This window comes from Vulpes lagopus, chromosome 4 (assembly GCF_018345385.1).
Source record: "Vulpes lagopus strain Blue_001 chromosome 4, ASM1834538v1, whole genome shotgun sequence".
NCBI lineage: Eukaryota > Metazoa > Chordata > Mammalia > Carnivora > Canidae > Vulpes > Vulpes lagopus.
In genome coordinates, this window is record NC_054827.1 from 112,775,360 (window position 1) to 112,916,747 (window position 141,388).

Here is a 141,388-nt window from a genome sequence, read left to right on the forward strand (position 1 = left end):
CTCCATTCTAGGACCCTGGGATCATGACCTGAGCTTAAGCCAGAAGCCCAACCGACTGAGTCACCCAGGTGTACCCTTTTCCAAATATTTTAAAGGCAGTGGACAAGTTAAGTAAACCATGCTCCTCTGCTGGATACAGCCTATGGCATGCTTGTTTGCCATCTCAACTTTTAAGTTTCTGTAGTTTTATGCTACAAGACACAGGCAATCAAATGTCTCTGCATTGTTGTTGTTGTTTTGTTCTTAATTGTTGATTACTTTTTCTTAAACATAATAAACATCTGTGCAGGATCCACCTATCCATTAACTACCATGCTCACTGTAGCCTGTGAATATTCTCATTTTGTAAAGAATTCTAAGGAATAATTTTCTGATAATATAGGCTTACCTTGTCAGCTCCCAACTTTGGTCTCACTTATTTAGGATTATGCTGTGTCCCTCTCGCAGCTTCATGACCCACAGCATTTCAGAACAGCTGGCTGCCTAGCTGACAAGGTGAGAAATCCATGGTATACTATTAAGTGGGTGCAAGGAGTAGGGCCTTAGAAATTGGTATTCTCATCCCATGCTATTGGGATCATACATTTGCATCACTTTTCAGGAGGACAGCATTGAGCTTCGTTCAGGACTCCACTTACAAATGACAGCAACTCATACAAAATTAGCTTAAACAAAGGATATTCATTGACTTAATTAAGTGGGAAGACCTAGGGAGGGATGGCTCCAGGCACAGCAGGATTCAGGGGCTTGGGGAAGGTCATCAGGGCTCTGACTTCCTATTTCTTGACTTTCCCTGACTGTGTTGGCTTTGCTCTCATGAGACTCCAGTTACATGGCAGGGAAGATGGCCTCCTAGAGCCTCAAGACTATATTTTTGTGACTTCTGGTCCAAAAGGGAGAGAAAGAGCCCGCCTTGCACAAAAGCTTCATCTAAAGTCTCAGGGAATACTATGATTAATTCTGGGTCTTATGCACATCTCTGAACTGAACACTGCAGTTAGAGTAAGACAATACTCTGGCTACCTCAAGTGATATTCAGCCCTGTAGAGGAGAGGTTCATAGAGTCACTGACAGCCCACAGGGGCCACAGAGAGTAGGGGAGGTGTGGCTCTCCAAAGGAAAAACAAAAGGCTGTTCTTAGAAGAAGGAAAGAATTCTGAGCAAGGAAGCACATCAGATGTCATTACATTTAGAAAAAAAAGAAGCCAACAAAGACTTTAAAGCAGTCTACCTTCCATCTAAGAGAATAATTCCACATGAAAGAGTTTGTGAGAAAAGGAAATCATGGACAAGGGCAGATTTGTGTCCAAAGATGTCTATAATCACAGTACTGTTTATAATAGCAAAATACTTTAAGAATCTAAATGTCCACTAAGAGGAGATTAAACAACTTAGTACACATTCATGTTATTGAGATGCTAAGCATCTGGTGAAAATGATAATTATTTCCTTGTATTTCATGAAGGAAAGACCTCCATGATGCACTGTTAAGTGGAAAAGGCAGGCTACAAAGCAGCACACATATTATAATCTAATTTTTTAAATTGGGTATAAACCCATTGGGAAATAAACATTGTCAGGAAACACACTGCAGGCTTAAAAGAGGTTACCTTTGGGTGATTATTTCAATTTATTTAATTTGCTTATCTGAATAAGTACATATTATTTTTTAATAACAGATAATTTTTTGGAAAAGAAATCAGGATAAACACACAAAGACACTCGAAGAATAGACATGATAAGTAAGGACACAAGATTGGGGGTGACGCAGGACCAATGCCCACAAGGTCAGAGAGGCTCAGCTGCAAGGATTCCAGGCCTGTAGGTGCCTGTGGGGACATTGCACACCTATTCATCACCTCTCCTTCCCTGTCATCTTTACGACTCACAGTTATGACACTCATCACAGGGTAGGGTTGGCAGGGTGGGTTGACCAGGGCAGGCTGCCACTGGCCTCCAGCAAGTCATCCTCATCTTTTTCCTCATCTGGCCCTGCCTGTGAAAACTACCTTTTCTCAGCTAGCCCTAACTCCACTCCAAGCCCTGCCAGTTCTGGCAAGAGCAGCTCAGACTGGTCCCTGTGCTTTCGGGTTAACTGAGCAATCACCCAACCTGGTAGTTAAAGCCAGCAGGCCAGTAGGCAGGGAGGTGCCATTGTGACCTGGGAGGGTTGGTCGCATTGGCCTGATGCCCTTATGCTCAGCTCCCTGGTACTGGCTCAGCAGACCCCACCCCAACTCTTCCTTTCACTCCCCTAGGGGCTGGGATAAAAGGCTTCCTCCTTCCAACGACCTCAGCTCCAAACTAAAGTCAGTCTCTGTACAGTGCCTATTGCCAGGTGCTGGGCCTTCTGGCCTTGGGTTACTTCTGTGTCTCCACTTGGGGAATGCTGAAGGATTTGTCCTCCAGAGGCCTTGATATCATCCAAATAGTCAACTATAACTGATTACCTCTTTTAGACAAGCACAGTGGGCAGTTCTCTTGAATCTTCAGTAGCAAATTAAAACTGCCAAGAAGCAGAATCTCTGGTTACAGAAAACAAGAGCCCCCAGCACAATTTGCTAGACTTGTTTCCCAAGAGAAAAGAAGAGGAAAAAAAATCACTATGATTAAGTGTTGGGAGGAAGGGGCACTTCACGCCAATAAAGGGAATATATTCAAGAATTGTCTGGAACATTCCTGTTCTATCATATAAAGTTCACAAAGATTTTATATGCTACTCCATGAAATAGCTATGTCTTTTTTCAACATTTTTAATTAAAAATTTCAAATATAATGAAAATATCCCTATACCCATTGCCCAATTTCTACTATTAATATTTTATTATATTTACTTTATCATATATCTCTTTACCTCTCTATCCATCCATAAATACATGTTATTTTTCTGTGCATCTCAAAGTAAATTGTAGACATCAGGTACTTCCCCCTAGTTACTTCAGTATGTTTATCTTTAACTAGAGCTCAGTATTACTTGTTTATAGTTTTTTTTTAAGATTTATTTATTTATTAATGATAGACATAGAGAGAGAGAGAGAGAGAGGCAGAGACACAGGCAGAGGGAGAAGCAGGCTCCATGCAGGGAACCCGATGTGGGACTCGATCCTGGGTCTCCTAGATTGCGCTGTAGGCCAAAGGCAGGCGCTAAACCGCTGAGCCACCCAGGGATCCCTACTTCTTTATAGTTAAAAAAAATTTTTTAAGTAGGTTCTATACCCAATGTAGGACTTGAACTCATGACCCTAAGATCAAGAGTTGCATGCTCAACCAACTGAGCCAGCCACGCACCCATTTATAGTCTTTTGAAGTGAAATCTATAAGCAATGAAACACAGAATCTTAAGTGTGCATTCATCCAATTTTCACAAATACATAAAGTTGTACACTCCAACCTCTGTCAAGATATAGACCCCTACCATCACCCCAGAACATTTCCTCATGCCTCTTCCCAGTCAATATTTGCCCCAATCTCTCAGAGGACACCACTGTTTGTATTATTCCCACTATAGGTTAGTTTTACCTGTTCTAGAACTTCACATATAGAATCATACAGAATATACTCTTTTGTGTAAGGCTTATTTCACTCAACATAATGGTTTTGAGTCATTTATGGTTTTGCACGTACCAGTAGTCTGTTCTTTTTTGTTTGGAGTAATATTCCATTTTATGAACATAGCACTGTTCCCCAATCTCCTATTGATGAATGTCTGGGCTGTTTCCAGCTTTTTGGCTATTATGAGAAAGCTGCTATAAACATTCCTATACAAGTCTTTTTTTTTTTTTTTTAAGATTTTATTTATTTATTCGTGAGAGACACACAGAGAGAGGCAGATACATAGGCAGAGGGAGAAGCAGGCTCCCTGCAGGGAGCTGGATGCAGAACTTGATCCCAGGACCCTGAGATCATACCCTGACCCAAAGGCAGATGCTCAGTCACTAAGCCACCCGGGGCGCCCCTGTTCAAGTCTTGTTGTGGACATAATTTCATTTCTTTCAGGTCAATACTTAGAAGTAGAATTGCTGGGTCATAGGGTTGGTGTATAATTAATTTTAAGAGAACTGACCTGGGGATCCCCGGGTGACTCAGCAGTTTAGCACCTGCCTTTGGCCCAAGGAGTGATCCTGGGGTCCTAGGATTGAGTCCCGTGTGGAGCTTCCTGCATGAAGCCTGCTTCTCCCTCTGCCTATGTCTCTGTGCCTCTCTCTCTCTCTCTCTCTCTGTCTGTCATGAATAAATAAAATCTGGGATCCCTGGGTGGCGCAGCGGTTTGGCGCCCGCCTCTGGCCCAGGGCGCGATCCCGGAGACCCGGGATCGAGTCCCACGTCGGGCTCCCGGTGCATGGAGCCTGCTTCTCCCTCTCTCTCTCCCGGTGCATGGAGCCTGTGTCTCTGCCTCTCTCTCTCTCTCTCCCTCTCTCTCTCTGTGACTATCATAAATTAAATAAATAAATAAATAAATAAATAAAATCTTTAAAAAAATAAGAGAACTGACGTTTTCCAAAGTGGTTGTATTATTATTATTATTATTATTATTATTATTATTGAAATAAGGCTTTGTTTTTTTTTTAATTTTTATTTATTTATGATAGTCACACACACAGAGAGAGAGAGAGAGAGAGAGAGAGAGAAAGAAAGAGAGGCAGAGACACAGGCAGAGGGAGAAGCAGGCTCCATGCCCCGGGAGCCCCGACGTGGAATTAGATCCCGGGTCTCCGGGATCGCGCCCTGGGCCAAAGGCAGGCGCCAAACCGCTGCGCCACCCAGGAATCCCCAGCGGTTGTATTATTTTATACTCCCAGTAACAATATTTGAGTTCTGGTTGCTCATTATGATCAATAGTCTTTGTTGGGGTGGGGGAGGTCAGTCGTTTAAATTTTAGCCATTTTGTTGCCTATGTAGTAGTATCTTATTGTTTTAATTTGCATTGTCCTGATTATTAATGGCATTGTCTTTTTTGCATGCCTATTATCAATTCATATATTATCTTTTGGGAAGTACTTGTTCAAATCTTTTGCCAATTTTTCACTGGGGTTGTTTGTCTTATTATTGAGTTATAGAAATTCTTTTTTTTTTTTTTAAGATTTCACCCATTTATTCACAAGAGACAGAGAGAGAGAGGCAGAGACAGAGTCAGAGGGAGAAGCAGGCTCCATGCAGGGAACCCGATGTGGGACTGGATCCCGGGTCTCCAGGATCAGGCCCCAGGCCGAAGGCTGCGCCAAACCGCTGAGCCACCGGCGCTGCCCTCTTCTTCTTTCTTCTTTCTTTCTTCTTTCTTCTTTCTTCTTTCTTCTTTCTTCTTTCTTCTTTCTTCTCTTCTCCTTCTCCTTCTCCTTCTTCTCCTTCTCCTTCTCCTTCTCCTTCTCCTTCTCCTTCTCCTTCTCCTTCTCTTCTCCTTCTTCTTCTTCTTTTCTTCTCCTTCTTCTTCTTCTCCTTCTTTTCTTCTTCTTCTTCTTCTTTTCTTCTTCTTCTTCTTTTCTTCTTCTTCTTCTTCTTTTCTTCTTCTTCTTTTCTTCTTCTTCTTCTTCTTCTTCTTCTTCTTTTCTTCTTCTTCTTCTTCTTCTTCTTCTTCTTCTTCTTCTTCTTCTTCTTCTTCTTCTTCTTCTTCTTCTTCTTCTTCTTCTTCTTTTCTTCTTCTTCTTCTTCTTCTTCTTCTTCTTCTTCTTCTTCTTCTTCTTCTTCTTCTTCTTCTTCTTCTTCTTCTTCTTCTTTTCTTCTTCTTCTTCTCCTTCTTCTTCTCCTCCTTCTTCTTCTCCTCCTTCTTCTCCTCCTTCTTCTTCTTCTCCTTCTTCTTCCTCTCCTTCTTCTTCTTCTCTTCTCCTTCTTCTTCTTCTCCTTCTCCTTCTTCTCCTTCTTCTCCTTCTCCTTCTTCTCCTTCTTCTCCTTCTCCTTCTCCTTCTTCTCCTTCTCCTTCTTCTCCTTCTCCTTCTTCTCCTTCTCCTCCTTCTCTTTCTTCTCCTTCTCCTTCTCCTTCTCCTTCTTCTCCTTCTCCTTCTTCTCCTTCTTCTTTCTTCTCCTTCTCCTTCTTCTTCTTCTTTCTTCTTCTTTCTCCTTCTTTCTCCTTCTTCTTCTTCTTTCTTCTTCTTCTTCTCTTCTTCTTCTTCTTCTTCTTCTTCTCCTTCTTCTTCTCCTCCTTCTTCTCCTTCTTCTCCTCCTTCTTCTCCTCCTTCTCCTCCTCCTTCTCCTCCTTCTTCTTCTCCTTCTTCCTCCTTCTTCTTTCTTCTTCTTCTTTTTTTAAGTTTGTTTGTTTCTTTCTTTCAGAGAGAGAGAGAGAGAGCACAAGCAGGGGGAGCGGCAGGCAGAGGGAGAAAGTGAAGCAGGTTCCCTGTGGAGCAGAGAGTCAGATGTGGGGTTTGATCCTAGAACTCTAGGATCATGACCTAAGCTGAAGGTAGATGCTTAACCAACTGAGCCACTCAGGAATGTGGGTTGTAGAAATTCTTTTTTTTTTTTTGTAGAAATTCTTTATACATCTTGAATACCAGTTACTTTCAGATATATTTTGCAAAATTTGGCCCCAGTCTACAGCTAGCCTATTTTTTTTTCTTTAAGATTTTCTTATTTTAAAGTAATCTCTATGCATATATATCATGGGGCTTCAACTCACAACCCTGAGATCACGAGTTGTATGTTCTACTGACTGAGCCAGTCAGGCACCCTTTGCCTTTTTTTTGAAAATAATGTATTTGATGAGCTTAAACTATTGATAAAGTCTTATTTATCTGTTTTTTTTTTTTTTTTAACTTACAGCTATTGCCTTCCTAAGAAACATTTGCTACTCTCAAGCCACAAAGATATTCTCTGTTTTCTTTTAAGAACTTTATGGTTTTGGCTTTTATGTTTGCATTCATGATCTGTCTTGAGTTACTTTTTGTGTATAGAGTAAAATAGGAGTTAAGGCTCTTTTTTTTTTTTTCTATTTGGATATCCAGTTATTCCACCCCATTTATTGAAAAGGTTTTCCTCTCCCCCTTGGATTGCTCTGGCACCATTGTTAAACACCAGATGACTAAATAAGTGTGAATCTATTTTCAGTTCTCTGTTCTGCTCCTTGATTTACTAGTTGTTTCTTATAACATTACCACACTATGTTGATTAATGTAGTTTTATATTTAGTCTTGATGTAAGGTAATGTAAGTCTTTAACTTGTTCTAATCCATGAGCATGGTATGTCTCTTCATGTGTTTAGATCCTTTAAAAACTTCCCTCAGGAATGTTTTGTAGTTTTCAATTCTTTATTTTTTTTATTTTTTATTTATTTATGATAGGCACACAGTGAGAGAGAGAGGCAGAGACACAGGCAGAGGGAGAAGCAGGCTCCATGCACCGGGAGCCCGATGTGGGACTCGATCCCGGGTCTTCAGGATTGCGCCCTGGGCCAAAGGCAGGCACCAAACCGCTGCGCCACCCAGAGATCCCCTGTTTTGTAGTTTTCAGTGTGTAAGTCTTGCAATCTTTTGTTAAACTTATTCTTAAGTATTTCCTGTCTTTTGTTCTTATTGTAAATTGGATTTTTTTAAGGGAGGAGAGGTAGAGGGAGAGAGAGAGAGACTCTTTTTTTTTTTTTAAGATTTTATTTATTTATTTGAGACAGAGAGAGCCCGAGTGGTGGGGAGGGGCAGAAAAAGAGAGAAGCAGACTCCCTACTGAGGAGGGAGCCCAATCAACTGACCAGAGCTCCATCCCAGGACCCTGGGATTATGACCTGAACCAAAGGCAGATACTTAACCAACTGAGCCACACAGGTGCCTGGAGAAAGAGAATCTTAAGCAGCCTCCACACCCAGTGTGGAGATTGGTGGGGCTCAGTCTCACAACTCTGAGATCGTGACCTGAGCTGAAATCAAGACTTGGACACTTAACCAACTGACCCACCCAGGAACCCCCAAATTGGATTGTTTTTTATTTTATTTTTAAATAATTTAAAAAAGATTTTATTTATTTATTCATGAGACACACAGAGAGGCAGAGACACAGGCAGAGGGAGAAGTAGACCCTCTGCAGGGAGCCTGATGTGAGACTTGATCCCAGGATCCCGGGATCACGCCCTGAGCCAAAGGCAAATGCTCAATCACTGAGCCATCCAAGTGCCCCTTGGATTGTTTTCTTTAATTTTACTTTTCAGTTATCAATTATCTACTACTAAAAAATATGGAGTGCTTCACAAATTTGATGTCACCTTGGGCAGGAACCAAGTTAATCTGTATCATTCCAGTATCAGTATACAGGTTGTCAAAGTGACATTGTATATGTTTTTAATAAAAACACAATATGATCTACTCCTGTGAGTTTTTAAGATACACTCCAGGCAAGGAAGTCCCTTCTTTCCTGAGGCTTCTTGTGCTCCTAGCATACTGCTGGGACCCCTAGACGGAGCATTATGGGATCTCTGCCCAAAGTGCCTTTTCTGGGTCATTATCTGGCTCTCTGAGGTTGGATACCTATATTATCCACTACAAACTCCACACAGTCACATCAGCTGTGATTTTGTAAAAATGATTGATCAGTCCTAAAATGTGGTGGTAAAAAATGCTTCCTGAGTCAGGACCTGATATCTATTGGTTCATTCCTCATATGCATCTCCAAATATTAGTGGATAAAGAAAATCCTGTCTCATGTACCTAAGGATAGCTAGAAAGAGTGAGAAGAGAGGCACATCTGTCAGGCTCCTTAAGATTTATTTCTAACCCCTTGGGTGGGTCACTGTGAGGCTTGAGGAAAAGTCTGCAGGTGTTCTTGGAGCACATGGAAACCTTCCTTCAGACTCAAATGAGACTGGCCTGACATGCTTTCTAAGCTAACAACAGTTTCACATCCTTCTTTTTTAAATTGTAGTGAAATATACATATCATAAAAGTTAGTGTTTTAACAATTTTAAAGTGAACAGTTTGGCAGCATTAAGTAAGTACACTCATACTGTTGTGAAAATAAGCATCACCCCCATCCATCTCCAGCACTGTCTCTCATCCCATATCACAGTTCACCTTATAAAATATTTTTCATCTGACCTATGCTTTTGAAGAATGAGTTAAAAGCAGAATCCCTGGCCTTCCACTCCTGAACCATTTGGCATTTCTGGGGTTCACAATGTGATAGAAATCTTTCCTCATGGTACCTATTCGCGGGTCCAGGCCTCATTGGCTCAGCCCAGCCCAGGCCTGTGAAGCAACAGTTCCCCTCTCCTGAAGGGGGATGGGTAGATTCGTAGGGAATGGGGCCTCCAGATCAGCTTCTGTCTTCTCTGGTCCAGCCATGGATCCATTAGGGAGATTGCAGTCCTGCCCACCCCACTAAATTGTCTGGGATCTCCATCCCTTCCCACCCTTCCACCAGGACCTCACAGCTCTCCTGAGCCTCTATAAGCCCCTCTAAGTGTAGGGAGGGAAATTTGAGGCCCTTCCTCAAAGGTGAGTCGACCCTCTGTTGGGCAGAGGTTGAGGCTGATGATCATTCTCAGAACTGTCCCAATCTTTGTGGCAGACTCAGGTTCTGTGCAGTATAACTGACTCCAGAGAAGGAGTTTGATTCTAGAAGGAGTTCCAGCCTCCTCAGTGGCTGCAGAACCACTGCATTAGCCCCATCTCCTGATGGATATCTGTGAGGAGCCCGGGCTGCCTTCCCAGGAGAACTTCCTTTCATCCTTCCTTTCATCCTTCCAGAACCTCTCACATCAGTGAATGGACCCAGTGTTCCAAGCCATTTCCACAGGACCCAGGGTGAAGGGTTTCTGAGCTCTGTGTAGTCCTGATAAGGCAGGCCTGGGCCATGCCTCACCGGCTTCAGCCACAGCTTGGCCTTCTCAGGCAGAAAAGAGCGTCAGTCCCATAGGACTCTGGGATTGTACTGGACCTCAGAATTGGTTTCCCAGGAAGCACTGTGCTGGGGTGGGAGTAGAGGTGAAGTTTGAACAAGAGATTAGGGTCCCAGGCCTTAGGCCAGCAGGACTCAGAGAGATGACAGGGCAGGAGTGAGGCAAGTACCACCCAGCCTGCACTCCTGCACCCCACTCTACCACACCTCTGAACCACAGCCCTGCCCCTCTAGTAAGTAGAGGGACCACTCAATGAGCTGTGTGATGTCCAGCAATTTACTTAGCTTTCCTGGACTGTTAAAATGGAGATTTAAAAAAATACTTACCCAGAAGGGTTTTGGAAGATTAAATATGAGTGTTCCTAGTGCAATGCCAGGCACTCAGAAAGTGTATGATAAACATTTTCCTTTCTGCTTTCTCCTCCCTAACAGCTTTACACATACTGCTCTGCCTCTATCAAGGGAGCTAGGCAAGCTGGCAGTTCCCAGAAGGCTCAGGGAAGCCACTGTTCTTTCTCCATGCCCAGAAATACCACTGCAAATGGATGGTTTCTCCAGAGACCACCAAGGAACACTGGAGCACTCGGGCCTGGGCAGAATGGAGAGTTGAGCAAACAACTCCTGTGGATGATAAACAATTTCCTCAGAAGACCCACCCCTTATCTAGACCCACCAAGAACACATACTCTTCATGGCATTGCCAGTAAAAATCCCCAGACCTGAGACCTTTAAGGTCCCTGCCCAGGTCCCTGCCCAACGGGAGCTGGAGTTGTCCAGATACCTCTGCTGTTTTTCCAAAGGAGGGGGAGGATAGTTTTGTCATCATCACCTTCAAGTTCTAATCTCAGAACTAGGAGGGACTTTACGTGACATGCCAGTAAAAATTGCCAGTAAAAATCCCCAGACCTGAGACCTTTAAGGTCCCTGCCCAGGTCCCTGCCCAACGGGAGCTGGAGTTGTCCAGATACCTCTGCTGCTTTTCCAAAGGAGGGGGAGGATAGTTTTGTCATCATCACCTTCAAGTTCTAATCTCAGAACTAGGAGGGACTTTACGTGACATGCCCGGCCCTACCGCCACCCAGTTCAGCTAGAATCTTTGGGGGTAGGGCCAGCTTTGAATAGTTTTTTAAAGTCCCCAGGTGCTTCTAATGTATAACCAGGGTTAAGAACTTCTGGTTTAGTCCAACCTCCTCATTGTAGAGATAAAAACACATAGGAGGAGGGGTACCTGGTGGTTCAGTCATCTTGATTGTAGCTCAGGTCATGATCTCAGGGTTGTGGGATCAGGCCCTGCATTGGGCTCACATTCTGGGCATGGTACCTGCTTAAGATTCTCTCTCTCTCTGAAAAAACAAAAAAGCAGATAAACCCCATGCACAGGGGGAGAAAACCCCAGAAAAGTTGAAAGAAATAAAATTTTTAAAGTGAAAGAGTATAGTTCAGATTAGTTGTGCTAAGAGGGAAGCTATTATGATTTCATTATTTCTAGTATTGCCCTAGACAGCTGGCCTCATGGACATGTGCCTTGTACAGTCACACAGGCTTTCATGCTTAGAAGGGCCCCATGCTTTGTTTAATGCTCTATTCTTGCTGTTTTGAAATTTTTAAATTTTTTTTAAGATTTTATTTATTTATTCATGAGAGACAAAGAGAGGCAGAGACACAGGCAGAGGGAGAAGCAGGCTCCATGCAGGGAGCCAACGTGGGACCTGATCCTGGGTCTCCAGGATCACACCTGGGCTGCAGGCGGCGCTAAACTGCTGCGCCACCAGGGCTGCCCTGAAATTTTTAATTTTCTTAATAAGGAGGTCCCACATTTTCACTTTGTACTAGGCCTTGCTGGTCCTGGCCTTAGATCACACAGTTCTTAAAAGCAAAGTGGATTATCACCCCCATTAAAGAAAGATTAAGAACACAGGGCTGAGAGGCTTGTTGGTTGTAGGGCTGGCCTGGCCCTCCATTGCCAATGACTCCCTTCCCTGGTCCACTCCATCTTCAAGGGAGGAGGCTGTCCTTGGATCTCCTGGGGGGAAAGAGCATAAACGTTTCAGTGTTCCCTCTTACTAGCTGTGAGAGATCTTCTGAGCCTCAGCTTCCTCACCTGTAAAAAGCAGGAAATAATGTGTGCTTTGCAGAGAGAGATTCTTGTGAGAAGAGCCCAGAATCATGACTGTCTCTCTGCCCGATGGAAATATGTGACTTCCCCTCCCTTTATGAGAACATAGAACACATGGTTCCCTGAAAGAATGGGACCCATGGGCTCCAGGTACGGCCTTGACAGCCACCCCCAAGGTCCTTTCTTCTCCCTGAAAGGCCCAATTACGGTAAGTTCCCAGATTTCTGCCTTTCTCACCCAAAGGAAGGATAAGCAGGTCTGTGCAAAGCTTTCTTTCTGGAATGGGGGCATGGGAGCTGGGGAACCCCTAGGTTGCTGCTACTGCCCTCTGGTGGTACTCTAGACGTATGTGCACAAATTCCTAATGCTTGACGCTGGGAAATGCTTGATAACATACTCCAATTACAAAACTTGTTTATTGCTGCTCTGCTAGGTACTAGGGATACCAAGACAAAGCACAGTTCTTGCCTCTAAGAACTCACAGTTTAGAAAGTGAAGCAAACTCTTAAAGAGATAGCTGGAATGCAGTACAATGTGATGTTATAATAAAAAAGACACCCGATTTTTCATGCTAGACAAGTGGGGTAGACATATTTATTCCTATTCTTCCAACTAAGTAAAGCTAACAATCCCTGGACATTCTGTATAAACAGATACATGAAGGCTCTTTGAGGTTGAGAGAAGAGGAGGATTTGCTAGCGACCTGAAGACTCAAAGATTAACATGGCGGTGAGTTCCTTGGGTTTGCTTTTGCCCTTTAAGATCTGACTGGATACTGGAGAAGCTGGCAGCTTAATACATCAATGGATGTAGATCCCAAAAGCCTCAAGAAAAGTCTGCTCTCTCCAGTCAAAGGACCAGGAAAGGGGCACAAGCAAGACAGAAAACTTTTTTTTTTTTTAAGATTTTATTTATTTATTCATGAGAGACACAGAAAGAGACAGAGACATAGGCAGAGGAGAAGCAGACTCCCTACAGGGAGTCCAATGCGGGACTCAATCCCAGGACCCCAGGATTACTACCTGAGCCGAAGGCAGATGCTCAACCACTGGGCCACCCAGGCGCCCAAGGCAGAAAACTTAGACAATAATAGATCTAGTCCAGTCAAACTTCAAAAATCCCAAACAAACAAAATTATATCCCAGCCCCATCAGCAAAGACTGAATGGGAACCTACACTTGCCCCTTTGCTAGGCATAATAAGGCAGCCCCTTCCCCACCAGGGTGATACCCGAGGTGTAGTGGGGAGCTGGGACTTTTATCCCCACCTGATGGTAATGAGGCCCAACTCCTGCATATCCGGGGAGGTCCCTTAGGGAACATGAACTCCCAAATCCATCTGTTGGGAACAAGAGGCTCTCCCTGCCCTTGCAGGGTGATGTCAGAGGAGGCACAGGGGAGAAACAGGACTGGCACCACCACTCATGATAAGGCAGCTCCCCCACCTGCAGGGTCAGAGGAGGCCACAGAGTGCTAGCGGGGAAGCAGTACTGCGTTTTTCAAGTGATGGGGTGGGGGGGAGAACTGTCACCCCAGAATTCTATAGCCAGCGAAAGTCCTTCAGGAATAAAGAGAAAAGGGACACCTGGGTGGCTCAGCTGTTGAGTGTCTGGACCTTCGGCTCCGGGTGTGATCCTGGGATCCGAGATAGAGTCTTACATCAGGCTTCCTGCAAGGAACCTGCTTCTCCCTCTGCCTGTGTCTCTGCCTCTCTCTCTCTGTGTCTCATGAATAAATAAATAAATCTTTTTTTTAAATAAATCTTTTTTTAAAAAAAGGAATAAAGAGAAAATAAAGATATTCTCATATGAAAGAAAATTAAGGAATTTACTGCAAGCCGACTTGCCCTAAAAGAATGGCTAATGGAAGTTATGAAACAACAACAACAACAAAAATGGTAAAAGAAGGAATCTGAGAACATCAGGAAGAAAGAATGAACAATGGAAAGAGTAAAAGTATGGGTAAATACAATAAAACTTCCTTCCCTTCATAAATTTTAAAGTTAAGTTTGATGGTTAAGGCAAAAATTATAACTAATATGGTTACCAATATTTATAAAGGAAATAAAGACAATTTTAAGTGAGGGACGGAGAAGGACTCAAAAGGAGGTAATATTTCCATACTTCACTACAACTATACTTCACCAGACCATGGTAAGTTATATGTACATATTGTAACACTCAGACAAAACACTAAAAAATCTGGACAAAGAAATACACTAACAAACAAAATTGATCAATCACAATTGAATTAAAAAAAAAAAAAGCTCAGTTAACCCTGAGGTAAGCAGGGGGAAAAACAGAAAACCAGAACAACAAACAAAAACAAAAAAATAAGATGTCAGACTTACGCCCTAATAATCAATAATACATTACACAGTCTAAATACATCCATTAAAAGATAGAGACAGGCAGAACAGATATTTAAAAATGACTCAATTAGATGTCACATAAAGAAACTCACTTCAAACATAATGATATGGACAGGTTGACAGAAAAAGAATGAAACCAGATATACTATGCAAACACTAACCAAAGAAAGCAAGAGGGCACCTGGGTGACTCAGTCAGTTAAGCATCTGCCTTCAGCTTGGGTTGTGATGCCAGGACCCTGGGATTGGGCCCCACATTGGGCACCATGCTCAGTGGGGAGACAGCTTATCCCTCTCCCTCTGACTTGTGCTCTCTTTCTTTCAAATAAATAAATAAAATCTAAAAACAAAAGCAAGCAAGAGAGCCATATTAATAGCAGACAAAGTATTTCAAAGCAAAGAAAATCCCCAGTTACAGAGAGGGATATAACAGTGATAGGAGAGTCAATACACTAAGAAGACATAGAAATTTTATTTTATTTTATTTATTTTTTATTTATTTTTTTTAAATTTTATTTATTTATGATAGGCACACAGTGAGAGAGAGAGAGGCAGAGACATAGGCAGAGGGAGAAGCAGGCTCCATGCACTGGGAGCCCGACGTGGGATTTGATCCCGGGTCTCCAGGATCGCGCCCTGGGCCAAAGGCAGGCACCAAACCACTGCGCCATCCAGGGATCCCAAGAAGACATAGAAATTTTAAATGTGTATGCACCAAACAACTGAGATGCAAAATATATAAAGTAAAATAATGATAGAACTGAAAGGAGAAATGGACATATTCACAATTACAGTTGAAGGCTTCAACATCTCTCTCTCTCTCATCTGATAGAAAACTAGACAGAAAGCACAGATACAGAAGAACTCAAAAATACCACTAACCAGCAGAATCTAATCAGTATTTATAGAACACTCAACAATGGCAGAATATACATTGTTTTCAAATGCTCATGGAGTATATATGAAGATAGGCCATATCCTGAGACATAAATCAAACCTCAATAAATTTAAAAGAATTGAAACCATACAGAATGTGCCTACCAAGTCAATGGAATCAAACTAGAAATCAAAAATAGAAAGATGACAGGAAATCAGCAAACAATTGGAAACTAAACAACACATTCTCATTAATCCATGGGTCAAAGAGGAATTCTCAAGAGAAATTTAAAAATACATGGATATTAGTGGAAAAAAAAGTGTCCAAATTTGTGGGACACAGCTGTGCTGAGAAGAGAATTTATGGCACTACATACCTTAGGAAAGAGGAAAACTCTCAACTCAATAAGTTACATTCTCATTTAAGGAATCTAGAAAAAGAAGAGCAAAATAAACCTAAAGCAAAAGGAAGGAAGAGAAAAATAAAGAACAGAAATCAATGAAATGGAAAAACAGAAAAGAGAATCAATGAAATGAGCTCATTCTTTGAAAAGATCAATAAAACTGATAAACCTCTAATAAGACTGATATTAAAAAAAGAGAACACAAATTACTGATATCAAGAATGAAAGAGAAGTTTCACTGCAGACCCTGCAGTCAGGTGGAGTCCTGCACTGAACACATATCTCTGTTTACCAAGCTTCCCAATGTCATCTTTATGGTCTGGATTTTAACCTCTGACAGCTCTGTATATCCCCTGAGCTGATTCCACCCCCCTCCCTTTCCAAGCTCTCCTTATAGTGTACGGTAAACAAACCCCCCTTGGTCTCAGCCTCTACCATGAATATTCCCTTTACCTTCTTGGAAGCCTGGCTTCTTCTATTTGCAACAGGAAATACTTTTTTATTTTATTTTAAGATTTTATTTATTTATTCATGAGAGACACAAAGAGAGAAGCAGGTAGAGACACACAGGCAGAGGGAGAAGCAGGCTCCACGCAGGGAGCCCGACGCGGGACTCGATCCCGGCACCGTGGGATCACGTTCTGAGCCAAAGGCAGATGCTCAACCTCTGAGCCACCCAGGCGTCCCAGGAAATACTTTTTATTCATTAAGTATATTCCCCGCTACTATAAAAGTAACAAGGAAATACAAAATTATAGACAATTTAGAAAAGAGTAATATAATTTTAAAAAGTAAATCAGCATAATGTCATCACCCAGAAACCATCACAGACAACTTTCTGTACAGTTTTATCTTAACAGTTTAAAAATATACACATAGGGACGCCTAGGTGGTTCAGCGGTTGAACATCTGCCTTCTGCTCAGGGCATGATCCTGGGGTCTTGGGATCCAGTCCCCCATGGGGCTCCCTTCGAGGAGTCTGCTTCTCCCTCTGTTCGTGTCTCTGCCTCTCTCTGTGCCTCTTATGAATAAATTAATAAAATCTTTAAAAAATAATAAAAATATTCACATAGAAAATCCAGGGTTCTCACTGCATGCAGTTTGGTAGCCCCCCTTTTTTTAAATTTTTAATCTACTATTACATATAAAAAGCTACAGGATGTTCCTTCCCTTTAGGGTGTACCATGCATTAACCATTGCCAGCTCCCATTTGAGCGGTTTTCCAATTTTTCTCAAGTTAGCTGACTCTGATAAACCTACGTCTTTCATTTGTATCTAATTATCTTCTTCAGAGAAACTCCTTGAGGTCATTGGGACAAAGGAAATGAACTTGTTAATACTTTTTTCTTAAATCACAGAAAACGGAAGTCTTTATCATCAGATTCTACTCCATAGAAAGCCTGGGGTGGCTTCTTCCCAGTCTGAATCAGACCACCTCCATCCAATTCCCTCTCACTACCAAGTTTGCAAACTCTTAGTAAACTCCTCCCAGCAGCCCGCACCCGCGCCTGCGCACAATCGCCCAAACGCCGGCCTCCAGCCCAAAAGGGAAACTTAAGGACACGCCCCCGAAGCACAACCTCTTTAAATTTTAAAACGAAGGCCTCAGCCAATGAATGTGAAGTTTCTCCCGGAACACGGGGCCCCGCTCACGGCCACGCCCTCCACCAATTAGGCAGAGGGCTTCTCCGTCTCCCTTCCAATCAGCGCCCAGGATGGAAGTTACTCACGTAAGGTACGTAAGGCAAGCGACCAATAGGAGCTGATTTTGGGGGAGGGCTCCGCCAATGGCAGGAGCACTCGGAGAGCGCGGGAGCTTTTCCACCGCAGCTCCTGAGGGAAGCGGTGAATGGCGCTGGTTCTCTGAAGCGAGGCCCGCGGCTGGAGCTCCGGGGCTGCGGCGCGGGGGCCATGGCCTGCTGTCACAACGTTATGCTGCTGCTGGACACCGCGGGCGGTGCCGCCGGCCGGAGCTCAGTCCGGCGGGCAGCCCTGCGCCTCCTCACCTACCTGAGTTGCCGGTTCGGCCTGGCCAGGGTCCGCTGGGCCTTCAAGTTCTTCGACTCTCAGGGGGCGCGGGGCCGGCAGTCCCGCGTGTCTGACTTCCGTGAACTGGGGGCCCGCTCCTGGGAGGACTTCGAGGAGGAGCTGGACGCCAGGCTCGCGGCCGGCGCCCACGGCGCCCACCTGCCGGGCCCGGCGCCCAGGGCCAGCCACACGCACGGCGCCCTGATGGAGACGCTGCTGGACTACCAGTGGGACCGGCCCGAGATCACGTCGCCCACGAAGCCGATCCTTCGCAGCAGCGGGAGGAGACTGCTGGACGTGGAGGGCGAGGCCAGGGAGGCCGAGGCTGCGCTCGGGGGCTTCGTGAACGCGGTCTTCCTGCTGGCTCCCTGTCCGCATTCGCAGAGGGAGCTGCTGCAGTTCGTGTCCGGCTGCGAGGCCCAGGCCCAGCGCCTGCCGCCTCCCCCGAGGCAGGTGATGGAGAAGCTGCTGCCCAAGAGAGTCCAGGAAGTCATGATCGCCCGAAAAATCACCTTGTACTGGCTGGATACCACCGAGTGGCCTAAGGTAAGTTCGCGGTGAGCTCTGACTTGGCGCGCAGTGTCCTGCTTGCTGACCGGGACCTGGCGGCGTCTGCGCAGAGGCGGGGAGACCCAGAACCAGACTAGCACGACCAGCATGTGTCTCCTTCAGAAGGAGAGTCCTGTGATTACGAACTGGGACGATAGGTAAGTAGATCCTTGGTACGTCCTAAGGTCAGCATTTAAGGTCCTTCATAATTTGGGTCCTGTCTGCCTTCCCCGGTTCTATTTTTCCTACGAATCCTCCAGCATATTATTATTATTATTATTATTATTATTTTATATTAAGATTGTATTCATGAGAGAGAGAGAAAAGCAGGCTCCATGCAGGGAGCCCGATGCAGGACTCGATCCCGGGACTCCAGGATCACGCCCTGGGCGGAAGGCAGGTGCTAAACTGCTGAGCCACCCAGGGATTCCCCCTCCAGCATATTATTGAAGCATCCTCTAGTCGTTCAACAAATCTTGACTGCTTGTTCTGTCTTACCAGTCACCCTGAATGCCAGCGCTCACTCTGCTATGCCTGTTTAAACTCCTCTCTAACGCCTTGCCCCGTGGCAACTACTCAGCCTCAACTGAATTTCCATGCACTTCTGTGGCACCTACCCTTTCCGGGTTATAGGTTCCAATTGTGCAAATCGCCTTTCATTTAGTCTAAAAATACCTCAAAGGCAGGTACACACACACACCTTTGTATTCCCTGCAGATGCATGTCGCTGAACATTGTAAGTGTTCAGTAAATGTTGACTAGTGGAATGAATTTCGGTACTTAGAATGGTAGATGGCTCATTTAGATCTTTATTGAGCCAATGGGACCTCTGCTTCCGTTAAGTACACAGAGATAAGTATGTACTTTTACCCTCAGCATTTTTCTTCTGTCATCTTCATTTAGTGAACAAATAGTCATTGAGAGGGACGCCTGGGTGGCTCAGTGGTTGAGTGTCTGCCTTCAGCTCAGATGGTGATCCTGGGGTCCTGGGATCAAGTGCCAAATGGGGCTACTTGCAGGGAGCCTGCTTCTCCCTCTGCCTATGTCTCTGCCTCTCTCTGTATCTCTCAAGTATAAATAAATAAAATCTTAGAAAAAAATCATTGAGAAGCCATTACATCCAGTGCCCACTATACTGTTAGAGCTGTGGAGGGGTGTGGTGGTCAGCTGAGGTGGTTTACCTTCTAATGAGGAAGATACATTAAACAGATAAGAATAAACAGGTGAGCAAGAAAAGGTAGAAGGGTGGGGGACTGTTGTATAAAGGGTCGGGAGTGCTTTATGAGCAGAGGAGGTGACAGAGGAGGAACAGGAAGGTTGGGAAAGAACATTCCAGGCAAAGAGCAGGTATAAAAATTTGAACTGGAAATAAGCTTAGTTTGTTTCAGAAAGCACATGTCTTTTTCTAGACAGTAAAAGTGCGCATTTTCTTCTAATTGCTGGGCAGTGGCTTAACCAGGTCAAATAAGTGGGCATGTGTTTCCACTTATTGGAAACACATGTCATTAAACTAGGAGTGGGTTAAATTGCAAGATTACAAATGGAAAATGAGCAGGTACTTAAAGAATGATAATACAATGTTAAAATTTCCAACATGCTTTCACACACAAAGCTCAAAAAAGACATCGTAAATCCAAAATAAGGCAGCAGTGGCTTGTCAAAGAAAAAGAACAAAGGTCTTCAAGGGAATTGTAAACATTTGAGAAAATGGAATTCTAGAACTTAAAATTTGTTAAGGCAACAAATCAAGTTTTGGACATAGTACACAAGACCTAACTGCTTGATTTGGGAAAACTGACACCAAATCACACCAAAAACTTTATTCTGGAATTATATCAGAAACTGTCTAGAAATAAATCTTAGCAGATGGGGCTTGGAGATTTTTCTCCTTTTTCTCTTTTTGGAATAGCATTGCAATAAATAGATTGAATCTTTTTAAAGATCTCTTTCGGTTCTCACATTCTACCATCTGAGGGAATGGGTCTTCTCTGAGGCTTTCCTTCTCACATCTGCTATGTTGTTTCCCCTAAGAAAATGCCTATCAAACTTTTCTGGGATTTTTTTTTTTCTGGTTAAGATTCATCTTTTCCTATTTGGAAAGCCTCTGCCCAGCCACACTGGAGACAAAAGGGAGCTTTAGTTTCTGTCCTTGGAGACCTCTTGCTATAAGGAGTAGAGAAAAATCCATGTCCTGTCTTGTGGAGCTCACAGTCTGGGAAACAACTGCAGGAAATAGAACATGGACTCACAGACTAGGGGAGGAGGGATCCAAGCACAGGACTCTTGCAGGATAAAAGGGAGCATGGGAGATCACTGGCACGCTTTTGACTTTATGACTCTCATTTATTCACCCATTTATTACAAATCTGCTAGATGTGCTGGATGTACCATTAGTGAACCAGACACGTGTAGTTCCTGCTCTCTTGGAGTTTATAGTCTTTTTTTTTTTTTTTTAAGATTTTTTTTTTTTTAAAGTAGTCTCTGCGCCCAACGTGGGGCTTGCACTTAACCCTGATATCAAGAATCAGATGCTCTACTGACTGAGCCAGCCAGGTGCCCCTGAATTTATAGTCTTGTGGACATTTATAAGTCTCCAAATTTTAAACTATCACTAAGATTTTCCTCTCACTTAATCTGTAATATGCATAGAAGTGAAAAATGTAACCGTATTCTATATACTGATTTTTTTAATCCTGTGCATATATTCTCATCAAAAGTTGATATCTTTTCAACTCTTATTAAAACTTTAGGGATCCCTGGGTGGCGCAGTGGTTTAGCACCTGCCTTTGGCCCAGGGCGTGATCCTGGAGACCCGGGATCGAATCCCACATCAGGCTCCCGGTGCATGGAGCCTGCTTCTCCCTCTGCCTGTGTCTCTGCCTCTCTCTCTCTCTCACTGTGTGCCTATCATAAATAAATAAAAATTTAAAAAAAAAAATTTAAAAATAAAAACAGAAAATTAAAAAAAATAAATAAATAAAACTTTACCTTTCAGCTGATAAGCAAAAAAAAAAAAATTTTTTTTCCTGGATGTCCTCTAGCCAGAATTTCTAACAACTTCAACAAATTTTTTGTTTCTCTTCGGCAGAAAATCCTTCCTAATCAGGATCTCTGGTAGATGAGCCAGCTTACTGTTGTCCCCCATAGCAATGAACACAGGCAAGGACATATGAATGGTTAACAGCACATATTAATTGATTAATTTCTAAACTGGCATGCATAGCTGAAACAAAAGTTTTACAATATATTGTTTATCTACACTATGAGATATTTTCTTTTGGGCTCTTATACTTTCTATTCTGTTTTATTGTTTTTGTTTTTGTTTTTGTTTTTTGCTGTTGATCTTGAGCCAATTGATCCATCAAAGGGTCATGACCCCTATTTTAAAAGCACTATCCAAAATGGTTCTTGGATCAGTTTGTCCTTGTCTTGCTGTGATCTTTAGCACTCTTATGCCCCTTTTTAAACTTGAATAAAGGAAAAGTTTGGAGATGACCTGGAAGACTTTACATTCCATAGCAACTTATGGTTTACAGTTGTTAACTCCTGTAGAGTAGGTAAACCAGCATAATAGCTGTATTTTGGGGTAGATGCACTTCCATCATGTTCCCATATTACTTGAATATTGTCATGTTATATTGTGCTGTTAAATATTTCATATTATTGCTGTTTTACTCACTCCATCCCCAACTTTAAGATTTTAGAAGACAGGACTGGGTCTTGCTAATCCATGGTATATAAAAGTTTGTTAAAAGAAGATTGAACACTTTGCAGTGAGGAAATAAATACTGGCTTTTACAGAGAAAGCAGGATTTGAGCTAGATTACCCAAGTTGGAGAAGAGGGGGAAAGCACGGGAAACAGAACGAATGAACCAAAGTGTGGAAAATAAGTTAGGTGTGTTCTGGAAACAGTAAATGGTTCAGTGTGCCTGGAAGGTAGTGATGGGTGAGGGAAAGATAATGTCTTTGGAAAGGTTGTTTAGGGCTGGGCTATGCCCAAGAGTTACTTTATCATGGAGGCAGTGGGAAGCCCTTGAAAGTATTTGGAGAAGTAACATGATCAAATTTGTGATTTGGAAGAATACTTAGAACAACATGGAGGACAGATTAGAAGCAGGACACAGACTTCAGTGGCTGTACAGTAAGAATCCAGGCAACAGATGACGAAGGCAGTAGTGAGAGCAGGCTGTACAGTAGCAGGATACTAGCCATTATTTGTCTTTGGCTTAAATACAGTAATTATTTCATTTGATCCTTTAATGTAGATATCAACTTTACTCTTTCCCGCTCTCCCCAAGCTTTATTTGTGGATGCCCCGTTTGTTTATTATTATTTTTTATTATTTATTTTTATGGTGAAAAAATTTAGATTTATAGCCAGCTGGACTCAGTTTAGATGATCCCGATTTTGTTGGCAACATAAAGCATCATAGTCAGGAGCCAGTCGAACATATGCTTTCTTCCCTCCATCAGGCCTGATCAAGGTGTTGACCTTGGCCACATCAATGTCATAGAGCTTCCTCACAGCCTGTTTGATCTGGTGCTTATTGGCCTTGACATCCACATGAACACAAGTGTGTTGTTGTCTTCTATTTTCTTTCTGGCTGACTCAGTCAGGGGGAACTTGATGGCGTAGTCATCAAGCTTGTTTCTCCTGGGGGCGCTCTTTCGAGGATATTTGGGCTGCCTTTGGGGACGCAGGGTCTTGTGTCGTAGGAATGTAGGTGCCTTACAAATCTTTTTTTGTGACTGTGCCGCCTTTCAGCACTGCTTTCTTAGCTTTCAAAGCCTTTGCTTTGGCTTCGGTTTTGGGAGGGGCAGGGCTTCCTTCTTCGCCTTTGGTGCCATCTTCAGTGAAAGGGATTTCCAAGGCTCGTTTCCATGGGCTTATAGAGCTGAGTCTCACCCGGATGCCCCGTTTATAACCACCTGAGGTTCGTTGTCATTTTTATTTTAGTTGTGGGAATCCCCGGACCACGTTGGGTACTGGACAATGTGCGAACTGCTCCACCTTGTAGGAGGCACTATCTTACCCTCCGAAACTTTCAGCCAGGATTGTACAAAAGCTGGGAAAATACTGCTTGGTGGTGAAAAAAACCTGTCAAGTGAATCTCCCCTCTCTTCATGGATTTCAATTCTGCCACCTGATGCCACTTTAAACTGTTTGCTCTATAATTCTCCTGCATACGAAGCCTCATTTCCACGGACTGAAGGAACGTTATTTCTCCCTCTTGAAGGTAACCAGATACTCTTTTGGGAGGGAGGCTTTATGGTCTCAAGCATGTTGATTTCTTCAAGGCAAGTCCATGCTTTTCACTTCTTTAGAGTTTCCCAGAGTCTAGGCACTCAGTGAATGCTTATAATTAAGATGTCTGTGCAGGATCAGGTACCACAGGAAAGTGTTAAACACGGGCACAGGATAACTACCAACCCACCTATAAAATGAACTAGCAAGTGATTTTTAAAGAATTTCCCAGCTATTGCAAAGAAGGTAATATTGTTCAGGTGTCTAAGCAAAGGGGTGGCAAGATTTCCTGCCTCATAGACGAGACTGATAAATTGAAGACCACAGAGAAGCAATGATTGATGAAGAGAAGAAACAATAAATTAGTAAACAGTTTGTAAAAATGGTGCTTGTTACCATGTTAGACTTCATAAATTTGTTTTACTGTATGATCTACTGTATAGTGAATCTTCTTTCTGAATCCCATATTCACACAGGAGTCCTACCATATAGAGTTGTATACATAAAACTATGTTATATATTATGTGCAGTTTAAGGAAATCTCAAGAGTAGTTTGTGTAAGCAGTTTTGTCATAATCTTTAGAATTTAACATTCTCATAAGATGTGATATATTGTATTTATGAATTCAAGAAGCAATAATGTCTTTTTTTTTTGTAAGTAATGAGCATTGCTTAAATATTTATTTCTAAGGCATAATTATTGAGAAGTGCTGGCATTTAGTTGTACTCTCACAGTCCATTCATTTATAGCTCTTCCTGTAGAATGAAATGCACTTGCTATACTAGCCTGTTGGCAGTAGAATGAGGGTTGAAGTGTGAAATGACAATACTAGTACCACAACTGACAATCTCATTTTTTTCTTACTATTAAATCTGTTTTGAGTAACTATTACATTAAAATTTTTAATATTCTTTATTTCTAATAGAGAAAGAGATTCAAGAAACATGGACAGTTACTCTAGAGCCCTTGGCCATGCATCAGAGACATTTTCAGAAACCAGTCAGAATTTTTCTAAAAGGCACAGCAAGCCAGTGGTCTCTCCCAGCAAGTAGCAGTTTGGGCACTGATAGCTGGATGCTGCAAAGTCCAGAGGAGAATAAATCAACTCAAAAGATGTTATTTCAGCAGCTGATAAGCAGACTGACTGCCGAAGAGGTACACTTGGTAGGTTTCTGGCGCATGCTAAATTCTTCTGGTCTAGAAGCACACTGATGAGGTGAAATTAGTGTGTTTATGAGATGCCAAGGATTGTTCTACAAAATGTAGTTTCAGTGATGCATGTAGCATCGTGACAATGCTCATTAGTGAAGAAACAGCTTATAAAATTGCCTGTACCTTGATTCCAATGAAGTTAAATTATATTAGCAGGGGGGGAAAAGGTAGTGGACTGAATGGAATGCAAGTATTAGTTTAGGGTGGTGAAATAATGCCTGATTTCTCGTTATTTTGTAAGTGTTCTATTATAAGTTTTTATATAGTATCATTTTTAAAAAGCCCTACACTGTAAAATTAGATTTAATAGTGTTTACTAGTTATACAAATTTAGAAATGTCTTCTGAAAAATACATACATACTCAGATTTGATTGAAAAGTGATGATTATTTTATTTATTTATTTATTTATTTATTTATTTATTTATTTATTTATTTGGTGGTGATTATTTTTAAATGACCAGCAAGTTTCTTACTTTGTCTTTTGCCTTTGTAACCTCAGAAGGCTTCTATCTTCTGGATCCCATTGTGAGACATTTAGAGAAGAACTGTATAGTCTCTGAACTGATGTTCTAAGAGTTGTGTGTTCTGATGGGAAGAGCACTTGAGGCAGGAGTCAGGCCGTTTGGGTTGGTCTCAGCTCTGCTGCCCAACCTTGTGATCTGAGTAAATCCCTTAAGTGGTAGTATTGCCTCATGGTTAAGAGCATGGATTTTGAATTCATATGCACCTGCCTTCTGTGTCTTACTGAGTGACCTGAAAGAGGTTATTGATTCCTCAGCCTTAAATCCTCCTCTGTAAAATGGGTATAATAATCATTTTTACCTCAGAGTGGTTGTGAGGACTCAGTTATAATAAGCACATAATAAGTGCTTAGTAAATATTCCTGGTAACCTTAGATTTTTCTTATTTGTAAATTGAGAGATTAGCATTATATGGTCACTAAATCCAATTCTAGCACTAATACCTTTCCAGCCTGTCTTTTCCACAGTTTTCTCTTTTATAATAGTAATCATTGGGGATACTATCTTTTTTTTTTTTTTTTTTTTTACTAAGCTGCATACTTCTTAGCCATAGGTCAATAATCTTCTCAACTAATTAGAACTTCTGATACAGGTTGCCAGCGTGGACCCTGGTGAAGGCTGGCCCCCCATCACAGGAGTTATTTCCCCCCTCTCTACCAGTGCTACAATTCTCACTGTATTCCACACTGAGGAAGCTGAATTTCAAAGACATTTTTTCCAGACAGTTGTGGCAGAGAGCTCCCAGGATACAGCTTCCCCTTTTTCTGATGTTATGGATATTGTATTACATCAGCTTCACAATTCACTTGAAGATCCAGCTACCTGCGGTAAGCTTTTGAACCAATAACTAAGATACTCCAGGACAGTGGTTTATAGTTTTTTCCACCATCAGAATTTTTTTTCACTGTGCTCTTAGTAAAACCCCAATATCTATTATAAAACAGATAAGAGCAACCTACAGTAATACTTTAGGCAATTTAAATCATCATCATTTATAAAAATTTTGGGGATCCCTGGGTGGCGCAGCGGTTGGGCGCCTGCCTTTAGCCCAGGGCGCGATCCTGGAGACCCAGGATCGAATCCCACATCAGGCTCCCGGTGCATGGAGCCTGCTTCTCCCTCCGCCTGTGTCTCTGCCTCTCTCTCTCTCTCTCTGTGACTATCATAAATAAATAAAAAATTAAAAAAAAAATTTTTGAAGTGCTTCTGAGGAGTCTAAAAGCTCTGTGAAACTGGTTTGAAATCAAAGGTATAAGATGAAACCTGTTTTAATACATTTAATGAAGACTGCATATAAAATTATTATAATTCTGTCTACCTTCCAATTTGTTGAATTGTCACTAATATGATGCAAACCTTATTTATGCTAGGTATATGTAAGTATAACCAATTTAATACTTATTTAATTTATTCAGCAGATTTATTGAGTGACTGCTATGGCAGGCACTGTTCTAAATGATGGGAATATCAGAGAACAATATAGACCAGAGTCTCTGTTCTTATATAGTGTACCATTTAGTCAGGGGAAATAGGACAATAAATAAGGAAATTGCATAGTATGTTTGAAAGAGATAAGTGCCATCATAATAAAGCAGGAAAAAAGGAATAGGAAGTGTCGGGTGGAAGGGTGGCCATTTTAAACAGTCTTGTTGATAAAGTAGTATTTGAGCAAAGGCTTGAAGGAAGTGGTATGGAGAGAACATTGCTGATAGAGGCAACCCTAAGCACCAAGACTCTGAGAAGGGTGCATGTCTGTTCTGTTTGAGGAATGTGAACAAACCTGCAATTGTGGGTTATTGGAGTAGCATTTTTCATAGACAACATAAGCTGATTGGAGTTGGTAGTACGGATGAAGGAAGGTTGTTATTGATGTGGCTTCGTGTGTCCTTTGTAAGAATGCCACCAGTGCAAGGGAGGAGCACTTAAATTCACCACTTTGGTCCTAATGCCTCTTTTTCTGTCCTTCCTCTCCCATCTCTGCCCTTGTCCCTATAGCTCCTCTTGTTCCAGAGTGGGCCCAACAGGAGCTTGGCCGCACACCTCCCTGGAATGCAGCTGTTGTGGAGAAGTGGTTTCCTTCCTCCAACCTTAGTGGTGCCAGTTCAAGTTTGATGGAGTCATTTTGGTAAAACTTTTTTCTCTGGATATTGATTGATAAAATCAGCTCTCACCTACATATGGGCTTGTTTGTTTAGCATATCACATTTTCTTAGTATTATTTTCAATAATAACATTAAAAACTAATTACAAATGGGGAGCACATTGTTTACTCAGTTTAGAGTTTCAGTTTTACAAGATGAGATTCTGGAGATGGTTGGAGGTATCGGTATCGGTAGCACAACATTAGGAATCTGCTTAATACCCCTGAACTGTGTACTTAAAAGGGATTGGATGGAATGTTTATTTTACCACAATAAAAAAAATTGGAAAAAATTAATTACAAAAATAAAATGCTCTCATTATGAAAGTCAGAAAATATTTAGTATTAAATATCAGTAAAAATGAAAAATAATACATTTGTATATGCAACTAAGTTTATATGTCAAGGAAGATTTATAGAGCTTAAACTATCTTTTAAGGAAGAAAAGTTAAAAAATCAATTAACTAAGGTTTCAGTACAGGAAATTACACAAGAGAATAATAAACCCAAAAAACAAGACAGTAATAAAGATAAGAAAAATATGAATCACAGAAACAGTAGAAATCAACAAACCTAAAGTGATTCCTTGAGAAGCCAAGTAAAATAATCTATAACAAAATTGAGCAATTTTCTTTTTTTAAAGACACAAACCATATTAGAAATGTAGAAGAGGGGTGCCTGGGTGACTTGGTTAAGCTACTGACTCTTGATTTTGGCTTAGGTGTTAATCTTGGGGTAATGGGATTGAGTCCGCATACGGCTCTGTGCTTGGTAGTGAGTCTGCTTGAGATTCTCTTTTTCCCCCTGCCCTCTATCCCCTGGGTGCACTCTCTCTAAAATAAAGAAATAAATCTTAAAAAAAAGAAGAAGAAGAAGAAATCTAAAAGATAAAGCAGAAATTAAAAAATAGTATTAAGAGATAAAGTGAAGATTTATTTTTGCTATAGAGATAACCATTTGTTCAAACACCATTTGCTAAAAGATAGTCTTTTGCTCACTGAATTACTGTGGTACCTTTGTCAGAATCCATTCACCACCATCTTACAGGTCTATTTCTGAAAAGAATCTAGTCCAGAAATTGTTAATATCACATTATCTGGAGTACTGTAATCAGGTAGTCTTAGTCCTTGCAACTTTGTTTTGTTTTGTTTTCAGAATTGCTTTGACTATACTAGATCCTTTGCATTTCACTGTAAATTATAGAATTAGTTTGTTAATTTCCACCAGAAAAGCCTACTGAGATTTTTGACCAAGAGCGCACTGAGTCTATAGGTCAATTTGGAAATAATTGACTTAATAAGGAGTCTTCTGATTCATGAACACAGTACAACTCAAAAGGGCTAAGACAGAACAGGTGCTTTTTCCCCTCTATGATAGCAGTATTTACCGTAAAGCTCTAATGAGTAAGGCAGTGTGGTATTGGTGCAGTGATGGACAGAGAAACCCATGCAACCCTAGAGAGCCCCCAAAATGACCCACACTTGTATGGGAGCTTGGTATATGACAGAGGCAGAATTATAAATCAGGGAAAGAATAGACTGTTTAATAAATGGTGGTGTGGCAATTGGCTCTCCAGAAGAAAAAAGATAAAAATTAGATTTCTACTTCACAGCATACACAATGATAAATTCCTAATACATTTTTATTTTTTTTTTATTTTTATTTTTTTTTAAATTTTTTTTTTTTAATTTTTATTTATTTATGATAGTCACAGAGAGATAGAGAGAGAGGCAGAGACACAGGCAGAGGGAGAAGCAGGCTCCATGCACCGGGAGCCCGACGTGGGATTCGATCCCGGGTCTCCAGGATCGCGCCCTGGGCCAAAGGCAGGCGCCAAACCGCTGCGCCACCCAGGGATCCCCTAATACATTTTTAAAAACAAATGTGAAAACTTGAAAGTTGTAGGAAGGGCATAGAACTTACTTGAAAAAAAAAATAATGCTCAGTTTAGGCAAATCAAAATGAAAACTCCAATAAGAAAAACCCCACAAGATTCTGTCTTATACCCATTAGATTGTCCCAGGTCAATAATTCTGATCTAGCACACAGAAAAGTAAGAACACTGTGGATGATAGGATTGTAAACAGCTGCAACCATTTCAGAGAGCAGTGTGTATTCCTAGTGGAGCAGAAACGTCACATACTGACAGCCAGCAATTCCACCTGTATGTGTTTCTGTTAAAGAAGTATTTGTACAAATGAGAGAGATACACTCAGTTGTTCATTGCCAGTCATTCAAAGTGAAAAAGTGGAAAGAACCAGCTGTTTCTCAGTGGGAAGTGGATAAACAAACTATGGTTATATGATAAAATATTATAGATTAGTAAACTGAATAAACTAGAGCTGTTTATATGCTCATGAGAAATATGTGGAGTACAGACAGAAAATTGCAAAAGGATGATGTATGATATTTTTAAAAACTTGGAATGTATAATAGCAATTTATGTTGGCTTTGATACATAAGTATGTCTCTATAAGACACATGGGTCTAGGAAACCTCTGGAAAGAAGGTATGGGAAAAGATTGGGACTTTTCTATGTATAATGTGTAATTTCATTAAAACAATCTGAAATAGAAAGGGTAAATTGTTAGCAAGTATTTAGTCTTGCTGAGGGGTACATATCTAATAATGCTTTCTCTACTTTTCTGTGTATTTGAAAAGTTCAGAAGTTCTAAAAAATTAACAGAAAGAAAAGCCCCTCAGTAAAAGGCAATCCCAGCACACTTAGGGACAATCCGTCTGCTTTAGATCTGCTGCACATGTGAACCCGAGGGTCGCAGCAGATTCAACTAATGTCACCATAACTCTCCTCTAAATCAAATCATATCACAAAATGGAAGATAGTGAAATACAAGTAATATGTTTTGAAAGTTGGGTGAGTTTCCTAGTTTGCTTAGTGACTGATAGTAGCCCTAGGCAGAAAAGCATTTAATAACCAATCATCCCCTCTGCCCCACTTCTCCCTTTCTCATCAATCCCAAATTAGTTTATACTATGACGTGAAAGAATTATTTATTTATTTATTTATTTATTTATTTATTTATTTATTTTTAAAGATTTTATTTATTTATTCATGAGAGAGAGAGAGAGGCAGAGACACAGGCAGAGGGAGAAACAGGCTCCATGCCAGGAGCCTGATGCGGGACTCGATCCCGAGACTCCAGGATTGTGCCCTGGGCCAAAGGCAGACGCTAAACCGCTGAGCCACCCAGGGATCCCTGAAAGAATTCTTTAGAAGCTGCTGTGACACTTATTATACTGTTATGTCATCTTATACTTTAATGTTTGGACACTGAGTAAAAAATAACTGGAATAGACATATGCCTGAGGACATTAAGAATCTTATTAATAGGGACACCTGGGTGGTTCAGTCATGTAAGTGTCTGACTCTTGGTTTAGACAAATACCTGAGGACATATACCTGAGGACATTAAGAATCTTATTAATAGGGACACCTGGGTGGTTCAATCAGGTAAGTGTCTGACTCTTTGTTTCGGCTCAGGTCATGCTCTCACCATTGTGGGATTGAGCCCTGTGTCAGGCTCTGTGCTCATTGTGGAGTCTGCTTCAGATTCTTTCTCTCTCTCTCTCTCTCAAATAAATATATAAAATCTTTAATCTTATTAATAAAGCTGTCAGTACCACATATAATGATTACTGATTTTTTTTTTTGATTACTGATTTTAAGAACAGATATTTTCTGTTCCTGAGTCTGTTTATTTTTAAATATTTATTTATTTTAAAGATTTTATTTATTTATTCATGAGAGACACACAGAGAGAGGCAGAGGGAGAAGCAGGCACCCTGCAGGGAGCCCGATGTGGGACTTGGTCCCAGGACCCAGGGATCATGACCTAAGCAGAAGGCAGACACTCAAACCACTGAGCCATCCAGGCCACCCCCCCACCCCCCACCCGAGTGTTTAAATCCTGAGAAGAGACAGACATTTCCCTCCTGAGAAGATATTGTTTTATTTTGTTTTTGTTTTTGTTTTGAGAAGATACATTTTTGAAGACTTCTTGTGCAGACATCTTTTGATTAGCTTTTAAAAGGATAATGCATTATTAAAGCATTTTGGAAAAACCAGAATTTCAGCTTTATACTAGACCTCTTGCCTTCTTCATAGGTTACTACAGGCTGCCTCATCTAATAAGGAAGAGTCTTCCAAAACTGAAAGTGAATTAACGTGTTGCCTGTCGGAGCTCTACCAAAGAAAGTCTCGGGAGGAATCCAGTGTATCCAATCAGGAAGACAGCAAAAAGAAACGTATGCACACAGACTTTTTCTTGAGGCAGTCTTTTTTGAGTGTGTATGTTTTAGAAGACTGGCATTCCCTGAAATGAGGTTGAAATGGTAACTGAATAAGAGAAGGATGAGTTCTTACATTTCAAATTTGAGAATGATTACGTTAATACAAAAGTGATGTTAAAAATTGCCCATAATCCTACCTTCTTAATAAACCATTTCAATTTTTACTTATAACAGAAATATAAATATAACTTTGTGTGCTACTCATAAATACTAATCTGCTGCCTTGCCTTTTTAGTTACTATTTCACCTCATTGCATTGCAAAATTTATGAAATTCTTACATTATTGAGCAGATTGTTTTCAGTTTTTGTTATTATAAATAATACTGTAGTGTACATCATGCATATGATTTATTCTTTGAGCGGCTTCATTAGAATAAGTTGTCAGGGTCAAAAAGTAGCTTTTGATGAAGACTGCTCAGTGACCCTTCAGAAGCTTCCTCACAACTCTGACCATGAGGGATCACCGAAATGGAACTGTTTGGCATTTACCTTACTGAAAATCATCTGATCCTGTTGCAGTGTTTAGTTCCTAAACTTCAGTTTAAAGAACTTTCTACTCTATATTGTAGCTACAAAGAGTTGGAAGAACCACCTAATTCAGATCATCCTGAAGGGATATACTTTATTTCAGTATTTTTTCACAGAATATTAAATCTGAATTAAAGTGGCTCCTAAGTTTAAAAAAAAAAAAAAAAAAGGATCCCTGGGTGGCGCAGCGGTTTAGCGCCTGCCTTTGGCCCAGGGCGCGATCCTGGAGACCCAGGATCGAATCCCACGTCGGGCTCCCAGTGCATGGAGCCTGCTTCTCCCTCTGCCTCTCTCTCTCTCTCTCTCTCTCTCTCTCTGTGACTATCATAAATAAATTAAAATAAAATAAAGTTTAAAAAAAAATAAATAAAGTGGCTCCTAATTCTGCAGAAGTAAAAGCTATTTTACTCTTCATCCCATGATGCTGTTTCCATAGGTGGGGTCCCTCGTACTCCAGTGAGGCAGAAGATGAATACCATGTGCCGCTCCTTAAAGATGTTGAATGTTGCGAGGCTGAATGTAAAGGCTCAGAAGCTGTGTCCGGATGGCAGTCCAGATGCAGCTGGGGAGAAGGGGAGTCGAAGGACAGCAGATAAACTGGAAAACCGAGGAAGGATACTAAGAAGCTCTAAGCCTAAAGGTATTCCTCAATTCCATTGCTTTTGGGTGTTTAAGGCCATGTTTGCTCTTTCATACCCTCAATTTTTTATAAGTTTTGATCCTGTCTCTCAATTAACGAACGTTTATCAAATGTCTGCTGCATTCCCCAAAGTGTGTTATGGGGAATAGGATAAAAGTAAGGTTGTTTCCTGTTCTCAGTTTATCCCAACCACAAAGATGATGATGATAATTCATATGTGTAGACATATACGCACACAGACATGTATAAAATACATAGTAAACTAATGAACGTAATACATAAGAGAGCCAAGAATCTACAACAGGAAAGACTTGCTTGTTGGGGAAGTAAAGACAGTAAGAGTTGAGAATGGGAAGGTCAGCCTTGGGCTGGAGCAGGTTGAGGAAGTTTCTGAAGAGTCAGTGGAGCCTAGGCTAGACGTTGAGGAGAGAGCAGAGTTGAGATGACAGGAAGATAAGAGAGAGTGTGCCAGATGGGGAATAGGCATATGCCAAAGTCACAAGAGGAGCCATGGCGTGGCCGTAGAATAAATGGTTAAAGAAGCTTTATACATTTAGGAATAAAGAGAATGGGAAAAACTTTGTGAGTGCTGTAGGGTATTGCAATCTTTGAGAGTTGGGAGGAAGAATTTCATCCAGTAACGTTAATTTTCCTATTCTTTATTTCTTTTCTAAAAAATGGATAGAATTGCAGTGGGTTTCTCATTCTCAGGGCGCCTTCTTAGTTAACACTGCCAGAGCCAGTCCTGTGAGAGGACTTGTAAAGATAGCTTATGGACCTTGAGCAGTAACTGCACAATGTCACCTTTGATATCTTTTGAGAATTCTGGAATAAAATTTTTCTGCTCCTTGAAAGTTTTGGTCTTTCTTTCTTTCTTTCTTTCTTTCTTTCTTTCTTTCTTTCTTTTTTTTTTTTTTTTTGCCTGTGGAATGCTAGATTCATAGATGATCATCAGTTTGAATGAGACAGAGCATCTTTAATGAGCTAGTAGAAGTATTTGAGGATGTGGATGGTCCATTCAAGGGGGAGCAAAATTAACAGCACTCAAGACCATGTGCTATAATTAACACAGTTTCTGGACTAGATTCTGAGCATAAATAGAACTGTCTGACAGTGGCACACTGGCTTTTGACAAAGGTGCCCCAGTAATTTAGTGGGCAAAGGATAATCTTTTCAGCAAATGTGCTGAAATAAATGAGTGCCTTTATGGAGAAAATGAACTTCAACCTTGCCTCTTACTAGTCATTTCAAATGTTTTCTCTATTTTTTTCATTTTAATATTGCTTATTTATGCTTTCTCTTGTTCAAAATGGCTCAGTGTTACTATTGGTTTCTGTATTTGGCTTTTCAGAGAATCATTTTTTTGTTTCTGTTGACATCTCTTGTTTCTTATTTTTTTTCCTATTCATTTTTGTTCCTATCTTTATCATTGCCTTCATTTTGAGGGCTTATCGTAACTCATGTCATTTCTTGGGTTGGACCCTCAGCTAATTGGTTTTTATTTTTTCTTTGTTGAAAGATTACTTAAGTCTATGAATTTTCCTTTCATTATAAATTTAACTGCATTATACAAGTTTGCCATATTCTGTTTTCATTGATACTCTCAATATTTCCTGACACACATAATGTAAGGAAATTTCTTAATCCAATCTGATAGTTTCTACCTTTTACCCAGCAAGTGTATTTGTAAAATAAATGTTTATAATTACTGATAAGCTTGGATGGTATTTGGTGTCTTATTTTGTACTTTCTAAAGTTTTTTTTCCTTTTTAGCAGGCTATGGGATTAAGTTTTGTTTATTCCTCTTTTTTCTTTCTGTTAGGTTTGGAGGTTATATAGTTATTGTGGGTTTTTTTTAAAGATTTTATATTTAAGTAGTCTCTACACCCAGAGTGGGGCTCAGACTCACATCTGTCTGATCAAGAGTTGCATGCTCCACCAACTGAGCCAGCCAGGCACCCCTATAGTTTATTTTCCGTTAATGGTTATCCTTAAATTTATTTGATTTGCAAAGCGTTGAAATGACCATCTCTTTAATTGCTCAGCCTCTACACTATTGACGTTTTGGGTGGGATCATTCTCTGTTGTGGGGGCTGTCCTTTGTGCTAGGAGATATTGAGCAGCGTCCCTGGGTCTCTGGCCTCTGCTCACTAGATACCAGGAGCATCCACCTCCCCAGTCTGGTAACCCAAACAAAGCCAGGTGTCCCCCAGGAGGCAAAATTTTAGTTGACAACCACTGGCTTAAATAGTACAATGACTTCAGTTGGATGTCATGATCAGTTTGGTTGTTTTTTTCACAGATTTTAAAACAGAAGAGGACCTCCTATCTTACATACATGAAAATTACCAAAAGACTGTGGCTGCAGGAGAAATCACATTGCATTCATGTGCTCGGAATATGATCTCAACCATTAAAGCATTCCTAAAGTCCAAGGGCACCAAGGAATTAGAAGTAAGAGAGTATGGATGCTGTTGTCATAGATGGAATGGTTGGTTGCTCACTGGTGGGTTTGGTTCATTTGTCCTGGGAAGTGACTACTATGTGATGTGTGGTTCACAAGTAAGATTAAGCAAGAGGGTGAACATAAGTCCAGGCCTTGGAAGGTGGACATGGTGAAACTGGTAAGACAGAAACTCAGTCACCAGGCCAGGTGAGTGGTAATAACATGTACTTGTTTTCTAACGAAATCTCTGTCCTCCACTGCATGATAGCTGTATCAAGCCAGTGGTTCTTCCCCAGAGTCACTTAGAACATTCTTTTAAAATGCTGGTGCCTGGCTTCCTCAAGACCAACTGAAACGGATCTCTGGGGCTTGGGTCCTGGGCATAGGAACTTATAAAAAGCTTGCTAGATGGTTCTTTTGCACAGAGAGTGTTGCACACCACTGGTTTAGACTGTACTATCATTGTCTTTATTCATGGTTAGTGGTGAAAGCCAGCTGCCTCTTCTAAAATGGATAGGAGGGGCAGCCTGGGTGGCTCAGCAGTTAAGCGCCGCTTTCAGCCCAGGGCATGATTCTGGAGACCCAGGATTGAGTCCCATGTCCGGCTCCCTGCATGGAGTCTGCTTCTCCCTCTGCCTGTGTCTCTGCCTCTCTCTCTCTGTGTCTCTCATGAATAAATAAATAAAATCTTTTTTAAAAAATAAATAAAATAAATGGATAGGAGCTGTTTAATCCTTAATTACTTTTTTTAAAGTCGGCTCCATGCCCAGTGCAGGGCTTGAACTCACAACCCTGAGATCAAGAGTTGGATGCTCCACCAACTGAGCCATCCAGATTCCCCTATAGTCCTTAGATTTCTCAGTTACTCTGTTAGGGATTTTTTTTTTTTTTTTTTAAGAAAGGTCAGATATGTAGGCTTGTTGTATGTATGCCTCATCCCCTTCTTTTTTTCTTTCTTTTTTATTTTATTCTAAGAATTTTATTTATTCTTATTTTTTTATTTTTTTATCTATTTATGATAGTCACACAGAGAGAGAGAGAGAGAGGCAAAGACACAGGCAGAGGGATAAGCAGGCTCCATGCACCGGGAGCCCGACGTGGGATTCGATCCCGGGTCTCCAGGATCGCACACTGGGCCAAAGGCAGGCGCCAAACCGCTGCGCCACCCAGGGATCCCCAGTATGTTATTTATTCTTGAAAGACACAGAGAAACAGACATAGGCAGAAGGAGAAGCAGGCTTCCTGTGGGGGCCAATCCCCAGTGAGGGACTTGATCCCAGGATCATGACCTGAGCCAAAGCAGATGCTCAGCCACTGATCCACTCAGATGCCCTCCAATGCCCCTTTCTCTTAAATACTTCTTACCGTATTCCTTTTGAAGATATGAAAGAATGTTTCTTTTTCTTTCTTTTTTTTTTAAGAATTTATTTATTTAGTGAGAACATAGGAGTAGAGGGGGAGGGAGAGAATCTCAAGCAGACTGCATCAAGTACGGAGCCCAATGTGGGGCTCGATCCCACAACCCCAAGATCAAGACCTGAGCTGAGACCAGGAGTTGGATGGCTCAACTGACTGAGCCACCCAGGTGCCCCAGATACTCATTTCACTATTTTCCATTCACGTGAAATAAGGAAGCAATTCGTAAGGGAATGTACTTCCCTTCTTAGGGCATTAATCAGTTGTGAAATAAATTAGAAATAATAAGTAACACAATATTCTCTTGTGTAATAATTTTGTATTTTCAGATGACCTGCCTGAATCAAGTAAAAAATAGCCTCTTCAAAACTAGCAAAAGTCTTCGACAGAATCTAGGGGGAAAACTGGATGAAGATAAAGTCAGAGAGTAAGTAACTACCTTAATTTATTTACTTGTTTTTTTACTGTCACTCCAAAACAGCTCCAAGATTTACTTGGATGAATTTTAAATTGATTGATAAATTGATAAATAAATACATCAAACTAGATTGCCAGTTGCTCATTAAGGCTTTTTGTGGCTGATTCTTTGTGGTGTTCTGATGTGTAGTTTGAGTTACCTATTTACCTGATAACCATATCATCATTTGGAGAAAGCAGTGGCTCTTCTTCTTGGTTGTTGGTTCTTACGTAAAGAGATCTTTGCTTAAGGAAGGAGCTTTTAGTAAAATGGCACTCAAGATATATCAGACCAAGTATTTTTTTCTGTCAAGGTGCCAGCTTCAGGTATTTCTTCGTTTGGAGCTGTGTCTGCAGTGCCCTTCTATACATGAAAGCATCATTGAGATGGAGCAGGTGGTGAAGGAGGCAAGTATATAACTTAGTGCCACTGGAAATAAGCCTGAAAGCTTCCCTGCAGGAAGCATGGTAATTTTCAAATATCTTCTTCAGGTGACAGACTTGCTGCGCATGGTGTGTTTAACTGAGGATTCAGCATACCTAGCAAAGTTCCTGGAAGAAATTTTGGGATTGTGAGTTTGATGACTACTAGCTTTAGAACAGTTTTACCTGGAACTACATGTGGTATTATGTGAGAATTATGGAATTGTAAAGGCTTTTTCTCATGTCATAAAGATGAGGGATGGAACAGGAAGGGTGGAACAGTGACTGTTGCATATTTAACCAATCTCTTCCATAGGTATATTGACTCCATCCCGAAGACACTTGGAAATCTTTATGACAGCCTAGGGTTTATGATTCCTCAGAAGCTGGCTGGTGTCCTTCCTCTAGATTTTTTCAGTGATGACTCCACGACACAAGAGAACATATCACCCCTCCTTTCTGTGCCTCTTCTGTCAAGTGCTGATAAGTCAGTGTTGGGTGGCACTGAATTTGATCAGTTGGAAGAGCTTCGTACCAGGTCAGCTAAGAAGAGAAGGTAGGAGCTCAAGGAATTGAGGGAATTACCTGCACTTTTGTAGTTCTGACAGAGGGCGGTTGGCTTGGTATAGAATTCCTTGAATTACTAGTTGCCCTTCTGTTTGAATCCCAGAAGCCATCTGTTGGCATTCCTAACATGCAGTGTCTGGCACCCTTCTTATTATCCAGAGAATATACAGTATCAATTACATAGTCCACGGTGCCCTTCTTGCCTGTCCACATGGGGTCTCCCGGAGCTAGGAGCCTTTTATGAGATAAGCTTAGAGCTTCAGCATACTTTTTGTTTTCTTTGATGCCCTTCATTGTTCATAACTAGTTGAATTTATAGTAGTTAAGGTTTGGAAATTGTGAGGTTGGCATGTTTTGCTACAAATTCAGACTAATGCCAAGATAACTGATTTTCATTTAATTACTATTTTATTTTCAACTCTGATTCTTTTCAAATTTACTCATAACCTCTGTTGAATGTATATTGGTTGTTTCTATTTTTAAAAGGAAAACTGCATTAATAAGACATAAAAGCATTGCAGAGGTTTCACAGAATCTTCGACAAATTGAGATCCCCAAAGTGTCCAAGAGAGCTACAAAAAACGTAAGTTATTTCTAAGGGACAGGAAATAGTGCTACCAGATCTGTTCTTCCAGCATGGGTTGACACAATAAATAAGCTTGAAAGGGCAGTGTTTCTGCTTTGAGGAAGTGGACAGTGGATGGTACAGAAATAAAACAACATGTTTTTATGAACAAGTATTCAGTCGGCATGCAACAACTAGAGAACTATAAATTTGTTAAAGATAAACCATCTTACTCAAAAGTATGATGGTTAGAGATGATACAAAGAAAAACAAAGGAGCGAATAAGTTCATTAAAAATCTTGAGATTAAAAAAAAAATCTTGAGATAAGAAAACTCAAAATTATAACTTAGGCAAAGAGACCATTGAAAAAGAATGTGCACCATAATAGGACTTTGGTTGTAGACCAGAAGGTATCAGTGTGTTTCACTTCGGTAAGGTGGGGCAGGGGGTGGCTGTGGTGAAGCTGGGTGGTCGCTGTTATTTTGGTGGCAGTAGATGTGAGAACTTGAGGCTTTGTTGGTTGCAAAAAAGAAAAACCCAGCTGGAGTCTGTTAAGTTGAATTGATGTCTTGGAAAGGAAGGAGACAAAATATGTTGAAACTTTTTGAACTGCATGAACTAAGAAGAGTTAATTCTGTAAGAACTAGCTTTAGCAGCATTAGTCATCTCAGCAGTGGTTTGCGCTGTTTCTAGAGATTGATAGCTGTCTTTTGGAATTGGAAGTGGGGTGGTTGTTTTAAGAGTCAGTGGTGTTCACTTCTTTACCATGCCTTAAATGTAAGTGAAAAAGAGGCAAATCTTGTGTATCTTGGAAACCTATTTTAGAGAGTGGGGAAATCCAGAAGTGGATGGCCACAAAGGTGTCAGCCCTCCTCTCTCTAGATGTTAACAATGATTTGCAGTCCTTTCTAGCACTCCTTAAGTCAGCCCGTAGGTGGTAGTTCATGCTTCAAGAAGTGCATTGGCATAATTGCAAAGAAACAAAAGCTTTAAAAACAATTCCATTGTTTAGATGCATCTAAATTTGAGTAGCAAATACATTATACAGATAAGTCATTAAGAGAAGTCATCCTCTAATATATATGGGTTTTCCCTTATTTTTTAGTTATAAAAGGTATACGTAATCATCATGAAAAAAATAGAAAATCCTATAAAGTTAAAAGTGAAGAAGGGGGATACTTGGGTGGCTCAGTGGTTGAGTGTCTGCCTTCAGCTCAGGTCCTGATCCTGGGGTCAAGTCCTGCATGAGGCTCTCAGTGGGGAGCCTTCTTCTCCTCTGCCTATGTCTCTGCCTCTCTCTCTCGCTCTCATGAATAAATAAATTTAAAAATCTTAAAAAAAAAAAAAAAAAAAAAGAAAGTGTCCCTCCTCCATTCATTCTTCAGAGAATAATTTTTTAAAAAGATTTATTTATTTATTTATTTATTTATTTATTTATTTATTTATATGAGAGAGAGAGAGAGAGGCAGGTACATAGGCAGAGGGAGAAGCAGGCTCCCCGAAAGGAGCCCGATGTGGGACTTGATCCTGGGACCCCGGGATCACATCCTGAGCTGAAGGCAGACACTTAACCGCTGAGCCACCCCGATGTCCCCAGAAAATAATTCTTGATGACTGTTTGCTGTGTCTGTCCCAGGTTGTTTTCTATATATACAGCAGTAGCACACATCAAAGGTGTCATCTGTCATACACACATATACGCATTAAAAACAGTTGTACAGGGCAGCCCTGATGGCCCAGCGGTTTGGCGCCGCCTTCAGCCCAGGGCATGATCCTGGAGACCCAGGATCGAGTCCCACGTGGGGCTCCCTGCATGGAGCCTGCTTCTCCCTCTGCCTGTGTCTCCGCCTCTCTCTCTCTCTCTCTCTCTCTCTGTGTCTGTCATGAATAAGTAAATAAAATCTTAAAAAAAAAACAACAGTTGTACAAACCTGCTGTACTTATTCTACTTTTCTTTTTTTCCTTTATCCCCATCATGAGCTTGTTTCTGTGTACATAGATAGGTCTTCTTTCTCTATTTCTAGAAGTCTTCCTGATCTCTTAATGTCTGCGTTGGATGATATATCAAAATTTGTTTCACTCTATGGATATTGAGGTGTTTTTTATTTTATGTTACAATGCAGGCTTCGGTGTCCTTGGAACATATATCTGTTTTTATGCATTTTACAAGTGTTTCTGTTAGGGATTCCTACAAGTGAAACTGCAAGGGTCAGAGGATTTCACGTGGAATTCTTATTCTTTTAAATGAATGCCAATTTACTCCTCTTTTAGGAGACCTCTCATTCTACTGTTCAGCAGCCTCCACTTCCTGTGAAAGATCCAGTACAAGGTAAGCTGTGCTCTCCTAGCGCACAGATTTATTAACTAGCTTGACAAACTTAGTTTAATTTCATTTATTTTAGCAACTGTATACAGTTATAAATTAGAATTTTGTATGATTATACGAATCGTTAATTATATCCAAATACCACGTGCTAGGAGAATAAGAGTCACATACATAGTCTCAAAATATTGCATTCTACAAAATCACTGGCCAGAAATCTTTTTTTAAAAACACCCATTATTATGAAAGCCACAAAAAGGAAAAGAAGCAGTGATAAACTGGTTTAATTTTTTTATTTATGATAGTCACAGAGAGAGAGAGAGAGAGAGAGAGAGAGGCAGAGACACAGGCAGAGGAAGAAGCAGGCTCCATGCACCGGGAGCCTGACGTGGGATTCGATCCTGGGTCTCCAGGATCGCGCCCTGGGCCAAAGGCAGGCGCCAAACCGCTGCGCCACCCAGGGATCCCGATAAACTGGTTTAGATGAAAGCACTTTAAGTGTGGCAGCTGAACGCACTAGGTGATCCCTGTTTGGATCTTAACTTCCAGGAGGACAGGGTCTCTCATGAGACCATGAGAGAAATGGGAAGCTGGATAGTATGCTGAGTGACTTGCCCTTGTTCTTGGGAGATCTGTGCTGAAGTACAGGGAACTGAAGGGTTGAGATGTCCCCACCTTACCATGCCGTGCTTGGATATGGCAAGAATTGTGTAAATGTAGAGAGAGAGAGGTGGAGGGAGAAAACATATGTTGACAGTTAGTGGATTTTAGTGATGATTCTCTGTGTGATGTATTCTTTGAAACTTTCAATATTAAACTTTTAAAAAACTTGGGAAAACAAAGTAGCAAATCAAATTTGGCTGTCAAGTCATAAATTCATTTCGGGCATTTTTTTTTTTAACTTGGGCATTATTGATGTCCTTAATAATAATGTTGGTCCCGGTGGGTAATATAAGGGCTCCTCCCAGCTTGTGGATCATGGCTAATTTGATTTGTATTTAAGTGACCTACTCTCAGAAGAGTTTATCCTTGGTGAGGTTTGAGGAGCCTTCATTAGGCCGTCTTGCTTCAGATTAACATGCCACCCTGCTGGCTTTGTCAAGTAATTTTTGACTATGAAGCTATTTCTCCTAACTTTGAGTCTAAATGGCCACAAATTCTCATGCTCTGGAGTCAGGAAGAGCATTTAAAATAACCTGGTAAATTGGTAAATATCCTAAGAAGAAAGATTTGTGGAATTGAAGGAACAGTTTTCTCCTTGGAGCTAAGCTGAATACAAAGCAGTTAAAAGGCCAAAAGTGAGGAAAATCCTTATAACACTGGCTTTTATTAAAATGACCCTGGAACACCTGTGTGGCTCAGTGATTGAGCATCTGCCTTTGGCTCAGGTGGTGATCTTGGGATCAAGTCCCACCTCCTCTCAGGGAGCCTACTTCTCCCTCTGCCTGTGTCTCTGCCTCTCTCTCTGTCTCTCATGAATAAATAAAATCTTTAGGAAGAAAAAAAAAAAAGACCCTGATCTACATTAGCCAGTCTCTTAAGGATTGTGTCCACTTTACAATGAGGATAGCCTCCAATTTAAGCGATGGCCTTCCTTATGTTCCTTATAAAAAGTTGGATTTAAACTGAATTTCTTTTTTTTTTTTAATTTTTAAAAGATTTTATTTATTTATTCATGAGAGACACAGAGAGAGGCAGAGACACAGGCAGAGGGAGAAGCAGGCTCCATGCAGGAAGCCTGATGTGGGACTCGATCCTGGGACTCTGGGATCACACCCTGAGCCAAAGGCAGACACTTAGCCACTGAGCCACCCAGGCGTCCCCAAACTGAATTTCTTTTTTTTTTTTTTTTTCTCCAAACTGAATTTCTAAAACTAAATAGTTTGAATGCACCATGTGAGTATAATATTTAAGGAAATCCTATTAGTAAATGTGAATATAGAAGCCGGTCTATAGAATACTTTCCTTAAGCAGCCTCTGAGTATCTTTCTTTTCCCAGATATGGCACATATTAGTGATAATATTAGATGCTATTTTTTTTTTTTCCCAGAAGTGACCAAAGTTCGAAGAAATCTCTTCAACCAGGAAATGATTTCTCCTTCAAAGAGATCGGCAAAACGGGGGTTACCTAGAAGCCACTCCGTGTCAGCAGTGGAAGGTCTAGAGTGTAAACTTGACAACTTCAAGAGGACCAAAGGTACCATGTTTTAGGGTAGCCAAGAGAAGGGGAGGGCTTTTGGATCCAAAGCAGCCTCCAGACTCTGTTGCAGAAGCTCATTGATCTCCTGTTTTCCTCTCTAAGTTCCATTAGTTTTCCCCTGGGGGTCTCTCTCCCTCTAATCTTGAATGAAGACTTAATCCTAGTATCTGCTCAGTCCTCCCCTTCCTGTCGTTCCCACAGACAAGCATCTATTTTACAAAACCAATGAAAAGGAAATGAAAGATAGTGACCGGTTATTTTCTAGTCTTTTGGGGATTTTTTTGGCTTGGTTTTGTTTTTGTTTTTGTTTTTTCTTTTTTGTTCTTTTAGTAACTGAGTAAAATATGTGATTTACCTGTCTTCATTATATTCACAAAGTTGTGCAACCATTATCACAAATTCCAGATTTTCATCATTCTAGAAAGAAACCACATATCCATTAGGAGTCATTCCATTTCCCCTGACTTTCCCAGCTGGAGGCAACCACCATTCTACTTGCTATTTCTGTGAATTCGCCTCTGTGGGTATTTCTTATAAGTGGAATCCTACAGTATACACCAGCATCTTTATTTTTTTCATCAATGTTTTATAGTACTCAGAATACAATTCTTTTACCTCCTTGGTTGAATTTATTCCTAGGTATTTTATTCTTTTGGGCACGATTTTAAATGGGATTGTTTTCTTTTTTTTTTCTTCTACTTTATTACTAGTGTGTAGAAGTAGAACTGATTTCTGTATATTAATTTCGTACTCTGCAACTTTACTGCATTTATCACTTCTATTAGCTTTTTAGTGGTATCTTTAGGGTTTTCTATCTATAGTATTGTGTAATCTGCAAATAGTGACAGTTTGACTTCTTATCAGTTTGGATGCCTTTTTATTTCTTGTTTGATTGCTGCAGCTTGGACATCTAGCACTGTGTTGAAAAGTAGTTGAGAGGGGCACCTGGGTAGCTCAGTGGCTAAGCATCTGCCTTCGGCTCAGAGGAGTCCCGCATTGGGCTTCCCCCAGGGAGCCTGTTTCTCCCTCTACCTATGTCTCTGCCTCTCTCTGTGTGTCTCATGAGTAAATAAATAAAATCTTTTAAAAATTTTAAATTAAGAAATTAGTTGAGAGTCTTGTTCCTGGTCTTGAAGAAAAGCTCTGTTTTTCACCATTGAGTATAATGTTAGCTGTGGGGGTTTCTCATCTATGGCCTTATTACATTGAGGTATGTTCCCTCTAAACCTAAACTTTGCTGAGAGTTTTTGTCATGAATGGATATTGTAGTTTGTCACATGCTTTTTCTTTTTTGGGATGATCATATGGTTTGTATTCTTTCTCGTTTGTGTGAAGTATCACATTAATTTGCAAATATTGAATCACTCTTGCATCTTTAGAATAAATCCTACTTGATTGTGGTGAATGATTTTTTAATGTATTGTTGTATTCAGTTTGCTAATATTTTGTTGAGGATTTTTACCTCTATGGTAATCAGAGATACTGGTCTGTAGTTATTCTACAGTATCTTTGGTTTGGGTATCAAGGTAATGCTGGCCTTCTTGAATGAACTTACAAGCTTTCTTCCTCTTTTATTCTTTGGAATAGTTTGAAAATTTGGTTTCTTTTAATTTTTATCACTTTATTGATATTCTCATTTTATTCATATATTGTTTTCCTGATATCCTTTAGTAATTCATGATTTTCTTGAGCTCATTAAGCATATTTAGAAAACTTGATTTGATGTCCTTGACCAGTGATTCTGATGTCTAGGATCTCTTGAGGATGGTTTACATCAAATTTGTTTTTTTTCCTGTGAATGGGCTCTACTTCTCTGTTCTTTGTATTCTTTGTTGAAAATTTGACATTCTGAGTATTATAATGTGGTAACTCTGGAAACCAGATTCTCCCACTTGCTAATCGTTGTGTATTGAGAGCATTAGCTCTGGTTTTTTATTTTTTTCTCTGTTTTCTAAGCTTTTTGTAAAGTTTGTATTCCATGTGTGTGTGGTCACTGAAGTTTGTTCTGTTATCTCTGTGGTTAATCAGTGACCTGACAAAGATTTCCTTAAATGTCTTGACTCCTAAAAGGGAAAAGCAAGAGGGGGTATACTTGTCTCTTAAATCTTCCCTGGGGTGGGGACCCGGATGGCTCAGTGATTTAGTGCCTGCCTTCAGCCCAGGGTGTGATCCTGGAGACCCCGGATCGAGTCCCACATCAGGCTCCCAGCATGGAGCCTGCTTCTCCCTCTGCCTCTCTCTCTCTCTCTCTCTGTGTCTTTCATGAATAAATAAATAAAATCTTAAAAAAAAAAAATCTTCCCGGGGTGGGGCACGTGGATGGCTCAGTTGGTTAAGTGTCTGACTCTTGATTTCAGTCGTGAGATAGAGCCCCATGTTGGGCTGTATGCTCCATGTGAAGTACACTTGAGAGTTTTTCTCTCCCTCTACCCGTCCCCCACTTACTCGCAAGCATGCTCACTCTCTCTCTCTCTCTCTCTCTCTCTCAAAATCTTTAAAAAAAAAATATCTTCCCAGGTGTGCATTGAGGGAAAACTACTGCATCCTGAGAAGTTCAAAACCAGGGCAAGCACCTGCATCAGCCCTTCAGGGATCCATCAGATTGACCAAAACACACAACCCCAAGTTTGGAAGACAGGGTGTCCACTGTCTGTCTGCTCTACCTCGAGCCAGCTGCTCCCAGAATGTGGACCTCTCCCATAGAGGTGGAGTGAAGCTGAGGAAAGGAGATCATATAGCTGTTTATGCATGGCATTCCCTTACCAAAAATCAGCATCTTCCTTTCATATAAAGCATTTTCTTCATTGTTATAAGTATCCAGTTGGGTTCCATAGCTCCAAAATATTTGATTCTGATCATTTCTCCCCCTAGTTTACTAACTGTTTCAGTGGGGAGACCAATCCTAAGAGCTTCTTACACCAGTGTTGTGTGACATTACCCCCCAGCCCCGCCCCGCCGGGGATTATGATTAATATCTTGCAACAGCCTCATTCAGATGAATACCAATTTAATTTCAGTAGTATTGAAGAACTTTGCTCTTATAAATTCAGTTGTTTCCTACCTCCTCCTTTGTACTATATTTTCATACACATCACATCTTTGTACATTGTATGCTTATCAGCACCAATATATTTTTTATTTTTATTTAGGTCTTTTTTTTTTTTTTTTTTTTTTAAGTAGGCTCCATAACCCAGTTTGGAGCCCAACACGGGTTCAAATTCAGGACTCTTGAGATCAAGACCCAAGCTGAGATCAAGAGTCCAACACCTAACCAATCAAGCCACTCAGGCACCCCCATCAATACCAATTTATAATTATCACTTTATCTTTTAACTCCTAGGAGAAAAGAGTTACAAACAAAAAATGCTTTTGTGCTATACATTATATTTATTTATGTAGTTCCTTCACTGATACTCTTTAATTCTTCCCATGGATTGGTCTCACTCTTGAGTGCCCTTTCTTTTTGGCCTGAAGGACTCCCTCTAGTGGGGCAGATCTGGTACTTAAAAATTCTGTTTTGTTTTTGGGGGGAGGGGAGTTTGTTTTTAATCTGGGAATGTGCTAATTTCCTTCATTTTGAAAAATAATTTACTGGATATAGATTTCTCAGTTGAGTCCTTTTCAGCGCTTTGAATATACCATCACATTATCTTTTGTCCTTTCTTTCTGTTGAGAAATCAGCTTTACCCTTCTAGAGGATCCCTTATACTTGATGAATTCCCTGCTCTTTGGCTCCTTTCAAGATCCTATCTGACTTCTGACAATTTATGATTTGTGCAGGTGTGGATCTCTTTGACTTTATCCTTCTTGGGTTATTGAGGTTCTTGGATATGTAATGTCTTTCATCAGACTTGGGATTTTTTCAGCCAGTATTTCTTCAGATGTTCTTTGTGCTTCTCTCTCCTCCTCAGACTCCCAGTACGTGGATGTTATGCTTGATGGTGTCTCACAGATGTCCGAGACGGTTTCTCTTCATCCTTTTGCTTTCTGTCCCTGGGGCTGGTTAATCTGAATTAACCCATCTTCACATTTGTTGATTCTTCTCCCACCTCCTATTTAATAAGGTTTTCATTTTTCAGCTTTAGAATTTCTGTTTGGTTCTTTTTTAGGATTTCTGTCTTTATTGACCTTCTCTATGGGGCAAGTCTTCAGTCTCATACTTCCCTCTGGTTCTTTGGATGTGGTCTTTGTATTTCAAACAGCTTTTTAAAGTCTTGGTCTAACAGATCCGATGTTTGGAATTCCTCAGGGACTGCTTCTTTTTGCCTGCGCCTGGGCTAACCTCTGTTTCTTTGCATGTCTTATTTTGTACTGAGCACTGGACCTCACAGTTCTGACAGCCAGACCTGTCCCTTCCCAACCAGGGTTTGTTGTTATCGTTAGTGCTTTTGTTGGCTTAGTAACTTTGCTGAACTACCTTAAAGTCTATTCTGTCTCATGTAGCTACTGACGTCTGCTCACTTAGCTTAAGTGATCCCACTAACGATGCGACAGATTTCCTTTAATGTCTGGAACCAGTTAGTTTCTCAGCTCCTGCTGAGGGCCCTAGGTGAGCTGGCTCATTCCTTCAGAGAGAACGAAAACTGCCTGGCTAAATGTGGGAGGCCTCGAGGGTAGTCATGGGTGACAGCTTCAGCCTTAGTGGTTTATTCTGGGCTTATTATTCCCAGGAATATGGTGGAGGTTTGCAGAGGCCCCTACAGATGTCTCCTTTCCCAGTGTTCCCCTTTAAACTTTTGGTTAGCCTGTTGTTTGCCCCAGCTGTTAGCAGTCTCTCTGGCAGCAGTGATGTTTACAGTTGCTGCCGACTGGCTTCAGTAAGTGTTCCCTGGAAAGAGGTTGTTTGCACTGGGTGAGTTCTGAGTCGGGTCAAATAGAGACCACTCCTGCGTGTGGGGTTTTGCAGGAAACTGCCAGACGGGTCAGATAATGAGATCTGGGAATGGTGTTTTGGAGGAACCTTAGCCCTGTTCACAGGCCCCTGGGCTGTTGGTTTGCACAGTGATTGCAGACTGTTGGTTCTCAAGGCTGCAGGACTGGGGAGAGGGGGGACCTGGGCAAGATAAAGTTCTGTGAAGCTCACCTTACTGGGATTCACTGTTTTTGTTGGATAAATACTCCATGGATTGTAATAAACTGGTTAGTTCCCAGAGTTCTAAAAAAGCTGATTTTGCCTATTTTTGCCCAGTGTTCTCATTCCTTTTATGGAGAAGAGTTATTTCAGAGGTCCTTATGCCACATTCCTGCCGAAATCACTTCTCTTCCTAGTCACTTGTAACTCCTTTTAAACTAGTCCTCCTATGAGCAGCTTGGTTACATACTCTACTGGGGAAATTTATGCCAGCTAGCTGGATCTTACTATTAAATACCTTATTATCTGCATGGCATATCAGCATTTTCACATACTTTATTTCATTTAATCATAAGTGAAAGAACTGATGAGTGAATGTATTAGCTTTAATAAGTGTTTTTCATTTTTTTCAGAATTGCTTATTAGAGAATAATTTTAGGATTTTATTTATTTATTTGAGAGAGAGAGAGCGAGACAGCACAAGCAGGGAGGAGAGGGAGAAGCAGGCTCTTTGCTCAGCATGTAGGGCTTGATCCCAGAACCCTGGGATCATGACCCAAGCTGAAAGCAGCTGCTTAACCCACTGAGCCACTCAGGCCCCCGAGAATAATTTTACGATATTTTACATTGGCTTACTATTTAATCTCTTATGCTGATGAGCTGTTGTATCATGTTAAATTGAGTCCTATGGTGAGACTTTAGTCTAAAAACCATTAAGTGAAAACAAGCAAAAACCACTCTAGCATGAGTAGTAAGCCAAACATAGGTTCAAACTGCCCCCTTTGCCTTGTTGGTGCTTCTTGATAAGGTTAAATGAAATTTATGCCATTTACATTTTAGGTTATCACAGACTGTTGACTAGGAGTGTGGCTGAAACTCCAGTACATAAGCAAGTGTCCAGAAGGCTTCTTCACAGACAAATCAAGGGCAGGTGAGAACATCCTTGTCTAGCTCCTTTGTGCACCTACACGGCCTTGCTAAAGATCCTGTGGGCCACTGTCCATCATCTCAACCCTCTCATGACGTAGGTCTTAACTGTCTTATAACCAAAAAGCATTTAACATTCTATAAATTCCATGAGGGCTGGAGAACCATACAGAATGTACTTTTTGTTTCACTTACTTCATTTGCCATAATTGAAATTTATCCGTGGTGTTGCATATGTCCACAGTTCATCCTGTGTGTGTGTGTGCGCGTGCGCGCGCTGAGAAGCATTCCATCAAATGGATATTCCACATTTTTAAAAAGCATTCATAATTGGACGGAGGGAGTCCTCATTGCTGCTGGGCAAGCCTGGAAGTCTAGGATCTCAGCTTGGCCTCTGGGTGTGGTGGGGCCAGAGTTTTCCGTGGCAGTTAGCATCTGAAAGTTTGTCATGTGAGGCTGCTCCTTTCCTGGTTCTTTCGCTAGAGAGAACTGGCTTTCCTTAGGGCAGTTTTTGTTCCTGTTCATATATCTGGGTTGTCTGTTCCCCCAGCACCCAGTCTGGGATTTATGAAGCAAAAAGGGATCTCTGGGAGCTTATTGCCCTGTCTCACCTGGGGTTCTGGGGACCTCAGCCAGTTTGCTTCTTCCTGCCACCTTTTAGTCTGTAAGTCATTTTATATATAAGAATGTTGTTGTTATCGTTAGTGCTTTTGTTGGGGCTTTTTATGTCCAGGGCTTTTTAGCTGCACTTAACAGAAACAATAGGGAGGGGCTTGTCAAGGCTTCTTCTAGACATTATTTGTGTACAGACGTTATACACTTGTATAAGATATCTACAGGACAAATTGCAAGAAGTGAAATTGGTGGTTTGGAAGGCATACATATTTCTAATTAATTTTTACATTGTAAAACTGCTTCCCAAAAAAATGTTCTATTTTACTTTGGACAGTAAAGCATATGAGAGTGCGTGCCAACACTGGTGTTATCAAACTCTGTGGTCTTTATTGCTTTGTGAGGCGAGAGGCTCTCTCTTTAATGTGCATTAAGTATGTTAATAATGAGTGATGCTGAATAATCTTTATGCCTTTTGTTCCTTAAGGTCCTCTGATCCTGGTCCTGATATTGACATTGTTGAAGAGTCCCCAGAAAAAGGAGCAGACGGTATTTTACCTACAGTTCCTTTTTGTTGCCTTTTTTTTTTTTTTTTTAAAGTAGGGTCCTCACCCAATGTGGAGCCCAACTCGGGGCTCGAACTCACGACCCTGAGATCAAGACCTCAGCTGAGATCAAGAATCAGATGCCTAACCAACTGAGCCACTGAGGTGTCCCTGTTTTCTGTTGTATTTTAACTAGTTTCTATGAAGGCCCTTCTGTACTTGTGCTATCAATTAGCATATCCTAGGATATTTTACAGACATTGTGATAGCTCTGGGCCCACAGTATAAATCAGTAAGTATTTATTAGTAAATGGTCTCTTACACAGAATTTACCCAAGGGATTTCTGGAGAAAATTTTTTTACACAATAGAAATGGACGTCAGGGTACAGTCTAACCACTGTGTAATACAAAAAAAGGGCTATTGTTTATTTTAAAAGAACATGTAGGGGCATGCACCTGGTTGGGTCCATCAGAAGATAGAGCTCTAGATCTTAGGGTTGTGAGTTTAAGTTTCATGTTTGGTGTAGAGATTACTTAGAAATAAAATGTTAAAAAACAGGTGATACAGAAGTTTCCCCCAAAACAAGAAACCACTTTTTTAATGATTCAAGTAATTTGTTTATTGAAGAAAAATTAGAAGCCAAGTTTTTAACAATTGCTTGATAATCCCACAATTCAGAAATACTGTTAACATTTTAGTTTTAGTAATACTTAGAGGTGTTGTTTCTATACAAATGTATATAACATAAACATGAAAACTGCAATTTCTAAATTAAAAAAATTTTTACAAAAGTCACACTATACACACCTTTTTTTTTTTTTTTTTTTTTTTTTAACCCAACATGATGGTTAAAAGGGTTGCAGTTTGAAACTTCTGAAGGGACTGTCTAGAGGGTCAATGGTTGTTTTTGGACTTTGGGACTATATATCATACCCCTTGTAGCTTTGTTACAATACTTTAGAAATCTCAAAGTTAGTAATTTGTCAAATTTTTATCATGTGTGTGGCACTACATAAATTTGACCCATTTCATAAATGGAAAATGTAAAGTTTGCATTTCTACCTCGTTATAAATTACAAATCTGCTTTTGCAGAAGTAAGCTTGAGACGAAGTCCTCGAATCAAGCAATTGTCATTCAGCAGGACAAATTCTGGTTCCTTCTACTCTGGGTCTCAGCCAAAGTCTCGAAGTGTGCAAAGAGTTCACTCATTCCAGCAAGAAAAGTCAGGTAACATGCTTGCCCATCTGCCTTCAGAAGTCTGTGCCTACTTTGTGGGAAGTGTTTTTGGGAAGAGTACAAAATTTGACATTTTCTTTCTTGACATTGGAGCAGTAGAATAGGTATGCCCATTAGAGGTTCAGGGTGATGAATAATCCATGGCCTTCCTTAGCAGTGTCCTCCCTTTGGATTCTTACAGCTGGTCCATACTATCCTTAGAGGTGATTATTCATTTAACAGGAATTACCCATTATTTCCACCTTGTGTTCATATTCTACACTCGGTGTCCTAGGTGGAAGGTGATATGTTTGTCCTTCATGCTTTCATCCATCATTGGTTTGGATCCTCAGATACATTTACAAATAGTTTTACTTGCATAATGTAAGGGCTCAGGTTAATATGGAGTCCTATTAAAATTCAAGATGGCAGGAATAATTGTAGCTGTTGGCATAATTAGGTGGGTTCCCTCTCCACTCCCACTTGCTCTAAAAAATTGTCATCTTGTATGGACTGGCTGTTCTAATTGTACTGGGAGGGCAGGAGTTAAGAAAGAATCACTGTTTTTGACTTGCAGACCAAAGAGAAAATTCTCCAAACCAAAGTATTCGTTCTCCTAAGAGGCTGCTTTTTGGGGCAATGTCTGAGATGGTCAGCCCCTCTGAGAAGTGTTCAGCTCGAATTCAAAGGCCTTCAAGAAACCCATTGGGCTCTGAGATACCCACCGCATATCAGGTATAACATTCCTATAATGTTTAAAATTGTGTGGTCTTGAGGGAGAAACAGAGACATGGCCAAGAAAACCCACTGAGTCCATTAGGGAAGAGAAGATAGGTGATCTATAGATACTGATAGCTATTTGGAGGTCATTGGGTGGATCCAGATGAATGATGATTGGGTATGTGGGGATGTAAGATAGCAGTCTGGTAGAGGCCAAGAGAATAGAAATGATCTCCCCTGGTCTGTTGGTTTCATCCACCATTTTTATCATGCTATGTATATATATTTTTGAAATGGGCAGGGATCAATCCTCTGTTTCTCTTACATTGCCCACCCGATCCAGTCACCCACATTAGAAACGTGGGAGTCTCTCTGGACTGCTTCCTCTTACCAGACTAAGCCAATCAATCAATCCTGCCAGTTTACAGACTATTTGATTGCATTCCCTCTTCTCCATCCCCTGCTATTCCTGCCTTACTTCAGTTCTACTTGTAACATTTCATTCACTTTTTTCCTTTCAAGTCCGTCCTGCCTCCAGAGGCTACAGTGATCTTTTCAGACTGCATCACTTTGCTTAGAGCTCTACTACTCTTTGTTAAAGCAGGGTTTCTAGGTTTTCCTGAATTGAGACCATTGTGTTAAAAAAAAAAAAAAAAAAAGTAATTATAAACCTAATAAGCAGCTTAGAGGTTGAGGGAGGACATAAATCTATGGGAATGGGTTTGAAGACCACTGATCTCCAGGACCAGGTTCAGTCCTCCCCAGACAGGCACAGGCCTCTGTGGGCTGGCTGTGGCCCTCGTCCTGCCCCTGCTTCATCCTCCACATCCCTGGCAACATCAGGCTGCATGCTGGTCTGCACACAGCTGGTGCTGTTCCTTTTAGACGTAGAAAACTTTAGAGCCCAAGGCACAAGAGTTCCCTCCTCCCCATCTTTTGCCTTTACCTGCTGACACCCATTCTTAAAGACCTGACTATTCCTGTCCCCATTTCCTGCTAACTGGGTTAGACAGCCAGCCTGTTCTTGTGCCCCCATGTTGTCCCATGCATGGCCCTGTCAGTGCACAGGCACCCCTGTGTCATCATCTGGCTGTATACCCCGTTGAACATGAAATGCCCACCAAATAAGGATTCCCTTGAGATGATCGAGCAAGTTTGTAGAAATGATGGGTGTCTGATCTCCTTTACCTGTTGGGAGTGTTTAACTGCATGTTGCAGGAAGGGAGGGAAATTTTTTTGCTGGGGTGTCCTTCCTGAGACGTTATCTGTGTTGCTGTAACTTATGGATCTGTATATTCCATACCCCTCCTGCCCTACCCCCCCCCCACACACACACAGCCTGGCACATAGTGGGTGCATAGCCGGCACATGTTTGATGCAGGTGAATAGCAGGTGATGTGATATCTGGAGGCCACATTAGGCAGAGACCAGAAGGCGCTGTCTCATTGAAGAGAAAAGTAGCTGGGAGTGGAGTGATATATCGTTAGAGGCAAAGCCTATTTTAGCTGGAGCATGCAATGAAAATTTTGTCGTAGAATCAAGATTAGATTCAGTGTTTGGTGCTAGAAAAAGTAGACAAGTGAAATCTGGGTCATGGTTAGAAGTGGAAATGTGTCACTATTTGAGATCCAGCTTACAGTCATTTGTTCAGCTGCCCAGAAATCTCCCATCTGCCTTTCTCATTGTCTTAGAGATTATTCTAATGCTCGATAGAGAATATGGGTCATGCTGTGTATGCACTAAAACAAGTATCTCTTTACAGACTCCTAAGAAGAGTTACCGAAAATCTCCAGGCTCCTCTAAAGCTACACCACAAAGGTTCCCCCGTACACCGCAAACTCCACTGTACACCCCTGAAAGGCGGCAAAAAAACCCTACAGAAGTGACCCCTGGCAAACAGGTCATTTTTAAGGCATCCTTAAAAGACTGCTCACCTGGCTGGGATTCACCATCTCCACCAAAAGTCACTCCTCGGAAAGGACGCTCCCTGGCAAAAGGAGGAACCTCTCCTCTTGAAAAGAAGATACCAAGAACTCCCAAAAGGCCAGGTGGTCAGCCACCTGGATTTCTGAATTCAACTTGGCCACCTTCACAGATTTCCAGTCCAGAAAACACCTCCAGCAGGGCAGCCATGACCAGGAGTGAGAGTCTGACTTCCAGCAGGTATGCCCTAAGAACTCCTCCGAGAGCAGCAGCCTCAGGGCTGCAAAGAGAAACCCCTGTGGATCAAAAGCACCCCCATCCCTGTGTCCCCTGGGCTCCTCAGGTAGAGGAGCTAGCCCAGAAATGGGAGGATAAAGCTGTTTCAGTCCCCAAGACACTGGAGAGTACAAGTCTGATTTCTCTCCCACCTCCTCCTCCAGAAAAACCTTTGACCTCTCCCTTAGGTGAGATTTCCACAAAAAGTCCATTTTGGAAATTTTCGATAGAATCTCCTCCCCCTGAAGAACTGGATTGGGAAGAGCCCCAGAAAGCACCCACTGTATCCTCATCTCTCTCCTGCCCTGTGCCCTCAACGCCCCCCAGAACCTCACTGATAGCCCAGTCTGACCTCATGCCCCCTTTGCTCCCTTCTAAAATTGGAAAAAGGCAGAGAGACACCTCTAATCTTGAAAGCAGCTCCCTGCAGCCCCAGCCTAGCCCCTTTGCTGCTCCTAGGGTTACCACAGCTAGCAACCCAGCTGCCATCACAGATGCCAGAAAAGACCAGACGGAAGCAACCCTCTCTCCTCAGCCTTCTCCTGAAAGACACAGTTACTGTGGGACTGGCTTCAACAGTGACTGGCGTCTGTCCTCTCCTCTGCTTATTGTGAGTGACACAGAGTATCTCACTCTCCTGGACAAAGCAGAGCACCATGGCAGTAATGGCTTACAAAGTCATGTCACACCAGCGGAAGAAGGTGAGGCGTCAAGGATGGTGGTTACCTGTGAGCAGCCTTCTCTGTCTCACCACGGGCTTCCTCCATCCCCTCAGCCCGGCTCACCTCCGACCCTGTCATATGACCTGCGCTGCACCGCAGACAGGAGGCAGCGCCAGGCAGCCTCCCAGCTAGAGAACCTGCAAGCTTCACCTCGGGTTCCCAAAGCCTCTGCCAGCCCACAGACCTATGAGGTGGAGCTGGAGATGCAAGCTTCTGGCCTTCCTAAGCTTCGAATTAAAAAGGTAGACCCCGGCTGTCTATCTGAAGCTGATCCACCACAGAAGGTGGGCTCCCTGGGAGAGGAGAGCTCCCTCCCTGGACTCAGCAGCATGTCCCAGGCCAGTAAGGCCTCAGGTAAACCTGAAGCCACCTACATGTCAACCCCCTGCCTGCGCCCCGCACACAGCACCCCCGGCAAGAGCGGAGGACAGACCTACATTTGCCAGTCCTGTACCCCGACCCGCTGCCCCTCCAGCACCCCCTCTCCGTTTCAAACAGATGTCGGTGTTCCTTGGACCCCGTCTCCCAAGCATGGCGGGAAGACCACTCCTGACACCATTAAAGACTGGCCCCGGAGGAAGAGGGCAGTGGGCGGCAGCTCCGCTGGCAGGAGCGAAGTCGGCACTGACTTTCCTGCAGGCGTGTCCCTGCTCGAGCCGGAACACAGGGAGCGAGCAGGCCTTGAACTCAGCAGCTGTAGGACTCCTCTCTTGGGGGATTTTGAGCTTGAGGGGGTGTGCCAACTGCCAGATCAGTCACCTCCCAGGGACAGTGTGCCTCAGGCTGAGGAAGCCTTCTGGGGACAGTTTGGGTTGGGCTCCAGGAAGAGGCTCCTTCCTGCCAAGGAGGAAGCGGAGTGTCAAGCCAAGAGAGCATGTGACGAGCAGAGAGGAGACACAGACCGTAGCAGGAGTGAGGAGCACTCTCCGAGTATGAGTGGGCGGCACCTCCCCTCCACAGGGGACAACGAGGTGTTTATTTCCAGTGAGTCTGGGGCCCTTGGCTGGCAGCTGGCCGGGTGGGCAGGGAGGTGCTTCCTGAAAAGGCTCTGGCTCCCTGGTCTGGGGTGCTGCGGGGCCGCGCTTACCCTGTGCCATCACATGTTGTCGCTGTAGGTTCCACACCCCCAGCAGGTTGTGCGGTGCGGAGCTGCCTTTCCACCAGCAGCCTGCAGGCGCTCACCCAGTCTCCACTGCTCTTTCAAGGGAAGACCCCTTCCTCGCGATGTCATGAAGCCAGAGGTAATTTGTCCATTAATGGTCCTGGAGACTTACAGGATCAAACCTGTGTCCTTTGGGTGACTCCCCAGAGTTAGCTCAGGGTTGCCAGGTAGCTGGATGGATGGTGGAGGAGTCAGATGGCCCGAGTAGGGAACAGATGACTGTCCCTGTGGTATCATGTACTCTTCCCAGAGAAACTCCACCTGAGAACTCCAGTGTGTCATTAAGCAGACCTCAGTTCCTGCTCTATTTTCTTCAGCTTCCTTAAGCAGTGACAGCTGTGGACATAACCACACACCACGTGGCTCTAGTCCCTGGAGCCTGAGGAGCATGTGTCAGGCAGCATGGGACACAGGTGGCACACTGGCAGCCAGCTGCTTCCCTCCAGGGGTGTACACTTCTGTACACAAGCTAGGATTAAGGACTGGCTGGCATGCACAGCCTTCAGACTCAAGGATTCCCTTTACTGCACCCGACCTGGGGAAGGACTTGAGTGTCTAGAACTGAAGGGGAGTGCAGGAGATAGGGGCCCTTCAGTGATTCCCTTCCCTCGAGACCAGGATATAAATCACGCAAAACAATGTACAATCCAGCTGAGGGAATTCAACCCACAGCACTTTACTTTTTCAGTTACTTACCGCCGCCAGCTCAGTGCTGATGTGGGGGCGGAGAGCCTTGTGACAAGTATGGGCAGTGCTTCAGCAGCACTCAAACCTGCAGGGTTTAAGTTCACCTGTGTGTGTATCACTCTCCAGTTCAAGCCCTTTCTGCCTTTTTCCAGATGAGGAATCAGAGGTCTTCCCCACCGCGGCCGAAGAATCTCCGTTCAGCCAAGCAATCTCCAGGAGACGCCCCATCAGCAGAACTTACTCACGGAAGAAGCTGATTAGCTAGTTAGGACAGAACTGGCCAGGGGACTTATAACAACACTACCAAGCTGAGCTAGAGCCCCTACACTCCCTACACAGAGGAAGTGCGCCAGGAGCAGTTTTCTGTGGACAGGGTAGGAGTTCAGGCTCATACCACAGAGGAATTCTTACAGACACTCGGTTTGCTGAGCCAGGGCCCAGCTTATCTGTCCTACATTAACCCTGGGCTTGCTGCACAGAAACATGAAGAACCAGGGCTCCGTGGAACTGAGGAAGCTCAAAGATGGAAGTCAGCCCAGTCCCTGTGAGCATAAAGGAACAGGGGGGCCTGCACCTCTCTTACTGTCCGCTATCAATTCTGACAAGAGTGCCTTAGGGGTTTTAATCCTCTTGGAATGTGTCCTTCCCACCTGGTACCCCAATCCACCACCCTAGCCCCCTTGTTAGGGAGGTGGTATAGCTGGTGCCCTAACTCAGCCTAGGGGTTGGGGGCAAACGGAATTATAGGGGCTCCCATTCCAGCCCTAGCCTCTGAGAGACCAAGGCAAGTCTGACAACCCCCCCATCTCACTTGTGAAGTGGGAGAAAGGGCTCCCCACAGGTCCCTTGAAAAGCTGAAGGCTGTGTCCCATGGCAGAATAAATTTATTGCATTCCTCACGTAATAAAAAAAAAAAAATCCTCTCTGGCTACTTAGCATTCTGGGCCTTTCTGTTTAAGCTCACAGTCTCTGGTTGACTCACTCAGGCCGAGCGCTAGTGGTTCTTGGAGCAGCTGCGTCTCCGGGTCAGCCTGAAACCCAGCCCGGCCCCATCCTCACTGTGCATGGGGAGATGCCTGTGTCATGGAGCAGCCAGGAGGGTCCTGGGGAACTGCTTGCTGGCAGTCTTGGCCAGGGGCAGGACTAGGGCTTCTTAATTAGGCCTGTCTCAGGAACTCTGAAAAGCTTTCAAGCCCGTCGTGTCCTCTAATCTGATTCTCTTGGCTTGTACATCAGACCAAGTCAGAACTCCCATTTCTTCCTTCAGAGATTCTCATTTATTATAAAATGGTTTTACAAAATTCTAAAAATACACAAAGCTTCCCACCATAAAAACAAGACCATTTAACACACAACCCTGTTGTCACTAATTCTGTGTCCAGCACTGGCTGAACCACAGCCACACAGTCTTGAGACCAGAACTGCCTTTTGCACACTCTCAAGCCAAAAGATGGCAATCTGATACCAAAGCTCAAAGGAAGTGGGGGGGGGGGGGGGGGGCAGGACTTAGCATATATTTTAAAAATTGAGTTGAATTCATTTGGGCTGTAGCCCAAATTTGCTGACTCCAATTGTGTCAAGATCAGGACCTGGATCTGCAGTGGGAGGTAAAGACTGCCCTTCCCAGAAGCAAAGGCAGGCAGCTGGACCTTGCTGCAGGCCTGGAGTGTCCCTCTGGGGTGGGTTCTGCCCATAAGCCTACAGGGGGTTCTTCCTGACGTCAATCATCCCTGGGCTGCCTCGGCGCAAGTCCCGCCGGGGTGTGGCCAAGGGCCCGAAATTCCAGGGCAGCCCCAGCTCACCCCCAGGTAGCACCCGTCCCACCAGGGGCTCAGTGGCCTCCCGAGGCCGCAGCTCCTCCAGAGAGCCAGGCTCCTCACCGCACAGGCTTGAGCGTTTCCACGTCAGTGGCAGCGGGGCCCGGACCACATCCCGCACCTCATCCCGGGCACGGGGGACGCTGTCGGGCAGAGGCTGCTGCCAGAGCAGCTCAGGGCCAGTGGGGAGCTCCTCCTCAGTTCCAGGAGGTGGTCTGTTCTCCAGGCACAGGGTCCTCTTCTCCCCACCTGTCACTGGGAGAAAGAATGCGCTCATCAGAGGCGGAGGCAGTGCCTTCCAGGGCAGCCCCACTTCTCCAGGCCCCAGCCCAGGAAGCCATGTGTGAACTGCCCTGGGAAGAGCTAGAGTTCGCACAGTTTTAAAGCTTCCCCCAGGGAGGAAAGCCTGACACTACAAGGCAGGGCAAAACGTGGCCCAGCTCACAGACTCAGGTGGGAATTACCCCTGCTTGGGCCTGCAGCATTCCAACAGCTAAGTTTCTGTTTCAGTTCCTGGTTCATCCACATGTGGCGGCCCAGTTCCTTCTCCAGAGCTTGAATCCTGGTCTCATATTGCCTCTTGCTGTCTGCTAACCCCTCACCAAGGTGATCTGGAGGGCAGAGACCAAGGAGGTGGTGAGAGGCTGTGGGCGGGTGGGTGGCCAGGGGCTGGGCCCAGGGAGTGTGTGGGGCCTGGGGTGCCTCACCTCGACTCTGCTGGAGAAGGAGCTGGATGTTCTGCTCGTGCTCCTTCTGCTGCAGCGTCAGCTGGCGGTCCATCTCCAGGCGCTGCCGCTCCAGAGCCACCTCCAGCCAGTAGACCAGCCTCTGCTGCTCCTCCAGCTGCATCTCCAGCTCCGAGAAGGCAATCTGCTGCTGGTGCTGCTCCTCTCGGAGTGTTACTACCTGTCCCAAACCCAGACACACTCAGCCCCAAGCTCTGGCTCCCTTTGCCGACCGGGGACAGCAGGTATTCGGCCAACTTGCCACCATTGCCCCCCGGGGCAGACGTCACGAAGAAATTGCCAGGGTGTTCCACTGAGCCAAGACTTGGCCTCAGACACCTCAACAGTGTCCCAGCTGGTAACTTCCTGATGACAAGAGTCAGCTCTCAAGATGAAGCTTACTTTCTGTCCCTGCCTCAATCTCCTTCCTCTTCAGGTGCTCCTAGGCTCCCAGGCAGAGCCTCAAGCTGTGGGATCTCACCAAGGCCAGGATATCTCAACCTTGGCACTAGTGACATCGTTGGCAGAGAACTGTGGTTGTGAGGGTCTGACAGCATCCCTGGTCTCTAACCCCCACTACTGTGATGACCAGAAGCATCTCTGGACCCCTGGGGGCAAAACTCCCTGATAAGAATCACTGATCCGGGTTCACTGGAGGGGCCAAGCAGGGGAAGGTGGTGGGGGAGAGTACTGGGTCTTAGTTTCACTAAGGCAGGTTTTAGAAAGCAGAGTCCAAGGTGGCCTGGAGCCTGGAGTTAGCCTGGGAGGAAATGGAGCTACCTCTGCAGCTGTCATCAGACCCACCCTCACCTCAAGGCCAGAAGGCGGTGGCAGGGGGTTTGGGGGTCGCAGACCCACCTTGTCAAAATACTTGCAAAGCAGGGCTCTGGTCTCTGAGGACGAGAGGTAGCTGAGCTTGGCCATGAGATTCATCTCACACTGGGAAAGCAAGGAGGCTGAGGCCCGCAGCACCCGCTGGCGGCATGTGATGGCCTCGTTCTTATACTCGATGGCAGCGTCCAGGGCCTCGATGGCCTCATCCAGCTGGAATAGTGTCCGTTCCTCCTGCAGGACAAGGCATGCGTTGAGGGGGAGGCCAGGCTTCTACCACACACACCCAGCGGTTGGACGACAGCCCAGGGCAGACAGCAACAGCTTGTAGCCACAAGGGAGATGTTGTGTCCCCTCGTCCTGAGCACGCAGTCAGCACAGCAGAGACAGGAAGCTTCCATTACAGCCCCAACCCCAGGGGGAGGCCAGGGCTCTGGGAGGCTACTTTCTGCAGTGCACCGCCTCACATGATCTCTAGCAGGAAGCACAGAAGACCCTTTGCCCAAGGGAAGCATGGGGAGACTGCTTCCGAGCACAGAGGTTCCGCCGGGCCGAGTTTATAGCAACAAAGCTCTCCCTGCGGCTCAGGGACTGGCCACCGGGTGCGGGGATATGCTGCCGACACTCATTCCCACACGAGCCCAGGCATGTAACACGTGGATTGACACCCAGGGCCCAGCCTGTGTGTCCCAGAGCTGACGACAGGGCCAGGCCAGCAACCCTGGGAGCCACCCCCCTCTCTGAGTCTCACCTGCAGAAAAAGCACATTCAGGAAGCAGCAGGGCCCGGCACCAGGCTGGGGGGAGGCCAGCCACGAGGCTCACCTCGGGTGATAGCAGGCTGCCCCGCCGCAGCTTGCTGTCAATGTCCAGGCGCTGCTTCAGCAGCGAGTCCTTCTCCTGGCGCAGGGCATCGATCTCGCCGCGGAGCTGCTGCTGGCTCTGGGCGCTGCCCTGCCGCAGCTGCCCGCTCTTCTCTGACAGCTCCTTCTCCAGGTGCTCCAGCCGGCTGGACACACGCACGATGTCCTCGCTGAGGGCCTGGGGGCAGCCCCACCGGGGGTCAAGGAGGGAGCAGGAGTTATGGCAGCCACACTACCTCACCCCACCCTGGGATGATGCCCTTCCCTCAAGCCCTAACATCCAGGAGCACTGCTCAGCGGGGAGGCCTGCGGAAGCTGAGGGAGTGGGGCCCGAGGGACTGGAGCCTCTGAGGAGGGGCCCCCATGGATGGCCCAGAAGGACACAAAACAAGCACATGAAAAGGCACTCCTGGCAAAATGGGGGAGACCCAGCTGGAAGCAGAGCAGAGCAGGCCCTTCCGGGAGCCCCATGTGGGAGGAAGAGAGGGCTCTGAGGGCAAAGGGAAGTTCCAGACAATCCAGCAGCACACTGAAGCCCCTTGGACTCAAGTGTTCTAGAATGGCAGCAGCAGTGGGGCTGGACCCCTGCGGGGACCTAGCCAGGCACCTGCTCCTGGCCCCGCCCTGGGCTTTGTGTTTGACATACCCCCTTCTCATCTGCGTGGCAACACTGTGACTCCATTTGACTGAAGAGGCAACTGGCTGAGAAGCTCCTTATTTAAGAAGAAGCAATGATGCAGGGTGGATGGAGCTGACCAGGCCACATGCCCAGGTCTGTCTGCCTCCAGCACCACTGAGTGCCGGTGCTCCATGGTCAGCCCTCCTGTCTACACCTGCTATTCCTTGTTCTGCCTGCATAGCATAGAACCTGCATCATAAACACCCTAAGGTGGTGTAAGCCCTGTAGGACTGAGCTTCACATAGCTGCAGCTTACATGGCCATTACGTGGGACATCACCCAGAAGAACCTCACCTATCTAGACCTCACCTGGCAGGGTTATTGTCTGGAGGGACCTCAAATGGAAGGACCCACCTAATGGAATCTCACTTGGAGGAACCTCAACTAGCAGAAACCCAGCTGACAGGTTTCTCCTGGCAGGACCTCACCTGGCTGGACCGTAGGCGCTTGCTCTCCAGCCCCGTCTTTTCTTGCATCAGTGCCTCCTTCTTGGCCAAGATAGCCTCCCGCTTGTGGAGCTCCTCCCCCAGCTCCTCCAGGGCCCGCCGCTGCTGTAGGACTTTCTCCATCTCTTGATCTAACCACTTCTTCTGTTCCTCGATCTTCTGGGGGAGGGTGGGGGAGGCAGGGAGGGAACTCAGCTCTCACCCTGGGCCAAGGGTCCGAGGGGGAGAACAGCGAACCTGCCAGCTGAGCCCCAGGGGCCTCTGGCAACCCGGAGGGCTGCGGGTGCTCCCAGGGATGCAGGCCCACCCCAGGCCCCACCTGCTGCTGCTCCAGGCTGACCACGGAGCCATTGCTGCCGCTGCGCCGCTTCCTCTGGAACGCGGCGATCTCTTCCGTTTTGATCTTCAGGATCTTCTGCTGCTGCTCGTGCCTCCGCTCCAGCTCCTGGGGAGGCACCAGGCAAGCAGCTCAGAACTGCCTGTGGTCCACAGAGCCCCCCTGGAGATGGCCTGGCCGCCCTGCATCTCTGGGGACCAGCAGCAGCAGCAGCACACGCTGGCCTGGCTCCTGCGAGACGCCAGTCAGTAGGCACAGCTTGCCCCTGGGACCCCCGGCCCTCCCCTTTTCCAGGTAGAACAACACACCCCGGGAGGCCAAGTGACCTGTTTATGAGGTCACACAGCCACAAGTTGGGGGGCTGTGATGCAGCGCTGGCCCACCCCCCACCCTGCTGTGCCCCAAGCCGGCCTCTTGCCCAGACACCTGCACCCCAGCTCCAGCCTGACCTTGACGCGGTGCTGCCGCTTCGTCATCTCTGTCTCCAGGCGCCGCTTCTGCTCCGTCTCCTCGCGAAGCCGCCTCTGCAGCTGCCCCTGCTGCTGCCGCATGAGCTGCACGTGCCTCTCGAGCTCCTGCAGGCGCTTCTCGCTCTGGGTGGACAGCGACACCAGTCGCTCCGTCGCCTGCTTCTTCTCCTTCAGCACCTGGACCAACACAGCCTCTGCTGGGTCAAAAGCTGTCACCACACTGACACAGCCAGGGTGGGCAGGACCAAAGGAGAACAGATAGAGGAGCAGACAGAAGGGGACACAGGCCACTGGCTAATGTCAGAAGGCTAGTGGTGGTGGCTAGTCTGACATTTCCTATGTACCAGGCACACACCAGGTGCTCTGTGTGTAGCAAGTGATCCTGTCTTATGAAAAAATAGGATTAGCATTATCCCTACTTTGCAGATTAAGAAACGGAGGCACAGACAGGTCAGGAAACTTGACCAAGGACCCAGAGCTAGTAAATAGCAGAGCTGGGATTCACACCCAAACAGTCAGGTTCCAGAGCCCACATTCTCAATCATTCTACTGAAGTGTCTCTCAGACACCTGAACTGAGAAAAGGAAGGAAGGAATGAAGGATTGACAGCTGTATGGATGGATGGAAGGGTGGGTGGTGAGATGGATGGGATCATATAAGGGTAAATGTGTTGGGGAATGTCACTGAGAGATGTGACCACTGGCTAACCCATGAACTGGATTGGGGTGATTAGGGCACCTCACCCCTTCTCGGGCCTTGGATCATGGGTTCCACTTGCTTTTCCTGCTCCCAGAGGTGGCTCCAAGGACCCATCCTTGAGATGGGATGTGGAGCTGGACAGCCACATGCAGAAGAATGAAACTGGACCACTTTCTTATACCATACACAAAAATAAACTCAAAATGGATTAAGAACCTAAACATGAAACAAGAAACCATAAAAATCCTAGAAAAGAGTATAGACAGTAACTTCTCTAACATCAGCTATACCAATATTTTTGTAGATCTGTCTTCTGAGGAAGGGGAAACAAAAATAAACTATTGAGACTTCGTCAAAATCAAAGGCTTCTGCACAGCAAAGGAAACAATACACAAAACTAAAAACCAACCTACTGAACAGAAGATATTTGCAAATGACATATCTGATAAGGCTTTAGTATCTAAAATATATGAAGAACTTACACAACTCAACAGCAAAAAGACAATCCAATTAAAAATGGGCAGAAGACCTGCAAATGGCCAACACACACATGAAAAGATCCTCAACATTACTTATCACTAGGGAAAAGCAAATCAAAATCACAATGACAGGTTACTTCATAGCTACCAGAATGGCTAGAATTAAAAAGACAAGAAGTAACAAGCATTGGTGAGGATAGGAGCAGCGAAAAGGAACTGTTGCTGGGAACGCAAATCCATGCAGCCACTATGGAAGAGAGTATGGAGGGTCCTCAAAAAATTAAAAATAGAAATGCCATATGATCCAATAATCACACTACTGGGTATTTACTTAAAGAAAATGAAAATGCAGGGATCCCCAGGTGGCTCAACGGTTTAGCACCACCTTGAGCCCAGGGTGTGATCCTGGAGTCCCAGGATCAAGTCCCACATCCGGCTCCCTTCATGGAGCCTGCTTCTCCCTCTGTCTGTGTCTCTGCCTCTCTCCCTCTCTGTTTCTCATAAATACATAAAATCTTAAAAAAAAAAAAAAAAGAAAATGAAAACGCTAATTCAAAAGGATAAAAGCACCCCTATGTTTATTGCAGGATTACTATTATTTTTTAAAGATTTACTTGAGAGAGATTGAAAGGAGAGAAAGGAGGCAGAGGGAGAGGAAGAAGCAGACTCTCTGATGAGCAGGGAGCTCGACATGAGACTCAATTCCAAGACCCAGGACCATGACCTGAGCCGAAGCACACTCAACTGACTGAGCCACCCAGGTGCCCCCTATTGCAGCATTAGAGCCAAGTCATGAAAGCAGCCCAAGTGTCCACTGATAAATGGATGGATAAAGATGTGGTCTTTACAACACAATGACTATCATTCGGCCGTAAAAAAAAGAATGAGATCTTGCCATTTGCAACCATATGGATGGACCCAGAGTATTGTGTTAAGTGAAATAAGAGAAAGATACAATATGATTTTGCCTATATGTGGAATCTAAAATACAAATGAACAAACAGCACAGAGACCCAGAAATACAGAGAACAAACTCATAGTTGGTGGGGTGGGCAAAATGGGTGAAGGGGCGTGGGAGGTCCAGGTTTCCAGCTATGGAATGAATATATCATGAGGATGAAAGGCATAGCATAGGAACATAGTCAGTGGTATTGTAACAGCACCGTGTGGTGACAGGTGGTAGCTGCACCTATGGTGAGCAGAGCAAAACATACAGACTTGTCAAATCACTGTGTTGTACACCCGAAACTAATGTAACCCTGTGTCAACTACACTTGAGTAAAAAAACCAAAACCAACCAAACAAAAAGATTAAATTATTAGCAGATAAAACCAGTCTGGCTGAGTGGACTAAAGTACTGCCCCAGGCTTCAATACATTTGAATGATCAACGAGTAGGGCCAGTTGCCCCATATGCCAGACTGGGGACCCCAGCCAAGGCACCCAATCCCATGAGGATATGCAAGACATGGGAAACACCCATTGTCCCAAGTCTTACCATGGAACAATATGCTATGCTGCTGAGAACACCAAGCCCCCCTATCATGCCCAGGAAAGGGATTACCTACCAGAACATGCCATGGGATGTCCCATCAGGATGGGTGGGAGACTTCACACCTCCAGGTGAGAGGGAACCATCCAATCTCCACTGGCTTTTTTTTTTTTTAAGACTTATTCATGAGAGAGAGAGAGAGAGAGAGAGAGAGGGCAGAGACCTAGGCAAAGGGAGAAGCAGGCTCCCTGCAGGACTCGATCCCAGGACCCTGGGATCACAACCTGAGCCAAACGCAGATGCTCAACCACTGAGCCACCTAGGCGTCCCTCCACTGGGATTCTGTTGTCCTGCTACAAGCTGGACCAGCTGAAATTTACTATATGTGGAATGGAATACATACCACTGAGCCAGGGAAGGCAGCAGGGGTGGGCATATCCCACCCCAGTCCATCTTTACACGCCTGACAGCGCTGCCTCCTCCAGCCAACATGTGTGGTATGCACAACCAGGTCAATTTCCTAAAGCTGCCAACCTGCCTCTCCCTGAGGCCAGGTGGACACCATTTTCCAATAGTATGATCATGTGGCCGCCACCTTGGTTCCCTCCATGGCCTGGAGGTTACAGCACACATGGAAGCCCTTCCTAAATTCATCCAGCAAGCCTTCGATAATAGCCAACAAAGTCTATCCTTATTGAGAACACTGAAATGTCTCTGATGAGAATAGCTATCCTCCAAAATAGGACGGACGGCCTTGGACATGAGTGCTCCACAAGGAGGCACCGGTGAAATTATCCAAACAAAATGTGGTGTGTCCCCCGGCTGAGTCTGCTAATGCATGATCTTTATTAAATCACATAAGGACAGAAGTGAACAACACCCTGGGTGATCCAATCCCCAGCCTGGGGGAGTTAATAAACCAGTGGTTCGGATCACGGGGCTCTTAGAAAAAGTAATCACTGATTTTGGAATCCGTGTCTCAATCTGTATTCTCTCAGACATGCCTACGTTTTTGCTGTGGCATCCAGAGCACCACCAAAGGAGCCACCTTCAAGTGAATCAGAACCCCTTGATGATGGCTCAGAGAGGTGCCTGTGGAAAGGGGCACCCAGGACGAGTTCCATTGCTTAGTAAACCTGCCACTTTCCTCATTGGAGTGGCTGTCTCTCTTCCATTTCTCCCTGACTTCCAAGTGTGGGGACCCAGTTCAGGTTACACCTGCGAACTCCAGAGGGGAGTTAGGAACCAATTAAATGAAATGGGGTATGGATGAGATAGACATATGGACTGGTGGGTAGAAAGAGGGAAGATGGAATGGAGAGGCAGGTGGCCAGGGAACTGGGAGGCAATGGTTGCATGAATAAGAGGTACCCTGTTTTCATACCCGCCTACCCACCCCCGGTCTCCAGGCAGGACTGGCCTCCCTGCCTCTGCTGTGTTTAAAGCTGAGCCGACTCCCAGCGCTGCCGACTTCTTTGTCACCCCAGCCTCACCCTCGGAGGCCGCCAAACCAGCCAGGGGCTGGGGCACCAGGGCCTGAGCATCCATAGGTCCCAGTGAACTTGGGCCCCAGGACCCACGTGTCTGGATCCCGGGACTCCCAACACTGACCTGCACCTGGCTCTGGGCAGCAGCCACACGCTGGCGGAACTCCTGGAGCTGGGACCGCTCACCAGGGTCCTGAGGCTCCTTGCCCTCGAGCTCCCGCAGCTGTCTCTGGCTTTCACTCAGCTCGGCCCGCACACGTTCTGCCTCCTGCTCCAGCTCCCGGATGTGCTGGCTATGCTGGCGGTTCAAGGCCTGGGCTGCCTTCCCTAGAGGGGATGGGGGCTTCATCAGCACAGGAGGCCCCTCCCACTGGGAGGACCATCCTTTCACCCCCCATTCCCGAGAGGTGGCCACCTACAAGACAGTACCAGTACCACAAGTTACTGAATGTATTTTCCTTTAAATCACTTGCTTTTCAAATTAGCCTCATCCGTCACAGTGTCCCAGGGAAATTATGGGTTCCGCTGCCTTTATTTTTATCTAATACATACTAGCAAAGACCTAGCTTGGGCCTCCATAGAATTAAGCCTCTGGAACTAACTTCCATTTGCAGGAAATCTGAAGACAAAGGACAAGTTGAATAACACCCCAGGGAGCAAATAGGCAGACCCAGAACATGGCAGGGTGGGGGGCTGTGAGACATTCCTCAGGACTGGGAGAAAGTACTGGAAGGGAGACTTTAGAGGCCTAACAAGCAAACAGTGTGTGGAACACATGTGGAGCTAGGTTCTAGCAAACCAGCTGCCGAGGAACCGAGGGGACGGGTCTATGCTCTGGGCATCGGGGTGACAGTAAGTGTTGTTAGATGCACTCATGGTATTTTGGTAAAAGAGGCACAACCAAAAGGTATGGGGCGAAATGACAAGATGTCCGGGATTTGCATCAGAACGCTTCAGCAAAGGGAAAAAGAGAGATGAATGCAGGGCAAGACATTGTAATGTGAAATCTGCGTGATGGGTGTGAGAGCCTTACCAGCCTTTCCTCACGGGTTTGAAAGTTTTCACAGTGCATTTTTTTTTACAATGCATTCTGTAATAAACTTAACTACTAAAATAAAAAGGCTCAGCTGGCCACTACCTCAAATCTCTCCCAGCCCCTTTACATGCATCACCAGGGCAGCCCGGGTGGCTCAGCGTTTAGCGTGGCCTTCGGCCCACGGCGTGATCCTGGAGTCCCAGGATCAAGTCCCATGTCGGGCTCCCTGCATGGAACCTGTTTCTCCCTCTGCCTGTGTCTGCGCCTCGCTCTCATGAATAAATAAATAAAATGTTGTGTTTACATGCATCATAGCGGCAGACACAACATGATTTGGGGACATTATTTGCTCCCGAAAACCAAGAGAGTGTGAGCACCACGGTCCCTCACACAGCAGGCAACTGATAAATGCAACCGCTACTGATAATGCTAGGTAATACTTCCTGAGAACCAGTCTAATTACTTACTTCGGCTGAATTAATTCACTTCAACAACCCTTGAAACAGGTACGATTACTATCCCCACTTTAGAGATGAGAAAACTTGAGTCCCAGAGGAGCTGTCCTACCTGCTCAAGGCCACACAGCTGGAAGAGGCTGAGCTGGTTACCAAACCTAAACGACTGTCCGGTGGGAGGCCCACCTGACAGACCAGCACCTCACCTGTGCGGACCAGCTCGCCAATGAGCTCCTCCTTCATGCGAATGTTGATGGACAGTTCCCGGATCTTCTGTTGGGCCTGGGCCAGCCGCCACTCAGAGGCCATGGCAGCTGGGGTCTGACGGGGTCGAGCCGGGGCCTTGCTCCCACCAACTGTTGTAACAAGCACACTGCACTGTCAAGGCTGCTGCCCCAGCTGACAGTGAGGGAGGCGGGCGAGGGAAGGGGCAGCCGGGGTGATGTGTGGACTGCCCAGGATGGCCAGTCCAGGACGGTGGAGGAGAGGGTCAGAGCCCTCTCTGCGCCCGACCCAGCTCACCTCTGGGCCCTGGGTTGGCTGCACCCAGTTCCTCAAGGTGAAGCTCTGGGCCCTTCCTGTCAAGTGGACTCCCCGAGCAGGCCCCCTCCCTTTGGCTCCATTTGTTGATGCCATTTCTGGAAGACAGAAGCAGGAGTCATATGCTTCCCAGCCAGAGGAAGGCAGTGAAGCCATTGGGTCAGTGGAATCCCAGAGTGTCAGTCCAGCAGGACAGAGGCCAGGGGGGCTGAGTCTCAGGGGCACTGGGCTGTTGGGGGCACCGAGGGCCACCCTGAAGGCTGAGGACCAGGAAGCCCAGGCCCACCCAGCAGCACATTCACCCCAGTGAGAACTCTTGGTCCCAAGTCCACCGCCCCCATCTGTTCTTCCCAGCTAGATGAAGCAACGTAGGTGAGGGCACCCTGAGACCACAGCAGGACCCTCCTCCAGCCCTGCCTGGGCCTGTAGTGGTTCTGGTCAGGTGGGCAGCTGGTCCCACTCGCCTGCGCAGGTGCAAGTTCCGCTGAGGCAGCTGTTCCTCCTGCTCCTCCTCCTGCTCCTCCTCCTCCTCCGATGCAGCTGAAGAGCCACTTCCTGGCCTGTCGACCTCCACCAGCAACTTGGCTCCAGCCTCTTTGCCATTTGTCACCTGCTAGGGGAGTGCCAGGGCTTCAGGACAGGAAGCCTCTAGGGGGCCCTCCATCAATCATTTCCCAACACCAGTCTTTGCTTCCGACCAAACCCTGCCAATCCCAGGGTGGAGCAGGAGCTTCCTCCCTGCCCCTCTCCACCCCTCCCCTCTGCCCCACAGCACCTGGGACTCCCCAGGTGACAATCTGCCCTGTCTTTGTATACAGGTCATCTGCACCCAAGTCTTATCTCACCAACACCGTGCCCAGGTGGTGTGTGTATGACAGACTCCTGCCAAACTCACGCCCTCCCTCTCCTCTGTGCCTCAGGCTTTTACAGCTGAGATGACCCAGCGCTTTCAGGAAGATGCAGGAGCAGCATTTGTCCAAAAGGTCCCAAGTGAGTAGGCAGCCAGGCTCAGGAAAATCAGGGCTCATGGAAAAGTAAACTTGCAAGACAGAAGGGGTGACCTCAGAGGTGCTAAGCTCCCCATCTCTGGAGGTACGTAAGCTTCCCATCCAGTGCTGGAAGTCAGAAGCCTGTCTGTAACCTCCTCACTCCACAGTCAATCAATCTCCAGCCAGCCCAGGGATGCCCAATGGCACCAGATCCTTCTCAGCGGCCCTAGAGAGTCACCCAAATTTTGGCCTTTCCTCAGAGCCGGTTCCAGGAAAGCCTGGAGTGAGGAGCACATTCCCCAACACTGCCTTTCCCCTGCCTGAGCCCGTCTAATTCAACAGACACCCAGCCTTGCCACCTCCTCACCTCTCCCCAATTCTCGGGGCCAACGTCATCTCCAGGAAGGCAGGCAGGGGGCACGACACCCAGTGCATGACTGTGGGCACCCCCCAGGGGGGCCGTGTGAGGCCGGGGCACAAAGGACCCGGGAGGCAGGAGCCCTGGGGCCCCCCAGCCAGGCCGCACCAGTTCGAGCCGCAGCCGCAGCTCTGCCATCTCCTGCTGTTGCTCACGCAGCCGGTCGCTCTGCAAGACAAGTTCAGGTGCTAAAGGGAGATGCTGCAGGGATGCCGACAGGCAGAGGAGGCCACCCCCTGTCCCTGAGCCAAAACTCAGAAGGGCCAAACATCTCTGACCACCTCTTGGTCTCCTTCCCCCCGAAACACACATGGACACACACACACCCCTACAGACCTAGCTCTCACCCCACCCCGTTAGGTCCTATCCCTCCCTCCGAGTCAGTCCTCCACTTTCAGGCCAATCACTGCCGCCAGAGGGCGCCCAGGGAAACGCTGACTCAGTTACCTGGGACAAAAGGGCCTGATTCCAGGGACCCATCCCTGCCCCTCCAGCCCCACATCTCACCCGCCCCCCTCACCGGGATTCCACCCCCCCAGTCACTGCACCATTCAGTTCCTCACCTCCACGCGTGTGCTCAGCTGTACCTCCCCCATCTCTGCCCACCCTGTCAGAAGCGTGCCCTGGCTAACTCCCTCTTCTTCTCGGGAAACTTCACCTCAAGGAAGCCTCCCCCGCCAAACACCTGTAGTTTGTACTGTTCCATGGCGTCCTCCAGTGCAGCCAGAAAGTCTCGGTTCTCCTCCTCCAGCCGGGCCACCTGGCTCTGCAGGGCAAGCAGCTGCAGTGCCCCTTCCTCATCCTATGGAGCAAGGAAAGAGGTTTCAGGAGCAGGACAAGACTGCCTGTCTCTGGGACACCCCAGCTTGCTGCTCTGCCCTTAGCTCCGCCTGCAATTGGGGCTCCAGAGCCCACCTCACCTACCTCACCTACAATCCCCTCTGCAAGCTATTTGGGCCACCTCAGGTCATTATAATTGTACTGTTATTAACAATATCACCACTCTTAGTAGGAACCCGAGACTCCACTAACGTGCTGGGTGGGGTACCTGGTGCACCTTCGGCCCTTACAACAGCCCCGGGAGCCCAGGAGGTAGATACTAGCGTAATCCCCATTTCACAGATGGAGACCCTGAGGCTCGGGGATGGACAGATAGAGTGTGATCAAGGCCGCTGGCAAAAGTGCCTCTGAATCAGTAATGTGCTCTGCCGATGGGGGCGGGAGCGGGGGCAGGGGTACCGCTGGCTGAACCCTTTCCTTCCCCGCTCCCTCCCTCCCCCGGGCCACACCTGGCCTTTGGCCACCTTTGGCGGCCCGCCGGGCCCCTGTGTGGCCGGCTCCTCCGCAGAAGCGCTCTCGATGCCGCTGTCGGGCCCAGAGGCGGAGCTCAGGGCGCTGCGCTCGCCCTCCACGGCGCACAGCCAGTCGCGCACTTTGCGGACGGCGGCGCCGGGCAGCCCGGGCTCGGCCTGCAGCTCGCGCAGGAGGCTGTAGGCGGCGTCGGTGCGGGCCCGGTAGCGCGCGCACTCAGCGCCCAGGCGCGCGGCGGCGGCGGCAGCGACAGCGGCAGGGGGGGCCTGGGCGGGGCCGGGGGCGCGCCGGCCGCGGTGGATGATGCGCGTCTCCGAGCGGTGCCGCGGGGGCCCCCGCGCACCGGCCGCCACCTCCTCGGGCGCGCGCTCGGTCTCAGGCCGCCAGTTGACCGTGGCACGATTACGGATGTTCTGGGCGCGGCTGGCGTAGTTGAGGGTGTTGAGCGTCTCGTCGAAGTCGGAGGACGAGGGGCTGACGCAGGCGATCATCACCGTCTTGGCGTTGCCGCCCAGCGAGTCTTTGAGGATCCTGAGGACGCCAGGTGGGGTGGTCAGGAGCCCCGGCGCGCCTGGACTCGCCTGCCACCGCACCCCGCGGGTCAGCGACCCGGGAACACACAGGACCCATCCCCTACTGGCCTCCCCTCACCCAGCGGCCCGAGAGGGGCCCCTGCTCCCGTGGGCTGCCCGGGGACCCTCACCGGGTGATCTTGGAGTCCCGGTAGGGGATGTGGCTGCCGCGGCGCTGGGGGTCACCCAGGGCGCTGATGACGTTGCCCAAGGCCAGGAGGCTGCTGTTGATCTGGATGCTCTCCTTGAGCCGCTCGCCCGTGCTGCCCGTCTTGAGCACCCTCTCTGAGCCCGCCAGGTCCACGAAGTGGAACTTGGAGACCAGCAGCTGGCCGGCCGCCGGTCGGGGCAAGCGGCTGGGGGCGCGCCCCCGCTGCTCCAGGGTCACGGTGAAGACAGTGTGGGAGCGGCTGGACAGGCGGTTGAGGTGCGTGGCCCCGGTGTGACGCGCCGCGTTGCCCATCTCCAGGAGACTCAGCACCTCGTCCAGGCCCTCGACGTCTACCTCCTTCACGCCACACAGCACTGCGGGCATGGAAGGCTGTGAGCTCGGGGTAGGGACACCCCGGGACTGGCCAGCCAGGAGGGCAGGTGGAGCAGGGCTGGATCTCTGCAGCATTCCCGACACAGGGGCCCATGGGGGGGGGGGGGGTCCTGCCCATCCTGGCTCCAGCCTGAGGGGCTCCAGCTTGCCCCAGGCCCACCTCAATGCCTTGCATGCTGGGTACAGAAGTCGATACTGAACTCAGTGGAGACAGGAGACAGGAAGGCAAAACCTTCCAGTGCCACCCCTCAGCAGCTGCAGCCCCACTCCCAGCCAGTGGGGCCCCCAGAGTTCCTCACCAACATTTCCCCGATCATCCTCCCGAAGCTGGATGTCGCGGCTGGCAGTGCCCACCTCCAGCAGGTCTCGGAACTCCTCCTTATACACTTCCAGGTAGGACACATGCACCAGACAGTCAAGCAGGTCATTCTCATCGATAAGCTTGAAGGCTTCGGCCATGGCCCGAGGGATGATGCCCTGCTCATCCTCATGAAGGGAAGCTAGGGAGACACCACAGAGCTCCTGCCACCATGCCTTCAGATGGACACGGCTCAAGGCCCCGAGGCCACTGCCAGCACCTGGAGGATGGAGCTCCAGCATGCACGTAGCAGCAGAGGCCAGGATTGCTGGGTAGCCTGAGCCAGGCCATGCTCTACGATGGTCAGGCAGATTTATAGAATTTCAGAGTTGGAAGCAACTTCTCAAGATTCCACCAACCCCTTTCATATTGTAAGCATCCCCTTCACTACATTCCTGCTAGATCATCAGATACCCCTGGCTTGATTACTCCGTGGAGCAGGGAGCTCATTGCTATAATCTATGCTCAGTTATATAAAGGACCTCCTAGGGGCACCTGGGTGGCTCAGTTGGTTAAGCATCTGCTTTCGGCTGAGGTCATGATCCCAGGGTCCTGGGATAGAGCCCCACATTAGGCTCCCTGCTTAACAGAGAGCTGCTTCTCCCTCTACCTCTACCCCTCCCCATTTATGTGCTTTCTCTCTCTAAAATAAAATCTTAAAAATAAATAAAAGGAAAGACTTCTTAAATGTAACCCAAAAAAGTAATGAGAGGATATTCAGAGCAGCACTCTTCATAACTTCAAAAAAAATGCAACCATCCTAAGACCCAGTAGAGGATGCAGTTAAATAAACTATCTTATATGCACAATGGAATACCAAGCCACCATTTAAAAACTGGCTTGAAGTATATTTAGTGATACAGAGTAATGTTTATGATATATTGTTAAGAAAATAAAAACAGGATATAGGGATGCCTGCATGGCTATAGTGTCTGCCTTTGACTTAGGACATGATCCCGGGGACCTGGGAGCGAGTCCCACATCAGGCCCCCTGTGAGGAGCCTGCTCTTCCCTCTGCCCATGTCTCTACCTCTTTCTCTGTGTCTCTCATGAATAAATAAAATCTTTTTCAAAAAAACCCAGGATAATAAAAAAATGGGTATAATATAATCCCATTTTTTTATATAATCCCATTTCTTAAAGGTAAAATAATTTCCTCAGAGAGAGAAACTATAATGCTAACAGGGTGATTGTTGAAAAGCAATTATCAGTAAGTTTTCTTTTGTGCTTGTGTTTTTCTGTATTTTCCTAATTCGCCACGACAAACATGCATACCTTTATAACCTAAGAGAAAGCAGTCTGTGCTACTTAAAATGGGGCAGACCCTCCAACTGGCTGGCCCAAAGCATCTCTCCCAAGAGTCTGTTCCCTCACCAGGCATCAGCCAAAGCACAGCTTTCCCTGGACCCTCCCCATTCCAGCTACGACTAGAACACAGATTCCTGATGCTTGGCAGCCATCCTGACAACCTCCAGAGACAAGCCAACTTCTCTTCCCTTTCTTTCCACTGAGATCACCAGAACCACACAGTGCGACCTCGTTTCTACAGAGTTGAAAAGCACCCCCTGCCACATCCAAGGACTCATCCTTCCTACCCTGGTCAGCCCACTGATATGGCTGGTCCCACCCTGGGCTGCAGATCTGATAAGGAAACCTGCTCTCCCCAGCACCCCTATCTTCAACAGGGAATGGCAGCAAGAGGGCAGGGGCAGAAGTTCAGGAGACACGGAGTCCCCTCGATGCGGGCACGGGGCCCTCAAGCAGGGTCACTCACCCACACTGGCCTCCCCCATGGTGTATGTCTTCCCAGAGCCGGTCTGACCGTAGGCAAAGACGGTGGCATTGAAGCCCTCGAAGAAAGCCTCGAGGAGGGGCTGCACACAGGCCTGGTACACGGCCTCCTGCCCGGTGTCCTCATCCAGCACCACGTGGAAGCCAAAGTGGCGGTCTCGCCCCAGGGTGATGCGGCTGTGCTCGGGCTCCACTCGCAGGCAGCTCTGGTGCCCGTGCAGCAGCTCCTTGGGCAGCAGCGGACGGACTCTCAGGGCCACCCTCACGGGGGCCTCCTCGGCCCCTGGCAGCCTCTGGGTCTCCAGCCCCATGTTGCAGGAGGGCTCCTCCTGGCCCTGCAGAGGAGGAGGCCCCTATCATCATCCCCTGTACTCTAGGGGCATGACTCAGCCCGCAGGTGACCTGAAGCCAGATCCTGGGGCTCCTGACCTTGGAGAGATGAGATGAGAACGTCCTCCTTGCGACCCTGGTGCCCAAATACTGCAAGGGCCAACACAGTCCTACACTGTAACACTCAATGGCTCCCATCACTGGCAAAATAAGGCCCTAACTCCTCCACTTGACTCCCAAGGGCTTCTGTGTCATACCCTTCCCCTGGGGCCCCATCTCCTAGAACACATACACACACCACCACCACCACCACCACCACCACCACCACCACCACCACACCAAGGAACTCCTTTCCCTAAGACCTACTGGGGTCTCCATAATCTCTGCCTTTGTCACCTCACACCCCCTGCCCCAGCTTCTTCAAAAAAGATCCTTCAAGACTTTCCTTCAAGCTCCCACCACCAGATCTGCCAATTCTATCTCCTAAATATCAAGTTCACCTGCTTCTCCCCATACTATTGCCAAAGCCCGGGGCCCCTGCCACAGGCCTCTTGACAGGATGACATTTACCAGCTTTGTCACTGCTCTTGGTCTCCCTGTGCAGTCCAATGGGGCAGCCAGGGGCATCTTTCAAAACTGCAAATGCAATCCCGTCACTCTCCCACTTAAACTCTCTTAAAAGAGGCTCCCCATTGCCCCTGATATTCAAAACTTTAACATCCCTGCCTACCTTGTCTACTCACTTCCTGCACCCACCTTGGCTCACCTTTCTCTGCAACACACTCCCATCTCTCCCGGCTGAGGCCTGCTGGGTGTTCCTCAGGGAGCCAGGGAAGCGCCTGTGTTCTGTGTCCCACCACTACACACGCACAGCGCCCGGAGGTGCTCCCACCAGCCACGGGCCACTCTGTCGCAGAGGGGGCTGAGAGGCAGGGACTCTGCGGTCCCGCTTCCTGCTGTATCTCCAGCGCCCAGCACAAGGTCGGACGCTTAACAGCCGTCCAACAATGATGATGAAACTGCACCCCAAAAAGCTTTCCCAGTCCCCTTCTCTTATCGCACTGGCCCCCTCCCCATCGGGCCCACGGCACTCCATTTGTCACTATTTAACTTTTCTCCACAGGTGTAACGGTTCGTTCGTTCCCTCACTCGATCACCCAGTCCCTGCTGTGTGCGGGGCCCTGGGGACACGGCGGTAACCACCGCGCAAGCCAGTGGGCGCCTCCGCGCGCCCCGCACCCTGAGCTCTGCGCCGCGCGGTCCCGGCTCCTCGGCGCCCCCGCGCACCCCGGGCGCCGGGACAGCTCCGCGGCTGCGGTCGCGCTGGAGGAGGCGGGCACGAGACCGGAGCTCCCGGGAGTTTGGAAAAGTGATTACAGATGCGGAGCCGACCCTCGCAGCGTCGGCGCTCGCTCCTCCGCGCCAGGCCCGGGATGCTGGCCTCAGGCCCCCGACTTAGGGAACGGGGTGCTCCCGGCCGCCCAGGAGGCTGGCACGCAAGCAGCGGGGGGGCTCCTCGTGCTGGCGCAGAGCTCCCCAGGTGCCGGCTCCCACTGCCACCCCGCCCAGGCTTGCGCAGGGAGGCGGCGAGCGGGCGCCTCCCCCCCCACCCGGTCCCCGACCTCCACCCCTCCCCGGCCCGCACCCACCTGCTCGGGTGGGAGCGCGGTCCCCCCGCGGGGCAGTCGGGCGCCGAGCCTCCGCGCGGCGCGATCCGATGCCGTCATCGGGACCCCCGCCCCCCAAAACATCCCGCCCCTCACCCGCCACCCCGCCCGCGCGGGCGCTCGAGGGCGGAGGCGGGAGCCGGGCGGCGCCGCCTAGTCTGTCCGCAGACGGGGCGGGGCCGGGAGCGGAGGGGCGGTGTGAGGGGCGGCGTGGGGGCGGGGCCTCGTCCGGGGGCGGGGCCACGGTGCCGGGGGAGGGGGGCGCCCCCCAGCGCCGTCCCCGCCTGCAGGCGCTGCGCTCTGGATTCCAGCGCAGACTTGCAGAATTCTGGGGACTCGGCGGAGGCCAAGGCCGCCTGATGCTCCGAGCTGGAGAAGCCCACCTGCTCTTGCAGCGGGGGCACCTAAATCTTAAGGCAAGTTGCAACAGGTGAGGAAACGAAAACTAACTGGGAGACTTTCGCTCCACGAGGAGAGAGGTTGGCTTCTCCAACCCTAGACTCTGAATAACAGCGGACTGAAGATAAGCTTCTTTCTGTTCGTGAATTCATTCGTTCGGGTGCAGACCTTCGCTCCTCCCGTCATTGCTACCCGGGTATCGCAGTCCTCCCTACACCCACTCAGACCTCAGCAAAGCTATCCCTTCCCCAACCTCAGAAAGCCTCCACCCTGCTTTTCTCGGATTTCACTACCCTATTCTAAAAAAGCTGAGAAGGATCCAACCCCCAGGAGATTTTCCAGGTAGGGCTGGGGGCCCACTCCACCCTGTGTGAGGGGGCTCTGGCTGCACCCCCTGCACTCACACCAGGGAGTCCTCGCTGTGCCCCTTCTTCACCAAGACCCAAAGTGACGTAGAGGGTGGATGGATGAAGCCACCAGGGACCGGGCATGCCAGACAGAGAACAAGCTGGAGACTGCCCCTGGGAGAGCCTCACCAGGGCAGGCCCTGACAAGGCCTGGCACCCCCCAGCACTGGCTTGGAAGCCCCCAGTTTAGAGTGAGCAGAGGAACCACCTGTCCATTGGTAGACTGCACGGCCACCCAGCCTCAGGTTCCTGGATGCCACAGTGTCACAGTGCCCGGGAAAGAGGCCGCTGGGAGGTGAGGTTTTTGGAGAGTTCTCAGCCAACCTCTCCAGTTTGGGAAGTTACTCTGGGTGGAACAGCTAGTGGGACCCTTGCTGAGGTGTTCATTCTGAATCTACCCAGGAAAGGTGCTGACCAAGGGACTGCCTCCCACCATCTACCCCAGCACTCCAGCCATCCTTGTCTCCTCCTCTCATCCTTTCTGCCAAGGAGCCCTGACTTTCCTCTCCTCCGTAGCTTCCAGTCCAGGCAAAGCTTTCTCCTCTACACCCTGGCCACCCAAATCATCACTACCTCTCATCTGGGCCACTGCAGAGCCTCTTCACTGATATCCTTCCTGTCCTTGCAACACAGGCCAATTTAAAATAATAATAATAATAAGCATGAAGTATGAAGGAGACAAATAAGAATACTCAGTGTCTTGGAGGGTACCCTTCCAACTCTTATTCTCTATGTATCTTAGTCCATTCAGGCTGATATAATAAAATATCAAATGCCCAGACTGGGCAGCTTATAAACAGCAAACATTTATTTCTCAGTTTTGAGGGCTGGGGAGTCCACGATCACAGCCGTGGAAGATTCAGTGTCAGATGAGGCCCCACTTCTTGGGTGTCCCTAGAGGGCCCAGGCCACAGCGTGCTCATGTGGTAGAGACAGCCTAGCTCCCTGAGGTCTCTTCTATAAGGACACTGACCCCTTCCACAAGGGCTCCACTGTCACGACCTAATCACCTCCCAAAGGCCCCATCTTCAGTATCATCACCTTGAGGGTTAGGATTTCAATGTGCGAACTTGCAGGGGGAGACGAACATTCAGACTACAGCCCTACCATACACAAGCACTTGCATGTGTGTTACACATGCATATTATACACATATTATTACTTGCCCATTTTACCTGCTAAACTGAGAAGTCCTTGAAAGGAGAGTGCACTATTTATTTACCCCATGTCTCTTTCCCTTGGCCCACAGCCAAGCACCATCACTCCATAGAGGTTTTCAGTAAAAGTTATAGAAGAAAGGAAGGAAAACCTTTTTGCATTAGCAGAAATATGGATATGGATCACTGTGGCTCATGTTTTTGTATTGTAGGCACAAAGTGATAGAGTGCCACATAGGATGTATCTGGAAAGGAAGGAAGGAAGCATCCACTTAGACCACCTGGGTGTCAGTTAAGTATCTGCCTTCGGCTCAGGTCATGATCCTAGGGGCCTGGGATGGGCCCTGCATTAGGCTCCATGCTCAGCGGGGAGTCTGCTTCTCCCTCTGCCCCTCTCCCTGCTTGTGCTTTTCTCTATCTCTCTCTCTTTCTCAAATAAATAAAGTCTTTATAAAAGAAGAAGAAAAAGCATCCCTTTGATGACATCTTATGCCTTTAGAAGTCAAGTCCCCCATCCGGATACCAGGCCATCCTGTCCTCAGCTCAGAATCTTGTCTTCAGTCACCTCTGCTTTGCACTCTCCGTCCTGACCCTCCCCACCCAAAAAGCCTAGTAGAAATGTCTATCTCCCCACATCAAAAACATGCTTGCTCAGTTCTGAGACTTGCATTTTCCCACATTGTAACATTTGTGAAATTAAGTTGCATCTTGTGGTCATTGCCAAGGGAAATGTGGCACCAGGAGAGGTGAGAGGGGATGTCCACAAGCCACTTCAAGGAGATGGTGTCTTCTCTGTGACCTCTGATGGACTGGTTGCATTGGGAGCACCATGCATGGTTGAATTTTAATTAAAATCTAGAAACAAATTTGTCATTTTAAATGTCAGTAGAAAAATTGAACTGTGATGTAGTAGCAAAATTTCATTTATTATGTATACAGAAGATTGCCTGTCATCACAGGCAGTATCATTAAAGACTGTAGAAATTGCCAAGTCTCTTTGGATGGATCTATAGTGGGAAGCCTTCAGCTTCAACCAACACAAACCACAACTTGAAGTGGCTTGAACAAAAAGACCATTTGTTCTCTCAGCTGAAAGACAAGAGGGAGGTGGCTCTGGGGCAGGTTGAATAAGTGGCAATGTGATAGAGGACCTGGCTTGTCTATTTCTCTGGCCATCACCTTCAACCATAGAAGATTCAGAGGAGGAAGAGAGCATTCTTCGGATTAAAAGAAATATCATGTGGCATTCTTCGGATTAAAAGAAATTTCTTAGGAGCCCTAAGAGTGGCTTTCCCTCATATCCTTTTAGGACTTAGGGCTGCCCCCCAGGAAATCACCACTGGCAAAAAAGCAGAATGACTATGCTGGCTTAAAATATGCACATAAAATGGGTCAGCCTGTATTGGGAAAAGTGATGGTTTATTTTATGTATTCACTTGACTGGGCCCTGGGCTGCTCAGATATTTGGTCAAACATTACTTTGGGTGTTTCTGTGAGGGTGTTTTTGGGTAAGATTAACATGTAAATTGGTGAATTTGGAGTAAAGCAGATCAGCTTCCCCATTGTGGGTGGGCCTCATCCAATCAGGTGAAGGCCTGAACAGAACCAAAAGGCTGATCCTGCCCCAAATAAGAGTTTTCCTGCCTTCCTTGAACCAAGACTTCAGCTTTTATCCCACCTTCAGACTCAAATTGAATATTGGCTTTTCCTGGGTCTTGAGCCTGCCAGACTTTTTTTTTTTTTTAATTTTTATTTATTTATGATAGTCACAGAGAGATAGAGAGAGAGGCAGAGACACAGGCAGAGGGAGAAGCAGGCTCCATGCACCGGGAGCCCGACGTGGGATTCGATCCCGGGTCTCCAGGATCGCGCCCTGGGCCAAAGGCAGGCGCCAAACCGCTGCGCCACCCAGGGATCCCGAGCCTGCCAGACTTTAGACTGGACTGTACTGGAACTCCATCTCTGGCTCTCCTGGGTCTCCAGCTTGCTGACTCACCCTATAGCTCTGAGGACTTGCCAGTCTCCATAACTGTGTAAGTTAATTCCTGGTAATGAATCTCTCTGCATATATACACCTCCTATGGATGTATATTTATATACTGTCGATTGGATCTGTTTCTCTGGAGAACTCTAAGACAGAAGGTCATCCACAACCACATCCTAGAATTTTCAAAGATAAGAGAGGCTGGTCAACTATTCACATGCATGAAGGATCCTCACTCAGATACCAACCATCTATCTGTCAGAAGCTGCCAGAAGCTGCATCACTTCTGTGATATAAAATGCAATTAGAGAAAAAAATAATTCAATTAGGAAGAAACTAAAAATTCACACATTTGGGAAATGTAGATGCAATCCCAGTGTTCTCTGACATGCTGTAGAATTACATTGTTGGTCCCAAATATTCTAAAGCAGCTGGGGTCCTGAGCTGGAATGATATAGAGAAGCCTGGTACCATAATGGTCAAAACAATTCCTTTAGTCTCTATATGTGAAAAGGCTGGAAATGAAACTTGAGTCCTCATGCTTGTAAATGTAACAAAAGTCGACAATGATTGGCGAAACCTCATTATTTAAGAGAAGGAAGTGCAATTACGATTACAATTACAGTTATTAAGCTTTAAGAAAAAAATAAAACTTTTTTGTTACAGTAAAATTTTGAGAGAATTTTGTGACCTTAGAGTTCACTGGAACCATCAATGTGAATTCATAACTTTGGAGAGAAATACCTTTTTTTTCTCGCTCTTATTAGTAGTGATTGTGCAATGTTTTTTGTTTTGTTTTGTTTTGTTTTGTTTTGTCTATCACCAATATGCATGTGGAACAATCAGATATGCATACCCCAGGGTTCAAACTGTGGGCTTTATAACTGCTCCCTATTAAAAGTAGCTGATTCCAGAGATGTCTGGGTGGCTCAGTTGAGCCACTGACTCTTGATTTGTTTTTTGTGTTTTTTTAAAGATTTTCTTTAGGGATCCTGGGTGGCTCAGAGGTTAGTGCCTGCCTTCAGCCCAGAGCATGATCCTGGAGTCCCGGGATCCAGTCCCACATCAGGCTCCCTGCACGGAGCCTGCTTTTCCCTCTGACTGTGTCTCTGTCTCTCTCTGTGTGTCTCTCATGAATAAATAAATAAAATTTTCATTAAAAAATAGTTCAATCAAGAAAGCAGGATATCATCCCGCAGCTGTGTGGGCAAAACGGGGGGGTGGGGGGACGGGGCTCCGCACATGGGTTTCACATGCACTGCCTGGACCTGCAGGATACACCAGAGACTGGCAGCGCGGTGGTTTTTGTGAAGGGGAATGGGTCAGAGAGGACACACACCCTTTTGCAATATTTGAATTAAAATATATATACGCATTCCCTAGATTTACCAAATATTGACATTTTCAGAAATAGGGCTTGGAATGAATTGTGGCTACTAGCGTCCACACGTATGGTCTATGTAGTCGCCGTTTGCCGTCCCCCGGCAGCGGGGGGCGCCCGCCTTCAAAGGGCGGTGGATGAGTGAATGAATGTACGGCGGCAAGGCGGGCAGGATGCAAGTGGCAGTGTGGCCGTGAGCCAGGAGGTGGCGCTACAGAGCACAGGCCGGGGCTCACCCTGCGGAGTCCCGCGTACTCAGTAAGGGGGGAGGGGAAACATACAACCGCTTTTGCGCCTAATTGACGCTCCCTTCGAAGTAGGAGCCTGGGTACTCAGAGGAACCCCCGAGCTCAGGCCTTTAAACACATGTCAGAGACTCCTGCTTAATTTTGGAAATTGTCAAGTGTCATTTGGCCACAACTTTGGTTAAAGAGGTGAGAGATCAAGTCAGACAAGTAATCCCTTCGTTTAAAAAACAGAACAAAACAAAACAAAAAGCCGCCAAGCGCAGAGTCAAAGCAAGCTGCTGCTCGGATGCTTAACAGGTTGTGACCGCGAAGCCCGAAAGCGGGGCCAGGACGACGCGCGCCTCGGCAGCGCGGCGGGACCGAGGCTCGGGCTCCGGGCTCCGGGCTCCGGGCGCGGGGGCGCGGGGGCGCGGGGGCGCGGCGGCGCGGGGCTCAGCTCTTCTTGCGCAGCTGGCTGTACTGCGCGCGGCCCAGGATGGGCTCCATGACGCTCGGCCGGAAGAAGCTGTCGCTGACCCTGCGCGTGGGCTTCTCGCGGGCCGCCGCCGGGAAGGCGGGGCGCGGCGCGGCGGGCGCGTCCAGCCTGTCCTCGGGTCCCGGGCCGGGGGGCGCCCCGGGGCTGCGCGCGGGCCGCGGGCCGCCGCGGGGCTGCGGGGCGCGCGGCGTGGGCTCCGGCGCCCCAGACGCCCTGCGCTCCGCCTCCCGGCGCCCGGCCTCCTCGATGTCCCGGAATTCGCTCTCGGGCTCCATCAGCGACAGCCTGGGGAGCTGAGGGCGCGGCGGCCGCGTCAGGGTCCCCGGCCTGCACCCCGTCCCCGCGCCTCCCGCCCGCCTTTCTCAGGGACCGTCGCGCGCGCGCCTCCCGGGAGCGGCCCTCCGGAGCGCACCGCCTGGGGTGGGACGGGGGCGGGGGCGGGGGCGACCGGGACGGCTTGCCCTCTCCGGTGGTCTCCGCGGTCCAGAGCCCTAAGGCGAGGCCGGCAGCCCCCCTCCCAGAGTGTCTGGACCCCTCGGGTCTCCCTCCTGGAAGGCCAGCGGCTTTCCCACACAGCCCCACCCCCTTGGGCCTAAGCACAGCCCACACCCTGTCCCTGTCTGGGTCAGGGGGCCCATGCCGGGCCCTGTTGGGAGCCCAAGGTGAACAGGCTGGCAGCCAAGACCCCTGCATGCTTCTGGAAGTGTTGAGTAATTTCTGCCCCCAACCCTTGCTCTGAGGGGTCTGGTGTGTCCCTGGTCCCCCTGGAGCCTGCACAACCCAAAACTTGCTCTGGGAAGGGGCCTGGGGGCCCCCAAAAGAGACAGTATTGGTGTCTCTTGGGTTTTTCCTGTTGGTTATAGGTGATACTATCGAGATGGGCAGCAGGGAGCAGCATGCAAACCCCCTGGGGGGGATGGCTGGGCCACTGGGAACCCCCAGACTGAGGGTCAGAAGGGAGGAGGTGGGGGAAAGGTCTCAGGCCAGGGCCAGGGTCTCTACACTCTCTGCCAGGCTAGCAAAGGGCCCACTTCGTCAAGGGTGCAGTTTGTCAAAAATGTTTCTGAAGCTCTGAGGACCGGAGCCCGCCAAGGAGTTTGGGGAAGGCAGGACTGCTGCAGCCCCTTCAGTCAAATCTGCTTTACCTGTCCTTCCCCGGACCCTGGGGTGGGACTCACCGGGACATAGTGCACGACTGTGTCCACCACGTTGTCAGTGACGCCCTTCAGGGCGTCTGACAGGGACATGGCCCTCCCTTTGGTGGAGGAGACAGCACGGGCTGGGGCGAGGTGTAGCATCCTCGCTGCTGAGCCCAGCACGGCCGCAGGTGCCCATGTCACGGCTGAGATGGTGCTCTGGACGGCCTTCTGCAGCGTGTGGGCCACACTGCCCAGGAGGCCTTGTGGGCTGGGCAGGGCTGCTACCTGGGGGCCAGAGCTAGGTCAGCACCTCCTGCAGCCCCACCCATGGCCCTGATCCCTCCACCTCCCCCCACCTCCCGGAGTGGAGGGAAAGAACTTGGACACCTAATCAAAAAAAAACTGTCTGCCAATTTCTTCCAGCTGTGTGGCCTTGGGCGGTCACTTCCCCTCTCTGGACCTGCTTCTTCATCTGCAAAATGGGAAAGACAGTCTCTGCCCTGCCTACTTTGTGAGGCTGCTGGGAGGGTCTGCTGAGAGAACAGTGAACAGCGCAGCAGGCCTGCACGATGTCTCTGGGCCTGGGGGCAGAGACTTGTTTCATCTATTGCCTCTGCTTCACATCCCCTCAGTGGCCTGTGGGACCTCGAGGTGGCCACCTCCCCACTGGGCTTCTACTTGCTCCCTTACCTCACTGAGCTTGTTCTCCTCGGTGTCTGATTCCTCCTCCTCTGTCTCCTCTCCCTCGGTGTCCGTCTGGTCATTGTGATCCTCCTCCTGGGAGGCAGTGAGGTTGTGCAGCCAGGGCACCCGCACCTCACTCTGCCGCCGGGGCACCACCTGCATGGCTACCGATGCGCCCCACTGGGCCAGACTGCTCTGGGGGTGGTGGGGAGAAGGCCAGACAGGCTGTTGGCTTCACGGCGCCTGCCGGGGGCTGAGCAGCTCCAGAGGGCAAATTCCCTCACCCCCAGGGCCTGGCCCCAGCAGGCTGTGTCTGAAACCTATCGAGGGATGCCTGGGTGGCTCAGCGGTTTAGCGCCTGCCTTTGGCCCAGGGCGTGATCCTGGAGTCCCGAGATCGAGTCCCACATCAGGCTCCCTGCATGGAGCCTGCTTCTCTCTCTCTCTGCTTGTGTCTCTGCCTCTCTGTCTCTCATGGATAAATAAAATCCTTAAAAAATATATTTAAAAAATAATAAAACCTGTCCTCAAGTGATAACTTGCATACCTAGAGCACACACATCATTAGTGGGTAGCTCTGTGAACTTTTAGAAGCACACACTTCTGTAACTACCACAGGACAAGATATAGGTGATTTTCAACACCCCCAAAATCTGCCATGTGGTTGCCCCCCTCCCAGTCAGTAACCCCCTCCAAGAGGGACCACATGTTGACCTCTGCCACCATGCACTGGTTTTGCCTGTTTCTGAAATCCATATAAATGGACTATTGCGATGTGTCTCCTTTCATGAGAAGCTTCTTTTGTTCAACATGATGTTGTGAGACTCATCTGTGATATTGTGCCTCTAAATAGCCCCTTCTTTTTCACTTCTGGGTCATATATCATGTATATCTACCACAATTCACCCACTCTGCTGTTGGTGGACATCTGTGTTGTTTTCAGTTCTTGGTGAAGGATAAAGACTGATAGGAACATATTGACCTGTCTTTTGGGGGACAGAAGCTCTCATTTCTGTTGGGTTGAATTGCTGAGTCTTGGAGGGTAGGTATGTTAAACTTTAGTAGATATTCCTTGGAGATCTTTAAAGAGTGCAAAAAAATCAAGAGGACTCCAGTATCCCATGGGCGAAAACAGACCTGGGCAGGTGGGCTAGTGTCCCCTTGAGGCAGAGCGTGGCTCATTCCTCACCCCATGGAGCTCTACCAACAGGGCGTCTTCACCATAGAACTTCAGGGGACAACATTATGTCCTATGTGAATAGGGTGCCTGAGGTTGCATGGTACAGAAGGCCCCCTGACTACACATAAGGCTGGGACAAGGGTTAGTTGCAGCCCCACTGGTAGGTAACTGATCCCCAACACAGGGGACAGTGATACTCCTGTATCCCTACTGGAGCCACAGAACCTGACTCCTAGTAGGTTTTCAACAAGCATTTGAGTGAATGAGTCAGTCCTGATGATGCTTTTTAAAGTGTCACCCAGGGGCGCCTCGGTGGCTCAGTTGGTTAAGTGTCTGCCTTCAGCTCATGATCCTGGGGTCCTGGGATGGAGCCCCACATAGCGCTCTCTGCTCAGTGGGGAGCCTGCTTCTCCCTCTCCGTCTGCCTGCCACACACCCCACTTGTGCTCTCAGTCAAATAAATAAAATCTTAAAAATAAATAAAATTGTCACCCAAATGATGGCTGAGAAGAGGTTGTTTTGTTTGCTGACCTTTATGCTTTAATTTTCAATTTTTATTTCCTTTATTTTGGCCTTGGTTTCTTACTTAAAGGTCCTTATGAAAAAAAAAATCCAGTCTATATCTGCTAAAATACACAGTGGGGAGTGGGATACGGTGGGGGGTTAGCCCTGCCCAGGTCTAGAAAAGGCAGCTTTACTTTAGGTGCAAGTAGGATGCAAATTAGATGCTTCTAGAAGAGAAATTTTTAAAACCTGAGGTCAGTCAGGGATGCAGCCCCACCAGCACTCTCTCCCCAAGAGAAGGGGTTTGGGGCCTTGCCTATTTACAGGTGACACTCCCCAGTGCCTGGATAGCAGCTGGGGGTCTCTGCTCCCTCATAGGTGGGAGAGAGCCCACAGCAAGAAGCCACTTTGCCAGGATGAATGCTGGGGGGTGGGACTCAGAGGGAGAGGGAGAGAGACTGAAGTGGGTGGCTTGCCCTTGGCTCACATCCTGTCCTTTCTCCTAAAGCCCAGAAGACTGGCCTTTGGTCCGCATAAGGCCTCTTGTCCTTAGACCAAAAGCCCCAGCCCAAGCTGGAGGAGGGATGGGAGAGACGCAGACTGGGGGGGGTCAGCCAGAACTCAGGGCAGACACTCACCAGGGGTGCCACGCCTGGGATCCACATGGCCAGGGCCTGGCCCTGCTTCAGTGCCCGGGCTGTGGTCTGGAAGGTGTGTCGAGAGAGGGTGTTGGCCAGGGCCCCAACCCTGTGCACAAGGCTCGGCTTGGCTTTGGGGGGCTTCTGGGTCTGCTGGTGTCCTGGAGCAGGGGCTGGGTGAGATTTAGGGGGAAAGAAAGGAAAGCTGATCAGAGAGAGAGCGGCTGGAGGAGCTGGGCTGTGTCTAGGGTTGGAAAGAGGTCACCCTAGGTCCACCACTTGGGTCACTCACTTTCCCCACTTACAAATGGAGAAAGGAGGCTAACTTAGGATAGATCCATCTGGAAATCTTGCTGGGCCTTCCCTGTTCCAGAGTAGTGGCCGGGTGCGCCCTGGCTGCCTCTTGCTAATTCCCAGGCAGCGTGGGCAGTCAATTCCCTTCCCAGGGCAGGTCTGCCAGCCCCCCAGCAGTAGATACCTGAGTCTTCCTTGGCTGAAGGGAGGAGGAACTCTACCACCTTCTCAACACCACCCAGGGCCAAGTCGGCCCCTCCAGAGGCCAGCCGACCCGCCCGGGTGTTGGCAGCATACTCAGCAGTGTCTTTGGCTACCCCCCAGGCGAGCTCACAGCTGGCCAGAGCGGCCCCTAGGACCTTGTCCGAAGTGCTGGCGATGGGCACACTGATGCTATTCCTGGCACTGCGAAGGCGAGTAGAGATGGTGTCCTTCAGCTCAGAGGCAATCTGGGGGAAATGGGGAGGGGAGTCAGGCCTGTGAGTCTGGTAGCCCTGAGCCCAGCTTCCAGGAAGGTCTCACCTAAAGGCCGAGGTGGGGAGTATCTGGCTGACTTAGTTGGTAGAGCATGTAACCTTGATCTCGGAGTCATGAGTTCAAGCCCTACATTGGGCACAGAGCTTACTTAAAAAATAAAATACAGGCCCAGTGGAGTGGCACCAATATCCAGGCTCCTTGGTTAAGCTGGGCTTTAAAGGGAAAGGGCTCCAGTCGTCCCTGGGCATGAATCTCTGGCTTCTTCATGCTCCACCTCGGCCTGTCAAGATCCTAGCTAACTGACCCCTCAAAGGCCACCTCCCTGGTGACACCAGCCTTGATATTCTCATGCACATAAGGCAACTTCACTCTCAAATTCCTTGAATATCTTGTCTGTCCATCCTTCAGAACACACATCCCCATCTTCATTTAGACTGATTCAAAGATGTGGCTGATCTTCCTACCAGCTCCATATTGGAATAATTTCTCTTTCCCTCCTATTCATCTGGAAGCTCTTTTGTGACAAAGATGCCCTTCATCTGGAAACATGTGAAGAGCACAGGCCTCTGAGCCAACACACCTGCTCTCATGTGGCCTCCGCTTGAGGCTGTGTGGCCAGGGAGAAATCACTGGTTCTCATCTGTAAAATGAGGATACTCACTCTGTCCCAGAGGGTTGAAAAGAGAAGATTAAATTGGGAAGGCCCCATAAATCGCATCATGGCCCCTGGCACAGGGTAGGGCTCAGTAAATGTTTGTGGGATGAGTCAATAATTCCCCAAAAGCACCTGATATGGCCCTTAGTTACTAGATGCCCAATGAATATATAGCTAGGTAAAGTGATTTTTTCAGTCTCATGGTCCATAAAGGGTTGATTTTGAGGACGCGGGACTGCACAAGATCTGATGAGTACAGCTCACAATCTTAGGTGACTGTAGTTACCAAGTGGCCCAGGGCAGACCCACAGGGTATCCTGGGATGGGGGAGGGGGAATGGTGGCATCAGAAGCAGTGGGACCCACCCCAAGTCCCTGTTTGAGTTTGCCCCTAGGCTGTTCCTGCTTTCCAGAAAGCCTGCCCTCCTTTGGCACCACAGGGAGAGGAACAAGCCCACTGTGTGGCCTTAGGGGCAGGCAGCCACCCACAAACTTGGATGGCACTTGCATTGAAATGAAAGGCTGGTAGTCGTCGGCCTGTGCCCTCCCCTCCCAGAGTACCGGCACACTAGAGACACTAGAGACAGGGAAGGGGGCTCACCTTCTCAGGAGGGTACTGGAGGGCTGGGATCTTTTCCTCCAGGTGGTCTAGGCCGCGGCAGGCCAGCTCATTGGCAGCTGTGACTAGAAGTGAAGGGCCACAGTGGGGTGAGCCGTAAGGACCTGGCAGTGTGCCAAAGAAGGCATCTCGGAGCCCTCAAAATCCCCCAGCCCTGCTGCCTCCAAAGCATCTTGGAACCTGAGCTCCACCCCCCTCTCCTGGCACCTTTAGCCCCCATCCTCCATGACTCCTAGAGCTTGGGCCCATGTCTTCCCTCTGTGTAGGAGCTCTGGAGTCAGGCAGATCTCAGAGCCCTGAGCATGCACCCACAGACTGCAGCTCTGGGCAAGTGTCAACCTGCTCCCCATTTGTTAAATGTGGACTAGTGGTGCCTACCTCGCAGGGTTGGGGTGAGGAGGAAGCAGCAGGGACTCTGTGACTCACCAGCACATACTGGTCCCTCCCCTCTCTGGGTAAGGTCTGGGTAGGCATGAAGGACAAGGGGAGTGAAGGTGTGAGAGGAAGGGCAGCAGGGCCCTTGGGTGGGCTTTGTGGGAGTAGGGCCGGCACTGCTTAGTCCTAGGGGTGACCAGGTCTGAGCTGCAGCCGGCCCCCGGCCCCAGACTATCCACGTCCTTCCTTCTACCCTCAAGGAGTAAGATGATAAAAAATGGGAACAGGGTCACAGGGAAGAGAAAGGAGCTCCCCCAGAGAGGGGAGCAAGTGCCAGAGGATGCAGATGCTTCCAGGAGCTACTGCCCAAGGGCTGCTGAAGACAGAGCTTTGCAGTCATGAACATGGAGATTAGTTCTCTATTTTTTTTCATATATTCTCTCTCCAGATAGCTTACCTTTCTTCCCAAAATTCTCAAGCAAAAGAAGAGCCCAGATGACATGGGCCATCTTCTGATTGGACAAAATGAGACCCAGAAAAATTATTTAACGAGTTTGTAGGCAGGGAGGCTAGCCCAGGGTGGAATCCTCAGATTCCATAGTTCTCTAATCAGGATGATAGAAGGTTCTAGATTTCCTGGTGCTGCTGGAATTTCTCTCAGCCCTGTCAAGAGGGAGGCACTTGTCATGATGAGCACTGCATGATGAATTGCTGAATCACTATATTGCATGCCTGAAATTAGCATAACACCATATGTTAACTGTACTGGAATTAATAAAAATAATAATAAAAGAGCCTTTCTTTGGAGACCATATTTTCAAATGGGGCAGAACAATTTGAATTGGGCTGGGTCAGGTAGTAGGGCTTGGATGGACAGGACCCTGGCTGCTACCTCTCTGCTGCTGGGCCCAGAGGTCTTCCCATCCCCCTCTGAGCCATCCCCCAGCCACTCTGCCACCCCAAGGCTCTGCTGGGCCAGACCTAGTCTCTGCTGCCCCTGCTTCTGTGTCAGACTCTGCTAGTTCCTACTGCTGCTGCCCGATTTGGGGCCAAAGTGCATATCTGCTCTACCACGAGCCCCACTCCCACCACTGCCCACACAGCTCCCTTCCCCTGCCAATTCTTTGGCCTGTCACTGTCATCCCAGGAAAATGATGACTGGGCTGTAGATGGCCAGATCTACAGATGAGGAGAGATGTATGTCTACATCCATACCTATACCTACAGCCATCTGTAACTGTATCACCTGTATCTGTAGATAAGATCATGTAACGGGATATAGGTGGTTAGAAAGGCAGTCAGACAGGCAAAAAGGTGCACAGAAATATTGGCAGACAGACAAGCAAGCTATCAGACAGTGAGAGAATGATGGATGGCGGCCTGCAAGTGCCACAAGGACTCACACTGGGTGGACAGCCTGCGGACCACCGGCTCCATGCTCCAGGCCGCCAGGCTGCTGGCGCCCTGCACGCCCTTCTCGTAGGCATTGCATACAGAGGCCACTAGTGGGTAGGCTTCCTTGGTGCTGGTGTAGGTCTTCTGGAAGCACTCACAGGTGCCGCTCACCACTGGCAGCTGCAGGACCCGCTGCAACACGTTTTCCTGCTCCTAGTGCCAGAAGGAAGGAAGACAATCATGGTGCTCCCCTGCACACTCCTGCCTCTCGGGGAGGTGGCCCTGGGTCATGCAGCCCACTGATGAGGCAAGCCTGTGTCCCAGTGACCTGGGTGGGGGGGCAGGCCACCAAGGTTTCTGGATGGCCAACAGGAAAAACCAGAGCCAGCCTGCCACTTTCCTGGCTCGGTCCAGGCTCTGGGGAGCTGCTGGAACACTGCCTCTCAGCCTGCGGATGCTGTTCGCCTGCCCGTGCGTGCTCCCCCTTCCCTCCCATACTCCTTTCTATCTGGCAGAATGCCACTCCCTCAAGACACAGCTGGAGCCTCTGCTGCTCTGAAGCCTCCACCCCTCCACGCTCACATCAGCAGCCATCACTCCTTCCCTGGCACGTCTCTACATTCCTCACATGGTGCTGTGCTGGGATTGTGTGTGTACTCATCTCTCTCCCAGGAGACTGTCATCACTGGGTCCCCACTGTCTAGCCTAGAGCCTGTACAGTGACGCTGGCTGAATAAGTCAATCAGGACTGCACCCGGGGTGGTGGTGGTGGGGTAAGTTTAGATCTGCCCAACAGCACAGAATCACAGATGTTTGGGCCTCCAGGAGCCTCTGTAGCAAAAGGGCTTCCCGTAGTCTCTCGGGCAGGCTTGTATTTAGATGCCTTCTTAGATGGACCTCATAGAGTGGCCTGTGGCCCTTGTTGGACTGCACCACTGAGCGCAAAGCGCCCTCACCCGCTGCTCTGCCCTCTGCCCTCTGGAGCAACACTGAGCAAATAGATTTCATCATTCATGAGCAAATCTATTTCACCATGCATGGGCTGGCCTTCCACATATTTGAAGGCAGTATGTCTGCCTTCAGTGATCCCTCTCGGGTGCTAACTAGCTTAAGATCCTAACTTAGCTTACTGCCCTGGTCTGGTAGTTCCCTCTGGATATGCTACAGCTTAGTGCTGCCTTTCTTAAACATAGAGCACTCAGACTATGTTTCAAGTGCTTCAAGTGCTTCAAGGGCCAAAAGATTGGCCATGGGATTAATGGCTGTTGAAGCTAGTGTAGGGTGTTAATAGTCTTCTGTCCACTCAAGAGTGCTAAGGATTCTCCACATGAAAAGTAAAAAGGAGGAAGTGCCCCGGGTCCTGACTCAGACGCTGGAGCTCTCTCTGCAGTTTGAACAGGTCCTCTAGGGTCAAGGACCTAGCCTCTTCCATTTGTAGGTTGAGTTCAGAGACCCATGAAGGAGACTTGTAACAACAGGTTACAATATTTTCACTCTCATTTTGCAGCCAAGTTTGAAATTTGAACTAGAAAAAGATTATGACTGTAAATAAGAGTATATTTTAACATTTGGACAGAGCCTTCTGGGGTTGTTGTAGGCAAAGCCAAAGAGGCATAGAGAGAGGTCCTGGGAAGGGAATAAACCACCCACTGTTAGGCTGGATTAACTATGCACTGGTTCATTTTATGCTTCTGTGCTCTATGATTGATTGATTGATTTCAAAGATTTCATTCATTTATTCATGAGAGACACACAGAGAGACACAGGCAGAGGGAGAAGCAGGTTCCCTGCAAGGGGCCTGATGTGGGACTCGATCCTGGGACCCTGAGATCATGCCCTGAGCCAAAGGCAGACGCCCAACCACTGAGCCCCCCAGGCGTCCCTGCTCTATTATTTAATATAAAGCCTAATGGTGATTCTGAGTGCAAACGCTAGCTAAAGCCTAACTTGGGACAAGATGGGTGTTATATAGGTTCACAGTTTTTAAAGTTTCACCAACTACCTGAACTGTGCCTAAATCTGAGGCCTGGCCTGGAGGCATCAGGTACACTTTAAAGTCTCAGACTGCTCCAAGTCACAGTGAAAGCCAGGCTGCACACAAAACCCCGGAAGCAATGCTCCTCCAACATACACCTCAGGCCACGCACCACATAACTCAAAGAGGTGCCATTCACGTATTCTAGAACACGCACGACACCCTGGAATTACAGAAGGCAGTGGCTCGGCATTTGAATCTATATCCCGCCTGGGTGAGTAAAGCATGGGCCTTTGCATCAGCGCTCCAAACGCAGTAGCTCCCTTCCTCTCCTTACCCTCTCAGCCAATATTTCTGTTCTTTTCCTCTGAGGAGCTCAGTTTTCCATAGGCACTCCCCCTGATCCTCTAAGAGCCCCCCTACCAAAGGTACTGAGGGCAAGAGTAATGAAGACATGATGGTCAACAAAAGAGGGACACAATCTAGACAGAATTTGTTCTGAGTCCCCTGAACCTCTTTTCCGGTTCCTTCCTCCCCTGCTCAGTGGTCCCCCCACTTCTCATATAGGCCCAAGCTACTTACAGGGAGGTCTCCATCCGGCAAGGTGGGGCCCTTGTTGACTGCCATCGTAGCTCTTCAAGCTGCAAGGCAGAGCTGCAGGTCCATCAGAAAGCCCTCAGCTGGAGGCCTGTAGGATCAGTCCCCTAGCTCCAACTGGGCCCAGGCTGCTGGAAGCTCCAGCTCCCTCAACAGAAGACATCAGGTCGGAGGGTAAGTGTCACAGACAGGCGGCCACTCCCTAGGGCCCCACTGGGAGGAGCTGCCCCACAGCCTACTTGTCAAGATTGATGTTTCTTATAAGGGTTTGGGGTAAGAAATGACAAATAAGGGTAAGAGAGAAGAGGTTTTATATGGAGGTAAGGGGCTCCCAGAAGAAGATCCAAGAGACTAAAAGAGTACGTTTCAAGTTTAGTCTTTTCTGATGAAAAAGTTCTGCATTAACTCCTCTCTTTTTAAGCAACCCTATCTGCCACCATTCCCTGAATGCTCAGTGAGGAAGCAACTAGTCACTTAAAACCAGCTATTTCAGCTGTGATCTGGAAAAGCTAGTGCCCCAGCATATCTACCCTACACTCTTGGTCATTCATCTTGAATGATCTCTCTCAGTGGATTCCTTGTAGGCCTCTTCATCTTCAGGGACATTCTCAGGAGACCCCCACCATCAGCTTCTTCCCTTTACCTCTCAGAAACAAACCAGGGAAGGCAGATGTTTCTGGACCCCTGCACTCACACTAGCTGATGTTGTCTGTCTCAGAGCCCGGGTTGCTGAGCATCTCCCCCAGCAGAGACAATTCTAGCTGATCCAGGGAAGCCTTGGGCAATGCTACTAACACCTTCCAGCTAGAGGAGGGCAGGGAGGAAGAGGACATGGGGTCAGCCAGTTGTCATGGTTTTTTTTTTTTTTTTTTTTTTAATATTTTTATGTTGACCATTTTGATGGCTCTTTTCTTCAAACACTATTTTGACGGCTCTTTTCTTCAGACACTTCAAATTTTTTTTTTTAATTTTTATTTATTTATGATAGTCACAGAGAGATAGAGAGGCAGAGACACAGGCAGAGGGAGAAGCAGGCTCCATGCACCGGGAGCCCGACGTAGGATTCGATCCCGGGTCTCCAGGATCGCGCCCTGGGCCAAAGGCAGGCGCCAAACCGCTGCGCCACCCAGGGATCCCTGTCATGGTTTTTTTTGAGCCAGGGTCCCCTGAACATATATCCCAACCTCTGTAAGGAGATTTAGCCAACTAGGAGGAGGAGGATCACGGAGTTGACGGAGATGCAGCTCCAGGAGGGTTCTTATTCCAGAGCCATGAAATATCTGTGGGTTTTTTTTCTAATATTTTATTTATTTATTCATGAGAGACACACACAGAGAGGCAGAAACCTAAGCAGAGGGAGAAACAGGCTCCCTGTGGGGAGCCCGATGTGGGACTCGATCCCAGGACCCTGGGATCATGATCTGAGCTGAAGGCAGATGCTCAAACACTGAGCCACCCAGGTTCCCAAAATATCCCTTCTGTAACATGTTTCTGGCCCCGGTTCTCAAAAAAGTGTCTTCCAGAAGGAAGGTGTTGGGATTATAGGTCATTAAACTCATAAATTCTAAAGTTCTATAATCCTTGGCTCCTTTTTCAGAGTCTCCTGTAAGAGTTTTCAACCCATTTTCCTCAACCCTTACTATTTACTATTAAGAGCAAATTTTGAACAGTAAGATTTAAACCCACACAGGAAGTTCACTTGAATGTACTTACTACTCTTTGGTTACTAAGATAAATTACTCTCGGGGTGTCTGGGTGGCTCAGTTGGTTAAGCAACTGTCTTTGGCTCAGGTCATGATCTCAGGGTCCTGGGATCAAGCCCTACACTGGGCTCCCTGCTCTGTAAGGAGATTGCTTCTCCCTCTCCTCCTCCCTTTGCTCCTTTTCCACTTGTGTGTGTGCGCACATGCATGCTCTCTCATGCATGCTCCCTCAAATAAATAAATAAAATCTTAAAAGGAGAGAGATAAATTGCTCTTAGTGAAGAAAAGGACAAGAGCTAGGGGTTGACTCCTTGACAATCTAGCCTTTGAGCAGGGAATTTCAACCTCTAGAATTACTAGATTTCAAGGAAGTTTATTGAACTCTACCTGGTCTAAGGTGCCACCAGAATATGCTGTGGAGAGCCAACTGGATTTTGCAGAGTCTGGAAAAGTGTTAGTGTTGACCAGGACCCTCTTACTGATCAATAGCATCTAGACAACCAAGAACTATTACTTCTCATCCCTTCCTTAGCAACAAATTAGGCAAGAGCCTGAGTTCCAGTTCCTGGCTTCAAAGATGATAGAGGACTGTGGTATAAGCCATAGTTTTCAGATTATCTGAGAAGGGCTTTTTAAAATGGATAATGGGGCACCTGATGACTCAGTCAGCTAAGGGTCTGGTTATGATCCCAGGGTCTTGGGATGGAGCCCCACATGGGGCTCCCTGCTCAATGGGAAGTCTGCTTCTCCCTCTCTCTGCTCCTCCCCTCACCTCCCCAGCTCATGCTCTCTCTTGATATCTCTATCTCACAAATAAATAAAATCTTAAAGGTGAATAAAAATTAGAAATAAAATGGATAATGGGGATGGGGCGTGCCAGGCTGGCTCAGTTGTAGAGCATGCAATTCTTGATCTCAGGGTCGAGGGCTCAAGCTCCATGCTGGGGCTTTATTAATAACAATAAAATGGATAATGAGGGGACAAAACTTATTTTCCTTGTTGTTGGTAGAATAACCTCTATTGCTGACTCTCTAAATTGTATGCTGTGGGCAATAAGAGAAAGAGGCAGAAGGTGGGAAGATTTCTCATAGATCCTTGGTAATCAAGTCTGTATCTGTGATAAAATAAGGCAGGGAATGAGAGGTCAGAAAAAGGGAGGAGAGTTAAGCAGGGAGCCTCCAAAAGGAGTTCTAAATATATGATATATTTAATACTGATCCAACTCAGACTTTTTAAAATACAAGACAGTGGGGCACCTGGGTGGCTCGGGTGGTTAAGCGTCTGCCTCCAGCTCAGGTCCTGATCCTACAGTCCTGGGATCAAGCCCCACAAGGGGCTCGCTGCTCAGTGGGGAGTCTGCTTCTCCCTCTCCCGCTCCATGCTTATGCTCTCTCTCTCTCATGCTCTCTCTCAAATAAATAAAATCTTAAAAAAAAAATCATCCACTTAAAAAATAAAATTAAAAAAATAAAATATAAGACAGTAATGGAGAGGAAAGGCAGCATCTGAAAAAGGAGACTCTGCCCTCACTTCAGGATTCAGGACAAATTATCCTTGAGGCTGTGTCTGGAGAATTGGGCCAAAGGGCGGTTCCAAGCCTTTGGAGTAACGGCTCTGGGCCAGAGAGTGTATAGGGCTCTGTGCCGGAAAGCTCTGTTGACAAAGCTGACCCTTTGGCAGCTTCGGCTGGGAGTCTGGAATGTGGGTGAGAGGTGAGGAGTGGTGAAAGGGCCTAGGGCGGTCCCCTGGGTGCAGTCTGTCTTCCAGCCTCAGCTTGAAGGACAGTTATCTTCTTTCCTCCTCCTCCCCACCCCGCCACACCCTCACCCCTTTACCTTTCCACATGAGCATAGAGACCTTGGTCCTCCTGTATAAAGTAGATCCCAGAGCTAAGCATGGCATTCAAACATCTGTTGTTGGATAAATTCTCAGGGAACAATATTCAGTTGTGAATGTACTGGCCTGTACATCTATTAGGAATGTCTTTGGTTTTTAGAACCCCTCATGAATGTGGAGGCTCGGAGTGGGGAGGTAGTTAGAAATGAGAAAGATGCACAGGGAAGGATGTACCAGGGTACCATTAAGGTTTTCACAAATTCCAGAAGGGGTGGTTATTATCCAAACTCATCACCACCCTAAATTAGAGGACAAAAGTACCAAGATGGACACTACCATAACATGCCACCACAGATTTGAGGCCAACTTCTCCAGACAGAAGCCAAAGCACCATCTGACAGAGTTAATACAGAAGACCCTCTCCTGGATGAGATCATCCCAGAGGTCTCTTTCAACCCAGATGTTCCGATCTAAAGCTTTCTTGATCATCTTCCTCAGCTTGGGTCCTCCAGGCGAGAGCTTATTTTTCCTGGAGCTCTCTCTACCAACTGTGTATACTCTGATCATCTCTGGATCGCCCTTCTTCATTCCCAGAATATATTCACAGATACAAGAGTGTCTTTTGTCTAGAAATTTATTAGACATAATTAACCTTTGATAGTAGAGGATCTGGACAAAGTAATATTTAATTGCTTAAAACTTTTTACTTGCCCTGACCTAGCAGCTTTCATTCATCTTAAAATTCCCCAAGTGTTTTCTCAAATCTCGTTATCTTGACTAATCACTTTAAAAATAAGAGAGCCAAGGACCTGAGTCTACTTCTTAAGAATCTCATTCACATTTGTGGGAAATTTATTTAGTGGCATTTCTCTTCTCATTTCCCTTCAGGTAAGTGAAATGGCTTTACTGATAGGACTGACATTGGCTTCCTACCTGACAACATCCTATTTTTCTATATCACTGCCCTCCAATTGGAGGATCTGCAATCATAAATAAGAACTCAACACCCAAGATGGGAAGGAATAAATGGTATTCTCAGTAGCCCCTTATTGCTCTTTCCACTCCCCCAACCACCCCACACATATGAAGCCTGATTTATCACAGAAAATTGTGATGCTCCTCCATTCAGAGTATTCGTGAAATTTCTTAACTGCATGAATTTTGATGAAAATTAATGTACAAGTACCTAAACTGTTATATGGCTTTAAATAAAAAATCTAGTTGATAAATCTAGATAGTTTTTTTTTTATATAAATCACTAACAAAATTCTAAAAAAAGGCTTTTCACACAGGATTCTGGAGTCTCACACTTCTACTCAATCAGGAAGGCAACAAACTATTTTGGAAAGAACACTGGATTGGGAGTGAGAGGAATGAGGTGCTGGCCTGTTTTTTTAACCTGTTTCGTCCACCTGTCACAGGCTACCCACAAGCACCTGTTGTGACCTCCCATATTACAGGTACTCTAGTCCTTTCCATGTGCTTCTGATTTCTGCTTACTCACTGCACTACCCAGTCATCATTTACACCATGAAGGGACCTGATGCATTTCTGATTCTACTTCCGGACAAAGAAATGACAGGATAAAAGGACGTAAGCCTAGCTCCCCTGTGCCTTGGCATGGGCCTCTATGGAGAAGTGGGGGGAGGCAAGAGCTGGGGTTGGTATCTGGTCAGAGGAATGAGAGGCCTCTACTAGGTCTGAGAGAGGGCTGGGTATCAGACCTACAGTAGTGAGTGAGGCACACAACCAAAAGGTCACTGTATATTAATGTTCAATTGTTTGGGCCTTTTTCAATTTTCACCTACTCAGCAAATAGTAAGCTCCCACTATGAGCATATCAGATGCTCGATTAAATATTAGATGAAAAGAAAACACTCAGAAATGCAGAAGTCACTCCATCTCTCTAAAAAACACAAATTTTCAGGCACTCCTGTTCTCCATTCTTGGCCCCACCTCTGCTCACATTGCTGGTCATGAAATGCTCCCATGAATGAGTCTCTATGCTCAGTATAGCATGGTTTGTGGCTCACAAAAATGTCCATCCTAAGGATGCTGTCTCTTCAGTCTGAAACCACTTCAGTGCATCTTCAGCCTCATCTGAGGATATGCCACAATGATGATGCCTGCTATGGAAGACACAAGACCTCCAAGTCCAATAAGGCCAGGATTGGACTTATAGATCCCCAACTGGTCCAAGGGGTTCAAGATATCGCAGAAGTTCTTCACTGTGTCCAGGAACAAGGGAGGATGCTTCTTCAGAGAGCGGAATAAGAGAAGGAGAAAGGACTGGAGCCACTCTGTTTCCTCATCAGCCACGTTGTACCCAAGAGGATCTTGAGACAGTGACTTCTCCCTCTTTGCTCTGTTGTGTGCAATCTTTTCCATCTGCAGGGAAATTTCATACAGATCCCTGGCCAGGCTCAGCAGGAGAGAATAGTAGTAATGGCGGGCCGCCCACATTCGCCATTTCTCTTTGTTAATGCCAGAGGCAAGCCCTACGCTCCTCACCCAGAGGATGGTATCACAGATGAAATAAATCACACGGTTCATGTTGGCTAACGTTAGGCATACACGGGGCACCAGGTCAGTGGCATGAATGCTCTGCTGAGTCGCCTGCACAGCATGTACTACATTGCCTAGTCTGAACCCTGCAAGAAGAACCCACAACAGTTAACAAATATTTAGTTACTATGGGATATGAAGGCAGGATCCCTATATCAGGATGAGAGACCAATGCTGGTGTTCTGACAACTGACTGTCATTTGAGGCTCAGTCTTCACTCAGGAATAAGGAAGGACTTTACAGCATATTAAGGACACCCAAAATGATCCTGGAAGGCATAAAACACAGCAACTCTTTAAATTTATCACTTCTATTCAAGTGAATACCTTAACACTGGCTTACAACATCCTTCAGGCAAGGTCAATCATGAGTGTGGATTGTGACATTTTACTATTATCAGCTTATCAGCTCTACATCTTTAAATTTTTTTTTTTTTTTATGATAGTCACAGAGAGAGAGAGAGAGAGAGGCAGAGACATAGGCAGAGGGAGAAGCAGGCTCCATGCACCGGGAGCCCGACATGGGATTCGATCCCGGGTCTCCAGGATCGCGCCCTGGGCCAAAGGCAGGCACTAAACCGCTGCGCCACCCAGGGATCCCTCTACATCTTTAGAAGTAGTACTATGATAACATGAAGTCTAGATGCAACTTTATTTACTTCCTTGTCTATTTTTGCACATATTAAGGTTTGATTCACTGTGGCCATTCCTCCCGACCCAGATGCCAATATCCTTTTGGAGAGTCCGATACCTTAGATTTTATTGACTTTCCAGACAAAAGACTTTGTTTGTTTGTTTTTTGTTTTTAAATAAAACACCATTATCATTTTGCCATCTCTGTGTCCCAAAGCCCTTTCAGCTCCGTAGAGATGGTAGGATTTAGAAGATAGGAAAACTATTAATATTGTCATATGTAACTCCTAGTTGAATTCAATCAACCACTATAAGGCATAGCCATATCTGAGCATGTAATTCAATTAATCGGGGATGTATTAATCAACAAATATTTACTGAGTATCTACTCAGAATGAGTTATAGTCCTAAACATTATGGAGAATACAAAAGAAGTATTTTCCATTAAGGACCATATCTTTGACTCACCAAATACTTAATATCCTCAATAGACTTATAATCTCAAGAGAATGTCTGGTATTATATCAAAAATAACACAAAACAGAGTATGTAATGAATAATCCTGGGTTCCAGTTCGGACTCTTGCATCAAAATGGCTGAATGACCATGGTTAATTCCTTCCTCAACTTCAGAGACTAGTGACCTCTAAAGGACCTGTGAGTTCTAACATACTAAAGAATCTGAGAACTTCTAATCCTATCCTTCAAAGCCATCCCCCAAAGCTCACCCTACCCCCAACATGCCTCCACTTGAAAATTTAAGTCTTCTGGGCATCCCAGTGGCTCAGCAGTTTAGCGCTGCCTTCAGCCCAGGGCCTGATCCTGGAGGCCAGGGATCGAGTCCCACGTCGGGCTCCCTGAATGGAGCCTGCTTCTCCCTCTGCCTGTGTCTCTGCCTCTCTCTCTCTCTCTCTGTGTTTCTCATGAATAAATAAATAAAAATCTTTTCAAAAAAAAAAAAAAAAAGAAAATTTAAGTCTTCTGTCAAACTAGTTTCCTCATTGATGGTCCAATACAATGGTCTGCTCATAACAGTTCTGAGCCTTCATGGAGGAAATCATCCTTCAGAAAGGCTCTCCTTCCCTTATTCTCTAGCTACAGCTCAAGTTCCACTTCCTCCTAAACCTTTCTTTCCCTCTATCCTAGCTAATATATTTAGCACTAAATCTTATTATTTACACCATGTAATCTTATTTGTCTCATAAAGCTCAGCACCATACCTAAGGTAGGTACGCAAAAATAATTGTTCAACATCTAATTTCTATATTCCACTCTAACATCTCCACCTTCCTGCTGTGACAACATCTGAAAAAAGGTAAGCTATTCTGCTCTTCTAGAAAATACAAAGGCCTTCCAGGAGCCAGAAGCTCATGTTAGGGACTGCCAAAACGTTGTACAATTCTAAGAATGAAAAACGAGCAAAATGCCATATATCCACTGGTTATGATTAAGCAAAAAGATACGGTACAGCACCAAGTGTGCACAGAGGAGGGTGTTTGCAAATGGTCGGTAGCAAAACATCGAATTTTCTGGGCCTGTCATTTCATGAGGGCAGCCTTACTGGTCAACTTCATCAAAAAACATGATGGATTAGAAATCAATGATCTAGAAAGCATTTTGTGAATTACAGGGTCTGATGATTTGAAACCAGGAGCCACTGTCCCTCAAGAGACCAGGTACTTACATTTACGGCCAGTGCTCACACTGGACTCCAGTTTCTTGAGCTTCATTACCACCTTCTCTTTGCCAGCTTTAGGCTCTAACAAATATCTAAGCAACATGCATGTGTACTGAGTGGCTCTGAAATGGAAAAAAAAAAATGAGGAGAATGATTTACAAACCAAACAAAATTTGATTCATGCAGTAAGGAAAGCAGAAAAGTGTGTTGCTAAAAGCAAAATTTCCAAGACAATTTCTCATGGAAGTGGCTCTTACAAGAGCATAATTTTGCAACAGTCACTCCAAGGGCCAAAGGGTAGAACATGTGATGGAAATATGACACAAAGGTAATGCAACAGAACTCTGCAGGAATAGTGAACAGCCCCCCTAAAGAGGCCTGTTGCTGGCACAGAGAAATGGGTAGTCAAAGCAGTAAAATGTACAAATATCTCCCTCATGGTAAGTTTCCAGTGATCCATATTCCTTATTTTCTCCTATATAGAATGATTTTTCAGATTTCTAAAATGAAATTTTTACCTACTACCAACTACTGATATGACTGGACATACACTCAAACCAGAACCAAATGAAAAGTTTAGTTGGCACATTGCTTAATTTTTTGTAAAAAGATCAAATACATACCAACATAAATACATATAGATGTGTTTTTATATTCATCTTTCAATATTAAGCAGGAGCCTGTATTTTTTTTAAATTTTTATTTATTTATGATAGTCACAGAGAGAGAGAGAGAGAGAGGGGCAGAGACACAGGCAGAGGGAGAAGCAGGCTCCATGCGCCGGGAGCCCGACGTGGGATTCGATTCTGGGGCTCCAGGATCATGCCCCGGGCCAAAGGCAGGCGCCAAACCGCTGCGCCACCCAGGGATCCCGAGCCTGTATTTATATAAAACCCTAACTAGTTTTGTTTTGTTTTTTTCCCTAAAAATACTAAATATTCAGTAAAGTGATTTTTGCTAGGACTATAAATAACAATCCTTACTAACAGCAATGTAACACATGAGAAATTTTATATCACAGAATCAAACATCTAAACACATTAATATTTAACAAAGTGGGTGCCTGTTTCCCACAGTCCTGTAACTGCACTGCAACCACTGTCAGCTACCAATATTATGCTCAATAAAATGTGGCACATTTTCCAAAATGGTAAACTTGGTACTGGAGGTGAACTAAAAAGAATCAATCTCTTTCTCTCTCTCTCTTTTAAAGTAGCTTGAAAATAAATAAATAAATAAAGTAGCTTCATGGCCATAGAGCTCAAGCTGGTCACACCAATAAGTCCCCCTTTTTCAGATTTGGTCTAATAACAGGAATGTGTCCCAAACCAAGGTATTATTTTATGAATGCCAGTTAGTTTATGGGAGCTATAGATCACCATGGGTGTTGGGAAATAAATACTAGAGATCTCAGATCTTACTGAAAAGTATATCATAAACAATTTGTTTATTAACCAACCTCACTGATAAACCTTGCAGGGTACATTCTGAGAGCAGTGCATCAGAAGGCTTCTATTTTAATGAAGCTTGTATATAATGCAACCATTTAAAAAAATCCATCAAATTAATTACAACAGTAGTATGGGTTGGTTATTACTATGTGGGCACTGGAGTCAACCATGTGGATTTCAATCTCGGTTCTGCCACTTAGTTCCTATTAACCTTCTGCCTCAGTTTCCCAATCTGTAAAATGGGAATAATTCAGAGTATCTACCTCTTAGGGTTGTGATGAGGTTAAACGAATGAACAGCTGTAACACACTGAGAACAAAATCTGGATAAAATCGGCTTCCAAAAGTCTCATGACCAGGGCCATTCATGGACTGTCTTAGCCCTTCCACATCCAGAAGAGAAGGGAAGGGAAAGATGTTAAATGAAATCACAACCCTAACTATTCTTTCTTTATTAAGAATCAACCAAATTTCTTTTTTTTTTCAACCAAATTTCTAAAAGAAATATCATTAGTGTTACTAATTGGAAACTAATTAGTGTTAAAGCACAATCTCAGGGCACCTGGGTGGCTCTGCGGTTGAGCATCTACCTTTGGCTCAGGTCATGATCTTGGGGTCCTGGGACAGAGCCCCATGTCAGGCTCCCTGCTAAGCAGGGAGTCTGTTTCTTCCTCTTCCTCCCACTCATGCTCTCTCTTTCTCAAGTGAATAAATAAAATCTTAAAAAAAAAAAAAAAAGCACAATCTCTGTCTAGTATTTCCAGCAGCATAGCATGCACCTTAGAGGTACAATTAGTTCTGTCTCTCCATATTGTACTTTGTTTTATGGTTCACAAAACTATTCCACACACTGGGCAGCCCGGGGGGCTCAGTGGTTTAGTGCCTGCCTTCGGCCCAGGGCATGATCCTGGAGACCCGGGATTGAGTCCCACGTCGGGCTTCCTGCATGGAACCTGCTTCTCCCTCTGCCTGTGTCTCTGCCTCTCTTTCTCTCTCTCTGTGTGTCTCTCATGAATAAATAAAATCTTTAAAAAAAAAAAAAAACTATTCCACACAGAATCTTGAAGGGGCCAAGAGCAGGCTGCCCCAAAATCTGTACACTGATTATTTTAAATAAAAGTTACTGAAGAAACAGCTGGTACAAGGACACTCAGAGCCTCCTTCATCCCCCAGAAAGCAGGAAACATATCTCCCACATGAAAAATACCCTCCCTGTACTAAGAAGTAAAATGATCAAATATTTTGAAATGTTCTATGTAGGAAATGTAGGAACAGGAAATCTTGCTTCCTAACAAACTTTAGTCAGATCTTTAATCATGGCCATTTTTAACATTTTTATCATTTATAGACAGTTAATACTTTACTCAAGATTCTTTTACAAAAGCTTCCTGCAAATATGTTTTATCTTAAGAGATTCCTAAAAATGAATTTTGACAAATAAAGGTTTTGATAACCTTAAGATTATTATACTGAACTGGGTAAGGAATTTTGGAACTAATGGAAGAAAAGAATTTAAGCAGATCAAGAATAAATAACGACTAAATGAACTTTGGAGAATAATTATAATTGACAATTTTGCTTGAAACATTGCTAATTTTTTAATGCTTTGTTTTACAGATTTAAGAAAAGTTTTTCTCTTAACCTATGATTTACAACAATTTCTTTCTCTCCTTATCTGATCCCTCCAGAATTCAAAAACTCTCATTGAATTATTCTTTTTTTTTTTTTTTTTTGGACAATATTTAGGTAAGTTCAGTAAGAATTAGTTCTCCTTGTAACAGGACACAAGTGGAAACATGGGTTACATTACCAAGGCTTTGACTGGAATGTCACACTTGGGAGACAGGCATTGACTCAGATATGACTGGACAGTTTTAAGGCAGTAAGGGTGACTCTAAGGAGCCAGTAAGGGCCTTTGGAAAAAGAGCCTGATAGCTTGCTTACAGGGCTCCCAGCAGCCTTACCAGGTGAGTAAAGGAGGCCACTTCCGGACAGATCCAAGAACCTCAGGGTACTTTGGGGACCTCAAGAAGAGAAGAATTAACTTTTTTTTTTTTTTTTAGATTTTATTTATTTATTCTTGAGACAGAGAGGGGTGGGGGACAGAGGCAGGCAGAGGGAGGAGCAGGCTCCACGCAGGGAGCCCGACGTGGGACTGGATCCCGGGACTCCAGGATCACACCCTGGGCCAAGGGCAGGCGCTCAACCGCTGAGCCACCCAAGCATCCCGAGAAGAATTAACCTTAATCTCTCGGTATTACAGGTGAAGTCTGATGGCAATATTTGACCTGGCTTCTGGCTTCAAGAGGTTGTTTAAAGTTCAGTATGGAGATTCCTAATAAAAAAGTTCCAGCAAAGCAGATTTAAAAGAGCCTATATGTTTAATCACTGTTTTTGCTTTTTGCTGCACTTATGTAAATAATCAGGCCAAGTTTATACCAACTAGATTTATTTTGTAAGAAATTAGTCTTGATTTGGCTCTCTTTGGTAAAATGAGAGTGAGTATATGAAAAAAATTATGTTTCAATAATACACCTTTGTGGAAATTAGATTCAAATACAATTCTTTATAAACTGGGCTAGATCCTAATTTCTTCTAGCTTCTTCCGAAGCCTGGTTACAATTCTTCAAACTAGTATTTTTGGTATTTCCTATCCTTTTGACGTGAAATCATTTGATAACTAGGATTGCCCTTTTTCTTAAAGCCCCACAAACTGAGTATGAACAACTTGATGTGAACTTCAGAAAAGTCACAACAGTTCACACATGAACAATCTTCATGCCTGGTGCTCTACAAGCCACTCAAGATGATCTCCAGAAACACTCAACTACAAACCAAGAAACTCTTGTCAGGTTGCCACTGCCTGCCCTCACTTTATGTAAAGATGCTTTAAACCTTAACAACTAGAAATCTTTGACTGGCTACATTCAGAACTCAGAAGCTGGTTCATAATTTGATCTAATCATTAATTGTTTTTTTTTTTTGTTTGTTTGTTTCCCTAAAGATGCCTTACTTATAATCTGATAATTTGAACCCTGGCCAAATTTAGAACACACTTGCGTCACCACCTCCTGAAATGAGTTTAACTAAAATGACCTATCGTCGGAACTAAGACACTGGTTCAAGGACACGGGACAATCTACCAGCTCAACTTTTAATGTAAGAAACTTCCAGGGAAGTTTCGGAAAGGGAAACTGTAGGGGCCAAGGGTAGGCCAACCCAAAAGGTGCCACTCTGGCATATAGATTATTCTAAATAAAAGTTATTTAAGAAACAGCAGTGCAAGGACACTCAGACCCTTCTCCATTCCATCCCCCAGAAAGTAGGAAACACATCTCCCATGAGAAAAAAATACCCTCCTTGTACTAAGTAAAAAGACTTCCTTATCACCAAAGATAGGGGCTTTAAAACAGAGAAATCTATAGAAACAAACCTCGTTACTTTTTTTTTTCTCTTCTTCTCATCTTAATATTTCAGCCTAAATCCTGTCTAGGATTCGCTCCTAAATGAAGCTCCAAAACACCTGTTTTCTTTATCTTGCCAATTCTTCACAAATATATTGTCTGTTTGTCTAAAATGTAGACAAACTGCCTCCCCGGGTCATTTCTTTAGGTCTTAATTTCAATGCTGGGACTCTGTGCACACACCTTTTTTTTTTTTTTTCCTGTTTCGTGTACATTTATTTCTTAGTCTAGTTGAAAGACCTTAAGGATAGAGGGAGAATCTTTTTTTTTTTTTTTTATGATAGTCACAGAGAGAGAGAGAGAGAGAGAGAGAGAGAGAGAGGCAGAGACACAGGCAGAGGGAGAAGCAGGCTCCATGCACCGGGAGCCCGATGTGGGATTCGATCCCGGGTCTCCAGGATCGCGCCCTGGGCCAAAGACAGGCGCCAAACCACTGCGCCACCCAGGGATCCCTAGAGGGAGAATCTTTACTTCCCTACAATCTCAGTGAGATAGGAGGGCAATAATAGAAGAGAAATACAATTTCTGTCTCTCCATAAGCATTTCATGGGGGTATTTGAAGCCACAACCAAGTGGCTAGCTTCCCCGGCCACAAATGTCAGCCCAAAGTTCATCTTAAAAATAAATGAATAAACAAACAGTCTTGGGTTGGGGGGGGGGGGGGGAGCGGGGCACGCCTAGTTGGCTCAGTCGGTGGAGCGGTGGACTCTGGATCTCGGGGTTGCCAGTTCGAGTCCCACTGTGGTGTAGCGATTACTTTAAAAAATTAAAAATTTTACATAAAAATGGTCAGTGAAACTTCTGTGAACATGAAGAAATTATTAAAAAAGGCATTTAAATGAAAAAAATTAAAAATTTTAAAAGATTTTGTTTATTTATTCATGAGAGACACAGAGAGAAGCAGAGACACAGGCAGAGGGAGAAGCAGGCTCCTCACAGGGAGCCCGATGCGGGACTCGATCCTGGATTCTAGGATCACGCCCCGAGCCTGGGTGGCTGACGCTCAACCGCTGAGCCACCCAGGCGTCCCCCCAAAAATCAAATTCTTAAAAAGAACTCCCGGGAGGAATGCCGAGTGGAGAAGACCCGGTGTTCCCCGGGTTAGGAGAGCGCTGGTGGACTGGTGTGCCGTGGTTGGGGTCAGGGCGGCCGCGAGGCCCGGTCCGGCAGAGTGCCGGCGAGAAGGGCTTCGGAACCCAATTCCGTCCCGCCGCCGTCCACTGGGCGAGTCCCTCCTCGGGGAGCCGGGGGTCACGGGACCAGCTCGGGTCGCAGCGCCAGGAAGGGGTGCAGGCCGCCGGCACCTGACTCACCTGAAGAGTCGGTCCCGGCCCTGGGTCTGGTTGGTGAAGCGGGTGAAGGCATCCATGGCGCCCGGCCAGAGGCCACGTGTCGCTCCGGGTTCGGTCCGGAGTCCTCAAAGGTATCACTGGGTCCCTGCGGGAGAGGCTGAATCTCCCCGCCTCCACCGGGGCGGGCGCGCCTTCGGAAGAGCGACTTCACGGGCTTCCGGCGGGAACCGGAAGTGGCGGTTACTAAGGAGACGCACCGCCGCCGGCCCAGGTGAGCGGAACTTCGGCTTCCCGGCGCGTGTTCAGCGATTCCCCGCGTGTCCCTGGACACCCCTCGATATCTAGAGTCTCTTAGAGAGGGGCTCTGCTGGGGGGCGGGTACCCGGGCTCTGAGGAAGGGGAGGACCCATCTCCCCAGCCTCGGGTGTCCCCGGAGATCCTGGGAACTCCCTGCGGCATCCCGAATGAAGATTCCCCCGAGGTTTTGCTTGGGGACTTTGGGGCTTAATCATTTCCCACCGCTATGCCTCTTGAGCACCACCAGCTGCGGGTCTGGGGAAGAAATGCTTAGCGCAGAGATCAGCCAGTGCGTGGCATGTACTTCTAGCATGGAAAACCCGGTAAAATGAGAGAATTTTCTGTTTGGATCATTGAGTCCTCAAAGAAGATTGCTGCCTGAGGATATCCTAGAAGGGCTAATATGAACAAAGTGGAGGCAGAAACTGATTTCGAGGAAATTGCACCACTGAACGTTGGTTCTTTGGGGCTTGAAAACATGGAAATTCCACCTGTTCCATAGCAGTAATTTTACGAAATATATCCCCTCTAATCAAAAAGTGAGGTCACCTATTTTTCTAATCGTTATTGCCTTGGTCATTCCTGCCCTTAAAATGTGCAGGCCTCGGGGTAGAATTGCAAATACAGACCCACAAACCATATGTTTTTTATTTCATTATTTTTTAAAAAATATTTTGTATATTTTAAATATTTTTATTTCTTTATTTGAGAGAGTACCCCAGAGGCATGCAGTGAGTGGGGGCTAGGGCAGCAGGAGAGGATCCCCAGGGGACTGGTGCTGAGCACTGTGTGGGGCTCCATCTCAGGACCCTGAAATCATAACCTGAGCTGAAACCAAGAGTCAGAGGCTTAAAGACTGAGCCACCCAGATGCCCCAAAAGATTTTAAGTAACCTCTACACCCATCCTGGGGATCGAACCCATAACCTTGAAATCAAGAGTCCTGAGCTCCAAGGGCTGAACCAGCTAGGCACCTCTCCCACATTTCATATGTTTAAATATTTGGAAGGTTTTTTAAAAAAAAATATTTATTTGAGATAGAGCAGGAGCAAGAGAGAGAGATGTGTGGGGGTGGGGAAGGGTAGGAGAGAGAATAAGAGAGAGAGAGAGAGAGAGAGAGAGAGAGAGAGAGAGAGAGAAAAGCAGGCTCCTCTCTGAGCAGGGAGCCCGATGCAGGGCTCAATCCCAGGTCCCTGGGAATCACACTCAGAGCAGAAAGCAGATGCTCAACTGACTGAGCCACCCAGGTACCCCTAAATATTTTAAAGTTTTAAGTCTAGGTAACCAATTGTCACATCAGATATGTTCTGTTCTCCTACCTTGTCAAATATATTTTCATAATGACCTACAAGTTCAGTTTCACATTCAGAATTCTTGTGCTCCTTGAAATACCTGGAAACACGGCTGGAATGTGGGACTGTGGGGAGAGCTGGCCCCCAGTCCTTTCCCACCCGCCACTTCTCTTCTCATTCCTGGTTCCCATCCACATCACTTGAGGGGGCCTTGCATACAATGTGTGGATATTCCAAGCCACATCCAAGTTCTGCCCATACTCCTGCAAACAGCCACGCCCTGGCCACCTTTCAGGTCTAGGAGTGCACATATTAGCATCTGGGCCTGCCCTCAAGAGAAAGCTGGGAAAGAGGCTTGTGTTGGCCTTGGCATCATCTGGGCAGTGAATTTCAGGTTATAGTTACCTGAATGTGGTCTAGACTCCAGAAGGATGCATCTAGGCTCTCGGTACGTATAATCTCTTGGCCCCATAAATTGCTCATCCTTGTCAGAGGTAAGTGCTTGTAAGAGAGGCATTTAGTATTCTCTAAATTGATGTCCCAGGTCAGGGCAATACTGCAAGCAAATGGTTTGTTGATGCTGGCATGTACCAACCACTGTGCTAAGGCCTAGGTTAATGAGTGACATAAGTAAATAGTAAATACAACACGGTGATATGATGATAAAGATGAGCACAGGGTGCTTTTAAAGACAGATTTATATTGTCTCCTACACCTATAATTCTTCCTTTTCCACAATATTATACAAATTGAATCATGTAGTATATAGCTTTTTCTATCTGATTTCTTTCACTTAGCATCATGCATTTGAGTTTGTTCCATGTTGTATATATCCTATCTGTAGTTTTTGGCTTTTTAATGTTAAAAAAACAAAGTCCATTGTATGGATGTACCATAGTTCATTATCTCTTCACCCACTGAAGTACATTTGTGTTGTTTCTAGTTTGGGGCAATTATAAATAAAGCTGCTGTAAATATTTAAGTACAGATTTTCATATGAAACAAACTTTTCTTGTGTAATATGTAGGAATGGGATTGCTGAATCATATGACAAGTGTATATTCAACTTTGTGAGAGATTGCTGGACTGTTTTCCAAAGTGGCTATGCTATTGTTTTTAAGATTTTATTTATTTATTCATGAGAGACACAGAGAGAGAGGCAGAGACACAGGCAGAGGGAGAAGCAGGCTCCTTGCAGGCTCCTTGAGCCCGATGTGGGACTTAATCCTGGGATCCCGGGACCCCGGGATCATGACCTGAGCCAAAGACAGGTGCTCAACCACTGAGCCACCCAGGTGTCCCAGTGACTATGCTATTTTATCTGGTCGCCTGTTGATAAACATTTGGGTCGCTTCCAGTTTGGGGCTCTTGCAAATAATGAACCATTATCTGTACGCCAAGCCATAATGAACATTCATATATAAGACTACATGGGGACATATGTTTTCATTCCTTATACCTAGGTGTGGAATGACTGGCTATTGTGGTAGGTAGTATGTTTAACTTTTTAAGAAATTGCTAAACTGTTTTCCAAACTGATTGTACCATTTTATCTTCCCAACAGTAGTTGGAGGAGTTCCGTATCCTCCACATCCTTGACAACACTTGGTGTGGTCTTCTAGCATTAGGCATTCCAGTACACCTGTTGTGGCATCTCACTGTGATTTTATTTGCATTTCACAAACTAATGATGTTGGACATATTTTCATGTGCCAATATGCCATCCAGTCTATCTTCTTTGGTTAAGTGTGCAAATCTTTCGCCCATTTGAAAAAATTGGGTCATTTCTTATAATGGAGTTTTAAGAATGTGCAAAACATTCTGAACACAAGTACTTTATCATATATATGACCTGCAACTGTTTTCTCCCAGTCTGTGGACTACCTTTTATTTTCTAGACAGTGTTTTCTGAAAAGGATAAATTTATTTTTGGAAGGTTTAAATTACTCATTTCTTCTTGTATAGGGTGTACTTCAATGTCATATTTAAGAAATCTTTGTCTAACTAAGGACTGCAAAAGTTTTCTCCTATATTTTCTTCTAGAAGTCTTACAGTTTAAAATTTTACATTTGGGTCTATGATTTACTATTTGAGTTAATTTTTATATATGCTGGAGGGTATAGATCAGAGTTCATTTTTTTAAGATTTTATTTTATTTTTTTTTTAATTTTTTTTAAAATTTATTTATGATAGTCACAGAGAGAGAGAGAGAGGCAGAGACACAGGCAGAGGGAGAAGCAGGCTCCATGCACCGGGAGCCCGATGTGGGATTCGATCCCGGGTCTCCAGGATCGTGCCCTGGGCCAAAGGCAGGCGCCAAACTGCTGCGCCACCCAGGGATCCCTAAAGATTTTATTTTAAAGATTTTATTCATTTGAGAGACAGTGAGAGAGAGAGGGAGAGAGAACAAGTACCTGAGTGGGGGTAGGGGCAGAGGGAGAGAGAGAGAAGCAGACTCTCTGCTGAGCAGGAAGCCTGACACAGGGCTCAATCCTGGGACCCCGGGATCATGACCTGAGTTGAAGGTAGATACTTAACCAACTGTGCCACTCAGACACCCCTTAAGATTTTGTTTTTACGTAATCTCTACACCCAACATGGGATTTGAACTCATAACCCCAAGAGTCACGTGCTCTACCGAATGAGCCAGCCAGGTGCCCCCAGAGTTCATTTTCTTTTCCATTTGTATATCTAATTGCTTCAGCATTACTTATTGAAAAAAAAACTATCCTCTTTTCCATTGGATAATCTTTACTTTGTCAAAAATAAGCTGTCCATACATATGTGAGTCTAATTCTGGGCTCTTTATTTGGTTTCACTGATCGATTTGTGTATTTTGATGCCAGTACCACACTGTCTTGATTACTGTGGCTTTATAATAAGTCTTGAAATAGGTAATGTTAATCCTCCAATTCTGTCCTTCTTTTTCTAAGTTATTTTGGCTATTCTAGGTACTTGGCATTTCCATATGAATTATAAAACCAGCTTCTTAATTTCCTAATTTTTTTTTAAAGGACAGCTGGGACTATCATAGGGATTGTGTTGAATTCATAGATGAATTTGGGGAGAATTGACATCTTAACAAAATTGAGTCTTCCAACCTATAAGCAAGGTGTTCTGTCCATTTATTGAGGTCTTCTTTAATTTCTCTCAGCAGTATTTTACAGTTTCAGCATACAGGTCTTATACATCTTTTGCCAGACTTATCCCTATTTCATATTTTGATACTATTATAAATAGTATTTTTATGTCAATTTTTGTTTTTTGTTGCCAGTTTATAGAAATACAGTAAGTTTTTTATATTGAAATTCTATCCGCAACCCTGCTAACCTCATTTTATTAGTGTTAGTAGATTTTTTTTTTGGTAGATTTCATCAGATTTACTATATAAATAATCATATTGTGTGGGAATAAAGACAGCTTAACATCTTTTCCAATCTGGATACAACAGCTTCATCACCCCAAAAATTTCCCTCATGCTATCTTTTTAAAATAACATCCTCCTGGGACACCTGGGTGGCTCAGTTGTTGAGCGTCTGCCTTCGGCTCAGATCATGATCCTGGGGTTCTGGGATGGAGTCCTGCATCAAGCTCCCCAGAGGGAGTCTACTTCTCTCTCTCCCTATATCTCTGCCTCTCTCTGTGTGTCTCCCATGAATAAATAAATAAAATTAAGAAAAATAACATCCTCCCTCCACACATAGCTCCTGGCAACTACTGATCTGTTCTGCATTACTTGTTTGTGTTTTCTAGAATGCCATATAAATGAAATCACTGCACATAGATTTTGAGACTGGCTTCTTTCACTGTGCATAATGCCTTTGAAATTCACCCATGTTTTTGTCCGTATCAGTAGTTTTTCACTTTTTATTACTGTGTAGTATTCCTTATGTGGCTATCCCACAGTTGGTTTATCCATTTATGTGGTAAAAGTTATTTGGATTGTTTTTTTTATTTGGGGCAATTAAAAATAGAGCTGCTATAGACATTTGTGTACAGGCTTTTGTGTGAATGTAAGTTTTCATAGTCCTGGAGGAGATAGATACCTAGGAGTGCAATTGCTGGGTTATATGGTAAATATATGTTTACCTTCATAAGAAACTGCCAAATCCTTTCCCAGAGTGGTGGTATCATTTCGTATTCCCAACAGCAATGAGGAGTGTCCAGTTGCTCCACAGCTTCATTAGTACTGTCAGTGTGTCATTTTTTTGTATTGTATTGTCAGTATTTTTTTATTTTAGCCATTCTAATAGGTATGTAGTAGTGATCCATAAGTTAGTGAGAAGTGTGTTATTCTTGAGCTCTTGTGTATTTCTAAATATCTTTGTGTCATTGATTTCTGAAATAATTCTGTGTGGTCAGAAAATACTTTGTATTTCTTGAGTATTCTTAAATTTAAGAATTGGCTTATGGCCCAGAATATGATTTGTCTTGAAAAATGTTTCATGTGTACTTAAAAAAGAAGCTGTCCACTGCCGTTGTTGGGTAGGGTGTTCTAGAACACTGCTCCACTGTTCTTTACCTCCTTAGGAAATCTGCTGTCATCCTCTATTTTGTTCCTTTATTCATGTATTCTTTTTCTCTGGCTGCTTTTGAAATCTTGTCTTTATCACCAGTTTTTTTAAAGATTTTATTTATTTATTCATAAGAGACACAGAGACAGAGAGGCAGAAACATAGGCAGAGGGAGAAGCAGACTTCATGAGGGGAGCCCAATGTGGGACTTGATCCCAGGACCTTGGGGTCACGCCCTTAGCCGAAGCAGACACTCCACCACTGAGCCACCCATGTATCCCATTTATCACTAGTTTTATTCATGAAGTGCCTTGGTATAGATTTCTTCGTGTTTCATTTGCTTAGGACTTATTTTTTTTCTTGTATCTGTGAGTTTATAGTTTTCATCAAATTTAGAAACATTTTGTCTATTTCTACAGATTTTTCTGTCTCTTCCCCCTTTAGGGAGTTCAACCACACTTATGTTAGGCTACTTCAGGTTCTCCCACACCTCACTTTCTTCATTTTTTTCTCTCTTTTGTTTCATTTTTGTTTCTGTATCTTTTTCTGTATCTTAAAATTTACTTATCTTCTGTCCATGTAATTCGTTTTGTTTTGAGAGCTTTGATTAATCTAATCAAATGTAGGGGTGCCTGAGTGGCTCAGCTGGTTAAGCATCTGCCTTCGGCTTGGGTCATGATCCCAGAGTCCTGAGATAGAGCCCCATATCAGACTCCCTGCTCAGAGGGGGTCTGCTTCTCTCTCTCCATCTGCTCCTCCCCCGCTGATGAGTACAAGCATGTACTCTCTCATACTCTCTCTCTTAAATAAATAAATTAAAAAAATTTTAAATCTAGTCAAATGTATTCTTTGTCTCAACATAGTAATTTTCATCTCTAAAAGTTTAGTTTGGGTTTCTTTGTATCTTCCACATCTCTAGCTAACATTTCCTCTTGGTTTTTGAACACGTGAAATATAACTGTTTTGTCTGCTAATTCTAATAGCTGTGTTGATGATGAGTCAGTTTCAATTGAGTGACTTTTCTATTTATTATGGCTATGTTTTCTTGCCTCTGCAGACCAAGTAATTTTTTTTTTATTGGATCCCAGACATTTACTTCATTGAATGCTGGATATTTCTGTATTCTTGTAAATATTCTTGGGCTTTGTTCTGGTATGCAGTTAAGTTACTTAGCAATTTTTTGATCTTCTAAGATTTGGCAAAACCAGAGAAGCATTTATTCTAGGGCTAATTTTTTTCCACTAGTTGGCAAGACTCTTCTGAGTACCCCACCCAGTGTTTGTGAATTATGAGGCTTTCCAGTTTCCCTGGTGGAGCTCAGGTTACTGTTTCTACCAGTTAATTCAGGTGGTTCTTTTTTTTTTTTTTTTTTATTTTTTTTTTTTTTATTTATTTATGATAGTCACAGAGAGAGAGAGAGAGAGAGGCAGAGACACAGGCGGAGGGAGAAGCAGGCTCCATGCACCGGGAGCCTGATGTGGGATTCGATCCCGGGTCTCCAGGATCGCGCCCTGAGCCAAAGGCAGGCGCCAAACCGCTGCGCCACCCAGGGATCCCAGTTCAGGTGGTTCTTTTATCTCATATTGAGACTCAGCTCTCTCCTCTACTCATGCACTGGAAACATCACAGATGTATTCTAGCAGACAAGGAAAGATGAAGGCAGCAGGTTTTTATAAGAGTTCCACGGCCCCCAGCACTTTGACAGTATAAGACCCCACTCTGCCACATGTTAAGCATCTTAAAATGGACCCCAGGTGCCACATTAAATGCCTTTATTTAACTATAATTTTGAAAGCCTTTTTATAATTTGTATAGCTTTGTGTTTTATGAAGTACAGATTACTTGTTCTTTTCTATGGTCTGACATGTTACACATACACACAGATTGGAACTGATAAATTGTAATATTTTGTGAGTGTTTAATTATTTTGATTTTGTGGGGATTCTGTTTTGTTTTAGTCCAATTTTTTTGAGTCTCCAATATTTTTGTAAGCTCTAGAAAAAAATTTCACAGGCCTACAAAAATACACTCTGCCTACAAAACTCCTGATTGGTAGCAGTGAGCCTAGAGAGAAAGGAACGAAAGAGACAGCTAGGATTGCAAGTGCTTGAATGGCATCTGGCATCTGGTTGGAAGTGAGGGGAAGGAAAGAGAGCAATCCTGGTTCACTACTCAGCTGGCCTGGGCACAACCATTTGCAGACATGGAAGAAGCAAGAGAAAACCTAAGTGGTAGGAGAGAGGTTGAATTCTCATTGGGACCAAGACAGACCGTCTCTGAGCAGGAGATGGAGAAAGCAGCAAGAATGTCAGATTCTTCTCCCTGCACTATACCACACATTATCTTGGGCTGGCCTGGAAGATGTGACTCATCAATACCCATTTCTGCTGATATCCTTATAATATGAACCATTGCAGCAACTGCCTTGGTTGTCGGTAGCACATCTGTGGTCGTGCAGCAGATATCCCTGGGATATTTATTGGGTTGAGTTAGGCTAAGGTAGGAACATACCTTAGCAATGCAGTAACAATCCTGTGATAAATCAGGAGAGTGGCAGTCTCTAGAAGAAATAGTTCCCCATGGGATTTTGCACTAGAAAGGGTAATAATGTGCTGTTTTCTGGTAACTTCCCCTTTTTCTCAGAGTACCTCTGCTTGCTTTCTTTATCAGTTATTCAGAGTTTCATAAGAGTTCCCGTTGCCAGCTTCTGTGATGTCAATCCCCAGAAGAAGTCAAGTTGAGAAGAAGAGGCTCTCCAGTTTTACAAGAAAGGGGCTCCTGGAAGTGCCATCCCCAACAGAGAAGGACTGGCCAAAGGATGATGAAAGTGATTATGTCTTCAAAGATTCAGGTCAGGAGATGGATTCCCTGCCTCAGCCTTATCGAATGATCAACAAGATGGTTAACCTTGTATTTGACCAGTCTTGGAAAGTTATCCAGGAGAGGGATGCATTGAGGGAAGCTGAGCTCAGCCGGATCCAGCCTGTCACCTACCCTCCACATGTAGAAAACAAGGTATGGAGCAGCTGACCAGGAGTCCCTGTTTCCCAGTTGAGTGTTAATAAATGAAAATACCTGATTCAGGGAAGGAACTGCTCCAAGGAACCTTCATTCACAAGACAGATGCATTTTTGAAAGATTATGGTGATCATGGTGATTAAAATGGATCTAGTAATTGCCTGGGAAATGGGTGTTCTAATTAGTTGAAGATTACACAGAAAATCTTTTATATTCTATTGCTATTTAATAATATTTCTGGGGGGAGCCCTGGTGACTCAGTGCTTTGGCACTGCCTTCGGCCGGGGGCGTGATCTTGGAGACCCAGGATCAAGTCCCATGTCGGGCTCCCTGCATAGAGCTTGCTTCTACCTCTGCCTCTCTCTCTCTCTCTCTCTCTCTCTCTCTCTCTGTGTGTGTGTGTGTTTCTCATGAATAAACAAATAAAATCTTAAAAAAATATATTTCTGAATGTATTAATCACCCTCTTGCTTGATAGTTGAGAATCTGCCAGTGTCTCAGCTATAGCCCTTTCCATAGTGTTCTCAATGAAAAGAGTACAGGGAATGGGGCCGCCTGTCCATTCATCACAGGACCTGTGGTCATGGTTAGCATTGTAAATGTGTACTTATTCTTAACTTATTTGTGTTCTCTGGCCCCTTTCTCCTAAAAGTAGAATGCTATGACTTTCTTGATGCTTGGGCAAGATAATTAGATAAGCACTGTTTGGGGGTAATATTATATCTAGGAAGGGCCCACATGCCTCTTTGAAAAGCTAGCTCATATTCTTATAGATGGTAGCAGATGAAAATCACTCCTTTTTTTTTCTTTGTTTTTATTTTCCCAGCTCAGCAAGATGCCAAATTGTATGGCAGTTTCCCAAGACTATGTCTTCATTGGAGGAGCCAAAGGATTCTCCATCTATAATCTGTACAGTGCTAAACAAATATGTATTTGGGAGAAACTTAAGGTCGATGTCACTTCCATCTGGACCACTGATTTAGGGAATGAAATACTTATTGCTCCTGTGGATGAAATGGGTACAGGTTCTCCCTCTTATTTGTAGCCTCATTTATAGTTATCTGTAGACTGTTTAATTTAATCTCCTTTCCAGGTATGGGTGGGGCCATGTAATATTGACTTACATCTACAGAACAGGATGGTGTTCCAAGCACTAGTCTGTAGGTTGGCCCATTTAACCCTCACAACAGCCCTAGGAAGTAAGTACAATTCATTATCCCGGTTTTCAGAAAATGCATCTGAGGCATTGAGGTTAAATAACTCGCTTGAGGAAATGTAGAAGGTGAGTGGCACAGGCAGGATGCCAACCAGCCAGTATGAACCCAGACTTCACACCCTTTGGGCACTCAGAAGTCCTGCTGCTCATATAAACCAGGGATTGTTTCTTTCCCTTCAGCCTGAGGGTGAACCAGGCCTTCACAGGGCCTAGATTACACAAGAACCTTAGACAGTGTAATAGAGGACACTGTTTATGTAGGAGAGTGACCTGACTCAATCGGTGTTTTAGGAAGGACACCATGGTAGGAGTAAGTCAAAATGAGAGGCAGAAATGTTTGGTTTTGTAGTAGTTTGCTTGTCTGGTGATGCAGTTCTCTAGTATCCCCAAATAAACCTATCTTCTGTTGGGGGAGGGAGGGAGAGGAAGAGGAAAGAAAGAAGGAAGGAAGGAAGGAAGGAAGGAAGGAAGGAAGGAAGGAAGGAAGGAAGGAGAAAGAATGAAAGAAAAGAAAGAAAGAGAAAGAAAGAAAAGAAAGAAAGAAAGAAAGAAAGAAAGAAAGAAAGAAAGAAAGAAAGAAGAAAGAAAGAAAGAAAGCAGGCCAAGAACTATTGCTTTCTTCAGGGAGAGAAATTCTGAAGGTCTGAACCAAGGCACAGGCTATTAAAACGAGAGGAAAAAATCATAGTATGGTTATGTAAGATGCAATCATTGAGGAAACGAGGTGAGGGATATATGGGAACTCTGTACTACTTCCAAAACTTTTCTATAAGTTTGAGCATGTGCAGCCTTGAGGCAGCTAGAATGGGAATGTTGATACTTAAGAGGAGTTTGGTCTAAAGATGGGATTGCGTTTATCACGCTGCGTTATATCTACTTGGAATCCTATCTGTGTGACCCTCGATGTAATGCATTTGAATGCAGCAACTGCCTTGGTTGTCCATAGCACATCTGTGGTCGTGCAGCAGATATCCCTTGGATATTTATTGGGTTGAGTTAGGCCTGCACCCACAATGGGCTCTTTGCCTTTGCCTTTCTGGATTATGGGTGTCAGGGCAAGTTCTGAGTGTCTCACCGAGGCTCCCAGGATAAAAGAATGGGTAGCGGTAGGCAGAGAGGACCCAGGAGGTAGAACAGCCTGAACATGTCAAGTCAGCGGGAGAGGAAGCTAGGGAAACAGATCGGCAGGAGCCAGTAGGGCAGGGGGAGGCCTAATAACCCATGAGCACAAGATGATAATTCAAAAAGTCAGATATAAAAATCCCAGTTTTTCTTTGACTTACTTGTTTATCTTACATTCTCTGTTTCAGGTATTGCTAGACTGTTTTACTTTTATAAGGATAGTCTTTTCCTAATCAAAGCCATCAATGAAGCGGTAAGTTCATGTTCTTTCCCTTATAGCTGGGCCAAAAGGTGATGACAGCTGTCCTAGGGTAGAAAGGAAGAGACTCTCTGGACAGAGATCCTCCTCCAAAATATCCAACTTATAGATCCCCCACCAGCTGAGGGTACATGCTGGATGCCCTGGATTTATTCAGAGAAGTTCCTAAGGAATCCAGTCCAGACTGAGCATCAGACCAATATATTCAGCCACTGTTTATAAGTCCCTAAATGTTCCAGGCTGCTTCACGTGGTGTTCCTTCTGCTCACGTTCTGTTCTCCTTGCCTCCTACCTGCTATGAGTGCCTCTTAAATATCCCTCGTTCCCTTATATTTCATTTAAGACCAGCTCAGATTATCTCCTTCTCTGAGATACTTTCCCTTATATACTCAAAAAGGACCCAATCTCTCCCTCCTCTGCCTGGCCCCATACAGAGCAGAATCTCTATCACTGTTTTCTCCACTCTCCACACTTATTTGTTTGTATGACTGCTTCTTCTCTTGGATGTAACCATCCTGAGGGCAGGGGACATGTCTTACTTCCCCATGTAGCCCTTGTTCCTAGCATACTGTCTATATGCCATGGGGTCTCAAAAAATGTTTAGTGAGTCAATGAGTTCAAAGAGAGAGAGAGAGAGGAATGTTCAGAGTAGATTTTTAATTGTAGCTTGTCTTGTAAAAAAGACTGTTGATGGTCATCAAAGCAAGTCAGTGGGGAAAAGAAAGTGTTTTCAACAAATGGTGCTAGAATGCTAGATTAGCCAGTAAGGGGGGGGGGGGAATGAACCTCCACCCTACTTCACACTGTATATAAGAATTAATTTGAGATGGATTACAGGTCTACATGTAAAGGCTAAAAAAACATTATCCTTTTTTGAAGAAAACACAGGGAAATATTTTAGCCACTTTGGGGAAGGCAAAGATTCCTTAGACATGGAAAGCACTAAATACAAAAGAAAAAAATTGATATTCGGCTTCATCAATGTTAAACACTTCTTATTCTCACACCATACACAAAAATTCACTTGAAAATGGGTCATATGTCTATTTGTAAAATCATAAAACTTCTAGAAGAAAACACTGGAGGAAGTCTCATGACCATGGGATTGGCAAAGAGTTTCTAGCTGTAACATCAAAAGTACCATCTATACAAGAAAAAATTGATAAGTTGGACTTCATCAAAATTAAAAACTTCTATAAGTGACACTGGTAAAAGAATAAAAAGACAAGCAGTAGACTGGGAGAAAATAATTGTAAATCACCTATCTGATAAATGACTTGTATCCAGAACATAGGATGAACTCTCAAAATGCAAACTCAAAAATTAGGCATTAAATAACCCAGTTTTCAAAATGGGCAAGGATTTGAAAAGATAGTCTTCACCAAAGAAGATATGTGGAAAGTAAATTAGATGCTCAGCATCCTTAGTCACTGGGGAAATGCAAGTCAAAATCACAGTGAGCTACCATTACACATGTCTTAGAATGCCTAAAATTAAAAAGTGACCATACCAAGTGTTGGCAGAGTTACAGAACAGCTGGAACTGTCATACACGCTGATGGTAAAGTACAATGGTACAATCATTTTTGCAGTGTTTTTTTTTTTTTTTTAAAGTAATGTCTACACCCAACGTGGGGCTCAAACTCACAACCCTGAGATCAAGAGTTGCATGCTCATCCAACCGAGCCATCCAGGCACCCCTTTGGCAGTTTTTAAGAAAAGTTAAACATACATCTACCAGGCATTCCACTTCTTGATATTTACACAGGAGAAAAGAGAGCATATCTCCATCCAAACACATGTGAGTGTTTATAAGCTGCTAGATGTGTAATAGCCAAAAACTGGAAACCATCCAAATGTCCATCAGCAGGTGAATAGATAAGTAAATTGTGATATACCCACACAATAGTTCTGGATATACCAGAACTAGTAATGCACATAACAACATGGATGCATCTTAAAATATGCTGAGTGAAGTCAGAAGCAAATTATATGATTCCATTTAAAGAAAATTCTAGAGAATACAAACTAATGTAGTGATGGAGAATATCAGTTTTTGCCTGGGTAGGGTGGGAGGAGGGTGAAGGGGATGATTACCAAGGGCAGGAGGAAATTTTGGGGGGGGGGGGTGATAGATATGTTCACAGTCTTGGAGTGATGGTTTCAAGGAATATACATATGTCAAGACATCAAATTGTACACTTTAAACATGTGTAATTGGTATATGTTATCCCTATAACGCTGTTTAATAAAACTCATCAAAAGATGTTATTAGAGTTCACTCTAGCAGGAGCTGACTGGAACCCTGAGAGCCTTGAGTGGCCCCACCAGTGCCGGCCCAGTGACCTGCACACCCCAGGAGGAGCCACAGCTATCACAGCTGGCCCCCACAGCTGATCCAAGACACCACAGTCCTTAGCAGTGAGGTGGAGACCCAGCAGGGACCTCCACAATGCCCTGCCCACACCACTTGCCACCTTGCAAGGAGCAGTGGCACCTGCTGGTGGGGACAAGAAGGTCATGGCAACAGAGGTTTAGTGAACAGTCAGATGGTTCTATGTGCAGAACAGACATGGTTTCATCAGCTGCAAGGACACCAAGGAAGATGTATTTGGACAGCAGACTGCCATAAAGAGTAACCCCAGGAAGGGACTTTTTGGTATAGGATATGGAGAGATGGAGGAGTTTGACGTCGGAGGAGAAAGTGTGCAGAGGTAGCAGACATTAAAGGCCCTGGTGGAGTTCAGTGCAAGGCAGTAAATCTGCAGCCAAACAGAACCACTGTGAACGCTGCCATGTCTAGGGCTAGGCCTCCATGCAATTACCAGCAGAATTCCAGACTTGTGGGAGCAGTAAAAGGAATAAGGGGTCAGAGTGCCCCTGAAGGTCAGGCCCCACAGCATTGGCCCTGGTGCCAGCAACACTCTCCACCTGCATATGGGCAGGCACCCTGAAGGAACTCATCACACCATGCCAACTTCCTGTGCAGGGGGATGGAGGGGATTGTCAAGCAGGGCACAGAAGCATATAGACCAGTGAGAGAATCTGTATCGGGGTGGCCCGCCTCAACAGATAGCCTAGAGAGGACAGCAATAAAGAGGAGAAGGAAAATCAAGCAGATGAGACCCAAGGTCAGCAGCCATCTCAACCCCACCACTTCTATTACTGATGCAAATGCCTGGACCACCTAAGCCATGAGATGGCAAAGGGACAAAAGTAGCTGAGAATCCAAGTGAGACTTTGTGGCTTCTGAGGCTAAATAGGACAGAGCCGAGTAAATGCAGGCTTATCACCTGTACCATCATGCACTTCAGTCAGCCAACTAGGAGTGATCACAAAAAACTCTCTGGACTACACCAAAATGTATTTGCACAGTGAAGGAAACCATCCCCAAAATGACAAAGCAACCTGCCAAATGGGAGAAGATGTTTGCAAATGACACATCAGATAAAGGGCAAGAACTTCTACAACTCAACACCCAAAACCTAAACAATCCAATTTAAAAATGGGCAGAAGACACAGAGAAGAAGACATGCAGATGGCCAACAGACACATGAAGAGATGCTCAGCATCACTCATCATCTGGGAAATGCAAATCAAAACCACAGTGGGATATCACCTCACACCTGTCAGAATGACTAGAATGAAAAAGACAAGAAATAACAAGAGTTGGTGAAGGTGTAGAGAAAAGGAACCCTTGGTGGAAATGTAAATCGGTGCAGTCATTGTGAAAAATAGTCTGGAAATTGTTCAAAAAATTAAAAATAGAAATACCACATGATCCAATAATTGTACTAATGGGAATTTACCCAAAGAAAATGAAAAACTAATTTGAAAGGATATGTGCACCTCTGTGTTTACTGCAGCATTACTTACAATAGCCAAATTATGGAAGAACCCAAGTGTCCACTGATAGAATGGATACAGAAGATGTGGTATATACAGTCACAATGAATATTAGCCATAAAAGAGAATGAGATCTTGCCATTTGCAACATGGATGGACCTAGAGGGTATAATTCTAGATGAAATAGAGAAAGACAAATACCATGATTTTACTTTTATGTGGAATTTAAGAAATAGGGATCCCTGGGTGGCGCAGCGGTTTAGCGCCTGCCTTTGGCCCAGGGCGCGATCCTGGGGACCCGGGATCGAATCCCACGTCGGGCTCCCGGTGCATGGAGCCTGCTTCTCCCTCTGCCTGTGTCTCTGCTTCTCTCTCTCTCACTGTGTGCCTATCATAAATAAATAAAATTAAAAAAAAATTTAAAAAAAGAATTTAAGAAATAAAACAAATGGGCAGAGAAAAAAAAGAGACAAATAGATTCTTTTTTTTTTAATTTTATTTATTTATTTATTATAGTCAGAGAGAGAGAGAGAGAGGCAGAGACACAGGCAGAGGGAGAAGCAGGCTCCATGCACTGGGAGCCCGATGTGGGATTTGATCCCGGGTCTCCAGGATCGTGCCCTGGGCCAAAGGCAGGCGCCAAACCGCTGCGCCACCCAGGGATCCCAGACAAATAGATTCTTAAATACAGAGAACAAACTGGTGGTTGCCAGAGGGGCAAGGTAGGGGGTGGACATGGGAAGATGGGTGAAATTATGACATTTCAGCAGTAAGACGCAAATGAAAGAGTGGAGCTGAAGACCTTAAGTGCTTGTTTTTCTATGTTGACCACACAACTAGAACTAGTGGCATTATCTATGCAGCATCTGGTTTTTATTTTTTCTTAAGGATGTCTCTTTGGTAATACCAAATGTTTTTTTAAAAAGTCTGGGTTTTTAAAATACACCTTTAAAGGTTTTTAAAGTGTTTTGTATCTAGCCAAGTTTATTTTTATTTTTTGGAAAAAGAGAAAGTGAGCCAGGGGTGGTAGGAGAGAGGCAGAGGGAGAGAATCCCAAGCAGGCTCCATGCCCAGTGTGGAGCTGGACACAGGGCTTGATCTCATGACCTGAGCCAAAATCAAGTGTTGGACACTCAACCAACTGAGCCACCCAGGAACCCCTTGCCAAGTTGAGGTTTTTAAGTACCTCATTTTAAATTTGTAATAAAACATTGCAACTTGACTTTTTTCAAAAAAGCTCAACAAAATGCAAGCACCTAATAATAAAGGTCTTAATGAGAACAATTATCTTTGTTATTATAAAGGTACAATTAAGAAAGTGTAAAAGCAAGCCACAGACAATCATAAGTATCGAGTCTCTCACCTGGCCTGAAATTTGAGCAGATTTCATACTAGGGTTACAGTTAGTCTCTACTTGCTATGGACTGAATATTTGTGTCCCCACAAAATTCAGGTTGAAATCCTAATTCCCAGTGTGATAGTATTAGAGGTGGGGGTCTTTGGGAGGTGTTTATTGGGTCATGAAGACAGAACCTTCATAAATGGGATTAGTGCCCTTATATGAGGCCCAAGAGAACTCCCTCAACCCCTCCACCACGTGAGGGCATACTGAGAAGGTGGCAGGCAGGAAGTCTAGGAAGCAGCAAATGGGCTGCTTGGGACTCACTAGACACTGAATCTGCCAGATTCTTGAAGTCTTTGGAAATTGGCTTTCCTGCCTCCAGGATTGTGAGCGATAAAGGTTTATTGTTTATGAGCCATGCAGTCTATGGTATTTTGTTGTAACAGCCTGAACAGATGAAGGCACTGCTGTGGTCCAGATAGAGCCTTTCTTCAAGCACCTGACCAGAGTTTTCAGTGTCATATAGAACTTATTTCAACTCATTTTGAGTACACATTGAGTTCTAACGTAGGTAGTTTGCAGATATGACCAGGAGAACAGATAATATGCAGTCACCACAATCATCAGGAGTACTTAAGAAACCAGGAAGTAAGTTCAAAATCTTTAGTTCCACTAAAGTTCCACTTCTTTATATATGATCTTGTCCAACTGCTGTACAAAAATGGGGAGTATGAAGCAGTTTGAGGCAACTTTTCATGTCTCTAGTTTAAGAGGATTTTGTGAACCACAAAAGACCCTGAAACAGATTCTTCTCTATCATCAGGCTGAGCTTACTCCATCAGCCCCTCTCTTCTTTTCAGGATGATGCCAGCAAGCAAACCACCTGTATAAAGATGGAGATCTGTCGAGGAGGGGACTTTGCAGCCTTCCTCCTACAAGGCAAGATTACCCGCAGGGTGATAAGAAAGTTCAGATAGAGCTTTCAGATAACCCCCTTTTTTCAAACCTTTTAATTAGAAATAATTTACAGAAGAATTGTAAAGATGGGTACAGAGTTCCCCTGGAACTCTTCACCCAGATTTTCCAATACCAACAAACAACATGATCACTGTTCATTTATCAAAATTAAGCAATGACACAGGTATAATACTGTTAAGGTGGTTTTTTTTTTTTTTTCAGGTTTTGCCCATTTTCCACTAATATTTTTGTTCCAAGGCTCACTCCAGGATATCATATTTAGTTATCGTATCTTCTTAGCCTACTCCAATCTGACAATTTTTTTTAAGATCTTATTTATTTGTTAGAGAGAGAGAGAGAGCACAAGCAGGGAAGCAGCAGAGGGAGAGGGAGAAGTGGGGACACTGAGCAGGGAGGCTAATGTGGGGCTCCATCCCAGAACTCTGAGATTATGACCTAAACTGAAGGCAGCTGCTCAACTAACTGAGCCACCCAGACACCCCAATCTGTGACAATTTCTCAGTCTTTCTGTGTTTTTCATGACCTTGACACTTTTGAAGAATACCAGTCAGATATTTTGTACAGTGTCCCCCAATTTTAATTTGCCTGATATGCTTCTCATGATTCGACCAGGGTTAAGGATTTGGGGGAGATGCCACAGAGGTGAAGTGCTCTTGTCATTATATATCAGGGGGTATGTGCTAGCAACATCACCTAATTAACTGGCATTTGCCAGGTTCCTCCATGGTTAAGGTACTGCTTTTCCCTCCCTATACTCTGTTAGAAACAAGTCAGTATGTCCAGGCCACATTCAAGGGCAGAGGATTTTAGCATCTCTTCCTGGAAGTAGGAGAATCAAAGAATTTGGGGGCATATGCTGAAACCACCACAGTAGTGGATAAACATTTGTGGGGAGATACTTTGAGACTGCAGATATCCTGTTTCCCCTTAAAGGATAGCCTACCAATTCTAGCATTTATCCTTGGATCTTATGTGCTGTAATTATTACTGTGGTGATAGAACATATTTTATTCAAGTGACTGCTTGATTTTTAACTTTTAAATATTTAGACACATGGTATATGGGCCTCTATATTTTTACCCCAGGCCCCTCAAATTTTTTTTTAATTTTATTTATTTATTCATGATAGACATAGAGAGAGAGAGAGGCAGAGACACAGGCAGAGGGAGAAGCAGGCTCCACGCTGGGAGCCCAACGCGGGAATCGATCCCAGGACTCCAGGATTGTGCCCCGGGCCAAAGGCAGGCACCAAACTGCTGAGCCACCGAGGGATCCCCCAGGCCCCTCAAATGTTAAGGGCTTGAAGAAAGCATACACTTTATTATGCTTTATGCATCAAAGGAAGCTTTTATCTCTGTGGTGGTTCCTAGGGCTTCCCCAACAAAGCACTGCAAACTGGGTGGCTTAAAACAAAAGATATTTATTCTTTCCCAGGACTGGAGGCCAGAAGCCTGAAATCTAGGTGTCCAGATGATGACTTTTTCAAGGAAACACTTAGCCAGAACCCCCATACTAAGGGAAAGTGACCCCTCCCAGGTTGACAGGTATTCGGTATAGAAGCTGTGTGTGTTTCTGTGACAAATTAAAGCCCCACAACCACTTCCATCGGTTGTCATTTCCTCAAATATCAGAAGAATGCTCTTGAGGGATCTCTCCCAATTCTAGCCCTCAGCCATACCCCTCTCAGTTATGGATTCTGTGTAATACCACCTTCCTCCCCGGACAAGAAAAGTTATACGACAAAATGTCAGTGGAATCTCCTATGTGGAACCTAGAAAGCATGGGGACTGGGGCAAGAAAACAGCATGGTCAAAAGCTGTAATGTCAGTGAGGAGGCCTTATGCCTTGAGATGGTAGTGGCCTGAGAGGGACAGGCTGTACAGCTGTTCATGAGTGAGGACCCAAAGAGACCCATAGCAGGACAACATCCCTTTGCCCAAGTCACTGCTCCAATCGTGCCTGCTGGTCCCTGTGCCAGGGGTTCTGAGAAGACAGGCCATTCCTCATGGGACACTTGTTGCCTGCTTGCTGTTGCTCAATGGCTCCCTGGTTTCCCAATGCAGGAGCCGGAGATGTTTGGCTGGATGTGTATAAATTGCCCAAGGAGTCTTGGCTCAAGGAAGTGGAGCACCCCCAACTTGCTATAAATCCAAAGAAAAAAGGCAGACAGCCACAACTGGTAGGAAACATCCCTCTTTTCCACTGATCTGTTTCTCCCTACCCTTGACCCACATCTAGCCTAAATCCTCCTTGCAGTATCAACACGAACGAGGCCTTATGGAGGCTGTCAGAGAGGACAGCAGGCATACTGGCCCATGACTCTAAAATCAATTTGCTTTGGTTAAAATAAGATATTAAAAAGTAGAGGTGTCCTCAGTAGTGGGAGTCTCACTCTCTTTCTTGTCTGAGGGTTGCCTCTGCACCAAGACCACTCCGAGGCATTTCTCTGGGAGGAGGGTCTTTCATCCTGACTCCTGCCTCACTGGTAATGTTTTCCCCCATCTGTACTGAAATAATCCCCTCATGCCTCACATTCCACTGAATTTCCCAGATTATGGTATAAACCAGTTCTCAATATATAGGAACACATATATTCTTCATATCATTCTTAGGAAGTAGGAAAGTAGGAGCTCTACCATTTCCGTTTTTTTTTTTTAATTTATTTTTAATTTTTTAAAGTAATCTCTATGGCCAACATAAGGCTCAAATTCATGACTCCCAAGATCAAGGGTTGCACATTCCACCAACTGAGCAGCCAGGCACTGCTGTTTCAGTTTAGTTATATGTGATCCCTGGGCCTTGAACTGTGTCTTTAGAATAGTTCCTCGGTAAATATTATTTTGAAACTTAATTTGCTGGGCAGCCTGGGTGGCTCAGCGGTTTAGCACCGCCTTCAGCCCACGGTGAGTTCCTGGAGACCCGGGATCGAGTCCCATGTTAGGCTCCCAGTATGGAGCTTGCTTCTCCCTCTGCCTATGTCTCTGCCTCTCTCTCTCTCACTTTCTCTCTCTCTCTCTCTCTCTCTGTGTGTGTGTCCCTCATGAATGAATAAATAAAATCTTTAAAAAAAAAAAAACTTAATTTGCTTATCTATCCAATGTGCGCTTACTTTTTTAGCCAAGAATTATTGAGTGTGCTCTTAAAACACACTGTATCAGGTGCTAAAGAGCTATGAAACTCACATTCATTACTGAGCTCATTGAGTGGCTTTAAACAAATGCCTTTTCTCCCCAGTCTATGTCTTCAAATCAAAGTGTAGTCCTGATTACTGGAAGAGTCACCAGCCCAGAGATCTTCCTCCTCTAAACTCTTAAGGAATTTCTTTCTTTTTTTTAAGATTTTTTAAATTTATTTATTCATGAAAGACACACACACACACACACACACACACACACACACACACAGGCAGAGATATAGGCAGAGGGAGAAGCAGGCTCCTCACAGGGAGCCTGATGTGGGACTTGATCCCCAAACTGGGATCACGCCCTGAGCCAAAGGCAGGCACTCAACCACTGAGCCACCCAGGCATCCCTGGAATTTATTTCTTATACCTCTTTTTGGGTACTTCCCATATACTACCTTGATTTTAGTTATCCTTTTGTGCATGAACTTTTTTTTATTAACTAGATATTTCTGGATTGTTAAGAACATACCTTCTTCTTCTCATTAACCAACCCCATGGTATCATACTCAGTACCCAACAGATACATTTTTTGAGGGCATAATTCATTATCCAACTGGGAAAACCACCTTGGAATGGATGTTTCTCACCATAATTCACTCAGTGTCCATACACTGAGAAGTAGTCAATTAACACCAGTTGCAGGGGTAGTCCTGGTAGCTATGAATTACATTTAGAGTTGGTTAAATAAAATTGTCAACATTGCCAATATATTTTGCCAATCAGAAATATTTGCTTCAACTTAGATTTTTCTGGAATGAGCTCCTAACTGATCTTACCTCTGTTATTTAATATTTCTTCCTATCACTATTTCCAGTTTCCCCTCCTACATTTTAAGATTCTGGACAGTAGGGATCATATGTTAAAATCCTGCAGGCCAGAGGATTACACAAATATCAGTCCTCCATTTCTCCAGGATGAGTTGATTCCTGACAACAGTAACGGGGAGAAAGAGATGAAAGGGGAGGGGGAACATACATCAACCCTATTGTGAATTAATTTGTCACTTTTCTCCTCAGAGCACTCTTGAACCCGTGACTTCAGAGACTTTAGAAATGGTAAGGACCTTTAAAGAAATTATTTAAAGAGATTTAAGTTGCATGCAACAGTTTTTTATTTTGACTTGAAATTTACTTTAAATGTCAGGTATACTAGTAAAATGTTCCACCAGGGCACTATTTTCAGACTCTCTGGGACTTAATCTCGAGCCCCACATCCACAGAAGATGGCCCCCTATCCTTGAGGATAATTGAGTCGTTTGTCCAGACATGGGTTTCCATGAAGATAAGTGAGGTCAAATTTCAGGACCTGTTATTTGTAGGGCCTCTTCCGAGCCTGCCCGTGAGGGGCCTTCGCCATGTTTTCACAGGGCCACATGGTTTTGTAAGATTAGCAAAAGTAACATGTTAACCACAGTCGCTTAAGACCCTTGTCTCTTTTCACTCAAACTTCTCCTGTCATAACTTACCCCATATAGGATGGTATTAGGATGGTCATGGGCATTTTGTGTTCAAACTTTTTTGTTCCATTTTTTTACAGTGGCTCCCAAATTATACATACTCAGGCCCTATGAAACCCAGGTCACCCTTCCAAAGTAATAGCCCAATCTGCCAAGCCAAGTGTCTTGAGGGATTTCATCTTTATATTGGGATACCTTAGAGAACGGAGAGCTTCTCTGGAGCTTCCTAGGTCTCCCTTTGAGGCATAGAGCACACCAGGCTTTTGAGAAGCTCAGCTTTGGGAGGACTCAGGCTTACCAGTAGCATAGTGGTGACCTCCAAATAAAAGTCTCTCTAGAGCCCTCTCTTTTTCCTCCTTTTAAATTACTTTATATTTTGGGGTGACTGGGTGGCTCAATGTTTGAGTGTCTGCCTTTGGTTCAGGTCATGATCCTGGGATCCTGGGATGGAGTCCCTCATCAGGCTTCTTGCAGGGAATCTGTTTCTCCCTCTGCCTATGTTTCTGCCTCTCTCTGTATCTCTCATGAATGAATGAATAAATGAATGAATGAATGATTAAATAAATGAATGAATGAATAAATAAATAAATAAAGTTATATTTTAAATTATACAAACAATATGTGAACATATCACTCTGGGAAAAGCCAGGTAATTCAGAGAGAGCAGCCATCTCCACAAGTCCTCACCATTATTAGCTCGATGTATGTTTTCTCGATCTTCAGTGTACATTTAAGTTCTGATATATTTATTTTGAAAAATATAGTTTTGTTTTATGGAAATGTTTTTTCTTTGGGAATTTTTTTCTATTTTGTTTTATGAGAATTTCCTATACTATTTATATTTTCTTACAAACTTGTGTTTTTCTTACTCATCAATTTATTGGCAACATTTTTCAGTGTCAGATAAGCCTACCTTGTTCTTTTGACCTCTTGAATTCTGTTCCATGTTATGCACATACCACAGTTTTTTTTGAGTGTGAGTCTACTGATGATAGGATATTCCCAGTTTGTGGCTTTTATAACACAGTGAAAATTTTTGTAAATTCTTGAGTGTAAAGCACTCAAGTGCTTCTGAGCATTTGGGTGCATGCATTTTTAGTGTTAGTATAGATACTGTTAAATTGCCCCCGCCAAAGTAGCATGACAATTTACATTTAATATTTCTCCTCAGCCTCCCTGACCTTGATATTATCCTCTTTTTTCCCAAACTGATGGAACAAAATAGCATCCCATGTAATTTTTACTGATCTCTATATCTTCTATTGGCCACGAGATTTTCTTTGAAATGCCTGCCTATATCTTTTGCTTGTTATATATTTGCTTCCAATTTGTTGTTTCCCTTTTTCCTCTGTTTATGTGCTTTTCTGTTGTAAAGAAGTTTTTTTTTTTTTATGATAGTCACACACACACACACACACACACAGAGAGAGAGAGAGAGAGAGAGAGAGAGAGAGAGGCAGAGACATAGGCAGAGGGAGAAGCAGGCTCCATGCACCGGGAGCCCGATGTGGGATTCCATCCTGGGTCTCCAGGATCGCGCCCTGGGCCAAAGGCAGGCGCTAAACCACTGCGCCACCCAGGGATCACCCAGGGATCCCTGTAAAGAAGTTTTAGGTTTGCAATGCCTGGGTGGCTCAGTCAGTGGGATGTTCAACTCTTAATTTCAGATCAGGTCATGTTCTTAGGGTCGTGAGATCAAGCCCCACCTGGGCTCTGTGCTGAGCGTGGAAATTGCTTTGGATTCTGTCTCTCCCCTCCTGTCCCTTCCAGCTGCCTACATGTTTGCATGTGCTCTCTCATTCTCTCTCTCTGAAAAGAAAGAGAGAGAGAGAGAAAAGAAGTTTTTGGTTTGGATATAGTCAGAATTTTCTCTCTCTCTTTCTTTTCTTTTTTTTAAATATTTATTGCAGCCTGAAGAAGGCTTTCCCAACCTCAAGGTTATAAGTAACTTCTCCTGTGGTTTCTTCTAATAATTTCAAGAGTTTTGCTTCTAACATTTCACTCTAATTCATAGGGAAGTGAGTGTCTTTTGTGAATGAAGTGAGGAAGTGGTCAGACTTTTATCTTTTTTTTTCAAATAGCCAACCATCACACAAATATCTTTGAGTAATTCATCCTTTCCCATTTGTTTTGAAATGTGATCTTTTATCATTCCTATATATATATATATACTTCTATGCTCTTTATCCTGTTCCATTAAAATATTCATCTGCCTACACCAAGACCTTAATGAACTTTGGAGCGAAACTACCAGGGTTCTAATCTCGTCAATGCCCCTGTTTATTTTCTGTTCTATTTTCTGTATTTTTGTTGTTCTACATTTGAGAGAGCTCAGTGGCTCAGTCTCTACCCTCTCACTGAGTTTTTCATTTTTGCTATCATCCTTTCATTTACAAGGGCCCTTCTTTTTTCTCTGATTGTTTGTTTACTTGATAAATACTATGCCTTCCCTAAAAACATTTATAATAATTACTGATATTTCTTCTCCATATATGGCCTATTTTCCCCCAAGTTGCTTTTTTCTTTCTAATTGTTTTGGTCTCTATCTTTCCAAAGAGATGCTCTCTTCACTTGTCTGGTGGTACTTGGATCTCTGCCATAAATTAGAATAGGGGTCATTGGGAAACAAACAGGATGCCAGGCCTGTGGGCACAGGTGGGGTTTGTTGATTGTGGTTTTGCTAAAGAGTGCCCCAACTAGGCTTTTGTGTTGGAAAACACGCATGTCAGTGTCTTGAAGAATACAAGTTTCACCTGCTATCCAAAAGGAGACTGTTCCTATAAAACCTTTCCTAAGTCAAAATGGTATAAAAAGCAATTACCATTAATTTATATGGAAAATTTTTTAGGTTCCTAGACCCAAAATACAACCTCTCTGAGGCTTTTCTGATACCTTAGAACACATCTTGCTAATGTATATACAAAATAAATCAACATGAAGCACAGATGCTCACTGACACAGTAAAGCTCTGGCACATGGCACATGATGCTGACAGGCTAGGTGTAGCTCCTTAGGAAGGATATGGGCGGGGCCTCTAAGTGGGTGCTCAGTGCTCAGCTCTAATCACAGCTCTCACCTGAGTTGCAGAGGCTTGTGGGGAAGACACCTTGGGGGTCAGGGGTAACTTCAACATTCAGTATGTAAACTTTAACTTCATTATGTTGGCTGCTTGGAGCTTGAGAGTCTGAGTTTAAATGCTTTTTTAAAAAAAGATTTTATTTATTCATTCATGAGAGACACAGAGGGAGAGGCAGAGACATAGGCAGAGGGAGAAGCAGACTCTGCTGGGAGTCTAATGTGGGACTCGATTTAAGGACCCCAGGAACATGCCCTGAGCCAAAGGCAGATAGATGCTCAACCACTGAGCCACTCAGGCACCCCAGAGTTTAAATGCTTCTTAAAAAGATTTCCAGTCAATCCTGTTGCTGCCTCACTGGCGCTTCCACTCCAGAGATACCCAGTGCTGGCATTTTCTTGAGTCATAGGGCATTTGTGGTATAAATCAGATGGCTGCTAGGCTTTCTCCCCTACTGGCTCAGATCTGACTTTCTTGGGTCTGCTAAATCATTTAGCCACCTGCTTTACAACCTCAAAATGTTCTTGCTTTTGTTCCCTTTTCATTCTCTTGTTCCTTATAAGTTTATTCCTTTTTTAAAAAGCAGCTTTCTGTCATTTTAATGGGATTTCAGGAAGGAAAGGTGTTACATGTTAAATGTTCACACCAACGTCTGTATTTTCCAGCTAGTTATTGCTGGTCTCTGGTTTTATCAGTATTCATCAGGGCCTTAGTTGCAGCAAAGAAATTGGAAGGATATCAAGTTTCAGAAAATTGGAAGGAACCAAGGGAGGGTAGGCAGTGAAAACATTTTCTAAAGTTAAAACATTCTTCCTTCCATTTTAGGTAATCCATACTTGGTAATAATTCATTTAATTATAATGTCAGTTTGCTTTGCTAACATTAAAGTCCTAAACAAGATATTAGCAAAGCAAACCGATTGCTTTGTGTTCATGGATAGTATCTATGTTCAAATATGAGATTGGCCTGTAGTGGTTTTATTACCTTTTTCTTGTGGTTTTCTTATCAGCCTTTGGTATGAGTGTTATGCAAGATTTGTAAAGAAAGTTGGATGTCTTTTTTTAACCCTCTAGGTCTAAGTAAATCCTATATTATCTTTTCAATTTCTTCTATGATTATTAGTCCATTGTAAAAAATTTTGAGGCAATTTCAGTCACAATTCATATAATTTATCAGTATAGATATAGAACTATAGATACATGTAAATAAATTTCTCCTATACTATAAAAGTGAAAATCTATCTTTTAAGTTATTCCTTTTTCTTGTTTTTAATGCTATTTATGTGTGCCTCCTTTTTATTTTTTAAAGAAACTGTAGATCCAACTCACCAATTTTAACTTGGCAACATTTGTAAGATCTAAATACTGGAGATGTTCCAGATATCTTTCTTTTTGTGGTTTCTAATTTAATTCCATTGTGATCAAAGAACATACTTCATATAATTTGAAGCCTTTTAAATTTATTAAGTTTTGTTTTGTGCCCAGAATATGGCTTATCTTGATAAGTGTTCTAAGTGCACTTGAAAAGAATGTATATTTATCTATTGTTGGTCAAGTTATTTAAATCTCCTACATATTTACTGTTTTCCTTCTGTATCTGTACTATATCCTTACTGATTTTCTGTCTATTCTATCAGTTATTGGGAGAAGAGTGTTCAAATCTCTAAGATTACAGATTTATCTATTTCTGCTTTCACTTCTCTGAGTCTTTGCTTCTTGTATTTTGAAGCACTGTTATTATGTGCATAAACATTTGGAATGTTATGTCTCCTTAATGAATTGACCATTTTATCATTATTCGGTGAATCTTTGATCCCTGGTAATATTCTTTGCTATGAAATCTGTTATGTTAGATATTAATATAACCACCCAAGGTTTCTTTATATTAGTTTTTTTTTAAATATTTTATTTATTCACGAGAGACACAGACCGAGAGAGAGAGATAGGGGCAGAGACACAAGCAGAGGGAGAAGCAGGCTCCATGCAGGGAGCCAACGTGGGACTCGATCCTGGGTTTCCGGGATCACGACTTGGGCCGAAGTCAGGTGCTCAACCACTGAGCCACCCAGGCGTCCCTCTTTATATTAGTTTTACAAGATGTATCTTTTTCTATACTTCTAATATTTTGGTGTTTTTGTATTTAAAATAAGTTTCTTTTTGACAACGAATAGTTGGGTCTTACCTTTTTATATAATCTGACAATCTCTACCTTTTAATTGGGGCAGTTAGACCACTTATATTTAATGATTGGTGATGTGTTTGGATTTAAATCTGTCACTTTGCTAATTACTGTCTTTTGTCCCACCAGTTTTTTTTTCTTTTCCCTCTTTTTCTGTCTTCTTTTGGGATGTGTTTTTAATGATTCTGTTATATCTTCTTTGTTTGGCTTATTAGCTGTGCCTTTTCCTTATCGTAGGATACAAACATTTGTTTTAGAGGAGACATTAAGTTGAGTCATCCAGTTCACATAATGAAGATCAAACCACCCAAACCAGTTACAGGTTAGTAAAATTCAACTAACACTTTCTTCTCTTCTGCCTTTAATTTCTGTTTTTTTCTCTCTTTGTCTTTCTCTACATGTCCTGTCTTTTCTATTTATTAGGGGAAATATGTAAATTATAAATATAGTTCTGAAGAGGAAAATTTTTTAAAAGTCATAAGCTCTGGGATCAAAAGACAAAACATATAAATGTTACAAGAATACAGCTAACAGAATCGGGAAATCAGGCAAGACACATCTAGCTGGAGTTCATTCATTTTTATATTCCTGTGTTAGTTCATTCATCAGTGTTTGCTGAGTGCCAGTAATGCAGTAAGCACACAGGTGAGTAAGACACATCATCTTGTGCCCTAAAAGCTGCTGTTCCACCAAGGGAGAAGAAGAGGAATCCGGCATTATAGGATATGATAAGTGCAGCAATGGGGAACACCTGGAACCATGAAAACATAGAAAAAAGAGTGACTAACTCTGTCCACAGAGCAGGCAAAGGCTTTATCAAAGGAAGGGGCACTTGGGAAGGTTTTGAAGGATAAGTGGGAGTATGTCATGAGGAAAAGAGAAGTCAATTGTAGGCAGAGGACAGAGTATATCCTTTCAATACCTGCATATGGCAATCAAAGATATATCTATAAGAATGTTCACTGCTGCAGTATTTATAGAAGCAAAATCTCATACACCTCTCCAAAGGAATACTTTGCAACCATAAAAAATGAAGGAAGGGATCCCTGGGTGGCTTAGCAGTTTGGTGCCTGCCTTCAGCCTAGGGCGTGATCCTGGAGTCCCAGGATTGAGTCCCACATCGGGCTCCTTGCATGGAGCCTGCTTTTCCCTCTGCCTGTATCTCTGCCTCTCTCTCTCTCTGTGTGTCTCTCATGAATAACTAAATAAAATCTTTAAAAATAAAAAACAAAGAAGGAAATTCAAAAGGCCAAGAATATCCAATTCACTCTCATAAATGAACATGATGATACAACATGCTCCATCAACATTTATTGTAAAGCTACAGTGATTAAGACAGATAGAAAAACAAAGGAGTGCATAGTAGATTGCAATATATATAAGATATAGAAATATAGATAGAAAAATCAATGAATGAAATATCAGAGGCCAGAACAGAGCCAGGCATTAATGGCCACTGGATACCTGAGGGGTGGCACTCCAGAGCAGTGGAGAAAGGATGGTCATTTCAATAAATGGCACTGGTTGTCCATATGGAAACAAAAGTGAGACTTGACTCCTGCCTCACACCATCCACAAAAATTAATTCTAGATGAACCATAGAAGTAAATAAGAGAAAACAATAATGCTTTTAGAAAATGTATAAAATAATATCTTTATGGTTTCTGGGTAGGGAAAGACTTTGTAAACAAGACACACAAAACAAATACAAAAAGCACTTATAATAAAAGAAAAATGTGATAAATTTGGCTACTAAAATTAAGGACTTCGAGTCACCCTAAGACATCATTAAAAGCATGAAAGAGCAAGCCACGTAGAGAAGACATTTGCAAAACACATAAAACTTATGAATTTCATATCAAGAGTATATAAAGAATTCCCACAACTTATTAAGGAAAAGAGATAATCTAGTATAAAACAGCAAGAAATTATTCAAATGGCCAATAAACATGAGTATATATACTCAACATCATTAGTTTATCAGGGAAATGCAGATTAAGACCATAATGAGCTTACCACTCTATACCCACCAGGATGGCAACAATGAAAAGACACTGTACCAAGTTGGTAAGGATATGGAATAACCATAACTAGACTTCTCATACACTATAGTTAGGAATGAAAATTGATAACAATCACTTTGGAATGATCTAGTAATATTGATGATAATTTACACCCTGAGAGCCAGCATTTATACATTTACACTCCTAGGCAGTGTGACCAACTATACTAGTTTGCCTGGGACTGAGGGTTTCCAGGGATGTGGGGCTTTCAGTGCAAAGCAAACCAGGGTGAAGTGGCTCCTCTCCTAGGTATACATCTGATAGGTTTAAAAGTAAATGCGTACCAGGAGTCATGTACAAGAATCATAACAGTGATGTGATATTCAATAGCCCCAAACATGGAATAACCAAAATGTCCATCAACAACAAACAGATCAGCTATAATGTCTTCAGTCGGTGGAATACTATCAATAAAAAGGAACAAACTACAGCTATCACAACAAAGTGGCTCACAAACAGTATTAAGCCAAAGAGGGCAGACATAGAGTTAACACTATATATAATTCCATTTGTGTATATAGTTCAAAATCAGGCAAAACAAAGCTGTCATGTTTAGATGCACATTTAGACAGCAAAAGTAAAATAAATGTAATGCAGTGCTTACATAAAAGCCAAGGGAATGGTTGCTGCCCTTCCCAGAAGGCTGTGACTGGAGACTGGCCCTTGCAAAGCTTCTAGGGAACAGACAATGTCCTGTCCTTGGACCTGAGTAGAGACAGATGTTTGCCTTATGGTAATTTATTAAGATATATATTTTTATGCTGTTTGCTGGATGTGTTCTATTTCCCAAGAAGACAAAGGTTTAATGAATGAAAATAAGCAACAATGAGGAAGGTCTATAGTACTGATATAAAGAGATCTCCAAGCTGTTATGAGTGAAAAAAATGCAAGGGTGCTAGGGTATAAGAGCAATTCTCAAACTTTAGCTGGATCAGACTCACCTGGAGAACTTGTTAGAACCCAATTTGCTGGGCCCCACCTACAGAGTTTCTGTTTCAGCCTGGGGTTGAGCCCGAGAATCTGCATTTCTAACAAGTTCCCGTAGAGCCTGTCAGATCCCTGCTGATCTGGGACCACACTTGGGAAACTACTAGTATCTTATATGCTAGCTACCATTTGTTTAAACAAAAGGGGTCTCTTTGTAGCAACGTATGCAAGGAACCAGCAACAATGGTGGCCACTGGGGAAGGGGAGCTGGGGCACCATCAGGCCTCCTGGGTACCCTCCAAAGAGAGCAGAGTTTTGAAAGCTGGGATGGGAACCCAGAAAATCGATCACCCAGTTTTACTGTGGATTTAGGAACAGTTGAAAAAGAAGGAAATGAAAGGTTTCAGGGTGGGAGGAGGGAGTAGAGTGGTAAGAAAAGTGATTGGCAGAGAGGAGGTTTTTGAAGGAAGTTAGTTGGATAGATGTAAACACAGGTAGGGGTGGGACTGTATGCTTATGTGAGCCTTCAGCAGTGGCTCAGTAGTGACCAGCTGGCAGGTTTGGGGCCTTACCAACCTGAGGAGACACCATTAGGGTCTGAGGCCTCTAATGCCCTCGTGAACGTTTCCTTGGCTTTCTCTGGGGATCTAGTAATTCGGAAACAGAAAGTGATGGGGGGATGGAGCTGGAGGAGCAAGAGGAGGAGGCAGCCGTCCTTTGCCTGTGCTCCCTGAGCGAGTGGGTAGGAAAGAGGTGGAGAGAAACCCTGGGCTCCCACATGGACTTCTGAGGATGAGGGATTCTGCAGGAAACTGGGGAGCATGGAGGAAGGGGGGAAAAATTAGACAGAGGGAAGTCCCATGGTTCGACTAATTTTGGCATCTTTTCACCCTAGGGACCACATTTAAAAGCCCCCTGGAAGTCTTTGCAAAGATAGAGGATTGCTATGGGTTGGGCTCGGGGCAGAACCACTTCATCAAGGAAAGTCAGTGGGAACAACAAGCAGCCATCTTCCACGCCTCCTACAAGAAGTACCTGGATGAGAAAGGGGAGGAGGAGCCACTCAGGTGAGTGGGAAGGAGCACTCTGCTCCCAGGGAGCCCTGGGGCACGTGCAGGAATCAACCCAAGCCCTTGAACTCATCTGAGGTGTAAAGGCTCCTCTTGATTTGGGGAATTTTTCCAAGAGTTTCAGCAGATCTTTTGAAAAGGTGTGTGGAGATTGTTCAAATACAGTTAGAACAAAGGTGGATCACATTGTGGATTTCAAAGAGGGGGTAGGCATGTATGGAGATAAGGAGTAGAGTTTATTTTAGTATTTTATGCCCAGCCCTCATCTCTTAAATTTTTTCCCCTGATTATCTAGACAACACAGAAGACCCTAAAGACAGAAATGAAAGTCACTACTATTCAGATTTTCTCCATTTCTATCCAGGCTTGCTAGCTATTTATTTATTTATTTATAAAAGATTTTATTTATTTATTCATGAAAGACACACACAGAGAGAGAGAGAGAGAGATAGAGACAGAGACACAGGCAGAGGGAGAAACAGGCTCCATGCAGGGAACCTGACATGGTACTCGATCCCGGGGTCTCCAGGATCACACCCTGGGCTGAAGGCAGGCGCTAAACCGCTGAGCCACCCAGGGATTCCCTATCCAGGCTTTTTAAACATAATATATTCATGTATAATTCCTGAAATACCTTCTAGCAGCGGGTATGGTTCATGAACCCCCTGCTGTGATTGTAAAAAACCGAGCCCAAGTCTTTAAAGAGTGCAGTGGAGCTGGTTTTAGGAACTAGCTCTCCCCACAGCTAAGCTGAACCTCAGGGATGTTCTTGCTTCACATAGGAAGCGGAGCCTCTCATCTTGCTGTGAAGTGCACCTCCAATTTTCTCACTTCAGGACACAGACTCCTAGGGCTGCACCCTCATCGCAGCTGCTTGATACCTGAACTAGGCCCCAGTGAGGTTCAGGGGTGCACTGCCTTGCAGGGTAGTTGGGAGTTTTGCAGGCTAGCTGTTAAACTGCTGGTAGTGTCTGTAGTGAGAGTCTTTAAACCCCAAGAAACTATA

At 45.1% G+C, this 141,388-nt stretch overlaps 5 protein-coding genes across 14 annotated transcripts in view; 2 read left to right on the plus strand and 3 right to left on the minus strand.

Annotated features, from left to right (window-relative positions):
* Nucleotides 1-17,454: 17,454 nt before the first annotated feature.
* TICRR (TOPBP1 interacting checkpoint and replication regulator) lies at nt 17,455-57,330 on the plus strand. Its single transcript, XM_041751010.1, has 22 exons — nt 17,455-18,148; nt 23,109-23,388; nt 24,323-24,561; nt 25,725-25,959; nt 27,128-27,257; nt 31,399-31,538; nt 32,549-32,752; nt 35,055-35,206; nt 36,944-37,041; nt 37,385-37,478; nt 37,563-37,642; nt 37,810-38,049; nt 38,547-38,643; nt 40,898-40,955; nt 43,000-43,146; nt 49,061-49,151; nt 50,247-50,308; nt 51,400-51,534; nt 52,100-52,257; nt 54,005-56,147; nt 56,279-56,404; nt 57,165-57,330. Exons 1-22 carry the CDS (start codon nt 17,486-17,488, stop codon nt 57,275-57,277), a joined length of 5,685 nt encoding a protein of 1,894 aa, XP_041606944.1. The 5' UTR covers nt 17,455-17,485; the 3' UTR covers nt 57,278-57,330.
* A 444-nt stretch (nt 57,331-57,774) lies between these two features.
* KIF7 (kinesin family member 7) lies at nt 57,775-77,484 on the minus strand. 3 transcript variants are annotated; one of them, XM_041750998.1, is made up of 19 exons: nt 77,329-77,484; nt 75,333-75,684; nt 73,500-73,700; nt 72,788-73,181; nt 72,063-72,615; nt 71,459-71,575; nt 70,723-70,941; nt 69,831-69,976; nt 69,349-69,464; nt 69,033-69,182; nt 67,460-67,662; nt 63,159-63,356; nt 62,692-62,817; nt 62,355-62,531; nt 61,210-61,425; nt 60,413-60,619; nt 59,537-59,735; nt 59,294-59,440; nt 57,775-59,084 (listed from the first exon to the last, which is right to left on the minus strand). In XM_041750998.1, exons 1-19 carry the CDS (start codon nt 77,428-77,430, stop codon nt 58,711-58,713), a joined length of 4,197 nt encoding a protein of 1,398 aa, XP_041606932.1. In that variant the 5' UTR covers nt 77,431-77,484; the 3' UTR covers nt 57,775-58,710. The 3 variants fall into 3 exon arrangements, with proteins under 3 accessions (XP_041606932.1, XP_041606931.1, XP_041606929.1); XM_041750997.1 differs by having other exon boundaries at nt 62,355-62,528; nt 69,831-69,979; XM_041750995.1 differs by having other exon boundaries at nt 69,831-69,979.
* A 4,978-nt stretch (nt 77,485-82,462) lies between these two features.
* Nucleotides 82,463-94,708, minus strand: PLIN1 (perilipin 1). 5 transcript variants are annotated; one of them, XM_041751004.1, is made up of 9 exons: nt 94,622-94,708; nt 93,913-93,971; nt 91,364-91,568; nt 89,568-89,650; nt 88,020-88,284; nt 87,542-87,714; nt 85,227-85,415; nt 84,576-84,821; nt 82,463-83,690 (listed from the first exon to the last, which is right to left on the minus strand). In XM_041751004.1, exons 2-9 carry the CDS (start codon nt 93,955-93,957, stop codon nt 83,355-83,357), a joined length of 1,542 nt encoding a protein of 513 aa, XP_041606938.1. In that variant the 5' UTR covers nt 93,958-93,971; nt 94,622-94,708; the 3' UTR covers nt 82,463-83,354. The 5 variants fall into 5 exon arrangements, with proteins under 5 accessions (XP_041606938.1, XP_041606940.1, XP_041606941.1 ...); XM_041751006.1 differs by lacking the exon at nt 94,622-94,708 and adding an exon at nt 94,571-94,619; XM_041751007.1 differs by lacking the exon at nt 94,622-94,708 and adding an exon at nt 94,458-94,476.
* A 3,378-nt stretch (nt 94,709-98,086) lies between these two features.
* On the minus strand, nt 98,087-108,764 carry PEX11A (peroxisomal biogenesis factor 11 alpha). Its single transcript, XM_041751009.1, has 3 exons — nt 108,568-108,764; nt 102,347-102,462; nt 98,087-100,117 (listed from the first exon to the last, which is right to left on the minus strand). The coding sequence occupies exons 1-3, from the start codon at nt 108,621-108,623 to the stop codon at nt 99,546-99,548; spliced, it is 744 nt and encodes a 247-aa protein (XP_041606943.1). The 5' UTR covers nt 108,624-108,764; the 3' UTR covers nt 98,087-99,545.
* WDR93 (WD repeat domain 93) overlaps nt 108,690-141,388 on the plus strand; it is a 51,257-nt gene continuing 18,558 nt past the window's right edge. For 2 of the 4 annotated variants that reach the window (XM_041750999.1, XM_041751000.1), the window contains exons 1-7: nt 108,690-108,817; nt 117,319-117,663; nt 118,493-118,685; nt 120,193-120,257; nt 130,629-130,667; nt 136,560-136,644; nt 140,208-140,379. In XM_041750999.1, the coding sequence (XP_041606933.1) occupies nt 117,361-117,663; nt 118,493-118,685; nt 120,193-120,257; nt 130,629-130,667; nt 136,560-136,644; nt 140,208-140,379 (857 nt within the window). In that variant the 5' untranslated portion in view covers nt 108,690-108,817; nt 117,319-117,360. Of the gene's footprint in view, nt 108,818-117,318; nt 117,664-118,492; nt 118,686-120,192; nt 120,258-122,537; nt 123,791-126,310; nt 126,390-128,491; nt 128,608-130,628; nt 130,668-136,559; nt 136,645-140,207; nt 140,380-141,388 lie in introns of those variants that run through there. The other 2 variants (XM_041751002.1, XM_041751001.1) reach the window with 2 other exon arrangements.

Bases quoted from the DNA above. Each gene is read 5' to 3' on its own strand.
- TICRR (XM_041751010.1), top strand. From the start codon at position 17,486: ATGGCCTGCTGTCACAACGTTATGCTGCTGCTGGACACCGCGGGCGGT. The intron at 18,149-23,108 runs GTAAGTTCGCGG...TTTTTATTTTAG, and splicing joins ATACCACCGAGTGGCCTAAG to TTGTGGGAATCCCCGGACCA. The intron at 56,148-56,278 runs GTGAGTCTGGGG...TTGTCGCTGTAG, and splicing joins CAACGAGGTGTTTATTTCCA to GTTCCACACCCCCAGCAGGT.
- KIF7 (XM_041750995.1), bottom strand. From the start codon at position 77,430: ATGTTTTGGGGGGCGGGGGTCCCGATGACGGCATCGGATCGCGCCGCG. The intron at 69,980-70,722 runs GTGAGGAGGTGG...GCACTCCCCTAG, and splicing joins GCCCCGAGAATTGGGGAGAG to CAGGTGACAAATGGCAAAGA. The intron at 62,818-63,158 runs GTCAGGCTGGAG...GTGCCTCCCCAG, and splicing joins AGCGGCAGCACCGCGTCAAG to GAGCTGGAGCGGAGGCACGA.
- PLIN1 (XM_041751004.1), bottom strand. From the start codon at position 93,957: ATGGCAGTCAACAAGGGCCCCACCTTGCCGGATGGAGACCTCCCT. The intron at 88,285-89,567 runs GTGAGCCCCCTT...CATTTCCCCCAG, and splicing joins TCCAGTACCCTCCTGAGAAG to ATTGCCTCTGAGCTGAAGGA. The intron at 85,416-87,541 runs GTGAGTGTCTGC...CACCACCCCCAG, and splicing joins TCCCAGGCGTGGCACCCCTG to AGCAGTCTGGCCCAGTGGGG.
- PEX11A (XM_041751009.1), bottom strand. From the start codon at position 108,623: ATGGATGCCTTCACCCGCTTCACCAACCAGACCCAGGGCCGGGACCGA. The intron at 102,463-108,567 runs GTGAGTCAGGTG...TTTCCATTTCAG, and splicing joins GGCCGGGACCGACTCTTCAG to AGCCACTCAGTACACATGCA. The intron at 100,118-102,346 runs GTAAGTACCTGG...TTCTTCTTGCAG, and splicing joins TGTGAGCACTGGCCGTAAAT to GGTTCAGACTAGGCAATGTA.